The following is a 144,179-nucleotide window of genomic DNA, read 5'->3' as shown; positions in this document are numbered from 1 at the left end:
ATAGATCCCCATCGAATTCCATTTCGTCCGCCAAGTTGTTTCCAACGAGTCCGTCGCCTGTCAAATGGGAGTGGGACTCCGTTTCTCCCATAGGTCCGAGGCTTGCTTAAAATGTTCTGAGCTCGGTAAATTCATGAAGCAGGATGCCACCCTACTTGCACATGGTCCAAGTGAGGATCTCTCCTCTAACGGGTTATGGACCACCGGGGGATTTTATAGTCCTAGCCACCTGAGCACAAGGCGGGCCATGTCTCAGAATATGTCCGAGATGCCCACTCCCATTCCATAGCAACTGGTATCCCGACTCTCAGGACCACTTACTAGGCCATTCAGCCGTTGAACATGGTTCACGAACTGCGACGTGTCTACAGTAACCCACGACACGAACCTATTAAATGGATTACTAGGTGAAAACGATGAAGTGTCAAAGTATTGAGAATGGTTACATCACACCGCAGACTTCCGTCTTCCGAATACGATAAATGAAACTATCTGTATCCAAATACAAAAGTATAAGATCAGGAAACTGTTGCTTTGCAAATCCATAATGAAAATCATATATTTTTAATTTTGAAAAATCAAGTATAGGCATTCCTAGATAAATTGGCTTGGCATAGACGATCTCCGATTTTTCATTTCAACAGAAATAAGGTCACGATCAATAAATAACATGATAGGCTTTGAAATTTGGTTTTGAGCTGTACTTGCGTGCCCCATACCGCCCATCCCATTGATTAAAGTCGCGATGTTTGCGCACATTTTCCATGCCTTTGCTATAGATCGAGTTAAACATCAGTTTGAAAAACCTACTCTCAAATGTTGTGGCAGCACGTTGACGATGTTCAGTATTCAAATCCATGTGCGGTTTAAGCCGTGCTTCCTGCTTAAACTCAACGATACGGTGAATACACTCTAACTGTAAGCCGTATTCGAGATTGAACAAGACATTGTATGTGGAAAACATAGCGCTTTTTTGGAAAAAGAGTGGCTAGCAGTTTACTATGTTTCGCTGTATCATTAGGTGGAATCATTTTATCAACACAAAAAGGAAGGTCGGAATGTGAATTGTGAAGATGAGAAGGGTAGGCAGGAGAAGCTTCCAGCATGTACCCGCGATGAGGAACTTTAGCAGCCTTATAAACATCAAAATGTTGAATTTCAGTTTCTGTTAGCCATACAAAATTTTTACATGGTAATTGATGCGACAAGCCCACCCATACAGATTATTGACATCGAAATACATCAGATAAGAACCTTCTTTATCTGAATTATAGTTGTCGAGGTAGGGATTATTCGCGATCGCATGCCTGTTGACCAGCGAAAAATGGCCGCCGCGAATGCCGCAATCAAGAAACAAAGGCATGTCGACATCCGTTAGAAGATCAAGTTGAACACCGGTACACTTGAGCATCGCATCCCATGACAGACCGGGTGTTGTGTAGTAATAGCAACATCACAGTGTACAAGTGTATCTACCTTCAAATACAAGTCTGCATGTTCACCTACGTTCTGTAGATGAAACTTGTCCACACCTGGCAGGCATGTAAATTGTGTTCATGAGGAATAGATACCGTACGCTTATCGTATGACGATGAGCTGAGTGACAGTGTGCTACATTCACTTAACACACTTGTAAATGCAGACTGAGGAGGTAATTTTATTTCTTATCATGTTTGAAAGCTCAAAATATAGTCATAGGGCAGAATACCTTTCCTTATACAAAGTTTAAGTTGTTCAGTATCTAGAAAATACTCTAGAATGTATTTCAAGTCGTCGCTGGAAAGCCCATTTTCAAGTGTATCAAGTGAAAAGTTCATAAATTTATAGGAATCTAGAAATCGAATGCTAATATCGCCTACACGATAACTGAATGAAATAAGGCGTTCGTAATTTTACGCAATCACAGTGAACTTTGTACAATTTAATTGTGCAAATTCACGAACGATGAAGTGACTGTCGTAGCCTGACAGGTTATGGAAAAAGCATGGAATAAATTTTGGTACGCGATATGAAAGATTGCACGAATCATGTGTATGTCCGCGATATTTCCCAGTAAAGTAACAGTGATCTATAACCTTAATCTGTGGGAAAATAATCGGCTGTTTACAGATGTGACATTTATCAGTTTCACCTTTCAAAATCATCTCATCCAATGTAATTTGAATGGGCACTCGTTGCGAAATAAGCGTATGAACGCGTCGTGCTATCTCTTGTAATTCTTTTAACAGCCATGCCGTACAGTTTTCGCCGCCATACATCTTAAAAAAGATAGAGATGTATCGTAGGAACAAACGACTTGAAAAACTGAGTGTGCTTTTCCACGTAATCCGTGTAGGGTTTGCTCGTGTCTGGTTCGCAACGATGTGAAGGTGCAGTAAAACATCTAAAATCTGCATAAACAGTAAAGGGAACAGGTTGCTGTCGATAATAATTCTCAAACTTCATTTCTGCATTTTCCGTGGTTGGCAGAACAAGTTTTGCGGCTGAATGTGTTGCACAATCAACTAAGTGTGTATCTAACAAGATTTCTGTTGTAATGTACTGCATTCATCTCTCGCATATTAACTTCTTTTGTTTGTGTGATGAAAGTTGAGAGTTCAACAAACGCGAAAGATTGGTTATGAGGCAGTAGTGGATTGTGTTTTCATTGCAAACATATAAGAGATGAATATGGTGTTGTTACCGAGAAGAAGCAGTGTAAAGTGGCCCTACAATACGGTCTCCGTCGACACCGTATACAGAAAAGAAAAAATTCTGTTTTTAAACGTAGAAATGTTTGCTAAAGCCATAGGAAAAGAAACACCTTCAAAAATTAAATACTGTTGCAAATGAATAAACCTATCCTTATATTGAAAAGTTCTTGAAGGTTTATTTGTTGTTGCTGGTTTTAACGCTATTGCGATACACCGTAGAAAGCAATAGTCATCGTTATTCTTAATATTGATCACTGCTCTCTTATTCATAATCGCTGGAGGAAGTTTAATGTGTCGCTTTCCTGAATTGAAGGGGTCAAATTTGCACACATTAATTTGAAAATGCGAAATACTTCCAAGTGCCTTATTACTCGCACCTTCTTCAAACTTTTGAAATTTAGCTAGCAATTGATCGACGATGTGTTTGCGAAACCATTCCGAAATATCGTCTTAATATAAGAATTTAGTCATTTTAGAAGAAATGAAAAATGTTTCATGAATTTCCTGATTTTCTTTAAAAAGGATAAAAGAACAAGCAAAGCTAGCATTTACTTTAAGCGCCGTATGTATAGGCAGCAAAGAAGTAACTTTTTCTTCGAAAACATTATAGCAAGAGAGTAAGAAAGAATTTGGATCTGAAACATTCAAAGAAATCCATATAATACCGTTCAGTATACGCGATGAAAAACATGTATGTATAGTTTACCAATTCGTTGTCATAATTACAGACCAACAAAACTAATGATACAAGATTTGTCAAATAGAACGTTGATTTTTTTCTTCTAATTCTAAATCGGTTAGCACACTGAGTAGAAATAGTTGGAAGTCGTTACAGACGCACAAAATTCTTTCACCAAATTTTGTTTTTAGCGAAATTACTTTAAATCGCTGTTTTAGTAGAAGACTGCTAAGCCTCCCGGTTAATCCGTTCGATTTTCCTACAAAAAAGCGAAATACTATTTTTTAGAATTTTTAAAATACTATTTATACATATGAGATCGATAAACAGATCGAAACATACCTTAAGATGTGCACGTTCAATGAAGATATGCTTTGCGAAAACAGCAAACTGCGGTTCGGATGAAGAAAAAAGTAAATATGAATGGCGACGATAATTCTTGTTGTACCTAGAGAAAAAAATAATGTATAATAATTCCTCCCGTTCCCACTGGAACATAGGGCATCAGTGAAACGTCTCCATTGCGGTCGTCGACTTGCCAATGGTTTAACTTCCTTCCAGGTCTTCCCTGCTTCAAGAGCCTCCTCCTCTACAGTCCTTTTCCAGGTCTTCCTAAGGTGACCCCTCGTCGGTGCCCCTTGCGGATTCCATTCCAATGCTGTGCGTTCTATAGTTCCCGCTGCCTTCCTCAAAGTATGACCTATCCATTTCCATTTCCTCCTCTTGTCACTACACTTCCCAAGTAGTTATATGTTTTAACCTCTTCAATCTCTTCTCCTGCCACAAACAATCGTTCATCAATTTTAGCATTTACTCTCACTTCCTTAGTCTTAACATTTATATTGAGTTCTGCAGCTTAAGCTTCCTTCCGTAATCCTTCCAACTTGTGTTTCATATCACTAATTCTTGAAGACAAAAGACAAATATCACCTGCAAATTCTAAATCTTCCAGCCTTTCCCCAATTCCACATTGTATTCCTCTTTTCCTTCCACCCAACATATTTCTCATAACATTATCGAGCATCGCTAAAGTAGTATAATTGGACAGTTCTGCGGCACCTCCGCCGCCGCACGCTTCCGCCCGCCTCCTCCTCCGCCGCCGCCGCCCGCGGGAAATTTGAATTTTGGCGGGAGATTTGAATTTGTAAACAAAGCCACGTGCTTTTTGACAGCTGTCATCGACAACAACGCATCGCTAACCTCACTGCTGCCATCTTGACGGGCCTAAAACCTCACTAGTGCCAACTTAACCTAACTAGCGCGAGGTAAACAAAGCCACGTGTTTTTTGACAGCCACGTGCTTTTTGACAGACAACAACGCATCGCTAACCTCAGTACTGCCATCTTGACGGGCCTAAACCTCAGTAGTGCCAACTTAACCTCACTAGCATGAGGTAAACAAAGCCACGTGCTTTTTGACAGCCACGTGCTTTTTGACAGATTTGTAAACAAAGCCACGTGCTTTTTGACAGACAACAACGCATCGCTAACCTCAGTACTGCCATCTTGACGGGTCTAAACCTTAGTGGTACCAACTTAACCTAACTAGCATGAGGTAAACAAAGCCACGTGCTTTTTTGACAGCTGTCATCCGCCATCTTTGAGCACAGTGCTGCCCTCTAAACAAAGCCACGTGCTTTTTGACAGCTGTCATCCGCCATCTTTAATCCAGAGAGAACAGTGCCGCCCTCTATGTGGTGACGGTAAATTCCACGTGCTCTTGTTTGTAAACAAAGCCACGTGCTTTTTCAACTTAACCTAACTAGCGCGAGGTAAACAAAGCCACGTGCTTTTTTGACAGCTGTCATCCGCCATCTTTAAACTACAAAGCACTGTGCTGCCCTCTATATCGCAGTAGCTGCAAAATTCGTCACCTGTTATCGGCAGTGCTGCCATCTTGACGGGTCTAAACCTTAGTGCTACCAACTTAACCTAACTAGCGCGAGGTAAACAAAGCCACATGCAGCTGTCATCCGCCATCTTTGAGCACAGTGCAGCCCTCTTTAGCTACTTACCTTTGAAATGTGGTGGCGGATAATTTGAAAAATGCTTTTTGACAGCAGCCATCTTGCATCGCAAACCTCAGTGCTGCCCTCTATGTAGACAAATCCACGTGCTTTTTTGACAGCTACGTGCAGCTGTCATCCACCATCTTTGAGCATAGTGCTGCCCTCTTTAGCTACTTACCTTTGAAATGTGGTGGCGGATAATTTGAGAAATGCTTTTTGACAGCAGCCATCTTTGTGCACCGTGCTGCCCTCTTTAGCTAGATACCTGTTGTGGCGGGCAATTCCACATGACAGCAGCCATCTTTAATCAAGAGAGCACCGTGCTGCCCTCTATATGGTGGCGGCAAATTCTACATGCTCTTGTTTGGAAACAAACTCACGCGCTTTTTTGACAGCTGTCATCCGCCATCTTTAATCAACAGAGCAACGTGCTGCCCTCTTTAGCTACTTACCTTTGAAATGTGGTGGCGGCAAATTCCACGTGCTCTTGTTTGGAAACAAAGCCATGTGCTTTCTTGACAGCTGACATCCGCCATCTTTAATCAACAGAGCACAGTGCTGTACTCTTTAGCTAGATACCTTTGAAATGTGGTGGCGGCAAATTCCACGTGCTCTTGTTTGGAAACAAAGCCATGTGCTTTCTTGACAGCTGACATCCGCCATCTTTAATCTATAGAGCACAGTGCTGCCCTCTTTATCGTAGTAGATGTAAATTCGTCACAGCTGTCATCCGCAGTGCTGCCATCTTAACGGGCCTAAACCTTAGTGCTACCAACTTAACCTCACTAGCGTGAGATAAACAAATCCACGTGCTTTTTTGACAGCTGTCATCCACCATCTTTAATCCATAGAGCACAGTGGTGCCCTCTTTAGCTACTTACCTTTGAAGTGTGGTGGCGGATAATTTGAAAAATGCTTTTTGATAGCAGCCATCTTCGAGCACCGTGCTGCCCTCTTTAGCTAGATACCTGTGGTGGCAGGCAATTCCACGTGACAGCAGCCATCTTTAATCATGCGAGCACCGTGCTGCCCTCTATGTGGTGGCGGCAATTTGAAAAATTCTACATGCTCTTGTTTGGAAACAAACTCACGTGCTTTTTTCTGACAGCTGTCAGTACAATGAATAGTCATGTTTCAAAGCGTGTACACATCAACTATCGAATTTACATGTATCGACTCTCGTACTAAACTTCTGCAGGTAGATTGTGCTGCTATCTCAGCATAACTAAGACGCATGAACTTAAAGAACAAAGAATAGCTATGTCTCAAAACGTGTACACATTACCTATCGATTTTGCAAGCATCGACTCTCATACTAAACTTCTTCCGCTAGATTGTGCTGCTATCTTAGCGTAACCTATACGCATGACCTTAAGGTACAACGAATAGCCATGTTTCAAAGCGTGTACACATTACCTATCGACTTTGCATGCAACAAATATCGTACTAAACTTCTTGCGCTAGGTTGTGCTGCTATCTTAGCATAACTTATACACATGAACTTAAAGTATGAAGAATAGCCATGTTTCAAAGCATGTACACATTACTTATTGATTTTGCATTCATCGAATCTCGTACTAAATTTCTTCCGCTAGATTGTGCTGCTATCTTAGCATAACCTATACCCATGAACTTAAAGTACAATGAATAGTCATGTTTCAAAGCGTGTACGCATCAACTATCGATTTTGCATGTATCGACTCTCGTGCAAAACTTCTTCAGGTAGATTGTGCTGCTATCTTAGCATAACTAAGACGCATGAACTTATAGTACAAAGAATAGCCTTGTTTCAAAGCGTGTACACATTACCTAATGATTTTGCAAGCATCGACTCTCGTACTAAACTTCTTCCACCATATTGTGCTAAAATCGTGTAAGTGTGCTGCTATCTTAGCATAACCTATCGATTTTACATGCATCGACTATCGCAAGCATAACTAAGACGCATGAACTTAAAGTACAAAGAATAGCCTTGTTTCAAAGCGTGTACACATTACCTATCGATAATGTATGTATTGAATATCATACTAAACTTCTTCCGCTAGATTATGCTGCTATCTTAGCATAACCTATACGCATGACTTTAAGGTACAAAGAATAGCCATGTTTCAAAGCGTGTACACATTACCTATCGACTTTGCATGTATCGACTCTCGTACAAAACTTCTTCCGCTAGGTTGTGCTGCTATCTTAGCATAACTCATACACATGAACTTAAAGTACAAAGAATAGCTATGTTTCAAAGTGTGTACACATCACCTATCGATTTTGCATGCATCGAATCTCGTACTAAACTTCTTCCGCTAGATTGTGCTAGTATCTTAGCATAACCTATACCCATGAACTTAAAGTACAAAGAATAGCCATGCTTCAAAGCGTGTACACGTCACCTATCGATTTTGCATGCATCAAATATCGTACTAAACTTCTTGCGCTAGATTGTGCTGCTATCTTAGCATAACCTGTACGTATGAACTTAAAGTACAAAGAATAGCCTTGTTTCAAAGCGTTTACACATTACCTAATGATTTTGCACGAAACGACTATCATGCTAAACTTTTTCCACTAGATTGTGCTAAAATCATGTAAGTGTGCTGCTATCTTAGCATAACCTATCGATTTTACATGCATCGACTATCGTACTAGACTTCTTCCGCTAGAGCATGTAGCAATCGCTTTTGTGTATCCCTAACCCATGTGCACGAACTTAAAGCATAAAGATGAGCTATGTTCTAAAGCGTGTACACATCACCTATCGATAATGTATGTATCGAATATCGTACTAAACTTCTCCTGCTAGAGCGTACGAGTATCGCTTGTGCGTGCACGAACTTAAAGCATAAAAAATAGCAATGTATAAAAATCTTGTAAACAAAGCAGCAGCATTACGTATAGTCAAGATTAAATGCGTGCACACATCATGTATCCATGATGCACACAGTACTAAACTTATTCCATTAGAATATACAAAGTTCGCATGTGTTTGTACTGCTATCTTTGCATAGCCTATGTGCATGAACTTAAAGCATAAAGAATAGTTATGTGTAAAAAATCTTGTGAACATAGCAGAGTGTTAACTACGTAGGTGTAGACATTGAAATTTAGATGCTGAGGCAACATACTACGTGACCGTGACGTCACGGCCACGTACTCTTGTTTGGTAAACATAGCCACGTGCTTTTTTGACAGCTGTCTTCTTGACGAACCCTAACCTCACTTTGAAGGACAATGAAGCGTCGCTAACCTCACTGCTGCCATCTTTACGGCGGTAAACCTCAAGGCTGCCACCTTATGCATGTTATAGCGCGGAATTTAAAATCCAACAACAGAACATTGTTAACCTCACTCTTGCTATCTTTACGGCGGTAAACCTCAAGGCTACCACCTTATGCATGTTGTAGCGCGGAATTTAAAATCCAACAACAGAACATTGCTAAACTCTCTGCTATCATCTTGAAAAGTTCAGTGTTCCAAACACTAGTTCGAAAAACGTAACTCATCGCACCTCGGGGATTTTATTAGGTAAGACGTAACCCCTAGGTTCCATTCCTTGTTCTGAACATGAAACCATTTACCAATAAAGATTAATTTTCTACACTTAACAAAGTACAAGCGTTCTTGCTGATAGCGATCGACGAGGCTGTTGCTCCTTTAGCCCTTTAGCCCATTAGCCCTTTAGCCCATTAGCCCTTTAGCCCTTTTGCCCATTAGCCCTTCAGCCCATTAGCCCTTTAGCCAAGGAATGTGCGGTAAGGAGGAGGAAGAGTCCTTTCATCCTTTTTGCCCTTCTGATAAGATGTAACCCCTGGGTTCCATACCCTATCACGATTTTTTTTCAGCCATGTTTATGCGATAACTTGTTCGACTGATTTTTACACACAAGACGAATGATGGAAGGTAAATAATTTGAAGTTATACTTTGGCTATATCGTTTACCGAGCGAGTTAGCTGCGCAAATCTTCAAAATTGTACTTTTGCTCTGAACACATCAAACAATGTTCTGATCATATGTTGAGGTTAACAACATCGATTACAGTGTTCGATTCTAGCCTTGTTATGTTTCATTCTGATCTTCTTAGAACAAGGGTATCCCCTAACATGTTCTAAACACATGTTGTATTGAGTACAGTGTTCGATTCTAGTCTTGATCACTTATTTCGTGTTCTGAACACATCGATCAATGTTCTGATCACATGTTGTATCGAGTACAGTGTTCGATTCTAGTCATGATCACTTATTTTGTGTTCTGAACACATCAATCAATGTTCTGATCACATGTTGAAGTTAACAACATCGATTACAGTGTTCTATTCTAGTCTTGTTATGTTTCAATCTGATCTTCTTAGAACAAGCGTATCCCCTGACATATTCTAAACACATGATGTATTGAGTACATTGTTCGATTCTAGTCTTGATCACTTATTTTGTTTTCTGAACGCACCAATCAATGTTCTGATCACATGTCGTATCGAGTACAGCGTTTGATTCTACTCTTCTTATGTTTCGAAAGTCTAAACATGCACAATAATGTTATCGCTGCACACGCTTGCCTTCGCGATGCAGGTTTAAACTTGTTCGATATAAAGCTATGCCTTGACATAAGAGGCGGAGGAGGAGGTAGAGAAGGAGGAGGAGGGGGGAGGAGGAGGAGGAGGAGGAGGAGGAGGAGGAGGAGGAAACGCATCAATCATTGTTCTGATCACATGTAACGACATCGAGTGCAGTGTTCAATTCTAGTCTTGTTATCTTTCAATCTAAACAAAGGTATCCCCTAACATGTTGTACAGCGTTCGATTCTACTTATGTAGCGTTCTGAACACACCAGACAATGTTTTAACCACATGTTGAAGTTAACGACATCGAGTACAGTGTTCGATTCTACTTATTTTGTGTTCTGAACACATCAATCAATGTTCTGATCACATGTTGTATCGAGTACTGGCTGTCTCATAAGGAGCTATGTATAGCCGCCATCTTGCATCCGCCATCTTGCGCAAGCATCCTTAGGGCGTCTCTAGCCAAGGATCCTTAAGCCGCCTCATAAGAGCAACCGCCATCTTGCACAAGCATCCCTCATAAGGAGCTATGTATAACCGCCATCTTCCGCAAGCATCCCAAGGGAGTCTATGTATAGCAGCCATCTTGCATAAGCACCTTTAAGGAGTCATGTATAGCCACCATCTTGTGCAATTAGCGCCGAGAGATGGCTGCTGTAGAATTTTTCTTTTTAAATTATCCGCCACCATATTTCAACTAAAGAGTGTAGCACTGAGGTTTGCGATGTAAGATGGCGGATGACAGCTGGCAAAAAAGCGCGTGAGTTTGTTTACTAAACAAGAGCACGTGGAATTTGCCGCCACCACATAGATGGCAGCACGGTGCTCTCTTGATTAAAGATGGCGGATGACAGCTAACAGAACTTTTCAAATTGCCCGCTACAACAGAGAGCAGCACGGTGCTCTGTAGATTAAAGATGGCGTATGACAGGTGATGAAATTGCCTGCATGATAGCAGCACAGTGCTCTATTGATTAAAGATGGTGGATGACAGCTGTCATAAGAAGCACGTGTTTTTGTTTACTAAACAAGAGCACGTGGAATTTCCCGCCACCACATTTCAAAGGTATCTAGTTAAAGAGCGCAGCACTGAGGTTTGTGATGCAAGATGGCGGATGACAGCTGTCAGAAAAAAGCACGTGAGTTTGTTTCCAAACAAGAGCATGTAGAATTTTTCAAATTGCCGCCACCACATAGAGGGCAGCACGGTGCTCGCATGATTAAAGATGGCTGCTGTCACGTGGAATTGCCTGCCACCACAGGTATCTAGCTAAAGAGGGCAGCACGGTGCTCAAAGATGGCTGCTATCAAAAAGCATTTTTCAAATTATCCGCCACCACACTTCAAAGGTAAGTAGCTAAAGAGGGCACCACTGTGCTCTATGGATTAAAGATGGTGGATGACAGCTGTCAAAAAAGCACGTGGATTTGTTTATCTCACGCTAGTGAGGTTAAGTTGGTAGCACTAAGGTTTAGGCCCGTTAAGATGGCAGCACTGCGGATGACAGCTGTGACGAATTTACATCTACTACGATAAAGAGGGCAGCACTGTGCTCTATAGATTAAAGATGGCGGATGTCAGCTGTCAAGAAAGCACATGGCTTTGTTTCCAAACAAGAGCACGTGGAATTTGCCGCCACCACATTTCAAAGGTAAGTAGCTAAAGAGGGCAGCACGTTGCTCTGTTGATTAAAGATAGCGGATGACAGCTGTCAAAAAAGCGCGTGAGTTTGTTTCCAAACAAGAGCATGTAGAATTTGCCGCCACCATATAGAGGGCAGCACGGTGCTCTCTTGATTAAAGATGGCTGCTGTCATGTGGAATTGCCCGCCACAACAGGTATCTAGCTAAAGAGGGCAGCACGGTGCACAAAGATGGCTGCTGTCAAAAAGCATTTCTCAAATTATCCGCCACCACATTTCAAAGGTAAGTAGCTAAAGAGGGCAGCACTATGCTCAAAGATGGTGGATGACAGCTGCACGTAGCTGTCAAAAAAGCACGTGGATTTGTCTACATAGAGGGCAGCACTGAGGTTTGCGATGCAAGATGGCTGCTGTCAAAAAGCATTTTTCAAATTATCCGCCACCACATTTCAAAGGTAAGTAGCTAAAGAGGGCTGCACTGTGCTCAAAGATGGCGGATGACAGCTGCATGTGGCTTTGTTTACCTCGCGCTAGTTAGGTTAAGTTGGTAGCACTAAGGTTTAGACCCGTCAAGATGGCAGCACTGCCGATAACAGGTGACGAATTTTGCAGCTACTGCGATATAGAGGGCAGCACAGTGCTTTGTAGTTTAAAGATGGCGGATGACAGCTGTCAAAAAAGCACGTGGCTTTGTTTACCTCGCGCTAGTTAGGTTAAGTTGAAAAAGCACGTGGCTTTGTTTACAAACAAGAGCACGTGGAATTTACCGTCACCACATAGAGGGCGGCACTGTTCTCTCTGGATTAAAGATGGCGGATGACAGCTGTCAAAAAGCACGTGGCTTTGTTTAGAGGGCAGCACTGTGCTCAAAGATGGCGGATGACAGCTGTCAAAAAAGCACGTGGCTTTGTTTACCTCATGCTAGTTAGGTTAAGTTGGTACCACTAAGGTTTAGACCCGTCAAGATGGCAGTACTGAGGTTAGCGATGCGTTGTTGTCTGTCAAAAAGCACGTGGCTTTGTTTACAAATCTGTCAAAAAGCACGTGGCTGTCAAAAAGCACGTGGCTTTGTTTACCTCATGCTAGTGAGGTTAAGTTGACACTACTGAGGTTTAGGCCCGTCAAGATGGCAGTACTGAGGTTAGCGATGCGTTGTTGTCTGTCAAAAAGCACGTGGCTGTCAAAAAACACGTGGCTTTGTTTACCTCGCGCTAGTTAGGTTAAGTTGGCACTAGTGAGGTTTAGGCCCGTCAAGATGGCAGCAGTGAGGTTAGCGATGCGTTGTTGTCGATGACAGCTGTCAAAAAGCACGTGGCTTTGTTTACAAATTCAAATCTCGCGCCAAAATTCAAATTTCCCGCCAAAATTCAAATTTCCCGCAGGCGGCGGCGGAGGAGGAGGCGGGCGGAGGCGTGCGGCGGTGGAGGTGCCGCAGAACTGTCCAATTATACTACTCGCTAAAAATATTGTTGGTGAAAGAACACATCCTTGGCGAACTCCACTTGTGACATTCACATAATCTGAAAGTTTTCCCTCATGTACTACTTTACATCTATACCCTTCATACATTGCTTTCATGAGATTCAAGATCTTATCCGGTACTCTGCGTTGTCTACGGTTACGCTGCTCAATTGAGTCCTTTACTCTGTTTAGAATTATTCTAGAGAGAATTTTACTTGGCATCACGATCAAGCCCTCTTTCCAATCAGCAGGAATTTTCTCTTCTTTCCATGTTTTACCCAGTAATGGTAGCAGCAAATTAATGGTGGCCTCTTCAGTATTTCTGGATCTATATTATCTATACCTGCTGCTTTACCATTCTTTAATTGATTCAGTGCTAACCTAACTTCATGCCTTGTTGGGGGATCTACCTTTATTCTTTAGTCTTCACTATCTAAGCCTTCATTTACTTCTTGAATTCCCTGCTCATTTACATCATCTTTGTTTAAAATTTCTGAAAAATACTCTTGCCATCTTCTCAATTGTTCTTCTTGTGATAACAGCATATTTCATTGCTTATCCCTCACTGGTTTACTATTCCTATAACCTCCTCTTGACAACTTCCTTATAATAGTATACAGTTGCTTCATATCACCCTTCTTCTCAGCTTCCTCTGCAATTTGTGCCTGCTGGTCAATCCATCTTCTTTTATGGCTTCTCACACTCCTTTTGAGCATTTTGTCAATTTTCGAATATCTTATTTGGGCTCCTGACTTCTGCTGTCTTGTTCTGCTTTGGTTTACTATAGCTTTTGCCTCTTTTAGTTTTTCAATTAAGTCCATGTTTCTTCAGACATCCAGTCTTTCTGTTGATAGCTCCTATAGCCAATTACTTTCTCACACGTTTCTATACAAGTGTTCTTAACATTTTTCCAAGTTCTTTCCACACTCAACTCTTCCTCTTTTTCGAGATTTGAAAGGATTTCAAACCGATTTTTCAACTCCAGACTAAATTCTTTCCTCTTCTTTTCACTGTTTAACCTTTGTACGTTGAACCTCATTTTTCTTGTTGCAAACTTCTTCGATGCAGCCTTTATTTTCAATTTACACTCAGCTACTACTAGATGATGATCACTACCAACATCAGCTCCTCTTCTATTCCTCACTTTTGTCAATGATCTTCTAAATTTCTTGCTAATAGCTACATTGTCGATCTGATTTTCCATTTTGTGATCTGGCGATACCCAAGTAGCCTTATGACACCTTTTGTGAGGAACGATTGTCCCTCCAATCACCATTTCCTGGCTGACACACAAATTCACAAATCTCACTCCATTATCATTCATTCCATCTAATCCATATTTCCCTATCACATGCTCTAGTCCCTCACTATTTGATCCAATCTTCGCATTCATATCACCCATAACAATAGCAATATCTCTTTTATTTATATTCTTCATGGTTTCATTCAACTGATGATAAAACTGATCCTTCATGTTGGCATCAGATACTTCTGTTGGTGCGTATCAAACTACTATCGTTACATTTCGAATTTTACCTTGAAATCTATCTGTCATCATTCTGTATGAGATAGGACTCCATTCAATTAAACTGTTCTTGGATGTCCTATTTAGCAACATAACCACTCCATTTCTCCATTCGGCATCCTCCCCAGACTGTCCAGAATAAATAAATGTATTCCCATTTTGCGCCATGATCTCTCCAAAATCACACCACCTCACTTCACTTAAACCAAGAATTTCCAAGCCATAATTGTTCATCTCTTTCTCAACCTGCTTTAGTTTACCTTCTTCTGTCAAAGTTCTAACATTCCAACAACCAATTCTCATTTTCCGTTTTGGGACAAAGTTCGTCATCGAGGTGTCCATCCGGTTTCGTATCACTTCAGTTTCTTTAATAAGTGGGTTTGAGATGTGCGAGTTACCAGCCCACAGCACCCGAGCTGCCACCTGAGCCTCCAAGCCTGCCGTTTCCTGTAGGGGTTGTCTCCCTCTTCACCACAAGGCAGTGGTTTCCCCCATTTCTTCAACCCCAAGGGAAAAGGGTTGCCCCGTCTGCCACATTTGCCGTTCTAAAGGTCTCCTTCTCCGCCACATATGCCTTTGAGGACTTCACCAGAGCCCCGTTAGCCGTCACTTTTCAGGGTTCCTGAAGGGCCTTCACAGCTACCGTAGCGGTCCTGGGGCAAACACAGTCCCCGCTGTACATCACCCCTACAGGCAATCCCCTACTTCATGCCGTTGCCCTCCTCCCACGACGTGGACGAGGGGTTGGACTTATGGGAGGCTAGTTTTCTTTACTAAGCTGAAATACATGCAACCCCATAAGCATTAGTTCAGCTCGAAGGTGAGTCAGATCCTCAACAGCTAGCCCTGGCATAACTAAAGAAGCATACAAAGTACTATAGCTTTCCTTACCAAGCTAAAATACATGCAACCCTATAAGCATTAATTTAGTTCCTCAACCGTACAAAATTAAGTTGCTTTCCTTAATGAGCGAAAATGCAAGCACTAACCGACCGTATAAGCAACAGTTTTACATCAAACACTAGCTCAAAGGCAAGTTAAATCCTCAACAGCTAGCCTAGGCATTATTAAAGAGGCGTATTAAACTTCCTTCCTTTCTTTAGCAGATCTGCCTGGAATAATGTAGACCGCAGACGATGATTTTCTAAAAAACAAAGAAAAATAAATCGTAAATATACAAAAATCGAAAGGAATAATAATATTCAACGAATTAAACTTCCATTTTTTTAGCAGATAGCTGATATCAATTACGATGGTGAACTTCCATCAAAGTGAGAGAATTCAGTAAACTGGTTGTTCGTTTATATACACACACATACAAATTCCTACGGTCAGCACACTGCCACTGCGACTGCTATGCGTCTCACACAGAAAGAGTACTTCGTGTGCTCTGTCTTGTTGCTAGGCAGGGTGCAGAAAGTGTGTAGGTCAGCAGTACAGTCGTAACAAAAGTTTTACTCACCGACTTCGTTGGTCATCTCTTGTTCTTAAGAAATAAGTGCCCTCATCTAACACTGCTACCTCAAAGAAGCGGTCGGTACTATGTCTAGTCGAAAAACTACTTCTACGATAGATAAAGATACTTATGCGCAGGCCTTCAGGGAGCGCAGTAGTCACTTAGTAGGCCAAGGCCCCACATGCTCACACGGGGCTCTTAGAGGCGGCCGACATTATCCGCTGCCTAACGTAAGAGGAGTCCTCAGGGCTTTTCTTAACTGGGCAGTAGTTACTTAGTAGGCCAAGGCCCTTCCCCTAGGAGCCGCCCAGGACTCTTCTGAACTTGAGTGTGAGAGTTGGCGACCACGGTTAAAACAATAATCAATAGCAGGTTTCCTTACATTAAACATGTGTAAGAAACAAACGTGTTGTCGTTAGAATAACATCTACGGTATCCCCTGCTGTTAACTTGGGAGCGTGAGGTAGCGACCTTCGGCCCTTGAGCTAGGCGCTTAGTAGTAGCCTCTAGGGCTCTGAACTCGTGAGTGTGAGTTGGCAACGACGTTTGTGTTCGAGGCTGACGTATTACTAGACTGAACTTGTTACAACTTATTGAGCTACTGTCGGAATACAACATGTGCGTATTTTCTTATGATACTGTTGTGATGTACTTTGTCCTCTACCGGGCGAAATGTGCTAATCGTTACATTCCATAACCGGAGATAAGCGGATGTGCACTGGCGAGGGTACTTACAAGTCCAGCAGCTTGTCTTGGTCAATCAAAAAAAAATATTCTGTTTTATAATAGCTTCTTACTTAGTCTTTCAGCGAATAGGCCTGTTTTAATACGTCAAACAACGTTCTATGATTTTTTTTGTAGTTGTACAAGAACTAGGTAAGAGATTACAAGCACATCCCCTGTGCGTAGAGGCGAAAGAATAACACCCACGGTATCCCCTGCCTGCTGTTAGAGGGTCGACGCAGGGGCTCTTAACTTGGAAGCCGCGACACTAGGGCCATGAGCTAGATACATCTCCTGTAGGTAGGGGCGAAGAATATCACCCACGGTATCCCCTGCCTGCTGTAAGAGGGAGGTCGCAGGGGGGGCTCATAACTTGGAAGCCGCGACACTAGGGCCATGAGCTAGACACACCTCCTGTAGGTAGGGGCGAAGAATATCACCCACGTTATCACCTGCCTGCTGTAAGAGGGAGGTCGAAGGGGGGGGGGCTCGTTACTTGGAGGCCGCGACACTAGGGCCATGAGCTAGACACATCTCCTGTAGGTAGGGGCGATAGAATATCACCCACGGTATCCCCTGCCTGCTGTGAGAGGGAGGTCGAAGTGAGGGGCTCTTAACTTGGAAGCCGCGACACCAGGGCCATGAGCTAGACACATCTCCTGTAGGTAGGGGCGATAGAATATCACCCACGGTATCCCCTGCCTGCTGTAAGAGGGAGGTCGAAGAAGGGGGGGCTCGTTACTTGGAAGCGGTGACACCAGGGCCATGAGCTAGACACATCTCCTGTAGGTAGGGGCGATAGAATATCACCCACGGTATCCCCTGCCTGCCGTATGAGGTGACTAAGAGGGAGCCCCCCAGGGGATCTTAACTTGGAAGCGGCGACCCTACGGACCTGAGCTGTGTTCCTGGCATTGCTCCTTACTTTTATCTAATTTATCTGACCTCCCTTAGTCACATGCCGGAGGTCGCGGGTTTAATTCCTAGCATTACATCTTAGGGGTAAGGCTGGTTCGAGATCGACTTAGAAATCGAACCTAAGCAACGGCTAGAACTTGGCAAGAGAGACTGTGCTTCTTACTCCAAGTTCAATTTCCTAGCAAGGTTAGAGATTCTGTTCCTGCCTTGCTGTAAGTGTCGCAGACTGAAATGTAGCTGCGAAAGTTTCGCCGCTCAAGAAGCAAGGAATATTTCAAGTTGAAGCATGTCTACTTGTTTGCTTCTCGTCCAGACACCTCGAGTTCGAAGATAAAACTAGCCTAGAATAACAGTCGTGCTGAGCAGCAGCTGCTTCGTAGACCAAGTCTGTAGAGGTTTAGTTTTCTGCTTGCCTCTCCCGACGTATAGCTTGCGCACTTTTCGTCCAGGGACTCCGAGTTCGATTCTTCCCTCGACCAAAGAGCAGAATTTCAACAATGCCCACTACCGGTAGCACGCATAAAGTTTTAGCCCCTGCCAGCACTGAAGTCCGCTATGTTCAAAAGATGACCGCTGTCAGAAAAAAGCACGGAGAATTGTCCTGCTACTACATGCAGCTATAACGTTTTGGCCCTGTTATAATGCCAGCACAGTCAGCTGTCACCATAATTTTTTTAATTATCCGCTACTACATGCCTAATGTAGCAGCTATGAAGTTTTACTCCCGTCAAGATGCCAGCACAATGCTCTCTTTTAAAATAATGGCCGCTGTCAGCTGTCAAAAAGCACGTGGCTTTCTTTACAAACAAGAGCACGTGGCTAAGCTATGACGTTTCGTGCCGTAAAGATGACAGCACTGAGCTTAGCGATCGCCTGTTGTTTAAATATGGCAGCTGTCAGCTTGACAGCGGTCAAAAAAGCACGTGGCTTTGTTTACAAACAAGAGCACGACTCTTTGTTTACAAATTCAAATTTCGTGCGCCGAAATCAAATTTCCCGCGCTGACGGTACAGACCTCCCGCCCAAAATCCTTCCCTGGGTGGCACTGTAGACATTTGCAAAAAAATTGTTGGGATGTCACAGATGGAAAATTTCTTGCTGAAAGTTTATTCTAGAGAAATTAGTTTTAAAAGCAGACTTGAAGTCTTCCAGAAGTTTCCAAAGTCCGTGATGCGTAGTTCAAGTTTGATGGCAAGATCGGCCGTGCCGCCGATACCCGGGTGGGGTCCCCCGGAACCCCAAGTACTCTCAGATACGCCTCTTCCGCTACCATGAGAGGGGTAGTCATGGTGATGGTCGTTCCAAGATGGGTTGGCGGTTTTGTTACCGCACTTCAGGCATTGCCGGAAAGGATAGATCTGCAGCGCGCCGCTCAAAAGGAGACTGGACCAGAGTGGAGTGGGCCCTCCCCCGATGGCTGACGGAGCACTGAAACAGTAATTCACTCGGCGACAGAGATTGTTTGACGGAGATTAAGAGTACCATTTTTTATATTTCAGGTTGTGATGAGGCGGGCGGCATTGAGTATGAGTGTGTGTTTAATTGGCATGGTTTTGGAGACGGGGGCTAGGTAATGGCCACCAGGCCACAGAAAAACGGAAACCATTTTTAGAGGGGAAGGTTGTACAAATCTAAGTATTTACACAGAAAGGTTCTCCTATGGTCGGGGACGAAGGCCTCCATATCACAAATACGTCACCTAGTAATTTTAAGATTCCATACTGTGACCGTTCATGACATCGTCATATGTATATAGAGACATCCTGTATAGAGAATATGCCGTTTTCCGCGCAGTTCTACGTTAAATAGCCCGCAAACGAGGATATTATTGATGGTTCCGTGACTCGAGCCGCCCCCCCGTAGAGTCACGCACCCCTCCTCTCGTTGCGCGCAATTGGGAAAACAGGGAGTACAATCGCCTGTAAGTGGAGTTTGTTCTCTCTGAGCGAGAGAGCTGGAGCTAGCAAGATGTCACATGACTGAGAAGTGAGGTCACGAAACAGCCTCAAAGAAGTCGTCTCAACATACGAGACGATATCACCCCATGTATTCACCTACATATCTAGTGGCACCAATGTGTAGCTGTCAACTGTTTCGAGGGTATTAACATAAATAACTCGGAAATACTTGATAGATAATTTCGAGTTATAGCTTCGATGAATGAGGAGATTTTATGCGGATTTATCATGCAGAGAACCATTCTGTCCGACTCGTTGGCTGAATGGTCAGCGTCCTGACCTTCGGTTCAGAGGGTCCCGGGTTCGATTCCCGGCCAGGTCGGGGATTTTAATCGCTTCTGATTAATTCTTCTGGCTCGGGGACTGGGTGTTTGTGCCCGTCCAAACACTTTCCTCTTTATATTCACACAACACACTACACTACCAACCACCACAGAAATACGCAATAATGATAACATCCCTCCATATAGGGTTGGCGTCAGGACGGGCATCAGGCCGTAAAACAGGGCCAAATCCACATGTGCGACACAGATCGCACCCGCGACCCCACAGGTGTGGGAAAAGCGGTAGGAAAAGAAGAAGAAGAAGAAGATCATGCAGAGAACCATTCTACATAATAAGAATAATGGGAAGTGCGCAGTTGGCTTGAAGTGAGTAAAACCAGATGCCCAACTCTGACAGGACCAGGAAAACTGAAAAACCCTGGAGTCAGGCTCCACCTACAGAGAATTGATACTGACGCTTTGATGATTACAGACGAACCCGCGAAGGACTCGAAACGGAAATTGATCAGTGGAAAGAGGGATGTACACGCTTTAATTTGATATTAAATTCGACGTATAAATATATCTGCAAGCGGACCGATGTTTGACAAGGGGGCGTGGACTGACTCCCCCTCCAGAAAATAAGGCTTTCCACTATATAGGCGAGAGGCAAGAAGACAATATATTCCAGTATATCCAGTGCATTCGTTCTAATCAGTAGACCTATTCTTTAGTGAACAGTCAGTTTTAATATTCAGTGTTTTACATTGTGAAGATTCAATATCGAACATTTTTTTTGCTAGGGGCTATACGTCGCACCGATGCAGATAGGTCTTATGGCGACTATGGGATCGGAAAGGCCTAGGAGTTGGAAGGAAGCGGCCGTGGCATTAATTAAGGTACAGCCCCAGCATTTGCCTGGTGTGAAAATTGGAAATGGGCAATATCGAACAGTGTTATGTAGTGATAAATGACAACACACAGTGAGTGACGGTGCGTTGCGTGCTAAATATTTATTAATTCCTTAATGCAGTTTGCTATGATCTGGATGTGAAAATAATTTTACTGTGATTATGTGTCAGAGAGGCGCGGGATAATAAAAGGAGGTGATCGGTTGAAGTAAGTTATTACGTGCACAGTTATGAAACTGACCTAAGTGAATATAGTGGACTGTGTCGCATTATACGATATATATATATACGAGGTTAAAGGAAGGAAGTAATCCAATAAAGAAATAGTTCGATCACAGTGCTACAGTGAGGCCTGAACCCACGCTAACAGTGAGCGGTTTATCAGACATCATATTTGTAGATCGGGCAGAATCCTACGTATTCTCTCAAACGCAGTGAGTTTTATACTGTATCAATGATTAGTGAAGCGGCGCGGGTCGATTGATGACCGATAAAAATATATTAATACATAATATTCATATCCTGTGAGTGCGACCGGTCTGTGTGTGGTACTCCGAGATCAAACTAATTGTGGAGAACTAGTGTATGCAAATGAAGGTATCGATATCGAGCTGCAGGACAAATTAACGATATAGGGCCAGGATAATTGAATCTATGAGTACCCTTAGTCATGACAACGTTATAATGTATGACATAATTAGTGCATTTATAACAAATTAGTTCTTCCTCATTTGCATATTTGACCTCCGAGAACTTCAGGTTTGAAGAGGCTTGGTGAGCGGTCCGCTGTACAGTCACTCCAACGCATCAGGGATACTCTGAAGCTCCTAGCACCGGACGAGGATCCAACCAACATGCAGGTGAACCGACATAGGACGACTTTGGAGGCCATCACAAGTGTGGACCCCCTGATGACAGCGTAAAAACCCTGGTTGTGCCCCCTGAGGAATGCTGATTGCAGACATCTGATTGTTGACTACATTTTAATTTTTTCCATGATAGCTAGTCGCATGTAGGGAAGTAAATCATTTGCATGTAAATATTTTGAATACTATTTGATGATAACACAAGTTTCAGAGGATTATAGTTAGTAAGATTTTTCTGTGAGATTTTCTTCGTGGTTTGAAACACTCACTTCATTAATTATCTATTTATTTATTAATGAACAACACAGGCGTTTAGCCCCAATACATGTTCACAATAGAGTTCTACCTAAGCCACCCTACAACTATCACGTCAATTAAATAAATAGCTGAATAAATACACAAATGAATAGCTAAATATAATAATAATAATAATAATAATAATAATAATAATAATAATAATAATAAAAATTAATAATAATAATAAATTAATAATAATAATATTATTAATAATACTATTAATAATCCGCTCGCCAACGGTTGATTTCCTCTATGAACCGTTTGGCAATATAAACATAGAATATCACATGCGCGATCCCGGAGCCAAACAACACCTTCTACCTAGTGTCCTTGTTGACTCTGCACATGCCACACTGCCATTTTTTTTCTACAGGACCCACTCTGCATTGCTGTGCTCAGGCAGACCTTGCCTCGCCACCCATAACTATGTTTACCTCACACCTCACCTGTTGCAACTTTGTCCTTTAGCAATGCATATCGCCTACACCCCTCCGTCTCCACAATTTGGCCACCAATAGATTTATATATTACACAATACATCAATAACTCACCATTTGCCAACCCGTATTCACTCTTACAAACTCACATACATTTTACACATACTTACTCCCATACTCTTCAGTTGTCCTTATTTCACTCAACACTTACAACTAATCAATCATCATTTCAACACTTGCATACCAAACACAAAGGCAATAATATCACCTACCAACTCCAAAAAGTTCAGGAATAAATAAAACTATCTCTACCAACACGCATTAAAATCACCTCACCGACTCCAAAAATTCCCTACCACTCACAAATACTATTGCATCCACAATATATACCATCTCATCCTTCAAAATACCACCTCATCTTAATCTCCAGTAATCATAATTAAATGATCAGATTTACCTACCAAGCTTTCTTAAACATTACGCCACTAAACCAAAATTTCACCTATAAATACCAAACACTCATATCTACCGCCTCTCCAACACCACCTTTCACATATTATAACAATACACTCGTTACTTTACCAATTTTCTTTGTATCTTACATTCGACTTTTGTTCCTATATCATACCAACACAGATTCACATGTAAGTAACTTCAACTTACTCCATTATTACCCTATACCTATTATACCTATTATACCAACACATACCACCATCACCATCAAGTTCACTCTACAGACATCAATTACAACTTCAACTCCACCTAATAAAACACCTCAAGACAATTATTCAAACAAAACACCCCTTCTCAAATCTCATCCCTTCCCACACTTAAATTCTGCTATTACGTGTACCATCACTTCTCCATCTCCAAATATCAACAATAAATAAACACACTTCATTACCTACATATTCAACTATGCTTCGACAATAACACTAACCTTCTGCCATCCACCATCTTATATCACCACTTCTCCAACACCTCATTTCAACAATATAACACCTCCTAATTTAATCATAACACATACTCATACATACCAAGCCTTCAAAAACTTCCAACACCACATTTCAGCAATATAACACCAACTCCACCTCATATACCACCTCTTCTTCTTCGACCATTACACTCTCCTTCTGCCCTCCATTATCTTATACCACCACTTCTCCAATACCACATTTCAGCCCTATAACACGTCATAACTTACATACCACTTCTCCATCACCACATTTCAGCCTTCACAAATAAATACCTCCATAACTTCCAACTCCACAACACCACCTACATCTCTTACTTCTTCGACAATCATGCCCTTAATTACTTACTTACTCCATTATTGTTTTTTCTTCTTGTTATAAATAGCTCCCAACATGGCCTCTAAGTCTCTATTTCTCCGTCTGCCCCAGCTCGGATCGAAATTCTGCCCGAGACTCTGCCGGGTTACCTCTGTCCTTACTTGTTTACCCTGATCTTGCCTTACTCTACTGTTTTCATTTCCCAGTCTTTGCGTTTCCCTTACTTCACTGCTTTCCCTTCCTTGCCGTCCTCTTCACTGCTTATGGTCACATTTTCACTTGGCACCTCTTCCTGCCTCTCTTCACACCGTACACTGATACTTTTGGTATTCACATTACTGCCTACCCCCCCTTCCCTCATATCATTGCCTTTCACTTGCCTATCTTTCCCACTGATCGCTACACTTCTCTCCGCTTCTTCGTCTTGTTTTATCTTCATTTCTAGGTCCATCAGTTGTTTCACAGTCCAAATCCTCCTCCAGCTCTTGTCCTCTGATAATCGCTCTCAACCCTTGCAGTTTCGCTCGTATCATGTGTTTTCTAAGAATTCGCTCGTTCCTGATCGCTTCCATTCCCACGTCCCTCTTGATCCATATTTTTCCCCTACATATTACCCGCGTTGCCTACCACAATATCCGCCATCAACGTAGAGAACAGTTGTACTTTGATCGGCATGTCACCTCTGCTTCTTCCCACTCTCTGCACGTCGTCTATATGCCCTTGACTAAAATTAATTTTTATTTTCCCCTGTATTAGGTCCACCACCTTATAAATTGTAAGCACTTTGTCCTCTTTTTTCTCCTCAGGCACACCGTATATAAATAAACATTTCTTCCTACTATTTAGAGTGTTGGCTTCCACTTCTGCTTTCAGTTTCAGCGTCTCCTCCTCTAATCGCCCTATTATCTCCCTTAATGCTACAACTTCTTCGGCATTTTTTCTCATTTGCGATGTTGTATCCTCTGCCCTTTCTCGGAACAATATCTTCATTTTCTCAAACTCCCTTGTTTGCTCTTGTATCATATTTTTGATTTGCTCAAAGGGGCAGACTTCTACGATCACCTCTTTTACCACTCTTCTGAATTCGTTGAAGTCTTCCCTGCTCTCATTTCCACTGTGGGTCGGACCCGGGTTCAGTTCGACCCCCGCAATCCATAATAATATTATAATCACCGCCGCTGATAGAATTAATTCACCTTTCTTCTCTATTTCTATTATGTGCTCTCCTGGCGTCACATCTTCTTTCTTCTTTCTTCCCTGCCATGTTCCTATGGTCAATCTGTACTGCTCTACACCAATCATGACCTATAAGCTCCTCGCTACCTTCCTGCACTCAGCTCGTTCACTCTCTACTCCCACTCCCGGGACCCTCCACTCAATACGTCCGCACTCGCCCGTGGCTTAAGCTGAACTGGCACTTCATTAATTAGGGGATGTAGTGCATGGTAGTTAAAAGGCCCTAGTAGAATTTACAGGTGACCTGACGTAAATGAAAGGGAAAACAATTTCGTAATATGATCTGATCGTCCAAGGTTAAGTTTAAATGCTATGAGTCATCACAAGAATTCCCGATTAGTTATTCTGGATGGCACGTCACAAAAATGGTAGAAATTCCTCCTGTATAGATTTAAGACTGGGTACTCCAAGGCGACAAAGAGCCAATTGTGGGGTGTAACTCAATGACATAGATCGCGATTAACTGTGAATTTTCTTTATCCTGAAGGTTAGAGTCTTCTCTTTAAATATGCATGTCCTCGGGATATGAGGATTGAGAAGACAGTATTTGATTGGTAGGCTGGCAAATAAGAATATACAGTGGTGATTAAATATGTAAACTCCCATGTTGAATGTATATGTATGGCGATGTATAATGCCGCCTCGTGAGTAAAATAATTGAAGCCAAAAGTAGGCTAATATTTGATGTTACGCTGAGGCGTTTGTGTGATGAAGAGAAAGAATGTCTTTGAGATGATGTGAATATTTAAGAAACGGCAGGTAAAGGTTAGAGCTTCGCTCTGCCAGAAAAAAAAGAGAACGAGCGAATGTCCGTGGTCGATGCGCTTGACAGTTTTATGAGGGGGATGGGGGAAGCTAGACCCCGAACGAGGTACGTTCACCACTTTGAGAAGGGAGGCACATTTAGTTCGTTCTCGTATAACGGAGACATGCATAAATTAAGAAAATAACACCGTCGATAACTTCCAGATAGTAGAGATGAATGAAATCCTCCCATCTTTCTATTATTTGAGTATAATTAAATTAAAACCCTTATATGGGTTTCAGGTTATCACACCTCACATGTGGAAGTCCTGGGTTCAAGACCCCAGGTTCCGACGGAGACTTTTGCCCATCTGTGGCAACTGAGATGGACCATGCCAAGATCCTGTCTTTTTTTGGCATGGAGATGCAATGCAGTGCGTTGTGTTATTTCTTCCAGTGAGTGTATCATATGTTATATGATGTAATCTATTGGTTGTCGATTGGTATGTCTGTTATTTGAAGGACACCGTTGAATTCGAAAGGTCGTGTGTCATATTAGTGTATAGATAATCCCTATGAAGCAGGTGTTATGAGGAGTTAAGACTCCGTATGATAAATCAGATGCCTTTGTGGGAGATGTGTATAAAGTGTTTTAATATAATATATGATTAGATCTTCCGTGTGCTAAGTAGTTCTGGAAGGGGACGCCCTTTCGATGTATTTTGAATTATATGAAGGTTATGAAGCAGTAAATGCTAATCTGATAAGAGACAGAAAAGGACATTCAAAGCACAAACCTAATTTATGAACTAATGTTATTGAAAATGTAAATATCCTGACATTTCTGTGTGAAGCATGTTTCCTTAGCTAATTAAAGGTGTTTGTGCAAAAATGAATGAATTTTCCCCTCGTTAATGGTATATAAGTATTCCTCTGATGGTCGAGACTCTTTCCCCCTACTTAGAATTAAATAGTTTAAGCCCCTTTCCGGACATACCACGTACACAAGCTCTTGAGCAAGCCGAGGAAAGACTCAAGTAGGGGCGATGGACTTCGACTCCAGGGACTGGTAAAGGGTCTCGTCAAATAAATCCTTACAGCCACTTCGTAAGACAGTCAAGGTAAATTGTTATGCACTGGAACCCTGGACAGGTGCATACAAATAGCGCACAACGTGAAGGGCGAACAAATGGCGCGCCAACGCTAGGGGCGTACAAAATGACGGCCAACGTTCGAGCATTGGTATAGTAGTTTAGGGGCTTGATATGGTAGTTTAGTGGCAAAAAAATCGATAATCTTTTTTCAGATTATAAGTTTATTTCCGAACATGTGGCTTACTTCGAACACTACTACTCTAGTCGAAGGATTACCTGGTAAAGTAGTAGTACCTAAAAGGGGTATGGTGAGAACTAAAGGATTAGAAATGCCTAATTTATCCGAATATTGAATTTATTAAGAAAGAGGAATACGAGATAAAATCAGAACGTGTGAATGAAGTGTCGGACGGAGTGCTCAGGTCACTACCGTGGACAGTTGTATCACACATAATAAGATTTAAATGAGTGATTGGAGTATATTATATTTAATAAAGAGTCGGAGAAAAATGGAGAAATCCTGTAACCAGATTATGTGGAAACATACACTATGTTCACTCATAATCACGGCAGACCCGATGAAGTTACGGAATGGTGAAACTTCAGGGGAACAATACGATGTCTTTCACGTTAGTGAGGATAAAGTGACCGGGCAAAATTCTTCAAATCCCGCTGGTTACGGGTTTGTGCTAGACGCGATGCATTAGTAGCAGGCCTTGATAATTTAGGGGATACGTCCTATGATAATTTTAGATACCGCGAGTAAGAGAGGGAGCCTCACCCCATGACTCTTATATTTTCCAAAATGAACAGTGAAATGCTGTCAGCTCATAGACGGACAACTGACTGCTAGTGCAACTTGTACATCTTGAAGCTGATAGCATCCAATATTTATCGAATATACCATGTGTCTGGTATATGTAAATTGCCTTGCCCATTTAGGTCGTGAATTCGGGCAACATTTAATTTGACGAAGGGCTACAGAAAGTTATATTGTAGTAAGTTCCGGTAAAATAGTTACGAATGATGTATGGGCATACTAAAGAAACACTTGCAGTTATTAGGAGGTGTGACGTAGCTGTTGTGAAGCTAAATTTGGTATAAGATAAATTACGTATTTCAAAAATGAACACACCTGCCTAAGTTTAGGAAAATAAATCATGTTAACTGAGGATGCTAAAGTCAGCTCGATTCAGGGGGTACACGTTCTCCAAAAATGAGTGTCAGTATGAATGTAGAGGACATTAAGGCGATGATGGCCAGTCTATTGGCCGAACAGAAGGAGCAGATCAGGATCGATAGTGAGAGGCAAGCGGAACTCTTGAAGGAGCAGATTAGGGCCGATAGTGACAGGCTTGAGGAACGTTTTGTTAGACAGGAGCAAGCGAACGCTGAATTCAAAGAGCAACTTAGTAAGTTAGATGAATTTTTGAACCAACAGACCAGTCAGGTTGGGCAACTCACTGAACGCATAGAGATACGAGGCGTCATGTAAGGCCAAGGCCGCAGAACTTAAAGACCATTTAACTTCCCGTGTTAACGACTTAACCGCTCATATAGATTCTTTGACACAAAAATTATATCAAACAAGCATCCGTCTAGAGGGGCAAATAAAGGAATTAGATGCAAAATTTACCGCTCAGGAGATTAAAATCGATAGGTTGGAAGCAAAGGTTAATACCGGATCGGAAGAGGTGCTAAATTTACGAACTCAAGTTGAAGAATTGTCCTGAAATCCCAAGACATTGAGGCGCAACTGATAATGGTTACCGACAGTGCAGAAACGAAATGTAGGGAGTACCTCGACCAACAGGTGGACATAATGAAAGTCGAACTGAAAACCGACGTCGAGGGAAAACAACGGGAAATTCAAAGCAAGTTGAAAGAAAGGAAGGACAAGGTTGATAAATTTGAACTGAGGGTTCATAAAGCAAGTATTAAGGCTGATGTGCACGACAGATTAATACTAGAGTTACAAGAGGAAGTCGAGAACCTTACATCTCAAGAGTCTCGAGGAGACGGAGTATTAAAATCCGCCTTAAAGAAGCCAGAGAAAGGTGAACACAATGTTCTAGGAAATCGTACCGAACCAGATAAAATGGAGGATTCTTCACAAATAAATGAAACGAATCCAATGCGTTTTCCACCCGGACGTAGCTCGGCACCACAAGATTATAGTTCAATGCCAATTTACAATTTTCTTCCCATGAGTTATGAAGAACCAGAGAAGTTCGGCTCGAACGTTCATATGACACCAAGAGTAATCCTTTCTGAAATGGATCAATACTTTCTTGACCACAACATTCCAGGAGACAAGCGCCTAAGAATGGTGGAGAAGTACTTAGAACAGCCTCTCATTTTGGTTCAAGGCGTTCAAATATTGTTTCGGAAGTTACGAGGAATTCAGGTGTCCATTCCTTGAGAAAAATTGGTCGATTGAAACTCAACAAAATCTACGCTTGGAATTGTATTCTCGACGATATTCGGCCACAGGACAAACGAGATTCTGTGAGTACTTCGTGCACCAGCTCCTGAGGATGAAGGAACTGGATAGTCCACCATCGGAATTGGAATTAGTGGCGGCAAAGGGAAGCGGTTACCACTAGAGGTGCAGAAATTTCTTATCTCTGCCAATGTTAGGACAGCGGTCGAAGCTGAACACGTTTTGCGCAGCTCGAACAAACAACTAACTGGGGATATGTTCGACAGAGGCACCATGAGGCCATCCACACAGTCAATACAAATCGGGAAGGAGGAACGCCTCCGCTCAGAAATCAGGGGACTAGTACAGAAGAAAGGAGAGAAATGTACTCGGCAGAAGATAGGGATACTTCGATGTGGAATAGACCAAGAGAACGATATCGTGAAAGATGGGGTTCTCGAAATTACGAACACAGAAGACCCTACGGAAGAAGAAATGGATTCAGACACAACCAAGTCGATCGTTATCGAAGACCGTACACGAAATGGAGAAGTGATGGAGGACGGTCATGGGAAAGATCTAGAGGTTCGGACAGCCAGATACGGGATCGTCAGGCCGAGTCTCGAAGATACGTTGAACAGTTCAGAAATCAACCTGTTATGAATGACAAATGGAAAGAACCAATTCAAGAGATGGCCGCGATGGAAGAAAGTAGAGGAGCGGAAAGTCTCCAACTTCAGGCACAACGTAGACAGAATTCCGAGAACCAACTCAACACTCACGCGAAAGAATATCATGTTGGGCGTGGAGCTGTAAAGAAAAGAATGAACTAAGTGGTGAGGAGATAGTTTTTCCACATACGAACAACCACCAAAACTATTCAGAAAGGACCATTGTCACCGCTGACACCTGGGTAATACCACCAGAGGACCTCATAAAAGACCTTTGTACATAAAGAATAAGAAGGCATCGAAGAAGAGAGAGGGAGTAAATTACGTTAAACCAGGTGCATATTACAACTTCAGAAGCCGCGATTCACGTATCACATATTACAATTCGAACAGGTGCACACGAAAATTATTACATGAGAAAAAACCAGGACAGCTACCAGCAGAAGATCCGGATGATCATGATGATGGAGAACCATCGGGAGAGGATGAAGAAGAAGATGAAGTCGACGTTGAAGATGAACGTGAACAGGAAGAAGAGGGTGATGTCAATTGTGTGCTGATGGAAGGAGATAGTCGAGATGCAGAAGATGATGGGGGTTATTCAGATGAGGATGATTGTATAGAATGCGCGGAAAGACGAAATATGACTCAAGATTGCTTGCGCATCCTTATAATCGGATATGAGTTGAGGTTGGAAAATGCCATCCTCCGAAATAGTCAAGTGAAAGGGTCATGATGATGCATTTGATTAGTAAGAAAAATCACTCCTCATTGTCGTGATTTTTCTAAACCCAAGTGGGGGAGGGATGTGACAGTTCATGACATCGTCATATGTATATAGAGACATCCTGTATAGAGAATATGCCGTTTTCCGTGCAGTTCTACGTTAAATAGCCCGCAAACGAGGATATTCTTGATGGTTCCGGGACTCGAGCCGCCCCCCGTAGAGTCACGCGCCCCTCCTCTCTCTGCGCGCAATTGGGAAAACAGGGAGTACAATCGCCTGTAAGTGGAGTTCGTTCTCTCTCTGAGCGAGAGAGCTGGAGCTAGCAAGATGTCAGACTGAGAAGTGAGGTCACGAAACAGCCTCTAAGAAGTCGTCTCAACATACGAGACGATATCACCCCATGTATTCCCCTAAATATCTAGTGGCACCAATGTGTAGCTGTCAACTGTTTCGAGGGTATTAATATTAATAACTCGGAAATACTTGATAGATAATTTCGAGTTATAGCTACGATGAATGAGGAGATTTAATGCGGATTTATCATGCAGAGAACCATTCTACATAATAAGAATAATGGGAAGTGCGCAGGTAGTTGATAGCTTGAAGTGAGTAAAACCAGATGCCCAACACTGACAGGACCAGGAAAACTAAAAACCCCCGGAGTCAGGCTTCACCAATTGAGAATTGATACTGACGCTTTGATGATTCCAGACGATCCCGCGAAGGACTCGAAACGGAAATTGATTAGTGGAAAGAGGGATGTACAGGCTTTAATGTGATATTAAATTCGACGTATAAATATATCAGCAAGCGGACCGATGTTTGAGAAGGGGGCGTGGACTGATTCCCCCTCCAGAAAATAGGGCTTTCCACTATATAGGCGAGAGGCAAGAAGGCAATATATTCCAGTATATCCAGTGCATTCGATCTAATCAGTACACCCAATCTTTAGTGAACAGTCAGTTTTAATATTCAGTGTTTTACATTGTGAAGATTCAATATCGAGCAGTGTTATGTAGTGATAAATGACAACACACGGTGAGTGACGGTGCGCTGTGTGCTAAATATTTATTAATTCCTTAATGCAGTGTGCTATGATCTGGATGTGAAAAGAATTTTACTGTGAATTATGTGTCAGAGAGGCGCGGGATAATAAAAGGAGGTGATCGGTTGAAGTAAATTATTACGTGCACAGTTATGAAACTGACCTAAGTGAATATAGTGGACTGTGTCGCATTATACGAGATATATATAAACGAGGTTAAAGGAAGGAAGTAATCCAATAAAGAGATAGTTCGATCACAGTGTTACAGTGAGGCCTGAACCCACGCTAACAGTGAGCGGTTTATCAGACATCATATTTGTAGATCGGGCAGAATCCTACGTATTCTCTCAAACGCAGTGAGTTTTATACTGTATCAATGATTAGTGAAGTGGCGTGGGTCGATTGATGACCGATAAAAATATATTAATACATAATATTCATATCCTGTGAGTGCGACCGGTCTGTGTGTGGAACTCCGAGATCAAACTAATTGTGGAGAACTAGTGTATGCAAATGAAGGTATCGATATCGAGCTGCAGGACAAATTAACGATATAGGGCTAGGATACTTGAATATATGAGTACCCTTAGTCATGACAACGTTATAATGCATGACATAATTAGTGCATTTATAAAAAAATATTTCTTTCTCATTTGCATATTTGACCTCCGAGAACTTCAGGTTTGAAGAGGCCTGGTGAGCGGTCCGCTGTACAGTCACTCCAACGCATCAGGGATACTCTGGAGCCCCTGGCGCCGGATGAGGATCCAACCAACATGCAGGTGAACCGACATAGGACGACGTTGGAGGCCATCGCAAGTGTGGACGCCCTGATGACAGCGTAAAAACCCTGGTTGTGCCCCCTGAGGAATGCTGATTGCAGACATCTGATTGTTGAGTACATTTTAATTTTTTCCATGATAGCTAGTCACATGTAGGGAAGTAAATCATTTGCATGTAAATACTTTGAATACTATTTGATGATAACACAAGTTTCAGAGAATTATAGTTAGTAAGATTTTTCTGTGAGATTTTCTTCGTGGCTTGAACCACTCACTTCATTAATTAGAGGATATAGTGCATGGTAGTTAATAAGGCCCTAGTAGAATTTACAGGTGACGTGACGTAAATGAAAGAGAGTACAATTTCGTAATATGATCTGATCGTCCAAGGCTAAGTTTAAATGCTATGAGTCATCACAAGAATTCCCGATTAGTTATTCTGGATGGCACGTCACAAAAATGGTAGAAATTCCTCCTGTATAGATATAAGACTGGGTACTCCAAGGCGACAAAAAGCCAATTGTGGGGTGTAACTCAATGACATAGATCGCGATTAACTGTGAATTTTCTTTATCCTGAAGGTTAGAGTCCTCTCTTTAAATATGCATGTCCTCAGGATATGAGGATTGAGAAGACAGTATTTGATTTGAATGCTGGTAAATTTGAATTTACAGTGGTGATTAAATATGTAAACTCCCATGTTGAATGTGTATGTATGGCGATGTATGATGCCGCCTCGTGAGTAAAATAATTGAAGCCAAAGGTGGGCTAATATTTGATGTTAAGCTGAGGCGTTAGTGTGTTGAAGAGAACGAATAACTTTGCGATGATATGAATATTTAAGAAACGGCAGATAATGGTTGGAGCTTCGCTCTGCCAGAAAAAAAGGGAACGAGCGAATGTCCGTGGTCGACTCGCTTGACAGTTTTATGAGGGAGATGAGGGAAGCTAGACCCCGAACGAGGTACGCTCACCACTTTGAGAAGGGAGGCACATTTAGTTCGTTCTTCTCTTCTTCTCGTATAACGGAGACATGCATAAATTAAGAAAAGAACACCGTGGATAACTTCCAGATAGTATAGATGAATGAAATCCTCCCATCTTTCTATTATTTGAGTATAATTAAAGTTAAAATCGTTATAGGGTTTTCAGGTTATTACACCCCCACATGTGGAAGTCCTGGGTTCAAGACCCCAGGTTCCGACGGAGACTGTTGCCCATCTATGGCAACTGAGATGGACCGTTCCAAGATCCTGTCTTTTTTTGGCATGGAGATGCAATACAGTGCGATGTGTTATATCTTCCAGTGAGTGTATTATATGTTATATGATGTAATCTATTGGTTGTCGATTGGTATGTCTGTTATTTGAAGGACACCGTTGAATTCGAAAGGTCGTGTGTCATATTAGTGTATAAGTAATCCCTGTGAAGCAGGTGTTATGAGGAGTTAACCCATTGGGTGGGCGGTGCGGCGAGATACGCGGCTACAAGTCGCTTGCTCGTTGGGGAACGCGGATATATCCGCCGATTCAAATTATCCTTTTTTTCCCAGTTGCCTGCCTGCATTGGTTTATTTTCTTTTCGGCAGCGTATTCCGGATGAGTCTGCCCTCCGATTTTATTTTTTTCAACTATGTTCACCCAATACCAATGTGTCATCCGTGAGTTGCAACATAAAGAACGCAACTGAAGTCCGGGCAAGAACGACCTACCGGGCGAGTTGGCCGTGCGCGTAGAGGCGCGCGGCTGTGAGCTTGCATCCGGGAGATAGTAGGTTCGAATCCCACTATCGGTAGCCCTGAAGATGGTTTTCCGTGGTTTCCCATTTTCACACCATGCAAATGCTGGGGCTGTACCTCAATTAAGGCCACGGCCGCTTCCTTCCAACTCCTAGGCCATTCCTATCCCATCGTCGCCGTAAGACCTATCTGTGTCGCGGCGACGTAAAACCCCCAGCAAAACAAAAAGAACGACCTAAGGCCTAATAGCTCCGCGCTGAAGCTTTAGTTCATCGCCTAATCGTCCCTTGGACGTAATAATATTGCTGTTGAAGGGATTTCTAGTGATTATGACACTGAAAAGGCCTCTCTGATGACATTTTACAACTGTGATCTGATTTATTATCCCCTTCCTTCACGACTGGAGTGTGTGTTTATCGCGAGTTACACGACATTTTATTATCGTACGCAACCGTAATATTTTATTATTTCCGCCCAAACTGCTGAGACCAGTGTTCTATTCAATCCTTATTCTTACATTTTCCCGCTAAAATACATATAACGAATTACCGGCCCCCACTGTTAGACGAAGATGACTTACGGGTCTTGATAAACGAAATGTTGGAATTTAGTGGGGAGAATTTTGATATTAGTGAAGTAAGTTCTGCCGAAGGGGAATTCGTAAGTGACAGCAAATTACCTGGATTACGTACTGCAGGCTCGAATATACAGAGTTTGGGCGTAGCTGATGCAAATGTTCAGCAGACGCAAAGGAGACAACACGTGTTCGATTCCAGTTCAAGTAGCGATCATGACAGTGACAGTTGTGACGATAATACTAATTACCAACCAACCATTGCAAGTTTTTTATCAACTTATACTGAAAATAGACTGTCGCATTCTATGAACAGGACAGGCTGAGGACTTGGGATCGAATATCAGATTGACCTTTATATAAGACACTTTCTGACACCATTAAATTCTCAGTCTAATTTATTTAAACAAACTATCAAATATACCCTTCCAATAATATTACATCACACTTGTAATTATTCTCTTCTCAATATTACTTTTAAATAACCAGTTTATCAGTCTCTGACTTCCTTGGAAAATACACACACTTCTATGATTCACTTTACAACATTTATAAACTGCCTTCAGTCTTTAAAGTTTCTTAACTAGTTGATACTTTTCTCGGGTTTTGAAGCTTGTTTCTTCTTGCTTCTCTCGTGAATCCTCGTTGCGGTGTTCCTCTGAATCTTCCCTGACGGTTTCAGGACACGAACACAGAACTCTAAGGTGAAAACTAACTGAAGGAACAGTCTCCTTCGAACACTCAGTGAGTTCTCTATACACTGTCTCTGTACTTTAACCTGTGGAACACTCCTAACCAGTTCTACTGCCTGACAGTCTTAATTGCTGCCTAATTTGAGTAACTTCTTATACTGACGGCAGGCTCAACTACTGCCTAATCTGACTAACCTCATATACTGCTATCTTCACTGACTTTATTCTGCAGAGTCTCTTCTCTGCCAAGTAATCTAGTGTCCGTCCCTTCCCAAGAGAACGTTCCTTTCCAATGTTAATAGAATAACTCCCTGAATGACACCAGAATTGCTACTGACAGAATGACACAGAATGACGCAGAATGACCGAATGACCAAGAATCACCGAATGACCTACAGGCTCCCTTGTCACTCTCCTTTATCATTTCTCTGAGCTTCTGGAACAAGTCATCCCCTACTACTATGTTCCCTCACATCCGTGATCTGTTAGTTTCCTATTGGTTACTTCATGTGTGGTCCCACCCGCCTCATGGATGTACATGTGACTGGTGACCTTCCAGAGATTCTTTCTAGAAAGTATTATTGCACCACAGCATGCGTTCTTATTTTTACAGGGCACCTTGCTACGTGACCAACAACAGGTTTGCTTTTCCTGGTCCACCCTCTAAAAGCTTCTAACTATGACCTCATAGTCTGTTTACTTGTTTCTCTGACCAATATTCTGATTGCACAAGTTTGCCTGATTGTCAGCTCACTGAAATGTTCCAAGTTGAGACTAGCTTTAAGAAATGCTTTTAATCATAATTGCAATTCTGCACTTATTCACTGCACTGATATTCTATTACACTTACTCATTCACTTCCACTGTTTCTTGCTGTATCTTCCTTTTATATATTACACTTAAATTACTCATGAGTATTAGGGATTTCTGACTGGGAGGTCACGGATCGAATCTCGTTCGATGCGCTCGGCCCATAATTTCCCACGGAAGGACGTGTTGCGAATCGGTGCTCGCGACAAGACAAGGAAATTCCCGGTTTGATCCAAATTTCCATCGTGATGTAAAGAGAGTATTTTTATGGAAAACAAAACTGAGCGAAATATTTTAATCACTTTTTTATGACGAGATATTCCAGAACATAGCTGAACAGACAAAAGATGCCGAGCAGGAAATCGCACATGAAACCCAGTTTTGTAAGACGAATAGAAAGGAATCGAGATCAAGACCGTTTCCGAACAAATAAGGACGAAATAAAGCTTCTTATGGACATACTGTTGCCGCAGGGGATTGTATAGAAAGCTAAATTAGGACACTATTTCTCGCAATCGCTTGTTCACTTCGCCTATTTTCTATGAGCTGATGACACAGAAGAGATTTTTCTCGCCAGATTGAGTGGCTTGGCCAGCCTCCCGACTCCAACTTGGCAGGTTCGATTCTGGCTCAGAACGGTGGTATTTGAAGGTGTTCAAATACGTCGGTTTCTTGTAAGCAGATTTACTGACATGCAAAAGAACTCCTGCGGGACTAAATTCCGGCACCTCAGTGTCTCCGAAAACCGTAAGAGTAGTTAGTGGGACTTGGAGCCAATAATATTATTATATTTTCCTCCACAGCTTTATACATATCTCTGACAATGATGTGAATAATGCACAACTTCCTCCAAAAATATACGAAATAAATCCAGTATTTGACCACCTGTTAGCAAAATTTTCGGAAGCTTATAACCGTGATGGTATAATGTCAATTGATGAGAAACCTTTGCTATGGAAAGGGTGGCTAGTGTGGAAAGTTTACATAACAAGAAAACGATCGCGTTTCGGAATGGAATTATATAAATTATGCGAAGGCGAGTCAGGTTATATAACATGACCTGCTTCCGTGTGTATCATAATGAACAGCTGTAAAAGACATAACACTGTAAATACTGTAAATATTACCTGCATTGTAGTGTAATGTAGTCCGTTTATGTCACTTAGTAATTGTAAGGAGGTTATATAAACTTGATCCCTCGAAAGCGCTAACCAACATAACAGAAAATTTCGTGAGTATTATAATTTATTCCATTGCACATCTTTTAAGTATATGTAATCTTTGTAAATCTACGATTTACATATACAGAAACATTTATTTCCAGGCAGAGATTGATAGTAAACTGCCTAAAATATTCAGGTGAAAGTCACTGCATAAACAAATACCAGAGCTTTGCTGTCAGGAAGAAGCAATCTCGATATCACTGTGTTAAAGCACTTAGTACATTTTTGCACAAAGTATTGAAGAATTAAAATAATAGAATTTGTCAAGAATTAAATATATTATATTCAAGTAAATGTTTCTCTTTGGCCCTTCCATAGTTCATTTTAGTCTAAGACTGTTTTTAATCAAGTAAATAAATATTTCCTTCAATCAGGGAAATCGCTCCCCAACTGGGAGTGAGCTAGTGTGTACCGAGCTCCCCGCTTAAGGGGTTAAGACTCCGTATGATAAATCAGATGCCTTTGTGGGAGATGTGTATAAAGTGTTTTAATATATGATTAGATCTTCCGTGTGCTAAGTAGTTCTGGAAGGGGACGCCCTTTCGATGTATTTTCAATTATATGAAGGTTATGAAGCAGTAAATGCTAATCTGATAAGAAACAGAAAAGGACATTCGAAGCTCAAACCTAATTTATGAATTAATGTTATTGAATATGTAAATATCCTGACGTATTTGTGTGAAGCATGTTTCCTTAGCTAATTAAAGGTTTTTGTGCAAAAATGAATGATTTTTCCCTCGTTAATGGTATATCAGTATTCCTCTGATGCCCAAGACTCTTTCCCCCTACTTAGAATTAAATAGTTTAAGCCCCTTTCCGGGCATACCACGTACACAAGCTCTTGAGCAAGCCGAGGAGGACTTCGACTCCAGGGACTGTTAAAGGGTCTCCTCAAATAAATCCTTACAGCCACTTCGTAAGCCAGTCAATATAAATTGTTATGCACTGGAACCATAGACAGGTGCAATACAGGTACCAAAAAAAAAGAAAAACAACCTTCGGTTACTGCCGAGATTTAGTGGCTTATGTTGTAAAGTTAGGAATTTATACTAGTTTCACCTGAGAAAGGTGAACTCTAAATATCCTCTCCGTGGCTGGGTTGCTGACCAATAGAGTGACAGGGGTTAAGAAATCAAAAATAATACACGGCCCATGAAATCTGGGGGCAAGCTTGCCCGCAGGTACGAAATTTTTAACCATTACTTGATCTCCAACTTTTAAATTGGTGGGCCCCCGTCAACGACCATATCTTTCTCTAACATTTCATGAGAAGCTTTAAGGTTACTCATAGCCTTCTTCCAGAGATATCTAATAATATCGGGATCTATTGCCTCTGGCAATATTTCATTAAGTGACCAATGATTAGAGAGCGGCGTGTTGGGGACAAACTTGAACACGAGAGATGCCGGAGTAAACTTGTGAGATTCATGAACAGCCGAATTTAAGTCAAAAGATAAGCAATGCAAGGAAGTATCCCACCTGGAATGATCATTATGAAAAGCGATCAACGCCGATCGAAGATTACGACTGACCCGCTCCGCCAGAGATGGTTGAGGGTAATAAGTAGAAGCTATTGGAAAAACTAGTACAAGAAGTTGGGAGGTTGATAAAAAGACGTCACTACTGAAATGGACAGGTCGAAACAGAATTTTCGGAATAAGTTAGATGTGAAAGCCTTAGCATTATCAGAAACAATACCTTGACAGGGGCCAAAAGAAGCAAAGATATTATTAAGACAAGAAATAGCTGACTGAAGGGTTGCCAGCTTAGTCAGAAACAATCACGAAAAGCTAGTAAAGCCATGTACACATATATGAATGAATATATTTCCGTTCTCCTTTGATTGGGGGAAAGGTCCTACGTAGTCTATACACAGACGCCACATGCAGCGAGATGCTTGATTCGATGTCAATAGCCCTAGCTTAGTAGACAAGGTGGGCTTACTAAGTAAGCAAGATTTACAAGTTTTAACCATTTATCTAATTTTACCGTCCATACTTTTTAAAATAAACATCTCTGATCTTTTCCCGAGTTTTAAATGCCCTCCTAATGGGGCCTCGTGATAGTATTTGAATATACTGGGTACAAGCAGAGCTATAACCACTACTTTCATCTTCTGATCGTGTCTCGAAGACGCTGTTCATCAATACATAAGGGGAAATATATTCCCCAGAAGAGAATGGGAGCCAGCACTGGATCATCACGTTGATATTTCTGAATATCCCGAAATGACATAGGGGTATCAGTCAGAATATCATTATACACAAAGGGGCGTGGGAAGAGAACTATGCTCCTCTTCACTGGTCTCAACCTCATTGGAAAACATGCGGCTTAGTCCATCAGCAACTACATTTTTTGATCCTCTAATGTTGCTTACATCAAATTGAAATGCAGAGATCCTGATAGCCCAACGGGCAATACGTCCAGTACGACGAGGCCTAGCTTATACCCAATTTAAGGCTTGGTTGTCCGTCTCTAATTCAAATTCGACATGTTCCAGATAAAGGCGGACCTTCTCTAGGGCAAACAATACTGCCATTCTCTCAAGTTCATAGATAATTTGGCTTCTTGAGCAAATAAGGTCCTATGTGTTGGGCCGCCTTCCGAGTTCGGTTTCCTGAAGGACAGTGGCACAGCATCCGTTTGGACTATGAATTTCTTAGTGAAATCTGGCATAGCTAATATAGGGGCGTTAAAAAGAGCTAATTTCAGGTCTTCAAAAGCGGCTTGCTGCGACAGCCCCCATTGGAATTTGACGCCTTTCCTACGCACTATGTTCAGAGGCGACGCCCTGTTAACGAAGTTGGGAATAAATTTCCTGAAGAAATTCACCACGCCTATGAACCTGGCAATGCCTTTAATGTCCTTAGGAGGCTTGAAGTAACGAACAGCCTGAGTTCTGGAATGGTCTATGGAAACACAATCGGGCGACACAGTGTGCCCTAAGAACGACATAGAAGGCTTAGCAAAGTTACCTTAGATAGTTTAACAGTCAACCCAGCCTTCCGAAGGCGATTGAGGACTTCCTTCAGATGATCTAAATGTTCTTCAGTGGTCTCAGAAAACACGACATCATCGAGGTAGTGATAAAAATATTCGAATTTGTTATCAGAGAAGATCCTACCTAGCAGTCTGGTAAAGACAGCTGCTCCCGTGGGGAGCCCAAAACGCACGCGGTTGTAATCATACAAGTTCCAGTCCGTGCCAAAAGCCGTTAGATGTTTCGATTCTTCTGCTAGAGATATCTGGTTAATATGCCTGATTAAGATCAAGGATGGTAAAGAACTTGGCCTTTCGAAGCCATGAAAAACAAGAGTGAAGATCAGGAAGGGACGCAGATTGTAACACCACCTTACGGTTTAAAGCCCTGTAATCAATGACAGGCCTAAAACCGCCTTGGGGGTTCGACACAAGAAAAATAGGCGATGAATTCGCCGGCTTTGAAGGTCGAAACATCTGATCAATAATTTCCGTAAGAGCCTCAGGTAGATGCCTAAGATCTAACAATATCTCACTATGGTTAGGCAAAGCAGATGAACATGACACAGAATTACTTTTCAAAAGGGGAATATTACAGTTACTAGCAAACCTGAAGTCGCAAGACTTACTCTGAATGTCGAGTTCAAGACCAGTATTAGACATGAAATCGGCCCCCAATATTACTGGACAAGACAACTGTTTAGCAACAAACAACTTCACTCTCCAAGTTAACTTTGAAATGCGAACTTTAGCCAAAATGAAACCTAAAATTTCTAATGGAGTGGAAGTAGCCGAAACACATTTAACAGAAGAGGAACAATAGTCTGGAAATTTACAAGTTAAAAATTTAGAATACCACTCCTCAGAAATAATGGAACTCACACTCCTGAGTCTAATAGAGGCGAGACTGGTTCGTTATTTACTTCAATTTTCACAAATGGCACGAATCCTGGGATCCCAGCCACAATTCTGAGGCATTCTCTAGGGCCTTAAAATGATAAATTAGAAAAAATGTCACCCTTAACACAATTTTGCTTGGTTTAATGGGGGCTTAGCCTCGGAAGGTGAACATGCTGACTCAGCCGATGACACTAGTCATTTCCTATTATCAGGGTTAGCAGAGGAAGCACCAGAAGTTGAGCAAGATTTTGTGTAGTTGTGACTAGTGCAATTCTTGGCAATATGAGCAAATGTGCCGCATTTAAAGCAAACTTGAGATGAACCTTCTCCGTTCCTAGTCTCACTAGATTTTATCAAGGGGCATTTGTTTCAAAGATGTTCAGTTGATCCACATGCATAACACTTACGAGTGGAATATGTTCAGCGAGGTGGTGGCCGAGAACTCTTAAAAGAAGGAGGGGGATCCTTGGCGACTCGTAACGTATCGCCGTATCTTAATCCTTCGGCTGACACAGACTTTGCCTCTAATTCAGCGAAGGTTTGAGGTCAAGATGCGAAACATAGATACGACCTATAGGGCGGAGAGATACCTTCAACAATCGTCTGCACAATTTGGTCTTCAGGGAAATGCTAGTTGCTTTAAGTCGCACCGAAGCAGATAGGTCTTATGGCGACTATGGGACAGGGAAGGGCTAGGAGTGAGAAGGAAGCGGCCGTGACCTTAATTAAGGTACAGCCCCAGCATTTGCCTGGTGTGACAATAGGAAACCACGGAAAACCATTTTCAGTGCTGCCGACAGTGGGGTTCGAAACTACTATCTCCCGAAATACTGTATATTACCCGCACTTAATCGACTGCAGCTATCGAGCTTTGTTTCAGGGAAATGAAGAGCGAGTACCCTGTTGTAAAACTTAATATCCTGAATGAAGTCTGCCAGGTTCTCATCCAACCTCTGCACACTTAAGTCGTACTTTTGGATTAACGATGACATGCTTCCAGCAGGAATGGAATTAGACAGTTGGTGGGTATGAAAGTCTTCTATAGATGATCGATCAGCTATTGCTTTAAATATTTTGTCACAGAGGACGCCTACAGAATAAGGGTAAACAATTTGAAGTACTTGGGAGTGAGACAGAGCAAAAGCTAGTGCATCTTCTTGAAATTCTACTAAGAACCTTAGGAAGGAAATGACTTCATTAGTTGAATTTACTGAAAACTTGGAAGTGCCCTTAAGCAACATAGCCAATGGGCGAGGCAAACTACTAAAACCGGGTGACATAATAGGTGACTGCATAGGAGGTTGCGTAGGCTCAAACACTACATTAGTCAAAAAGAAAGGTGGAAGTTGTCTTGGATGACCAGACTCAGTACGCGATGGGGCAGATTTTTGTTGCATAGCAACAGATCTCCTACTCTCAATAGATTTACTAGGATCCTCTTCCGTAGATAAATTTACCATAGGAACTAGATCGGCTTTCGGAGTAGCGGCCCCGGTCAACAATTGACTAACTCTATTCGACATATCAGAGGGGTGTTTCAATAGGTTACTGGCTTCCTTAGCATGATCCTCCTCCAATTTTAGAGACAAAAGGTCCCTAGCCCTTTTGTAGAAATGAAACAGCCTAGCCTGCACAACCTTTAAGTTGGCTGGCAGTTGGAACACTCACTTCAAAGAAACTAACTATACAAGCAAGCTCAGTGGTATAGTCTGTGGTAATGGATAGAGCCTCATCAATTTCTTTCTCCCCAAATAACATGATGCAAATAGGAAATTCTAACGACTCCTAAAGTTTGGCAATATCTGAAACAACCCTGCCTCCAGATTGGACCTTTCTAATTAGCTCATAAATCAATTCCCCCTTGCACAAGTGCCTGGGAGCGAGGACTTCGCGCGGCCCACAAATACTGACAGCAAAATGGAACAAATTTCCAGCAGCCAAGAAAATAATTAGAGTTTGGAGCAAATTCTATGTTTAGCCATCAAAAGGGGGCATTATCTAGACCCATTCAACCACACTCTGCTACCACTTGTTCCGGGGTATTCTGTGGAACACAGGGCTGAAAGAAGGTGTGGGTTTGAATGGGTCTATCTATGATAGTCAAGGATTAATTTAAAATGAAGGTTATATTATTTTTCAGATATTACATTTTTACAAATAACAAGATTTCAGTACAGAGGTAGTTTGTACAAAATAGAAAATCAGAAAAACCAGAATAGCTAAGTTACAATTTGAGCTTCGAGCTCATAATTTAGAAAGGTCCCAACATCAATAATGTTGCGTTTAGTTAGACAGGCAAGGAGACGAATCTCCCAATTTGTTTCACAGGAAATACTAAATCACAATACTGAAGAGCACGTTGCTCCAGTGGTTGTAAGATATGGCCTTCAAAATGCATCACGCATTTCTACACAGATATCCATTACATTACAAGAACGGAGCCTCAATGCTCCACAATTCTACGCAGGAGACTATACTCCCAAACCCTTACAGCCTACTCAAGGCAATCATTAACTTTTACAAGTGAGATAAGAGCATCATTACTCAATAACTTTTACACTTTCTGGCCTCTCTAGGTACAACCTACAATTTAAAAGACCATATCAGTAACCTATTGAGTTTATACAGAAGTATCTAGTCCCCATTTTCTGGGCCTTGATAGAAATCAAAAAGTTCAATCACTGGCCCCAAAAACAAAATGTATGGAAGCGGACAAATGCGCTCCTTGAAATTAAGACGTTAAAACACTAGCTGGGCTTGTGGTCTGACAATGCAGAGGCTAATCCCACACTATTGAGGCGACTAGATGGACAAGTGAAGTTACAATTTACAAGCAAAAACAGTTACATAGTCACCTCAAGCTTAATTGAAGGGGAATTCGAGAGGGGTAACGCACTATCTCCGGTTTTCAGTTTAAGTACTTATGACTTACTTGAACTTTTACATGAGAAGGAAGAAAAGTTTACATTTTACAAAATTCACTGTTACATAGTTAATGATTGCAAACCTTCACCCCAAGTCAGCTTTTGGAGCTAACCACCGAGTTAAGTACCGGTGGCCATTACCATTTCCAATGTTCTGTCTGCCGATGAATGAGGCCCGCGCCTCCTCTCTTAATACACACAGTCTGAAACGCTACGATCAATACAAGTTAGCTCGAAAAGTCGTCAGCCTTTATTCCCGAGATAAAGGTTCAAGAAGGCTCTGGACCAAACGCAGACATATCCTCTCACTTTATTGGCAGAATAAACAGGTACAAGAAGCATTTGATTGGCTGAAAAATAAATAAGCAAAATTTCTGATTTGTCAGACTCCAGAGCTGGCGGGATAAGTAAGAAGTGTTGCAAACCTTGAAGTATCAAAAAGAAAGAAAGTTAATTCAGTTCAGAAAACCTATAAACCCAAAATTTCTAGTTGATCCACCTTGCACCAGAGTGCCTGACCTCAGTTCTTTAATAGAGACATCTTTGGAGAAAAGTAGAAAACTTCTTGAAATAGTTGTTGCAAACTGTCATACACACACAAAAAAGAAATTCAGTCAGTTTATGAAACCTTAAAATAACACATTACACTATCACTTTAGTAGTGACATCTGTTGATCAACGTCCATCTTCTTGTACTAGTTGTTTTAATTTTTATGTGATAGATAGCGTTCTTAAAGATGCTTAATTTAAGTGCAAGGGGTTGAGGTGTACCTCCCGGTTTTATTATTATTATTATTATTATTATTATAGGAGTGTTGTCAGCAGACGCGTGTGCATAAGTCTCTAAATATTTGCTTCTCTGTGGTGGTTTCATGTTTCCTAATTACCTGGCATATGATTGGGTTAATGAATGCCCTTTAATGTTTAGCTGACTGATTAATATTGTATTAGCTAGTTAATGCGGTGTAAATATTAGTAATAATGTATGTCCGGATGTCTTTGCATAATGATCCGCCTGCAATTTATTCTAGAAAATATTATCACCAATGTAGAAAAACCTAATTCCTTATATGATGTTCAGGGCAATTCATTGCATGATCATATACGTCTATGTGTTCAACTATCAAGGAAAAACTAGCAGTAAGGTAACAATAAACAAATCAAACATTCCATAATGATCAGGAGAAAATATACCATTTTTAAAATATCTCAGTGGAGCAATGAAATTAAAAACACACGACTATTTTCAAGCCTGAAGTACTTAGTCCCATTCATAAATGTAAGGTGCTCAGACATTACAAACCAACAATGTGGACAGTTTCATTACACAACTAACAAGGGTATTTTTTACAACGAACCAATGTAGAAATCAAATTAAATATTACCGGATAACAAAATTCCGTATTACTTGCACCGTATTCATAACAACAGCGGCATTGTTGGTGTGAGTGAGGAGGGAGTCACCAGTATTGTAATCACGCCACTTTTTTCACATTAATGTGGACGTTCCCTGGCGTGTATCCGCAGATGGTGTTGCTGTAGATAATATTTCCGAGAAAATGTTCCACTACATTCACTACAACAGTATGGGCGGTCAGCGCTATGAATGACCATATGACTAGTAAGTTTGCCCTTTTCAGTAAAGCATTTACCACAAATAAAACAGCAATGCGGACGTAATCCAGTGTGCGTTCGCAGGTGACTGCGAAGACACTTCTTATCGCTGTACCTCTTGCCACATACATCACAACCATACGGGCGTTCTGCAGCAGTAGCTTTCAGATGACAGGAATTAGAAAGAACGTGCATTTTAAGACTATCTTTCAGAGAAAAAACTTTGCCACATTTCTTACACGAGTGCATTCGTACTTTGGTGTGCGTTACCATGTGCCTCCTAAGATTGCCGGTATCTATAAACCCTTTACCACATTCACTACACCTATGAGGGTACTCCCCTGTATGTGTGAAACGGTGTTTTTGAAGACTAGACGACTGGGAAAAGGAAGCACCACATTCGGTACAATGGAACGGGCGTTCACCAGTGTGAAGTAATTTGTGTATAATAAGATAACTTCTCTGAAGGAAGCTTCTACCGCATTCACTACATTTGAATGAACGTTTATCAGTTGGACGATTATCAGTATGATTAAGGAGATGTCCTTTAAGACCAGACTTAGTGGAAAATTTCCTACCACATTCGTCACATGCGTATGGACGTTCCCCTGTGTGAGACCGAATGTGTTGATCAAGGAGAAACTTCTTTTTGAAACTTTTACCACATGTACTACATTGATGTTTCCAAACATCTGAGTGACTTTGCACTTCTGATTGAAGAGACATGGACAGTGTAGCTTTACCACTTGCAGTACGATGTTGGGGCCTTTCCCTGCAGGTTGATCCTTGTCTCTTGACGGAAGATTTGAGAAAAACCATATTACTGCATTCTAAAGGATGGATTGGCCTTTCTCCAGAGTGAGACAACACTTGTTGGTGGCTTACATTATGAGGTGGCATATTGCAAATGAGATCACTTCCTGTTTCCAATATCTTGCTGTTATTATCACATGTATCCATCGGACCTCTGAAGAATACTACAACATTCTCCGCACTAGAATACAGAAGACACAAAATGTTATTACCATTTACGAGTAACAGAACAAAATGAAATCTAGAATCCACAAGCAAACGCGACGTACGTAGCTACCAAAATGGTTCTTATTTTTTAACAACATTACTGATCCAAACAACATTACATTATGGACATGAAAAAAAGCATAATCTTGCATACTAAACAAGGCTATGGTATATCTGCACAGTGAGAGTAGATAATAACAAAACCTAATGGAAAAACTATCACTGCACACATAAATACAATCTGTGAAAATTACAAATGCTTGTAAATAAATGTTCAAGTTCAATTACAACAGAGAACAAGGGTGCAGATGTCAGTACAGAGCATCATATCTCCAATAACCTTTGAAGGTGTATTCAAGACTTCAAATTCTGGGGAGCCACAAGTCATTGTGCACATTATTTAATCCAAAAATCATCACAAACGTTTGGACAGTTAAGAACGATCAGACGCAAAATTTCGATTAAGCAGTTCGAGAAATTAGATTAACTAAGTGACTTTTGTCAGGTTATGAAACATTTAATGGGGAAGCAGCGTCCATGAACAAACATGAATCAAGAATTCTGGAATGGCCGTGATTCAAACGAAAGTCCCTCAGTGCTACCCAGTTATGAAAACAACAGCTGCTAAACCATGAATAGACATACCATGAATAATAACAGTAGAAAAACACTGTAAAACCCCCAATCTTATAGTAGAAACTTGAAGACGGGAACCAATCGCTCAACTGCGAAGTCCGGGGAAAGGCAACCAACAAAAGATTCATCAGAGATCCACGTACCATATGAACTACCAATTATGTAGCAGGTCATTACCGCCCTCAAGAAGCACAAAGCGCCCTGAAAGGATTGCATCATTGTGAGAGCTGTGAAAGCTGGTGGAGATGAAAACGTCGAGATTTTAACCGGATCCTAGTCGACTACCGGAAGTTCGGCACGATACCTGATGACTTGAAAACTTCTCTTATACACTCATTATGCAAGAAAGGCGATCGAAGTGATCGTAACACCTACACAGTTATATCAGTGCTGCCAGCAGCCCGTTAAGTACCCTCTAGCATTCTACCAATGTAGAGAGCCAATTCTACCAGATGATTGGTGAGTATCGGGGATGATGCACCTCTGGTGGCGGCTGTGATAAATAACACAGGACGGTGCGGCGATTGCAGCATAAAACTTATGCATGAAGCTGAAGCACGGTTTGCGAAAATGATAAAAAATAATAAAGGCCCTAAACAGCATAAGGGTAACGCGAAATATTTCGTTGTTAGATGAAAGAGGAACGGCAGAAACCATGGACTTAAGCAATGCACAGTTAAAAGTAAGTAAATTATGTAACAATAATGTTAATATATCACGTCCTACTAACTACATTTGAAGGCCTCCGGAAACGCCGAGATGCCATAATTTTGTTCCGCATGTGTTCCTTTCCATGCGACACGTGTCTGACGTATTTGACCACCTTGAAGTATCATGATTTCCGGGTGTCAAAGCTGGAAACGGGCGAAAGATGCTGGGAGCTCGAAGAACGGCAAAGCGAGGTAGTTTGGGCGTGGCAAGATGTATGAGAAAGATACGAAGCCAGGGAAAAGGGCAGAACAACTCGCATGCTGTCTGGGGATTCACAGATACCACACTTACACTACCGGTCAAAAGTTTTCGATCAGCTATGCAGAAAACGAGATACTTTATTTCAATATACAAACACATCGTAAAAAATAATAGACCAACAAAATATATATCTTCTCTCTCTATCATTAAGTAGAATACAATATGGTTTATATTTTAGCCTCTTCAAGGTATCCACCCTTTGCCCTCCGAACACCCGCACAAACTCTTGGCATTCTGGAAATAAGATTTTGTCGTGTTTGTGTAGATACTGCAGTCCAACAGCTCTGTAAATTATTCCATAGCTCTTCAACATTAGTTGACCTCAGTTTTCGGACCCTCCTGTCAAGTTCATCCCATAACAGTTCAATAGGATTTAAGTCTGGTGACTGACTTGGCTAAATCATATTTTTCAATTTCCCACATTTCTCTTTTCTTTTTACATACCCTGTACACAATTTAGCAGAAAGTTTAGGGTCATTGTCCTGCTGCAGAACAAACCCACGACCGATAAGCCCCTAGCCAGATGGAACTACATTGTTGATCAGTATCCTGTGATATCCTTTCTTCCTAAATGTTCCATTAATTCGCACTAGATAACCGACTTTATCACCCGCGAAACATCCCCACACCATAACCGACCCTTCACCATACTTCACCGTAGGTGTCACACACTGTCTCTTCATACGTTCTCCACAAAGTCGACGAACAAACATTCGACGATGGCTCCCAAATACTTCAAACTTTGATTCATCCGTGAATAACACCTTGGACCATTGCTGCACGCTCCAGTTTTTATGTTGCTGCTTCCATTGCATTCTTTTCACCTGATTTCGTGTCCGTAACAAAGATTTCTTGGCCGCTATGCACCCCTTTAAACCTCGTTCACGAAGACCGCGTTGCACTGTTGAGGCAGAGATTGGAGCAGTTCGCATATTATTGACTTTCTCGCGAATTTCAGTTGCCGTACTGTGACCGTTCACGACCTCGTCATATGTATGTAGAGACATCCTGTACAGAGAATATGCCGTTTTCCGCGCGGTTCTGCGTTAAATAGCCGCCAAATGAGGATACTCTTGACGGTTCCGGGATGCGAGCCGCCCCCCGTAGAGTCACGCACCTCTCCTCTCATTGCGCGCAATTGGGAAAACAGGGAGTACAAGCGCCCGTAAGTGGAGTTCGTTCTCACTCTGAGCGAGAGAGCTGAAGCAAGCAAGATGTCACATGACTGAGAAGTGAGGTCACGAAACAGCCTCAAAGAAGTCGTCTCAACATACGAGACGATATCACCCCATGTATTCCCCTAAATATCTAGTGGCACCAATGTGTAGCTGTCAACTGTTTCGAGGGTATTAACATTAATAACGCGGAAATACTTGATAGATAATTTCGAGTTATAGCTTCGATGAATGAGGAGATTTTATGCGGATTTATCATGCAGAGAACCATTCTACATAATAAGAATAATGGGAAGTGCGCAGGTAGTTGATAACTTGAAGTGAGTAAAACCAGATGCCCGATACTGACAGGACCAGGAAAACTACAAAAACCCAGGAGTCAGGCTCCACCTACTGGGAATTGATACTGACCCTTTGATGATTACAGACAAACCCGCGGAGGATTCGAAACGAAAATTGATCAGTGGAAAGTGGGATGTACAGGCTTTAATTTGATATTAAATTCAAAGTGTAAATATACCTGCCAGCGGAGCGATGTTTGACAAGGTGGCGTGGACTGACTCCCCCTCCAGAAAATATGGCTTTCCACTATATAGGCGAGAGGCAAGAAGCCAGTGTATTTCAGTATATCCAGTGCTTTCGGTCTAATCAGCAGATCTATTCGTTAATGAACAGTCAGTTTAATATTCAGTGTCATGCACTGGAACCCTGGACAGGTGCAGTACGAGTCCTCTGACATTTACTCTGTACACATATGAACTGATCTTCCCTGTATGATGTATCCAGATCGCAAAACACTTGCATTGGCACCGGTTTGCTTGAACCGCTGCAATATATACACCACTGTAGATTGGGCTACGCCAACTTCAGTTACTATTGTCCTACTAGAATACCCTTCGTGATGCAGAGCTACAATTACAGCACGTTTTTCAGTTCCAATCTTCTGCTTCCATCCCATTTGGAGGTGACATGGTATGCACCTGATCAGATACACAAACATTGCTAGCTGCACACAGTGTACTGGAAACTAATGTGAACTGCTTGCTACACAGACAGCTGAATGAACGAGACCTATTCATAGAATCGGTCAAATACACAGCAGAGTCTTTACATGTTTATGCTTGTTTTATTATCAGAACATGGCTATGATAAACTAAATCTCTGTTTTAACCACAAATCCATAGCTGTGGTAGGTGATCGAAAACTTTTGACCGGTACTGTTAAACAAAAAATGCGGGATGAAACAGGCCTGGCAGGGTAACATGATAATTACTCGTGAGCGCAAATTGTGAAGTAATTTAATGAGTGTCTTGAGCTGACCGTTATATTTAGTGTAATTGCCTTCCTTAATGTGATATGCACGAGATAATAGTGGGAAATAAGCTTCAGTTTTCACAATGAAGACGTGTTGTATCTTGGCTTTCCCGAGAGCGGCGTCTCTTTCGAGAACTTGCAAGAAGGCACAGAGAGAAGACGCGGGGTGGATTGCAAGAGTGACGGTGAGATAGCGTGCGTCATGAGCTTGTAGCAATTAGACAAATCCAGTTTTATAATAGACAGATCTGGTCAGTTTTCATCATCCGTAGTTTGTGAACAATAGTTGTCACAAGGAGCTAGGGAGAATATTTGAATTAATTTTGACTGAGGAATTAGTCCGCATACTTGGGTAGCAGTTTGTAATAAATAACTTCTTCATGTGAGGGTAACTTACCCGTAATTAGTAGCTGTACAGGACGGACTATAATCCCGGATAGAGGATAGAGTCCTAAAACGCGAGATGTTAAATTAGGAGCGACAGGAGTGTGAAAACACTCATATAATTTGTTCGCGTAGACTGCAGTTACCGGCGGTACAGGAATTTAATGACAAGAGCTGATTAGGCACGGGACCTTCCCACAACCACCAGTATGGGCAGGCGATCAGCTTTACAAACGAGACTTTCCTACAACCACCAGTACGATTAGGCGATCAGGTTTACAAACGGGACCTTCCCACAACCACCAGTACGGACAGGCAATCAGCTTTACAAACGAGACCTTCCCACAACCACCAGTACGGACAGGTGATCAGCTTTACAAACGAGACCTTCCTACAATCACCAGTACGGGCAGGCGATCAGCTTTACAAACGAGACTTACCATCAACCACCAGTACGGGCAGGCAATCAGCTTTACAAACGAGACCTTCCTACAACCACCAGTACGGGCAGGCAATCAGCTTTACAAACGAGACCTTCCCACAACCACCAGTACGGACAGGTGATCAGCTTTACAAACGAGACCTTCCCACAACCATCAGTACGGGCAGGCAATCAACTTTACAAACGAGACTTTCCCACAACCACCAGTACGGACAGGTGATCAGCTTTACAAACGAGACCTTCCCACAACCACCAGTACGGACAGGCAATCAGCTTTACAAACGAGACTTTCCCACTACCACCAGTACGGACAGGTGATCAGCTTTACAAACGAGACCTTCCCACAACCAACAGTACGGACAGGTGATGAGCTTTACAAACGAGACTTACCATCAACCACCAGTACGGGCAGGCAATCAGCTTTACAAACGAGACTTACCATCAACCACCAGTACGGGCAGGCAATCAGCTTTACAAACGAGACCTTCCCACAACCACCAGTACGGACAGGTGATCAGCTTTACAAACGAGACCTTCCCACAACCACCAGTACGGACAGGCAATCAGCTTTACAAACGAGACTTACCATCAACCACCAGTACGGGCAGGCAATCAGCTTTACAAACGAGACCTTCCCACAACCACCAGTACGGACAGGTGATCAGCTTTACAAACGAGACCTTCCTACAATCACCAGTACGGGCAGGCGATCAGCTTTACAAACGAGACTTACCATCAACCACCAGTACGGGCAGGCAATCAGCTTTACAAACGAGACCTTCCTACAATCACCAGTACGGGCAGGCGATCAGCTTTACGAACGAGACCTTCCTACAATCCAGGTGCTCAAGCAGACGGCAACGGGATGAACCATACCATGGAGCTGAACCACGAAGCTGCAGGCCAAGACGCCGTTAGCGCATGGTTGTGCTAAATCCATGTAACCAGTCCAGGTGGAGTGCTATGAGGTCACTGTGGTACAGACAAGTCTGCATAGATGATTTTCTTAGAATGAGCGAGGAATAGGTAAAATCACTTCTGCAAATCACTTCTGTTTCTTTGTATATAAATGTATGACATGCCTAACGGGCCGTAATATAACTACGTTAGGAAAAATGCATGCGTTATACAGTGTCATCAGCTTTGTATGAATTTATGCGGTTACGAGAGTAAAATATTGAATTCGGGTCCTTTAATGTTACAAGCCTGTCTGAGAGTGACGGCAGTACCTTCCAAGATGTCGAACTTTCTGGCAACATAAGGAATAGGTTTGCAGGGAAAGTTAGGATAAGGCAAGTAAACGCAGAGGGAGCGATGACGATTCTAACCAATGTACTTCCGGCAAGCTAACCTAGGCCTGAGCACTAGACACGAACCCGGATCTATAGTATATTGAGATGAGTGTTAGGGATGATATTCCTGATACCCGATGTGTGAATACACACCAACAACTATCTATTGAAAGTACGAGTCTGGGAATCATTGGACCGGGTGGTCCACCAGCCCCTGCGATCCAGTTTTATGCATCCCTTCACATTTACTACAATTCTGAAAGACATCGGTCTCTCTTCGTAAACCGGGCTAATATAACGAGATTTGTGTTTATGGGATAGAAGACAGCAGGAATCATGAGTGCCACTACTAATTCATCACAGGTATGTCGAATGAACCCGAAAATGAGTATCGATATGCAGAACATGTACTTTAAAACAGAAGGTGGACGCACAGACCGAGAGCACGGAACTGCATAGGCTCGGAATTGGATGCCATAGGTCAAGAATTGAAGACAAAATGCTGATACAGGATGAACGATCAGCAAGTGCCGAGCCCATTTTTACAAAGAATTAAGTCACTATAAAGCCACATAAGAGAGAACTTACTTTTAGTGATATCTTGCACAATTAGTAGTTATGAGTTATCTACATAAGCGTCTATCCCATTACATGCCAAACTGAAATCATGAGAGAAATATTCCAAGAAATGTCGGCGACCAGATGAAATTGTTAATAAAAAATAACTTACTAGACAGAACTACTGGTCTATTAGAAATTGTACAGTCATATTTTTCAGCTCCTCTGATTTTAACACCTAAATTTATACCACGTTCACAAATACTCTCCCTTTAGGCTGCTTTCCGCTTTCATTATTGTTCGGTAAGGCATGAAATAGTTAACAAGTCTTCTAAATTTGAAAGCGTATTCCTTCTTTTAGAATATTACTCTTCCAATGTCACAGTCACAGGTCAGAAGGACTCGGTAATTCACTTGGGATTGGTCCACATGTAGCACAGTTTGGCGCCGACTGTTTCATGGCCGAACTAGTTCGGAACCTCGATACCACAACAAGCTCGTGGACCTTGAGAGCAGGATTATGTCTCCTCTTGTTAAATCATTTGGCTACCCGGGCTCAGGCCTTCTTTAAATATTGTGAACATTCATCCCACTTCTTTTGCAAGTTCCGGTCATTTGATGGCTGTGACAAGTAATCAAGTTTCCAATTTAATTTCAGTGGATCAGTAACAATTCTACCCAAGAATAGTTCCACGGGAGTATGGCGATTGGATTCTTGGACGGCATTGTTGATACCAAGGGTAAAATAGGATAACATTGTGATATGTACTCAAGCAGGCTCCTTCTACGTGTGAGGCCTGGGGATGGTTAACACCCCACGAGAAACAGAAGTTTCGAAACATAGAGCAGGTAAAGGTGGAAGCGTTGGCAGAGACCAAGGATTTACGTGGGCCGAAAACTCCAAAAATATGTCGGGATAGACAATCAATGGCAACATTAGAATTTAAGTTCTTGACATGAAACAACCACATGAACTTGGAGAAACCATCAATCACAGACAAAATCCCGATGCTGATTAATTTAGATGTTATGAAGGAACCGACGGAATCTATAAACAACTTCCCTCTGGGGTACGTAGCTACATCAGCTGAAGGAAAGCCAATCAGGGAGTTTTGAGCAGTTTTACACTTCTGACACGTGTCGCAACTCTTCACATATCTTAAAATCTCCTTCATTTAGAACCAATAAAAAGCTTGTGAAATTTTGTGTAAGGTTTCATGCTGTATCAAATGGACACCAAAATAAGAGTTGTGATAATAATTTAATGTCATAGGCCTCAAGGGGCTTGCAACTAAAATTTCAGCAGACTTATTCCTCGTGTTGCGACGAAATAGTACACCTCGTTTAATCTGAAATGACTTGTCACGTGAAGATCGTCATTTACTCATTTGATCAGGTTGGCGGACTCTGGATGATCCCTGTGGTGTTTTGAGATTTCCGTAAAAGTCCACAGGTAATATCGAAGAAGACTAATTTTCCCACCATCACATGGATTATCATCAGAATCGCCGACAGGTGAACATCCCGGACAGGCAATCAGTAACAACGCTGTCTTTTCCCCTGACATGCAAGACAGTGAACTTGTAAGCAGATAGACGGATAGTGCACCTCGCCGTACTTCCTACCTGTTTGCATAGCGCTCATCCATGACAGCCTGATGGTCAATGTGAACAAGAAACGACAGTGCTCTAAGTGAGAATGGAATTTCCCTACCCCTAGCACAACAGCCAAACATTCCTTTTCATACACCGAATACTTAAGTTCTGCCCCATGGTGCAACTTACTGAGATTGCCGACTGGTGCTAAATTTTCATCATCCATCCTTTGGTTTAAAGTGGCAGAGATAGCAATGTCACTAGCGTCACACTCTAACATGGAATCCTTGGAGAAATCCGGGCTATACAGTACAGGGGCTTTACACAGGGCATCCTTTAAATGGGAGAAGGTCTTATCTTGATTTTCACCTCAAATGTAATGGATGTTTTTATTTTTAACTTGTTTAAAGGGGCCGAAATCCCTTCTCTGATGAAGCGACTATAGAACCCCACCATATCCAGGACTTTCTTACACCACGGACATTTCTGAGTTGCGGAAAATATATTTGATACACTTAACCCTGTCGTGGTTCACACTAATACCAGAATCTGATATAACATGTCCCAGGGAATTCAGACATCTGGAAGATAGAGGCAACTTTTCTGCTTTTACAGTAAACCCATCCTTGCGTAAATGATAAAGAACCTCACGAAAATGAACAAGGTGCTTGTCAAGCGTCAGAGAAAAACTAAGCAAGTAATCAAGAAAGTTGAACACGTAGAAAACTTCAAATCCCCAAAGATGGAATCCAGGACGCAGCTCAGCACTTGACCAACTATCAATATGCCTATTGGTACTTTGTTGAATTAAAACAATCCAAACGGTGTGGCAAAGGCAGCATTTACGATATAAAGGTGTATGAGAGTCAGAGCCATACCAGTGTTAGAATGCGCTTTTAAAGGTGTGTAATGTGAAACTGTCAAAAACAATATTTCTATTGACCTTTCTATAATCCACAATAAGTCTGAAATTACCATCATGTCTGGGAATGAGGGCCACTGTAGCAAGACATTGACAGACTCTCCACCTTCTCTTCCAGGAGATCGTTGACACAATCCCTCATGGCAGACAGTTTGAGTATGGAATGTCATACTTCAACTCAATGAAATATGAGAAGTTCTTTGCACAACCCAAATCCGCAATCACAACATCGCAGAAATTCTCCAACAAACTGTTTAACATCAGATTTTGAGTTTCCGTCAAATCACTGGAAATGCTGGGTAATTTAGAATTTGAAATGGTACAAATAGCAGCCTTCTGAAAAGGTGTTTCAAAAGTACACATGCAGGTGATAAAATACTGAGATAGACCAGTCGAACCTGAATCATGGCGCAGACAGATTGGGTACTACATTCAAGTTTAAATTCCACGACAAACCGTTTATCTTCATGTGACATCTCACGTGATATAAGCACTAATTTAACTGGGAAATTCGTCGTCAAGCATGTTGAGAGTTTTGAATGCCAAACCATCCAGAAAAGCCTTGTTCAGGAAGGAAGGAACAGCACCGGTATATAGCATAGCATAAAGGCTCCTGAACAACAATTAACCTTGACCCATCGTGACAACGAAGGTAAATCTCAAACCTCCCATGTTCGAAAATAAGTGGGCACCAATGTCGGATCATACCACCCGTGTTCATTTAGTTTCCCTGACGTGGAGAAACATGGGGACACACATCAAGGTTGATGCAGTGTAACCCAGTTCAAGTGCAGGATAAAGGGGAACGCTTTTGACAAAACCTGGAGAAATGCCCTGCCTTTCCGCAATTATAACAGACAACTTTACCACGGTCCAACTGGTGTTGGATGGTATCAGTATGGGGATGAGGGCTGGAGGGTGAGACAGCGTGAGGGCCATCGCTTCCTTCGAGATGATATTGAGGAAAAGGCTGACAAATGGATAGGGTTTTAGAAGACAAGGAACATGCTGTATCTGGAACAAAAATAGTCAGCTGAGGCGGGAGGAGGTTGGTAGAAACTGTGCTGAGCCACCATGCACTCATACTCCCTCCCTAGCCGGAAGATGTCATCAGCGGTACTAACATCACTTCGCTTAATAAAAAAAAATTTTAATTCGGGGTTAAATACCAGTCAACGGTTTTGAGAATTTCAGCCCTAGAAGGAGGGGAGTTTAATCAGTTAAACAGCGTTAGAATCCGCATGGCGTAGTCGTCTACTGACTCATTTGTACCTTGTGTGCGCTCAAGTTTTCCGCAAAAATTAAAGGCAGAAGAGTAGAATCCCATCTTAATTTCATTTTGAAAATCATTCCTGGTATGAAGTTTGTCCTTTGCTAATCAAAACCATCCCAATATAGGACCATCAATCATAGCAGAAATACATGGTACGAATTCATCGGTAGGGATTTCGCAGCAATCAACAATATCACCGGTTCCTTCTAGGAATTCTATAACAAACGAAGAATTACACTCTCCTCAAAATTTTAGCCCCCACTTCTTTATCACATTCAGCGCTGAGATAAAATTGAAACATCCAGCATTAGGGCAGGACAAGATCCCTTCACGCTGAGTGGTCAGAGGGAACAGATCAATTTCCCGTCCCAGATCATTGGGAGAACCACTAGTTTTATATCCATGCAACGAATTTAGTGCAGTCAAGTCCTTGACTGTCATTTCCACGTGCAAGATTTCATCTTCGCTACTATTTCTAGTGTTTCCTTTCTCCATGTTTGAGAAGAGTACTTTTGCCCCAAAAACTGAACAGCAGAAATGTAGATGTGGAATTTCACAACAAGGTAACAAGATAGTACAAAAGGACAAAATTATAAAATTGGGGGTTAATGACAATGAGAGTTGTTAAAAAGGGGATGCCGAACGCAAAGTGTAATGCCCTGTAGGAATGAGCTCAACTTTACCTTACTGAAAACTCAGTTTTCGGTAAGATAATCTGGTGGAATCACGATCTGCTACCATCTATAACCTAAAACCCTCACTAACGATAATAACCAGCAAGTAATCAACCAGAAATAAACAAAATACTGCAGAGATATTTAGATGGGCAATGGTAGCAATCAAAGAAAATCCTGATGGCCAATGAATTTCCTCCGGAACAAACATGGAAACCATTAGACATTAGACCCCATGTTAGAAATAACAACCCAAGAACTATCTACAATATTAGCACGTAGAAAGAGAAGGAAAGCTGAGTTTATTAGTCAAAACCAGGGGACAAGATAATAAAGCAGGAAAACAGAAATCATATAATGAATAAGGGACAAAAACTAACAAAGTACTCTTGTGCAGTAACAAAGAATGTGTAACAGAGCTCATCAAAAACATATCAGAATCGTCTTTGAGAACATAGGCAACAACAAAGATCTGTGTTGCATTATCTTAAACCCCCAGTTGTAGGGTTTAGTACAAATAAGCTAAATGAATAAAACAACTGAAAATAAACCTATTTGTAAGCCAGCCGCACAGGGAAACCCCAAGGTGGATAGGGCATAAGTGACGTAAACTGACCAGGAAGGAAAGTCAATGGCCTGCACACAAGATACAAAATGGAAGCAGTTACAGTTACCGTGTCATATGACATAAATAGAAGGGCTTTGCATAAAGAAAGAGGGGGGAAAATATAACCGCACGCATAAGGAAACAATATTTGAGTAAAATTAAGATTGATTAAATAATCTTCCTCTGAAGCAGCAATGGCATGCAATTTACCGAAAACACACAACATTTACACATCCAGAACCAGCAATGTAAAGAGAAGGTGCTTTAAAATGGACCTAATCATGAGATAAAATGTGCACTTATTATTCAGGTACAGTGCATAGAGTAGATTACTCATATCAAATCTTGTTGCCATAAATGTCCTAGAAACACATAACCATAACTGACGTCAACATGCATAACCTAAGAACATTGACTCCTGCAAAGAGCTTTGAGTAGCACAAAACAATTCTTAAACAAGTTGAAGTACACAAATATTCATAGCAATGGGACCCGAATTACCCAAGTAAAGGGGTTGCCGATGGAGAGAAGGGACACAGCACCTCTAAAGGCTCACATAAAAACACAATAACATGCATACAAATACACCAGGAATAATTTGCACACCAAGAGCTATGGAGCGAAAGAAAGAAAAATGTAAGCTGAGGAGAAAAACAAAATCATAAATACAGGAACAAAATCTGCTGGGACTTAAAACATGACATCAAGGATCATAAACAGGCTAGCAAGATGTCAAGGCAACCAAATAAGACCGACACAGATAATGCACACATCATCATAAAAACAAAACTACTTATGATATTACCAGCCTAAATAAGGCCCAAGGATTTGTAGCTCGTGGCAGCTTTCATAGAAAGGCATTTTGAAATGCGAAAAAATATGGAAATAAAGGCAGAATATCACACGCCAGAAGCATGCATTCATCCTAGCAGAGTTAGGGCAAAACAACCTCCTCAAGAGAATGATAATGTAGAAAAGACAAGGAAAATAAAATAATACAAGAAAGTGGAGCCTTGCTTTCCCATTAGTGAACCAGGAGAGTGAAGGAGAATAGAAATGTCAAAGAGAGAAATTAGGTAGGGGATATGAGCAAAAGCTCCCAAGAAAATGAAGCCAGTATGCGTATAACACGTAATAGTGAACCAAGGTTCGGAAGCTGCCACAATCCCACGATTTTCCAGGTGTGAAAATGCTACCAGCACTGTCCTGTATATACATTGAAATCCCTCACTTTCGACACTCCTTTTGATTGGACACGTACTGAACGCACTGTTTAATACCTTTAAATGTCAATAATCCACTTTATGTTGGACACCCCTCAAACTCTGAACTTTAAATTACAGTTTGGACAGATTGAAATCTTTATTTTGATTTGCTGTTTGAATTGGTTTAGTGCGAGGCATTTTAACATTGTCATTGGAAATGCTGCCGGTCTGAGAGCATTTAGAAACAATAATATTAAGACTGACAGTCTTCCTGTATTTTGGCATCACAACAGAAAATCGGAAGAAAGCTGATATTTTTGGTGAATGGTTAAAAGAAATCAATCTAAAAAATGAATAATGATAAGAGTAAAATACTGTTGTCTGTTTATAATGCTATAATCCATGTGGACATAAATCTATCAAATCCTACAGTAAAATTTAAGCCTTCTAACTTTACAAATGAAGTGCAACCACTAGACAAAGGGATAGTTCAAGCTATACATTCACTGTGTAGGAAAAAGCTGAAATGGGCCCTCATGAATACAGCACATACAAGAAAAAATGCAATCCAATTTACACGGATTATGAGGTTCCTCGACGCAACATAGACGTACTGGTTGCTAAATTGAAATCGCTTCACCTTGGACAGACAGCTCTAAAATTCTTTCTCTCATATGTTACGGAACGAAAACGCGTAATTATTCAGAATAGGTCATCCGAATGGGTAATGAAATTTTCAGGAGTTCCACAAGGCTCTGTACTTGGACCACTTCTCTTATCTATATTAACGATATATCGACACGGCTAAGACACTGTAAATACCACTTGTATGCTGACGATCTGCAGATCTATTACCATTCCAAAATTTCATACATCAATCAAGCAATAGGTTATATGAACTCTGACTTAAATAATATCTGTGCATACGCTCATGAAAACTGTATTTTAATTAATCCATCAAAATCTAAAGCTATTATTGTTGGGCAGACGAAACAAATTAGGGCGGGAAAAAACAAAAACATTCCTCCACTAACTTTATCTGGTAAAATTATTCCGTACGAAAACTTGGTAAGAAATCTTGGTGTAATTATAAACGAGAATCTTAACTGGGGAGAGCACATTACAAATATCTGTAGAAAAGTGTACACGTCCCTTCACCCACTAAAATATCATCAAAATATGCTGCCACTTAACATGAGAATTAGGCTTATAAATACTCTTATCCTCCCTATATTTTCCTACTGTGACGTAGTACTAATTGATGCCACAAGAGAACAACTAAACCGATTAGAACGTGCTATGAACTCGTGTATTAGATTTACCTTTTCCTTACTCTATGATGTTCATGTTACCCCTTATTATCGACAACTTTCCCTTCTAAAATTTGAACAATATAGAAACCTCCACGTGGCAGTATTAATCTTTCGAGTATTAAAAGAGAATATCCCATAATACTTATCTTCACAACTCAATTTCCTATCCTCTTTTCACCAGCATAACACACGCTCTGGCAGTACACTTGCTATCCCTCTCAGCAGGTCAGCAGCATTCAGCCGTTCCTTTGTTGCAAATGGAGCTAAAATATGGAATTCTTTCCCCCACAACATTACAGCCATACAATCCTTAAATTCCTTCAAGTTGTCTTGCCGTGAGCATCTCCTCGATGTGTGCCGCCAGGCTGAATGAATCTGGTAGAGTGAATGTGTGTATGAATGTACGTTTACTGTGCCTAGGGTATTTAGTGTCAATCAACTTTTAATTTGTAACGATAGTTTAACACATGACTAAGAATATTTATAGAGTTTATGCAATTTTGTTTCATATTTTGTTTCTAGTTTGTAATGGTAGATTTAAGATTATGAACATTGCTCTCAGATGTACAATGTTAATGAAGTGTGGTTAAGTGTAAGAGAGGACCATGAGTCCTAACTTTGCCACTACAAATAAAGGCAAATATAATATAATATAATATAACATGCTGAATCCATGGTGCTTGGATGGACGTGTCTAAAGAAACAATTGTGAAATATTTCTATCTTGCAGAATGTGTGCCCAACCAACTGAAGAGGAAGAACCATTTCACTTAGATAACATCTCATTAACCGAGCAACTAAGATGTCTTCCTCGTGAACTGTCAGGCGGTATTTTTAGTGATTTCAACAATGAATTGGAAGTCCATGATGATGTTATTGGAACAATTCATAGAGTGTTACAAAAACTGATATCTTTGGAAGAAAGGTTATCATAAGGAGGAGAAGAAGAATCAGTTGCTGTCCCCAAGCACCTGCCTACTCATCAGAAAGCTGTGCAGTGTATTAATGAGTTGGAACATTACGTGTTTGTGTACAACCTATGAGAAATGACTGAAGCTATTTGGATTACATTAGAAAATTGAATTGGAGTGGGCACGTTCAAATATTAAAACAAAGTCTTGTGACTGATTTTTTCACTGACCAGTAAAGGGAAACTACTTTACCCCACAAAATAAAAAAACATAGGAGAATACTGTGGCATTTGTTTACAGATTTGGTGGGCATGAAAAGCAGTGTACTGCAATGTCACAGTAAACACTACTACATGGTTAGTGTACTTCTGAAATACTGTATCCCCAGCCTGTAGAATGGACTAATTTTTAACCAAATGTAGGTGTCCAACTTAGAGGGGTTTCACTGTAGTTAATAATGGAGGCAGAGCATTCCAGACATATGCACGGCACCTATAACACACACACCCTCATTGATGAGACACTCAAGAACACCACAGCCAATGTAAAGATAAGAAGAGAATATATCAAAGCATTTCAAGATCAATACCGGGGTATGAAGAGGAGATAGCCTGTCGTCCATTTCATTCAACCTCGTGTTCAACAAGTCATAAAAAATTATAAATCTGGGAATCAAACAAGTCACCAATAGAGCCAGGACTGGCATTTGCAGATGACATCAAGATTCAAGCGAAATAAACACTCTGACCATTCAAACGGTTGGGAGACTTCATCTCTCCTGGTATATCAGTGAAGGGGTTCATCCATTGTCTTCTGCTATGCACTACACACCTCCACTCACTTCATGCTTCCTGAGCTTTCTTCCGAGAATTTAGCATAGTTTTGGAAACAGTGAAAGGCGCTGGTAAATATAGTAGCTTATACATATTTAAATTCAAATATTATGATATTCATCTGTACGTACAAATCCATGCTTGATAAATTTTGTGATTAATTCACATGACTTTTACTTTAAGTCAATTAAGATCCAGAAAAATAACCAGCCTCCTTACGGAGTATAATGTATTAAGTTAATACAATGTATGGCCTACTTATAAAATGAAAGCTGGCAATCATCTAGTTGAATTAATTCCTTTTCACTTGTAGTTTCTGGTATTGGCATATTATTTACACAATGGCTTATTGCTATGTACCGTATTGCAAAAGCCACAGTGGGAAAAGTAAAGGAATTTTGTTCCACAAATTCCTATAAAATGCAGACCTAAGACAGAAGTGGCTAAAAAAGACGTGTCACGGGAAATATATGTACCTAATTTTGAATCCAGAACAGTCCTAGTTTATAGTGTGCATTCTGCTGAAGCAGAGCCCTACCAGACTAAAAATAAGAAAACTGAAAGAAAATGTTTTCCTTCCTTCATTAAAAATTATCCCGAGATTAAGAGGCCAAAATCAAAATCAACACTAGAAAGACCACCAGTAAATAAATATGAACTAGGGCACAACACTGGAAGGAAGAGGAAGAGAGGGGAATTTTGATGATGAATCAGCTGTTTATGTTAACATTTCGCCAGGCTCAGTCCGATGCTAATTGAAGGTGCTCAAATACGTCAGACTCGTGTCGACAAATTGACTGGGACGTAAAAGAACTCCTGCAGGACTAAGTTCCGGCACCTCGGCGTCTCCAAGAACCGAACTAGTTAGTGAGACATTAAGTCAATAACATTAATAATGAACTTAACAATTCTTATGCCGGACAGATGCCTTTGCTGGCAGGATGTAGTGTTTACAGTGCACTATGTCTTCTGGTATGGGCTAGAATAAATTTGTTACTTTCATTGACCTGTCTCAGTCTCATCCTTGGCTTTGACAATATGAAAGTGACCGAGGTATGAGCGATGCCACTAATGCCATTCCTTATGCAGCCAGTCCGTTATGAATGGTGTGAAAATATCGCTCGTAGGGTCGGTTGTTGCATGCATTTCAGTGGGCTTGGCAGACTGATATGCAATAGCAACTTCTGGCTCAATGAGGAAAGCAACGGCAAACTACCTCACTCCTCACTTCCCTAGTATGCCTCTTCAGTAACACCTAGACTATCTATGACAGCTGTTGGTGAAGCTGTAGAGGATCAAACCAGCCTTCGGGCTGAATACCCAACATACATACATATGCCGGACAGCTGGCAGATAGTACCAGTAAGTCCACTGGAGTACAGATCACCAATAAGTATTTTGAAGCCAACAAAGAAAAGAATCTTTTGAGACTGGAATTTTGGTGTGTCATTAAGAAAATAAGGAAGTTGGAAGCTGATTTGCAAGTTAAGAAAGTAAAGATGGGCAAGTTCAACAACCGGTTTCATACTCATTTTAAAAAAATAGACAACAATGTGCGCAATCCTGAAGAGTCGAAAATCTCATCTATACTGGACTAAATTTTAAATCACAACAAGCTTTCATGCCTTTGGTCAGAAAACTGTGTTAATCAGTGTGCAATCAATCATTTTATTTTTCGAAGGGCTATGCTTGAGCACAAAATCATTTACCCAAGTCGCCTTAAAGGAGCACATTGAATTGTTGCCTAGGAGACACATCGTGCCAAACAGGAGCAACATATCTCGTCCAAGAGACTTCCCGTACAACCTGTAAGAATGAACGAGGCCGAAAACGTGTGCTCCCTCATTACTGATGCTTTCTTATCTCTGGTACTTCAACAACCTCTTACAAACTTCCCATCGACTATTTCTTCTCCAGGAGTCTGGCATAGCCAAAAAAATGTTAACCATGATCAACATGCTAAAGCATTCTAAGCCCGCATCACACTACAACAAGAGAAGGCTCCCAGAACGCTAAGTGGCAAGAGTGGGCTGGAGAGGAAGGACAAGGACAATTACACAGAACACTTATCTTAAAGTGAACTTTCTTCCCCAATGTGAAAATTGCGCTGATTCCCATCCCTGCAACAAACTAAGAAGGAGGGTAAAAAAAGGGTTTGCTAGTGCACCAAATAATTACCTCACAAACTAATCCAAATATCCTTTAAATTAATTCAATTTATTAACACTACCAAGGTTACGGAAGAGTGAAATTATACTTGAATAAAGCAAACGAATAAAAATTATAATAAGACATTGGTCTATGCCATCAAGGCATATAGAAGAGTAGTAGGTTGCACCATTCACTAGCAGTAGAGAACAGCTAGCGTGCAAGAGACTGCAGCATTCAGTACATGCGCATAATTCAAGTTTAAATCTTTGATGACGTTGATGTAATCTATTGACACAATTTTCAACAGAAGAAGGAAGGATATTCATATATTAAACAAAACGGACACCTTTCTGCTGTAACTTCACAAAAACTAGGATACATTTTAAATATGTAAAAAGAAGTGGAGAATGGAGCATGGAGACATACACTAAAGGATTTGCCCTCACCATAATGATTGGATATGGATGTATGATGACCCAATTATTATTGCTACAATATCACGTCAAATGCAGTAAATAAAGTAGGCCTACATGAAAGAAAAAATATTAATATACACCTTACATGTTTTGATCAGCATGAGAGTGGCTTAGACAAAACTTGCCACTGAGAAGCCTTCTTTTCAAAAAGCAGGACTGCTCTCTTAGTCTGGTATGCCTGATTCAAATGGCAAATACGAATGAATGTTCTCATTCTTAAGTATGTCCTTAAAGTGTGTGGATGTAAGGTGGAGTATTCCTCACAGAAGACGTCCCACAAAATTGTCATCACTTTTGGTCTCTTTGAAAATGTACCGGGCGGTACACCTCTACACCGTTTATTTAAAAGTTGCGCCAGTTGAAACTCCTCTTCTGGAGGAAGGTTGAACTTTATCTATTCTATTAATTCTCTACTTTCTCAGAAGATGTCACCACGTGGAAAATTTTGAGTTTTTGAACTGTGTCACTTTTGATGTGTTTTTGTCTCGCTTGAAGTAAGAAGTGTGAACTTTCTCTTCTAGAGGACACTACTGAAGAATTACAATAGTGCAACCTAGTGCGAAATCAAAGAACTATTTTGTTGGAGAAATTTTTATTTCAAGAGTTTGTTCTTGGTTAAATTTCTTTCTGTCATTGTTTAAGTTGGCTGTACACCCCTCTTTTTCCCCTTATTTTGGATCTAGCCAATCCCGAATTTCTTTAATTAATTTTCCACCAATAATGTGTTTCTTCTTCCTCTATGTAGGGGTTTCTTTTCCCTAGCCAATAAAATTTTGTGGGAGGGTGTTTTCTTTCCTCTAATGCCTAGAATCTTCCGTGAGAGGATATAAACTGCTGATTTTGGGGTCTCCGGGCCACTTCTGTTCCATCTTTCAGTGTATTAAGTACATAGCAGGAGGCGGGAAGCGCCTCTTTCTTCGGCGGCGTCTACAACAAGGTAATGGCCAAGTAATAACTTCTTTCTTTGCTTGCTCAGCAGTTTAATCTTCGGGGCGGGTTCTAGGCCTTCCACCATGTAACCTTCCTTTAAAATGTAAAGACTACTGGTACCTATCCTATCTTCTAAACCACATATTGGGATAGAGAGTGCTAACCCTCTCGAGTTCCCACTCATATTGTTTTGAGGTGGACTTATTTTCTCAAACCAATTCTTCCGTGATGTAATGTAAATTGTTATTTTCTGAAGTCACCTCCGTAGTATGGGATTAGCCCTTGTATTAACGGCCTAGTGCCAAGTAGGTCTTAAACAAAGTGTATCAGGAGAGCGGTTAGCCTCCTCTCAAATTGTTATTTTAGAGGTCATGTAATCAACCTTCTTTTTCATTCAATAGACCTCAGTAGGTTGGGTATTTTACCCCTGTGAATACGTCCTTAGAGGACAGCTTGAAGGTAGAGTTTGGTGTGGCCTTTGAGAGGCTTAAATTTTGAGAGCGGATCGCTCTTTTGAAATGGAGTGTCATATGCCTCGTGGAGGCTTTTCTGTGTAATTCGGAGCCAGGGGCTCCTAGGGATGAATGGGGTTTTCTGCCCCTCTGTTAAAACTTGTGTTTGTGGTAAAACTGAGCTGATCGCTGAAGTCAGGGCGTGAAGCCCAAAACCTGTAAATATTGTAACTCCCCTTGTTTTGCTACATTGTACCTGCCATGTCTGTTATTGCTTTGTTTTTGAAAAGGAAATATAACCTTGTTAAATTTTAAATTTATTTTACATGCACTATACTTTCGTAGCTTGAAACCCATTCACACCCGCACCTTCTTTTACGCATAACTACCGCTAAAACACGGTAACAAGTGGTAGCAGAGCGTGGTTGAATGGGTCTCAATTTAGCCCCTTTTGACGGCTAAACATTGCTTTAATCCGAACTCTAACAATTTTCTCAGTTGCTGGAATTTTTTGAGTTTTTCAAAATTGTTCTGTCATCATGCCCGGCCCTCGCGATGTTCTCCTCCTTAACTACTTGCGCAAAGAGGAGTTGATATACGAGTTAACTATCAGAAACGTTCAATCTGGAGGCACGGTTGCAATCGACACCAACAAGCTTAGAGAGTCCCTTGATTTGCCCATTTCCATCCCCAATTTGGGAGAGAAAGAAATTGATGACTCTCTTTCCACGATCGTCGAGAATATTACTGGGCTAGCATCTGTAGTCAGCTTTTTTGATGAAAACGATCCGTCTCCTAATCAAATTAAGCGTGTGCAAGGCAGGCTATATCACTTTTCAAATAGAGTTAATGATCTGTTGTCTCTGAAGGTGAATGACGTTCAGAGGAAGCAAGCTAATACGCTCCTTGAAACTATCTCTGAATTGTCTAGTAAAGTCACTCAATTGTTAACTGGGGAAGTTCCTCCCAAATCTGATCAGCCCACCGTTGTGAATGTAAGTAGTGAGGAAGAACCTGCTAAGGGAGAAGGCAATAGGATAACCGTTGCTGCTCAAACTATCTCTGCCCCATTGGACAACGAGTCTGAACGCCGCACATCGTTGAACAATGTACGTGCTGAATTAACTTCCTTGCCATTGAAACCTTTACCTACTATGTCGCCCGGGTTTAGCAGCTTGCCTCATCCATTGGCAATGTTGCTCAGAGGTATATCCAAGTTTTCCGTTAATACCACCAGTGACGTAATTTCATTTTTAAGATTTCTAGTGGAATTTCAGGATCATGCCCTTGTGTTTTCTCTTTCCCCATGTCAAATTTTGCAAATTATCTATCCTTATGCTATTGGGGTTCTCTCAGATAAAATAGTAAGAGCCATAGCTGAACAGTCATCTATCGAAGATTTCCATGCACATCTGCTTGCAAATTTTATTCCTGCCCGCGCGAGGTCATCTCTTATTCAGAAATACTATTATCGAGTACAGAGGTTGGACGAAAACTTGGCTGACTTCATCCAAGATATTAAGTTTTATACTAGGGTGTTTGCTCTTCACTTCCCTGAGGATCAAATTGTACAAGCTATTGTGGAAGGCATTTCACCATCTTATAGATCATACTTGTGTTTTGCGGCGTGCCCGCAAACTTTCTCTGAACTTGAAGCGTTGGCCGTCTCAGCGGAAGGAGTTAGATATGCTGATTCTTTGCGTGTAGCGAAAGAACCCCCGCCTTCCTTTAGTAACACTCGGCCTCCACCTCGCCGACCAGTCACGCCCCGTAAATGTTATGCTTGCGGGTCGCCTGACCATCTTCGCAATAAGTGTCCTCTGATCAAGTCTAGTAGGGCAAATAATGGAGCTGGTTCATCACAAGGCTGTTTTAAGTGTGGGGCCTTCTCACATATCGCCAAAAATTGCCCAAACTCAAATAGCACCCCCTCCTGCTCAACTTCTGGTGCAAATTCCACCTATGCCAATAATAAAAAGTGACTAGTGGCATCGGCTGAGTCGACTAATCCATCTTCCCGAGACTCAGCCCCTAGTAAACAGGTTGTAAATGCAGAGAACAGTCAGCCTTCAAATTCATCTTTTGAATGCCCTAAAGAATGTCTTAGGATTGCGGCGGATACCCCCGCACCTGTTCCTTTTCTTAAGATTGAGTTAAATAACGAGCCTATAACAGCTCTCTTAGATTCAGGCAGTGTTTGTTCGATTATTTCGGCTGAATGGTATTCTAAATTGAAATCTGTTTGTAAACTACCTGATCATGTCTCAGCTCTTATTCAATATGTTTCGGCTAATTCATCGCCATTAGAAATTCTAGGTTCCGTACTGGTCAAAATTCGTATTTTTAAATTTACATGGAAAATCAAACTGTTGGTGGCTAAGCACTTGTCTTGCCCCATCATATTGGGAGCGGACTTCATTTCTCACACTGGTCTTGTGCTCGATCTCCAGAGTAGGTCGTGCACATTCAAATTTGCGTCCAATTGTAGAATTCCCTTGTTAAAGTGTAATTCTGTATCATGTTCATCTATTTCGCCTACCCAGGATGAGATGTTGTTAGACCTTAGACATCTACCTGAGGAGCAGGCTGATAGTATTCGGAAACTGTGTCAGTCGTTTCCCGAGGTGTTCTCTGATACTCTTGGTGTTACTGACCTTATTGAATACAAAATTGAGGTCACGGATTCGATTCCTGTCCGTTTTCCACCGTATAGGCTATCTCCACCTAAAATGAAGGCTCTGAAAGAAATCATCGATCAGATGTTGAAGGATGGTATTATTAGGCCCTCTAAGTCAGCGTATTCTTCGCCTATTTTTCTAGTCCCGAAACCCCAAGGAGGCTTCAGGCCTGTCATTGATTACAGGGCTCTCAATCGGAAGGTGGTGTTGCAATCTGTGCCCCTTCCCGACCTTCATTCTTGTTTTTCATGGTTTCGTAAGGCCAAGTTCTTCACCATCTTGGACTTAAATCAGGCCTATAATCAAATTCCCCTAGCCGAAGAGTCTAAACATCTTACAGCGTTTGCCACGGACTGGAATTTATACGAATACAACCGCGTGCCTTTCGGGCTCCCTACGGGAGCAGCTGTACTCACTAGGCTGCTAGATAGGGTCTTCTCCGACATCAAATTCGAGTACTTATATCACTACTTAGATGATGTCGTCGTATTTTCCGAAACCTTTGAAGAACATCTAGATCATCTGCGAGAAGTTCTCAATCGCCTTCGTAAGGCTGGGTTAACTGTTAAGTTGTCCAAGGTTGCCTTTGCTAAGCCCTCTATGTCATTCCTAGGGCATATTGTGTCACCTGATGGTGTAGCAGTCGATCATTCTAGAACACAGGCCATCCGTGATTTTAAACCTCCCAAGGACATTAAAGGTATCGCCAGGTTCATTGGCATGGTGAATTTCTTCAGGAAGTTCATTCCTAACTTCGCTAATAGAGCGGCGCCCTTAAACCTTCTTCGTAGGAAAGGCATCAAATTCGAGTGGGGACCTTCTCAACAAGCCGCTTTCGAAGACCTTAAATTAGCTCTCTGTAATGCCCCTGTACTTGCTATGCCGGATTTCTCGAAGAAATTCATCGTCCAAACCGACGCGTCGTCGTCGGCGGTAGCTGCAGTCCTTCTTCAAGAGACTGAACTAGGGAGGCGCCCCATCGCCTATGCGTCTAGGACATTGTCAGCTCAAGAAGCAAAGTACTCCATATATGAGCTTGAAGGTTTGGCAGTCTTATTCGCCTTAGAAGAGTTCCGTCTCTATCTGGAACACGTCAAATTCGACTTGGAGACAGATAATCAAGCCTTAAGCTGGGTCTTAGGTAGGCCGCGTCGTACTGGTCGTATAGCCCGTTGGGCCATCCGTATTTCTGCCTTCCAATTCGATGTACGACATATCAGAGGTACTGAAAATGTTGTTGCTGATGGACTCAGCCGTATGTTTTCTAACGACGTCGAGACCCATGAACCTGTCGCCAGTTCATCACCTTCCGAGTCCATACTATCTGAGGTTAATGCCATCCTAACAGATGCTCCCATGCTCTTTAGAGATATTGAGAAGTACCAACGTGAAGATCCGACGCTGGCTCCGATAATGGAAACCCTTTCTTCTGGGGAACATGTTGTCCCTTATGTTCTGAGGAATGGTGTTTTATGTTGCCCTTCGAGGCATGACAAGATGATGAAAGTTGTCGTTCCAGCTGTTCTTGTGCCTATGATCTTCAAGTATTATCATGAGACCCCATTAGGAGGGCATCTTGGAATCTTTAAAACCCGTGAAAAAATTCGTGAAATGTTCATTTGGAAAGGTATGGACGGTGAAATCCGTGAACTTGTAAAAGCTTGTAAATCTTGTTTGCTTAGTAAACCCACCATGTCCACCAAGGTAGGCCTGTTGTCTTCGCATCAAGCGTCGCGCCCCATGGAACGCCTGTATATCGATTATGTAGGACCCTTCCCCCAGTCAAAGGGTAATGCTAACAAGTTCATCTTTGTGTGCGTAGATGGCTTTACTAGATTTTCTTGGTTATTTCCGACTAAGCTGGCTACCGCTCAGTCCACCATTACTTGCCTAAATTCTATTTTTGCTTCTTTTGGTCCGTGCCAATATATTGTATCTGACAATGCTAAGGCGTTCACATCAAATTTACTTCGTAAATTCTGTTTTGACTTGTCCATCTCTCATGTAACTACTTCCGCTTATTACCCTCAACCATCTCTGGCTGAACGGGTTAACCGTAATCTCAGGTCAGCACTTATTGCCTATCATCATGAAGATCATTCTAGGTGGGACACGTCCCTGCATTGGTTAGCTTTTGCTTTGAATTCGGCGGTTCATGCATCACACAAATTTACTCCAGCTTCTGTGATGTTTAAGTTCGTTCCCAACACGCCGCTCTCTAACCTCTGGTCTCTGAATGACATTCTGCCCGAGACAATAGATCCGGACAACATTAAAGATCTTTGGAAGAAGGCTAAAGCCAATCTTAAAGTGTCTCATGAAAAGGTTAGGGAAAGGTATGATCGTGGACGGAGACCCACCCCTTTGAAGGTAGGCGACCAGGTTATGGTCAAAAATTTTGTTCCCGCGGGCAAGCTTGCCCCCAGATTTCATGGGCCTTGTATCATTCTCGATTTTCTTACGCCGGTTACCTTATTGCTAAGTAATCCAGCCACCGAGAGGATATTTAGAGTTCACCTGTCCCAGGTGAAACCGGTGTAATTTCTGTGTTAACTTGCTTCATATTATTTTGAAAGGATATGAAGGTTATATTTTTTTTTGAGTCTCACTTTTAAGGCATTCTGCCCCTTCTGTAATATTTTGGTTTTAGATGTAAGCCTTATGTAAAACCTGCCCCGACCCGTTAAACTGCCATCCTGTTCTTGCCACGGCCGTTACCACGCTCCCGTCTCCTGCTCCACCTTACACTGTGGCTTCATAATAGTAAATGCCATGGATATCTACACGCCGCTGGCCCCTCAACCTCTCCACAAGCCTGTACCCTCAAAGAAGATGATAGTCCAACACAATTCTGCCGCCTAGCTTTAATGTTTCAGCGCCCCCGCAGCCGCGCAGCGCCGTGCAGCGACTGGGGAGGGGGATGGGCCCCCTCCTCTCAAGCGAGGACGACATGTGCACGGCGAGCCGGAACTCTCCTCCCGGCCAAGGCTGATGTGCGGCGCACGACCTGCTACATGCCCGCAGCCTGTATCTGTTCACCGCGGGCGCGGCGTACTTCAACTCCTCTGCTCCCCTCATAGTGCGGGCGAGCGGTATCTCAGGGTACTTGAGGGGTCCGAGCGGCCTCCGTTGGACGCAAGCTGCAACGGCCGGTCTGGCCATCCGACTCAATCTACATCAACTACATGGACAGTCACCATAAGCAATAACTACACTTGGGAATTCAACAACAATAATTGGTGGACATTGCCAAATTTTTCATCACTTTCAAGTATTAAAAGTTTATCTTCAGAAATTCAAATTCTACAAACATAAAGACTTTCATTCACCTGCAACAACAATATTTTGAAACTGAATTAAGAAATCTTGTAAATGCTTCTGCTATCTATCTTCGTATCAACATCATTACTTGGACTTTGTTTCAAACTGATTTCATGTGTCACCCCTGGGGGAACTTTTGGGGGGGGAGGTCTGTACCGGGCGGTACACCTCTACACCGTTTATTTAAAAGTTGCGCCAGTTGAAACTCCTCTTCTGGAGGAAGGTTGAACTTTATCTATTCTATTAATTCTCTACTTTCTCAGAAGATGTCACCACGTGGAAAATTTTGAGTTTTTGAACTGTGTCACTTTTGATGTGTTTTTGTCTCGCTTGAAGTAAGAAGTGTGAACTTTCTCTTCTAGAGGACACTACTGAAGAATTACAATAGTGCAACCTAGTGCGAAATCAAAGAACTATTTTGTTGGAGAAATTTTTATTTCAAGAGTTTGTTCTTGGTTAAATTTCTTTCTGTCATTGTTTAAGTTGGTTGTATACCCCTCTTTTTCCCCTTATTTTGGATCTAGCCAATCCCGAATTTCTTTAATTAATTTTCCACCAATAATGTGTTTCTTCTTCCTCTATGTAGGGGTTTCTTTTCCCTAGCCAATAAAATTTTGTGGGAGGGTGTTTTCTTTCCCCTAATGCCTAGAATCTTCCGTGAGAGGATATAAACTGCTGATTTTGGGGTCTCCGGGCCACTTCTGTTCCATCTTTCAGTGTATTAAGTACATAGCAGGAGGCGGGAAGCGCCTCTTTCTTCGGCGGCGTCTACAACAAGGTAATGGCCAAGTAATAACTTCTTTCTTTGCTTGCTCAGCAGTTTAATCTTCGGGGCGGGTTCTAGGCCTTCCACCATGTAACCTTCCTTTAAAATGTAAAGACTACTGGTACCTATCCTATCTTCTAAACCACATATTGGGATAGAGAGTGCTAACCCTCTCGAGTTCCCACTCATATTGTTTTGAGGTGGACTTATTTTCTCAAACCAATTCTTCCGTGATGTAATGTAAATTGTTATTTTCTGAAGTCACCTCCGTAGTATGGGATTAGCCCTTGTATTAACGGCCTAGTGCCAAGTAGGTCTTAAACAAAGTGTATCAGGAGAGCGGTTAGCCTCCTCTCAAATTGTTATTTTAGAGGTCATGTAATCAACCTTCTTTTTCATTCAATAGACCTCAGTAGGTTGGGTATTTTACCCCTGTGAATACGTCCTTAGAGGACAGCTTGAAGGTAGAGTTTGGTGTGGCCTTTGAGAGGCTTAAATTTTGAGAGCGGATCGCTCTTTTGAAATGGAGTGTCATATGCCTCGTGGAGGCTTTTCTGTGTAATTCGGAGCCAGGGGCTCCTAGGGATGAATGGGGTTTTCTGCCCCTCTGTTAAAACTTGTGTTTGTGGTAAAACTGAGCTGATCGCTGAAGTCAGGGCGTGAAGCCCAAAACCTGTAAATATTGTAACTCCCCTTGTTTTGCTACATTGTACCTGCCATGTCTGTTATTGCTTTGTTTTTGAAAAGGAAATATAACCTTGTTAAATTTTAAATTTATTTTACATGCACTATACTTTCGTAGCTTGAAACCCATTCACACCCGCACCTTCTTTTACGCATAACTACCGCTAAAACACGGTAACAGATAAATTGGAAAAGACCACTGGAACTGCAGGCAGGATGACCATGGGATTGATCTGTGGACTAAAACTTCCAAGCAAGCAGAGTGGGCCTTGGAATATGGAAAGTGTTAAGCCGATGAGTGCTACGCCCGCCTATAGACGGGCTGACGCGTCCGGTCCACCAGTGCTACGCCCGTCTATAGACGGTGCACGAGAATTTTAATTTTTTTCAGTTTCCCAGTTCACTTTCGAGTGCGAATTTGATCTCTGATATGTTCTGCCATCTGTTGGGCATTATGTAGACCTAACTGATCAGAGATTATAGCTTCGGGAAGTAACTTACAGAGCTTTCTGTAGACATCTGTGGAGTTCATCTACGATGTAAACAAACATGGCGGAACAACAGTTTATGTGCTCTTGCAGTGATGTTATTTCGGATCACAGAATCTTTCAGTTATTAACCACAGCGGAAAGTGATGATGTAGGTAATCATTTTAAGGAATTGTAAAGCTATTTTGAAAGTGAGAGTGATAATGGAGTGCCGAAAATATTGTATGTGAGAGAGAAACAGAACCTCCTTCTAAACGAAAGAAGAAAAACACGGTGAGTGTACAAAAGCTATTTTATCGCTAATTTCGTGGCGGATGGATTACTTTTCTTCACCAGAGTTTCAGGTAACTGTGACAGGCTCTGAGGGCCAAGTGGCGTTTGATGACAAGCCGAAAATCATTTACTTTTAGAAACTTTTGGGCCAGTGGGGTTGGTGCAGATAGTTGAAAAATCGGCATCACAAACAACCAGTAGAAAATATTTAACTATCAGCACATTCCAGGTTTGGAAAGAATTTTTAAATATCAACTTATATACTTCTAAGAAGTTACACGTATTAGTTGCCTACAGATTTTAGGAAATAATATTATTGTGGGCTCTTTACTTTGTATAAAGATGATGCCCACAGGGGCAGATAAGTGTAATTTTGTTTTCTCTCAAAATAAATTGAACATAAGTGTAGGATTTTCCATTTGCATTTAGATTCATAAACAAGCTACATTTAAAACATTTTAAGCTAATCACCCCACCGATAAGTAAAAAATTCAGGCTTCTACAAAAAAAATTTACATACGAATGAAAAAACTCAGCACTGAGGTACCAAACAGTCAACTGGTAACTCAGCACTTAAAAGGTTAAATCATACAATTTATCATGGTGTATTTAAGGGCACAGGCGTGAGATTACCATGAAGGTGAAGTGACTGAATGTCAACTTCTCATTAAACAGCGCGTCTTTAGGCAACTTTGTGATTCAATCGAGCAGAGAGGCCCAGGACTGGCAAAGGAAGCACTTTCTAAAACGTTCCATTTTCTCGAGAATTACTTGTCCGCTTTTCAAAATAGGAGTCAAAGGCAAATCTTCAAGAGCAAGATCTCTACTCCATTTCCCCTTCAATCGTCGATAGTGCATCTGCCATACTAGGATATAAACCCGTAGAAATATGAGATGTGAGGTAATTGCTCGCATTATCTACTATTGCTACGGAAGAGGACCTGTTCAGGGACATAACTGCCACATTTCTGCTCATGACCATAAGATGCAAACGATTCTTGAGTTCTACAACTAGAAGATTGTCAAAAGATCGCCGAATTGCTTTAATATGAGAAAAAAAGTTTTCAAGACAATCTTGATAAAGTCTACACATGACCAAATATTTCAAGTTTTAGAGCAATTTTCAAGTCCATAAAACAAAACAGCACAGATCAAATGGCTGGAAGAAAGCCTTTCTTCAGTGGAAGTAAAGCTCTACGTTTAGGAAATGTTATTCCATTGAAGCTCAACTTGAAGGGATTCCAGCAAGATATAGCAGAAATCTTTGATCCAGGATGCCAAATGGACTGTATCACGATTGATCTACCTAAGGCATTTGATAGGGTAGACCATGGGAGACTACTGGTAAAAATGTGGGCTATTGGACTACACAAAACAGTGAATGAATGGTTGGTTATACTTCTAGACAATAGAACACAGAGAATTAGAGTAGGTGAAGTTTTACCCGATCCTGTAATCATTAAGAGGGGAATTCAGCAAAGCGTATTACTGGACCTTTATATTTTCATATATACATCCAAATGATATGAGCACAAAACTGAAATCAGGGATAACGTTTTTGCAAATGTGTCATTCTGTACAGAGTGATAAATAAGTTACAGGATTGCGAGCAAACGCAAAAAGACCATGAAAACATTGTGAGTTGGACGGTAGGCAAAGGTATGATGATCAACGGGGTTAAAAGTCAGGTTGGGTTTTGCATTAATGGGTTTAATTACTGGGTTGATGGGGTGAATGTTCCTTATGGGGATCACTGTAAGTACTTGGGTTTCAATATAAGGAAAGATCTCATTGGCATAATCACATAAATGGGATTGTAAATAAAGGGTACAGATTTCTGCACATGATTATGATGGTATTGAGGGGTTGTATTAAGGATGTAAAGGAGAGACACCAACTTGACTATGGTTCCAGTGTATAGGACCCTCACTAGGATTACTTGATTCTAGAATGATTACAAAGAACTGGAGTTTGGGATTGGAATAATTTACTAACTCCCCTACCTATATATGAATATTTGTCCCAATTCGTTCTCTTGAATTCCAATTTTATCTTCATATTTTAAATTGCCTACATTTAAGAACCTCACACAAACTTATTCATCTACTAATGTTATTCCACGCCACCGATCCACTGAGAGCTCACAACATACCACTTAGTCAAGCAGCTCGGCTCCTATCTCCCAAGTCTTACCAGAGCAGCTTGATTTGTTCTGTGTGATTTCCGACAAAAGAGTAATGCTACAAAAATGTTGCAAAGTTTGCGCTGGTTCAAGATATCTCCAAATTCTTTGTAATCATTTAAGAAAATACTAGGAAAAGAAATAGGGAATCTGCCACCTGGGTGACTGCCCTAATTTCAGATCAATGTGGACTGGGTTGATTTGATTGATATACACATACACTATGTGACCAAAAGTATCCGGAAACCCCTAAAACCATACATTTTTCACCTTAGGTGCATTGTGCTGCCACCTACTGCCAGGTACTTCATATCAGTGACCTTAGTAGTCATTAGACATTGTGAGAGAGCAGAATCGAGGGCTCCGCGGAACTCACAGACTTCGAACGTGGCCAGGTGATTGGGTGTCACTTGTGTCAGAAATCTGAACGTGAGATTTCCACACTCCTAAACATTCCTAGGTCCACTGTTTCTGATGTGATAGTGAAGTGGAAACATGAAGGGACATGTACAGCACGAAAGCGTAGAGGCTGACCTCGTCTGTTGACCGACAGAGACTGCCAACATTTGAAGAGGGCCGTCAAGGGTAATAGGCAGGCATCTATCCAGACCATCACTCAGGAATTCCAAACTGCATCCGGATCCACTTCAAGTACTATGACAGTTGAGCAGGAGGTGAGAAAACTTGGATTTCATGGTCGACTGGCTGCCCATAAGTCATACATCACGCATGTCAATACCAAACGATGCCTCGCTTGGTGTAAGTAGCATAAACATAGGATGACTGAACAGTGGAAAAAGGTTGTGTGAAGTTACGAACCACGGTACACAATCCGATGGCAGGGTGTGGGTATGGCGAATGCCCGGTGAACGTCACCTGCCAGCGTGTGTAGTGCCAACAGTAAAATTCGCAGGCGGTGGTGTTATGGTGTAGTGTGGTTGTGCTTTTCATGGAAGTGGTTTGCACCCCTTGTTGTTTTGTGTGCCATTATCACAGCACAGGCCTACATTGACGTTTTAAGCCCCGTCTTGCTTCCCACTGTTGACGAGCACTTCAAGGATGGCGATTGCATCTTTCAACACGATCGAGCATCTGTTCATAATGCACGGCCTGTGGCGGAGTGGTTACACGACAATAACATCCCTGTCATGGACTGGCCTACACAGAGTCCCGACCTGAATCCTATAGACCACCTTTGAGATGTTTTGGAACGCCGACTTTGCGCCAGGCCTCACCAACCGACATCGCTACCTCTCCTCAGTGTAATGCTCCGTGAAGAATGCGCTGCCATTCCCCAAGCAACCTTCCAGCACCTGATTGAACGTATGCCTGCGAGAGTGGAAGCTGTCATCAAGGCTAAGTGTGCGCCAACACCATACTGAATTCCAGCATTACCGATGGAGGGCGCCACGAACTTGTATGTCATGTTCAGCCAGGTGTCCGGATACTTTTGATCACATAGAGTACATTCGTAATCTGTGTTATATTGGACTTTCTTTTCCTCCCGCTCTCACCACTGTTCTGATGGGGCTGAATTTCGACTTAGGAAACAACATCTGATGTGACACAATTCATCTCAGCAGCCCCAGAAAGCTATGGATTCTACATTAATATTGGTGGTTTTCTATTATTTTTATACTTCACTCCCTTTCCACCCCTCCCACAGAGGTGCTACAGGTGTCTTAACCTAAAAAAGTATTATTTTCCAGATAGCAAGTCATATGTGTACCTTAAAAAAAAACTGCATTCTACTGTAGAATCTGTGAGCTGACATTGCCATGTATACAGCCGGTCATTTCTTCATATGATTCCTACAGCAGGAGTAGTGTGGTGACAATACATTCATAACGGCTGGTTTTACACACTTGAAACAAGATCTTAGGACCTGTAGCAACATACCGATTTTCATTCTTCGTGTTGAGAGATATAAAATGAGGTTTGTCTAGCCCTTATACAATAAATATGATATTTTGCCTATATTAGCCTATGTTTACCCGTTTAATGCTATGCTGTTATGTAGTGGTTGTGCAAAGACAAATGAAAATGCGAACACTAAGGAAAAATACTCTCCTACTTACATTTTTGGAGGTAAATCCCTGTTCTTTTTTTTCCATAGCATACAGGTGAATAAAGAACATGTGAGTAGGCCTGTAATTGCAATAGAGTTTCGTTTTCTTCATTTAGAAGTCCACAAAATATATATCATTTATTAAACTTCAAAATGTGGCCTAATTTTTACATCTACGGGGTATTTTTATCATTTTGTGAGAATACTCAGCCAATTTTGAATAAGAAAAACTAATGTTTTATGCAATTGTAATAGTATTCTTTGAATATTACAAATTTTTACAAAATAATGCACACGCAGATTAAATATACAATAACATCTTCTTTACTTCGAATACTTGTCAGTCGACAAATTATTTTTTAATGAATGACTTCATATTAAAACATTGCATATTTTAATCATCTTTCAAATACTTATTCATCTTTACACTACTGGAGATACATAAATAAACATATAAACACACCAGATAACAAGTGACACAAATCAGTAGTGTGCAGGGCTACCATGTGCGTAACTTGCAATGCGTTGATAGAGGGATTTTATAAAACTTCACTGATATTGCATGTTATCAATATTTCCAGAGAGAGAAAGCTGCATTCTTTCTGGCACTATTACTTCTGTTGCCATTGTGCAGCAGGGATTGAATATACATGCGAATAAAACACATGGCCGACAGATCGCCACCGGCATTTTTAGCAGCAGCTCACATGGCCTACAGCTCGATCGCCTGGCTTTATAAGAGTTATGTGCCAAAGGGCCCAAATCTCGAGAATGGAGAGGGCTGTGAAAATTTCTTGTATATAAGGTCATCGTCAGGATCCTAAAAAGCTATGTATATAAAATTTGGTTCAGATTGGTGGAACAGTATGGATTTGTATAAGGATCAGACTAGGACAGACAGACATTCTGCTTTATATATTATATATAGATAACAGATGTTCCTTATATTCGTCGTGTAAGAATTTGGATTCAATCAGATGAAGGATTTTTGAAAAAATTCCTTAAATCTCACACATGATTGATGCACATATTAAAAAAAAACACATTTTGCGTTCCAGTTGGGACAGAAAACATTAAAATATAACTTCAAAATTCGAGCACTATATGACCTAACATGAAATGATATAAGGAAAGTGATGGCATTACTGGTTAATTCATAAACAACGACCAAAGTCCACTGCACATAATACTGTGGTTGACAATAGATGTCAGATGAATCTCTCTTGGGCACCTATGACTGAGTCTTAATGAATTTTGTTGACAAACATAAAATGTGTCACCTGATATTCCTTACATACCACACCACATGAAGAGGCTGTTGATGCTGATGAAATGGGAGACCCAATATTGAGGTCATAGTTTGACAGAGCTGTGAGTGACCTCAATAGGAACAAGGCACCTGGAATTGATGACATTCCCTCTGAATTACTGACTGCCTTTGGAGAAACCGGCATGGCAAGGTTATTTCATTTAGTGTGCAAAATGTATGAGACAGGAGAAGTCTCATCCGATTTTCGGAAGAATGTTGTTATACCTATTCCCAAGAAAGCCGGTGCTGACAGGTGTGAAAACTACCGCACCATTAGTTTAGTATCTCATGCCTGCAAAATTTTAACACGTATTATTTACAGAAGAATGGAAAAACAAGTTGAAGCTGAGTTAGGAGAAGATAATTTGGTTTCAGAAGAAATGTAGGAACACGTGAAGCAATCCTGACTTTACGTCTGATCTTAGAGGATCGAATCAAGAAGGACAAGCCCACGTACATGGCATTCATAGATCTAGAAAAGGCATTCGATAATGTTGATTGGACCAAGCTATTTATGGTTCTGAAGATGATAGGGATCAGATACCGAGAACGAAGAATTATCTACAATCAGTATAAAAATCAGTCTGCAGTTATAAGAATCAAGGGCTTTGAAAAAGAAGCAGCAAGCCAGAAAGGAGTGAGGCAAGGCTGCAGTTTGTCCCCTCTCCTTTTTAGTGTTTACATAGAACAGGCAGTAAAGGAAATCAAAGAGAAATTTGGAGAAGGACAGTCCAAGGAGTGGAAATCAAAACCTTGAAATTTGCCGATGATATTGTTATTTTATCTTAGACTGCAGAAGATCTCGAGAAGTTGCTGAATGGTATGGATGAAGTCTTGGGTAAAGAGTACAAGATGAAAATGAATAAGTCCAAAACAAAAGTAATGGAGTGCAGTCGAACGAAGACAGGTGATGCGGGATATATTAAATTAGGAAATGAAGTCTTAAAGGAAGTAGATGAATATTGTTACTTAGGTAGTAAAATAACTAACGATGGCAGAAGTAAGGAGGACATAAAATGCAGATTATTACAAGCACGGAAGAGCTTTCTTAAGAAAAGAAATTTGCTGACTTTAAACATTGATATTGGAATTAGAAAGATGTTTTTGAAGACTTTCGTGTGGAGCGTGGCATTGTATGGAAGTGAAACATGGACGATAACTAGCTCAGAAAGGAAGAGAATAGAAGCTTTTGAAATGTGGTGTTACAGAAGAATGCTGAAGGTGAAATGGATAGATCGAATCACGAATGAAGAGATACCGAATCGAATTGGTGAGAGGAGATCGATTTGGCTAAATTAGACAAGAAGAAGAGATAGAATGATAGGACACATCTTAAGACACCCAGGACGTGTTCAGTTGGTTTTTGAAGGAAGTGTACGTGGTAAGAATGGTAGGGGTAGACCAAGGTATGAATATGACAAGCAGATTAGAGCAGATGTAGGATGCAATAGTTACGTAGAAATGAAAAGGTTAGCACAGCATAGGGTGGCATGGAGGGCTGCATCAAACTAGTCTATGGACTGATGACTCAAACAACAACATCATCGTAATACAAGAAGTATCTATTGGACTTTTTATCCACTTTCTGAAAATCCTACAATTTATGCTGGGTTTAAATCCAAGATCTTGTGATAAAGAGGCTGACACTTTACTACAGGTCAACAGAGGGAGCTAGTGTGAGGGATGTATAACTAGACCGTACTTACCTGTCTTCTTCTTTGATATGTGGCTCCAGTTGATCCGTTGTATGTTCTTCTATAGTTATTTCCTCCTTAATATCTGTAGCATTCTATAAATAAGGGAAGTAAATTAGGAAATCTAGACTAAGCAACAAAATGAAAATATGTAAATAAACAAGAAAGAGCTTGCAAAATGAATTCTTAATTGCATGATATAACTATAATTAATGTATGTTCCAATGTCAAAATATAAGTAATGGAAAGGAAGCAGCAATTAATAATTACAAAGAGAGACAGCAACATTAAGAGACATATTCAGTATAGCCTAAGCAAGCAACGGGAACATACGTGCCATGTTGAGTGTGTGGCTGAGTAGAGTGGAGTAAAAGGGGAGTGGATGGGTCAAGTAGCGTGTGATGAGGAAGATGATCGGTACAGAGCAATATCAGGTCGCTATCGGAAGATTGCAGGGAAGAATGAAGAAGGGAACAAACAAAAGGAAGGAAGGTAAAGTGGTAATTGGACTGAAGGGTGAGACACTGTTGGTGGCAGCGGTAGTCACTGCGCTGCTGGTTATTGGGGGAATGGAAGTAAATCCAGGCCTGCAGAGCAATGGCAACATGAGCTGGGAGGACATAGAAGTCATAAGGAAGGTCATAAAGGAGGTAATGGAGGAGCTCTGCCCGTTTGAACTGTTAACAAAGATGATAAGGAGCAAGTTAAGGAGCATGAAAAGACAAGGCAGTAGATTCAGGAAAACATGAAAGAATGTAAGGCAAAAATGGAAAACAGTGAGGGAGAAATTGTGTCACTAAGGGAGAAAATTAAAAAAATATGGAAGAGGAGGTGTTGAATCTGAAGAAATAGAAGCCAAGAGCTAAGAACGTAGGAGGAAATCCATATTTATTTACGGTGTGCAGGAATAAAAGGCAGAAACTAAAGTGGACATTAATTATAAAGTGGTAGATGTCATTCAAAATAAAATGAAAATTAATTTCATTCAGTTCAATATAGATGATGCTGAGAGAGTAGAGCAGACCTATAAAAGTGACACTGCTATTCACACTGATGGTGGACATAGTGACAAGAAACGCTGGCAACCTGCAGAGTGAAAAGATTTCGATTATGAGGGTTATAGGAAGAGAGGGGATTAAGAATTCCAAGATTTTAAAGAAACATCCAGTGAGAGCAAGACTGCAAGGGTTGAGGGCGCATATTAGGGGCCAGAAACTGGTGGTGACCAATGAGAAATGGACTCAAAGTTGGACAGTGACAAAACTTCAAGCACTGGAAGCACTGATCTCTATACATGGATCGCTGATGGCAGCTCTCCGCTGCAGGAGAAAGTACGCCAAGTTGAGCGCGCGGTTCGCCATGTTGGCGTACCCACCCTAGAGCTCTCCTTATGGGGAAGCAATGATAATATAGTCAATTTTAAATCGCAATGAATGGCGCATTGGAATAATTAAAAATATAGAGACATGTTCACTCAAAGCATAAGGACATTGGGATCACTGACATGTCATTCCGAGGTCAGAAAATCTCTGGAATAGCAATAAAAATGAGTGTATAATAACGGCCGAAAAAATTACTACTGCCTGAAAATCACGTGAAACTAGGGATGTAACAATGAAAGGGTGGGGAAATGTGATCAAAACACTCTCGCCACTTGCAAGCCTATGACATTGAATAGAGTAAATTAAGGTTATGGTTTTATGACTTCGTTCCAGCTCATAAATTGTTACCCTAAATAACTATTATAGACCTCTTTAATTAAATTCAGCTAGCAAAGCAACATTGATGGTCATCATCATAAAAATGTAACACCCCTTAAAAGAGCCCCAAATACCACAAACATTATAATGGGATAGCCTAAAACACCCACCACACTTTCCCTTCTCCCACTACTCCAGTGTCTGAAACCCATAATTATTACTGATGTAATAAGGCCTAGAACTCCTCCATATTTCATTCTCTAAGATTGTTATAAGATCACGTCAATTATTTCAGCTAAAGCGTCAGATTAATGATGACAAATAAATAAAAATATGAGTAAATCCTTACTTGCAGTAAATGTTCAGGAAAATTGAAAACAGTTGGCTGTGCATCACTTCTAAGGCGTACAGTTTGTCCAGTTCTATCAAAAACAGTCTTCCTCAGAGTGATCCGACCAGAGAACAGCTGTTTTAGAAGGCTCCCAATTCTCCCGCCTGATACTCCTAATCCATGATCTTAGAAGTTCGGGTCTCGAGAAAGGAAACCTACAAAAATTAATTGCCATTTTGCTCGCAGAATATGCGAAATGAGACACAATAAACCTAAAACTCAAAACACTACCCTAGGAAGATTATTATGTACAGTGTAAAAGTCACCATCCGTGGTGTAGTGGTTAGTGTGATTAGCTGCCACCCCCGGAGGCCCGGGTTCGATTCCCGGCTCTGCCACGAAATTTGAAAAGTGGTACGAGGACTGGAATGGGGTCTACTCGGCCTCAGGAGGTCAACTGAGTAGAGATGGGTTCGATTCCCACCTCAGCCATCCTGGAAGGGGTTTTCCGTGGTTTCGCACTTTTCCATGCAAATATCGGGATGGTACCTAACTTAAGGCCACGCCAGCTTTCTTACCTCTTCCTTGTCTATCCCTTCCAATGTTCCCATTCCCCCGCAAGGCCCCTGTTCAGCATAGCAGGTGAGGCCACCTGGCCGAGATACTGGTCATCCTCCCCGGTTGTATCCCCCGTCCCAGAATGTGAGGCCCCAGGACACTGCCCTTGAGGCGGTAGAGGTGGGATCCCTCGCGGAGTTCGAGGAAAAACCGACCCCGGAGCGTAAACAGATAAAGAGGAAGAAGATAAAACGCACCGATGGAATGATTTCTCCTTCTGCTGATCGGTTCTGTTTGTACATCCATAACCTGAATACTGCGGCATGTTAATAACCCGTACTCTTCATTCAGATTTCACATAAACACATACACATTGAAATTGAATCTTGTAATTTACAGGCATACTACAAGGCAACGAACCTAAATTCGTAAAGTACACCACTATTTCCTTTGCAATAACACAGCACAAAACACTCGTGGAACTACAATCAAGAGGCCTGGCGTCCCTGAACTAAGCATAAACAAAGCAAGCGCGCTCCTCGTGGTCTACTGCACCGTGCGCTCGCTGCCATCTTACTACGCCAGTCATTTTCTATTCGGCTTACTGCTACCCAAGCTACCAGCCATCCATGTATAGAGATCAGTGACTGGAAGAGAATCTTAAGCAGGAAGAAATGCTAGGGGTTTACGTCGCACTGACACTGATAGGTCTTATGGCGACAATGGGATAGGAAAGGCCTAGGAGTTGGAAGGTAGCGGCTGTGGCCTTAATTAAGGTACAGCCCCAGCATTTGCCTGGTGTGAAAATGGGAAACCACGGAAAACCATTTTCAGGGCTGCCGATAGTGGGATTCGAACCTACTATCTCCCAGATGCAAGCTCACAGCCGCGCGCCTCTACGCGCACGGCCAACTCGCCCGGTCAGGAAGAAATGAGTACAACCGGAGAGGATGTGCATAACAGAAATAGGAGAACACCGAGTAACAGTGAGATCACAGAAGCGGTTTTAGGAGGAATCAAGGAAGCGGGAAAAGAAATGAGGCTGGAGGCCAGTGCGGGAAAGGAAATGTGGATACAGGAAGAGCCGGAGGAGGGAAATACACAAGAAATGGTGAGTGAACATATGCATAATGAAAATAAGGGTTTGAAGGAAGAAGCGGAAGTAAGAGGAACTATAATTAAAGGGAGAAGCTTGAGTTTAAAGGAACTGTGGGGTAAGAAAGCTAAAAGTGTTGAGGCATAATAACAAGAAATAAAAAGTCAGTATGAGTAAGTAAGCTAGGCAATTGTGTTAATATATAATTAGAGATTGGAAGGTTTAGTGTGATTAAAGTTAAGTATATTTGAATGGTGAGTTCAGATGAAGAGGGATGCCGTTATATGTGGAGTGTGATTAAGCTAATAAGGGAGTGGTCATGATGAAAGGTGGGTCGGTTTGTTAATATTCAGAATGGAAGATGTTAAGAAGTTAAATTCGGTAGATGGTAAAGTGTGTACGTTAATGGTATTTGAAACGAATAGTGAATTTAATGAGGAGTTTGATAGTTGAGTATATTTAAGTGGGAAGGTGAGTAGAGTATGGTCGGTAGTGGAGTCTGGTTTACAGTTTAAATGAGATTCAGTATTTTAATGAGTTGGTGGTATGAGATTGATGAACAGAGTGGTGGTGATGGCTAAGTGTGATTCTGCCAAAAGTGGCTTAGTTATTTAATGTGAGTATGGCCTGAAATTTAAGAGAGATTGGAGTGGTAGTGGCCAAGAATGATTAAATAATAAAAAGAGTGATTGAAAAAGTGAGATGAAAAGGGAGGTAGTGAAGTATGGTTGGTAAACTCTGGTATGGCAAGACGTGATGGTATAATTTAATGTGGAGTCTGGCTAAAAATTTAAATGAGATTACCGTATTTACTTGTGTATTAGACCTCCTCGCGTATTGGACACCCCCTGGCTTTTTGAAATGAAGAAAATTTAAAAAATAAATCTCGCCCATATGAACCCGCAACGTAATTCGTCAGAGAAGGATGATAATTCCACTTCGAAGCGGGTACAAGTCTTATTGCAGCTCTGATGACATTGCACAAATTTGTGAATAGTTTCGTCCGTACGACTTGTGCAATGAAAAACACGTCGAATCCATACGGTACATCTGTGTTTTGCAGTTAGGAAATGTCCGCCTCTGTAGTGTAGGTCTACTGCAGCTCTGATGACGTCGCACAAATAGCTTCGTGTCCAACCCGCACATTGCAAGCATGCATCAGTCATGCTATATGCCTGTGTTTTGTAGTTAATAATGTCTGCCAGCATAATGGCTAGCACAATTAGTTGCTGTTTTCGGGAGCCTGACTTAGGATTCCCAGTACCGTACTACCAGAGATTTACGAATGGCAGGAAGGCTGATATGTGGTAAAAGCGGTCCCTGCAACTTCCCTCCATTGGGCGTGTAAAAAGGGCAGCATAACCTCAGGATGAGGAAACGAGTTTACTTTAGTTGAGAAATATTCGCGGTTATTGCTATTTATACAGCAGGCGAGATCATTAAAAAAGTGGTCGTTTAATATCTCATAACTTGGGCCATTATAGGTATATATTTGGAGAGAAGTAAGTTTAAAACATGACAAAAGCTATCCAATTAAAACGATTGTTTTACTCGCCAACATACCTAACGAAAATAATAATTTTATGTCCAGACGTACTTTAAACGACTTTTGGAGACACCAAATGAAACGTACTAGGGTACCGGTATGTGTTAATAAAAAAAGAGACAATGAACGTACAAATTAAACATTATGATAATAAAACTCATTACCGCCACACCTGTAAATATCCATAAATGCAGTATATTTTCCTGTTATTTATTTTTATTTTTTCCGTTGAATGTTTGGCACTATCAGGGCGATAATACACCTAACCTAAACAATGTGGTCTGACTTATCTCATGGACAAATGTTTACGCAAATCCTGATGTGACAAATGTATAGAACAAGGATGACATATACTCAAAAATAAGGGTCTGTGTTTCAACAGCCGCAGTTATCAAAAGAATGTTACCAGTTACTATGTATTACATACGGAAGTACAACTTGTAACATATGCTAGTTATCAGCTGATGGTTTGGCATGCCTTCTACAGTACGGCTTTATTTGGAAGGACTGGCTTCTGCTACATATACACCAACTGGGAATATCAGAGATCATCTGGGAATAGATCTACACTGTTTAGACTCTATAGTCGGGAACAAAATTATTTTCAAAAGTTTCACTAAGACGGAACCTCGTATGCTCTTGCTTGCAGTGCATGGCTGATGCGACTGAAGAGAGATAGCAGTGAAGATGACGTCACATAGAATGCCAACACGTCAGCTGGAAGTTGGCGCTGCAAGGCGATAATGAACTTTGAAATAAGAATAATAGTTAACACCACCTTTCCAATATTTAACTTTCCTCATATTTAGGAAATAAACATTACAACAGGCATTGCAAGCTGGGACATGTTTCGCTTAACTGTCGTCAGGATCATCAGCCGAAAATAAATCTTAGCCTAAAGTTAGGTCAGGGCCCCTAACCTAGTGTCATTAAAATATATGGTACCCTAAGAAACAACATTTACATTTAGGAAAATCAAATAGGCTAAAAACTAGTGTGAAAAGAAACATAAAAAATTACAACATGGCTAAGAGAAAAAAACACAATCATGTTGTAACAGAGCATAAAAACAGAAAGTACAATACAGAGCCGATAGTGAAATAATTAAAATCATTAGGGTATCATTGCTACCAGTCAGACAATCAGAATGTTCAAACATAAAACTAAAGTGAAAATATATAAGTGTTCATCATGGCTAAGTTAGAAAAAAACACACAATCGTGTTGCCAGAGGTGAAAAACATTAGGTACAACACAGAGCTGACAGTGTAATAATCAAACTCATAGCTGCCAGTCAGTTAATAAGAATGTTCATCATGACAAAAAATGATGATTATATTCTTTTGAATGAAGAAATAATTATATCACACTCTTGTATAGAATACGTGAGACGGGCAAGAGAAATCACATATTGTAGCAGACATGGAGTAGTAACACTTCAAACCGGAATTGATCACGCCTGAAGCGCTTCATTTTTACAGGGAGTCCAAGATCGAAACAGAAAAAAATAAGATGCCAAGTGCGTGACTGAAATCTGAAAAATGGAAAAAGGAAAAAGATGTACTCGGGCCTTAAAAATAGGGTGTTCAAAATGGGAGTCTAAGATCACTTACCTCTTATGTTGGATAAGCGTTGACCGGAGACATTAGCCGTTCAAGGGGGTCTGTTAAACGCATGCCCGTTGCTGCGTGTGTTGTATCTGTGAGCTTGCTTAGGCAGAGAGTAAGTTGGGACGGGAAGGATAGGCGCAACAATGAGAGTGCTGGAAGCTGGCGGCGGAGTTGTATTATGGGGAGGGGGTAAGGTGGAATCTGTTATGATGACCGGAGGGGTATTTAAAGGTTTATAATTGAAGATTTTTGTGAAATTGTAATAATTTATATTAAAATTAGTGAGTAACTTAGGGATTTGTTCAGTTTAGTGGTACTAAACTAACTAACACACCCCCAACTAAACTAATAGCAACTCAAACATAATTATACTTTAATCCCAAAGAAACCATTATTGAATAAACACGTAATAATCCATATCCCACTAATTTTAACAACACACCTGCCAAAATTATAGATCCGGATACTGGAGCTTCCACATGCGCTTTTGGTATTTATAAATATGATGGTATATTATTTATACAATGAAAATGTATTGTTTTATTTTAAACTATATAAATGGAGAAATGTTAATGGAATTAAACCATTAAAATAAAAAGTTAGCAGCTTTAATTTGATCAACACATTTCTTTAATTGGAAATAAATTTCAATAATATTATTAACAGTAATATACCTCTACTTTGGTTTCAATTAAGATAAATAAGGGTGTAATGCATTATTTAAGGCTCTTCTGTTTATATGTGCTGGTTCACTAATTCATAATATGAAGGATTCTCAAGATATTCGTTTTATAGGAAATATTTGTAGTCAAATACCATTGACGGCTGTTTGTTTTAATATTTCTAATCTTGCGCTTTGTGGTATACCTTTTTTAGCTGGGTTTTACTCCAAGGATTTAATTTTAGAAATTGTTAGATTATCTTATATTAATATATTTAGTTTTTTTTATATTTTTTCTCTACGGGTTTAACTGTATGTTATTCTTTACGATTGGTATATTATTCAATAACAGGTGAATTTAATCGGGTTGAATATGAACGGGTGTAACTAGAGGGTTGGCAGGAGTAAAATTATCAGGGTCTCCTAATATATAAGGTTCAAGAAGAGTTAATAATAGTAGGATGGCTACTATAATGATAAAACCAAAAATGTCCCTGAAGGTGAAATAAGGATGAAATGGAATTTTATCTGAATTTCTATTTAAGCCTAGAGGGTTATTGATTATTAGACCAAATTTAATTAGAATTTTATAGGGTTGAGATGGATTAGGACTTGTTTCTTATTGTTTAGTAATTTATTATCAAAATGTTAAGTCTTATAATGCGGGTTTGTTAACAGCTTTATCTAATCGGATTGGGGATGTTGCTTTACTTATAGCTATTGCGTGAATAATAGCATATGGGAGTTGAAATTATGTATATTACTTGGATTTTGGTAAGGATTCTTTTATTATAACGTTAATTAGTACTATAGTGGTATTATATTGATCATTTGTGTATTGATTGGCGTGGCTTTTCTTACTTTATTAGAGCGAAAGGTTTTGGGTTATATTCAAATTCGTAAAGGACCTAATAAAGTAGGATTTATTGGGTTGCCACAACCTTTTGGTACACTCATTGCCACTACATCAACTTCGTGATTAGGAGTTTGCCATTCCTGCTCAGGCACCAAAGATGAAGTATAATGTTCCAATATCCTTATGATTAGTTGAAAAAAGTCATTGTTGCGGTAGGGTGGCTGAGATTATAGGCGGTAAACTGTAAATTTATTGGAGGAGATATTTTATCTTATGGACTTATGTTCCAAGTATCTAGTTCTAAAACTGCGGCCAGTTTGTCCGATATAAGAAAATTCACACTGGGGGCATTTGAGTCTGATGTTATGCTTCTTAAATGGGTTGGTAATGCTGTATATGGTGGGGTTAGTGAAGGTGAAGGTGGCAGTGTTTATTCTTTTTGGCTTACCTGGAATTAAATTTGTAGTAGTTTTTGATTTCATTTTACCAATAATCTTATTTATCAGGTTTGAATTTATAAATATATATATATTCAACCCTTCACCCTTCCAGCCTTTGAAATATGGCACCGGCATAAGACTATCACAAGGTCGCTGACTGGGTACTACCCACAGAGACATCTTCGAATGTTAACTAACCTTAAAAATTATTAGGCAGGAAGTATAAAAGAGAAGAAAAATAATTAAAATAAGGAGATCTGAATGAGAACCTTTTACAAACACAGATTTATTGAAAAGAAATTCTAAACTTTGGCAAAGCAATACCCCTATACAAATCAACAAAATTTCGGACCAAATATTTGTACATCACACTCTACATCATCCGATTCATCTGAATTCTGTTCAAATTTCATTATCATTTATTATGAGACACTCCTCGCCATCATTTGTTACGAATTCATCAATGTAAATTACCAAAATAATGTTTCTAATTTTCGTCAACTCCGACTATGAGGTATCAACAACATGACTCATAAATTCAAATTTTCTTCCAACCACATTACTTAATTTGATTCCTATTGTATCTCATTTTATTTACCACCGTTACTCTACTCCAATACCTCCAATTTTAATTCAATTCAATTTCAATCATATCTGGTTAACACCATATTTCAAAATTATTAATAATAAAAAAATGCTATTATAATTTACCATCATAACATTCATTAGCTCATCAGAGTGACCTTTGAAATCTTTAATATAAATATTCTTTGAATAAATTAATCCGTATTTACTTTCCATACTTTCAAATTATTCCATCACTATGTTATAAACCTTGTAATTATAATTATTAAATTATTTATTTTATTACAATCTTCCATTCTGAAATTTATGAAGCTATATGAAGTCATTAAATCCAACATTCGCCGTATAATTCGTGAACTCCTCATTTCAATTAATTAAATTCATTAAATTATTATTATTCACTAAATCCGAGGTCATCATGTCATTATAATCGTTACCTCTGAAATCATTAAATTATTCAATTACATTTGGTAAAATCAGATAATCCTTAAATCCAAAATTTGTTAAATTATTAAATTATTTGTCTCAATTTACAAAAATAATTCCTAATATTATTTAAGTCCGAAATTTATCTGACTTATTCTTTCTCATAACATCCTCCACTCCTATAAATGCTGGTAATATGGAACACTCGCGCGAATCGGAAGTAATCCTGACATAAATAAATTAATTTACTACTCTGATTCATTTAAATTATAACTATCCCGCACATACATAATCGGCTGTTTTCATAGTACGTATAACATATGCTTACTCTGTAGCAAGAAACCTACACTACTATTGTAATACACAACTTAATCTCCACTGATTCTAAAAACAATGGGACAGAACCTCATTGTCGCAAATAAAATTAACCATACGTGAACTGAATTCACACATTAACAAGAAATAATACAACTGCAAACCAAAATTTGCATTGCTCAACACACAGTAGAACATATAACATTGAAACAAACACACCATCAGTCAACCAAATAATCACAGGGAAAATCATCATTCATTGACCTTGGCCGGGCATCGAACTCCGACCCTCAGCATAGCATCATTACAGTGACCTATCATTTCACTCGTCACAATGAACTGTCACGAAGTATATCTATTATTTTTAATTTCAATGTGCTGTCCTAAATTCCTCAAACAGGACTATATTATGAATGACTTTAATTCTTTTACTTGTAAGACCCTGCCAATGCTGTGTGACTTCCTTTAATACACAGCATGCCGACACAGGCGACTTCCTTATCTCAAGCGCCTCGCTCATTTGATTAACACGGCATTTCAACTCGTCCGCACCCAATTAATATTTCTCTCTCTCCGCTATAATGAACTCAGATGTTTTCCTCAAAATCATCTTTCGTATCCTTGCTTTCTGGGCGAACAGTAACCATTATATTTAACACTCTCAATGCACATTATTTGCTCCATATCTCACTTGTTTAATTCTACATTCCTCGATCAACATTATTAAGAAACACGTATATCACTATGCCGGTATTTATTCATATATTGCACTACACAATCTCATTAATTCGTCCCCTGCTGCTGGCATTTTATGTCTTAAAAGCTCTACTTCGAAAGTGGACTAACTACATCTCAGATAAATTATATGATGAAACCTATTCCCTACAGCACATTTTTCGTCCAGTGGTTAACAACACATATAACTTACTGATGACATACACACTCAAATTTCACTGTAATGTGCCTGAATAACCAAGGTTCGAATCTTTCGGTCAATGAAATTCCTCTCGACGATCTTGCTGTCATGCAACATGCTAGGATAATCTATTTATTCCCTTGACTATGAACTTACACTGATTGCCTCCTATATCACTTTATATATTCACACACACGCTGGTATTTATCAGAAGATCGCGCACTAAAGAAAACAATATTTCACACACGTATTTATCAATATAGAAGATCATTATTTATATACACATATTATTTCATCATTTATGAAGACCATATTCAACACACGCCTCTTATTTACATATTCACTCCCCCCCAGGCATCAGTATAAAATTTACGCCCTAAAACTCTAACTATCCTTGCTACAGTAAAATACAAGAAATATAAAATGAATTGTCATGCATTAAATTATTTACAAGTAAACACCTAATCAGATACAATGAATCAGGGTACTCATAGATTCGGCGACGCTCCATACTCAGCTCCATGGCCTCATGGTTTCAGGTCGGCCCCATGATGAACTTAAGCCATCATATAGGCGGCCTTAACACGTGAACCAATGCCTTTCTCCATGACCATGTTCTTCATTCTTGCAGGCTTTAATGAATTCACATGGCTTCACGCATTAACACACTAAAATACACACAAACACATATATAAGTAACTTATAATAGCACGTTAAACACTTATTTAAACCAATAATGAATACTTTGTCTCTGCTCTTTTCACGAGTTAAACACGCAGCACTGCAAAGCGTCCTTGCATCGATCTCGTTCCGGTCTTTCTACTTTGCCACAGTTAATATTGTAAAATCGCCTTCCCAAATTCTACAAGATTTTCCCTCGTTATTCAGTTGAAAATGTAGTCTATCGGATCCCGTTGCATCCCATCGACAATTATAGTTAATGGACTGAGAAATGCTCAAGATTGTTAGTCCGCGTTGATCACCATGCGCTTTCCATCCGAGCCATTCAAATTCACGTAGCAGAGTGAGTCTTCAGAGCGGCATGCGTCGTCTTCCTGCACACGAGCTTCCGGGTACGGAGCTCGGGGAACCCCATCAACAGTGGTGTAATATCCCGTCATGTATGCCTGCATTTATTTATTACAATAAATCATTAGAAATATGCCCTCTTTAATTCTCGTCCACGGGAGAGTTTAACATTGATTTCACATTGTCCCTTGGTGGATTTAATTAATTTTGGAAGTCATTCGTACGGCATCCATCTTTAATTTTCCCCCATCACTTCAAACTTACTATGCTGCTATTCGCTACTCGAAAATGCTGCCAACTTAAAACTGAGTACCTTGATCACACACCTCACGGAATATTCCATTACTTCCTATTGCAACATCAAATGACCCTGACACGTGGAACTTAGCTCCAAGCTTGGACAAGCGAAATTGCGCCACACATCTGAACTCTAATGAAACTGTAGTCCATTCCCTTATACTTTTCTGTAATTTATAATATTTTAAGACAATGTTATAAGCCAATTGGGCTCAATATTATACCCGTAACACGGTTCTCAATAAATGTCCACGATGTATGAGGAGTTATGCTACCCGCCGAACACCCTTCCCCTGCGAACATGTCAGCTGTGAGCGGAGGGGAAGTGAGACGACTGAGTAACATGGCCAAGTCTAAAGTTATGAATTTCATGGCCGTTCCGTATTGAACTGAGAATCACAATAGTAATTTAATATAACAGATTCCACTTTTTCAATACACAATTGTTGCACTATAGGTTATATTACAACATATTAGTAAAAATGGTACCGGTTTTGACACGTATACAGTGTCATCATCAGCCATAGGTAAAACTAAGCAAGTAAATAGGTTTGCATATAGCAACAAAATATACAGGTTAAATAAAATTCAAAAAATTGTCACGTTTAAAATAGTTCATATAAAATGTCCACAGATATCTATACGTTGTTGGCGTATTAGTCTTATACATTATCTGGAGTTTTTACTGTGGAATTTATACTTTGATATGATACAAACCCTTGCGAACACGTTAAAATCTTCTTTTTGATACTGTATCCCCTCCACACTATAAGCTTTCCGGCACGCTGCAACAAGGTTTTACGTCCCGATTGAACCGAGGAACTATAGTCCTACACAATATAATAGGACCCACATGTACATTTTAACACCAAAAGCATAACTTCAAATTAAGAAGACTATACAACCAGCAGTGACTGGACTATTTCTCAATACATTATCATGAACAAGATTTTAACATGTTCGCAAGGGTTTTTATCACATCAAAGTATAAATTCCACAGTAAACACTCTAGATAATGTATAAGACTAATACGCCGTAAACGTGTAGATATCTGTGGACATTTTATATAAACTATTTTAAATGTGACAATTTTACGAATTTTATTTAACCTGTATATTTTGTTGCTATATGCAAACCTATTTACTTGCTTAGTTTTATCTATGGCTGACGATGACACTGTATACGTGTCGAAACTGGTACCATTTTAACTAATATGTTGTAATATAACCTATAGTGCAACAATTGTGTATTGAAAAGGTGGAATCTGTTATATTAAATTACTATAGTAACATGGCCAAGGTTGTATTACGTCAGACAGAATGTTCCATTCTTTTTCATCATTAATTTCTTCCAGATGGATTAATGATATGAAGAAACAAACCACATCACTGTGTAGCCTAAATTTTTATAGTCATAATCTCCAAGTTTGATGGAGATACGTTAAAATTTGCGTCAGATATTAGCAATTACAGTTCCCAGGGGATAGTGAATAAATCGGCAGGCATTTCGCTTGTCAAGCCAGTCTACCTTGTGCCACAGTCGAGGCCGGTCGGTCGGCTGTTGGTCATGCTGTTGCCGTGATGTTAGTCGCCAGTTCAAATCTCCGATGGAAGTTTAAGTTCGTGTACAATTGAACTCTGATTCTACAACGCATCTACAAAACTTAGAAGTATTACAGCATCGCTTGCATGTGGTAATGGAAGTTGTGTACGAGTTGGGACGTGAACAGTTAAGGTGTTTAACTATTTACAGGAACAGTGTGATTCGAACTAGTAAGATACTAAGCTATCCAGTACTTCAATGTAATTTGATGTTTAAATTACAGGAGATAATCGGATTTGAATGACAGTGTTTAAACTTCACAAAGTGATTTAACATTGAATGCTAAAAGTGAGAAAACATTGTCGTTCGTGACACTTCAAAACTGTACATAATTTTGTATTTAATCCTGACAAGTGATAAACCTGTGCTAATCGCGAGACGTAATTCAGTATTTCAAATTGTACAGGCGATTGAACTTTGTGACAGTGTTACTCTACCAAGGTGTTAGAACATTTCGACAAACTATGCGTTTATGTTACAAGCTACTGACACAAGTAGTTGAATTTAACAGTGCTATTGAACTTAAGATTTATTTTCCAAGTGACCATATTCACGATAGAACATAGCCTTAGAACTGTGGTTAAATAAACTGGTACACTTAACATTTCTTGTGTTGAACCCAGGACGGTTCCTAAAAGGACAGTGTTTTCTTTATTTAATTGTGAACGGGACTAAATTCATCCCAGAACAAATTCTTTGGTTTCATTTATTTCTAGAATTAATTCGAACTTGAACTGTGTAAAATTTGGAAGTGGAATATTTTATTTTCTACGTCACTATTCAGCCGAAGTTCTCATATTTAACTTTGATAAAGTGACTTATTTATTTTCTGTGGCTGATACGTCACAGATGTAATTTTGAGTTCAATTCAAGCCCTCAGCAATAACTGTGTTCATTAGTGAATCCCACTGTGAAATCGAATGACTGCAGCCCACTACAATTATTTCATTTGTGCAGACCAGTTACTTAGGATCTATTTCATGCCCAGTGCCATGGTACAACCAAGACTACGGTTGCTCCTAGACCATCCAGACCTCCGAGATATTCGAGACCTTCCAGATATTGAAGACCGGCTCGGAAGATGGTGGCACCATAAGCAGACATTTTGACCCGCAATGTATCGGGGCCAATTCCACCCCCAAGCAGAAGTACTCATTATAACTGCTGTGCTGAGGTGATGTTGAAATCTGACTTTATTTCATGAATAAACTTTATGATATCCCAGAGAACAACAGCCCATTAATTGAACTAGCCCCCAAGTTACTCACTAATTTTAATATATACCGAGCTCGATAGCTGCAGTCGCTTAAGTGCAGCCAGTATCCAGTATTCAGGAGATAGTCGGTTTGAACCCCACTGTCGGCAGCCCTGAAAATGGTTTTCCGTGGTGTCCCATTTTCACACCAGCCAAATGCTGGGGCTGTACCTTAATTAAGGCCATGGCCGCTTTCTTCCCACTCCTAGTCCTCCCCTGTTCCATCGTCGCCATAAGACCTATCTGTGCCAGTGCGACGTAAAGCAAGTAGCAAAAAAAATTTTAAATATCAATCATTACAATTTCACAAAAATCTTCAATTATAAACCTTTAAATACCACACCGGTCATCATAACAGATTCGACCTTACCCCCTCCCCATAATACAACTCCGCCGCCAGCTTCCAGCACTCTCATTGTTGCGCCTATCCCTCCCATCCCAACTTACTCTCCGCCTAAGCAAGCTCACAGATACAACACACGCAGCAACGGGCATACATTTAACAGGCCCCCTTGAACGGCTAAAATCTCCGGTCAACGCTGATCCAACATAACAGGTAAGCGATCTTAGACTCCCATTTTGAACACCCTAATTTCAAGGCCCAAGTACATCTTTTTCCTTTTTTCAGATTTCAGTCACGCACTTGGCATCTTATTTTTTTCTGTTTCGATCTTGGACTCCCTGTAAAAATGAAGCGGCTTCAGGCGTGATCAATTCCTGTTTGAAGTGTTACTACTCCGTGTCTGCTACAATATGTGATTTCTCTTGCCCGTCTCACGTATTCTATACAAGAGTGTGATTTAATTATTTCTTCATTCAAAAGAATATAATCATTTTTTTGTCATGATGAACATTCTTATTAACTGACTGGCAGCTATGAGTTTGATTATTACACTGCCAGCTCTGTGTTGTACCTTATGTTTTTAACCTCTGGAAACACGATTATGTGTTTTTTTCTAATTTAGCCATGAACACTTATATATTTTCACTCTTGTTTTATGTTTTAACATTCTGATTGACTGGTAGCAATGATACCCTAATGATTTTATTTATTTCACTACCAGCTCTGTATTGTACTTTCTGTTTTTATCCTCTGTTTCAACACGATTGTGTGTTTTTCTCTTAGCCATGTTGTAATATTTTATGTTTTTTTCACACTAGTTTTTAGCCTATTTGATTTCCTAAATGTAAATGTTGTTTCTTAGGGTACCATATATTTTAAATGACACAAGGTTAGGGGCCCTGACCTAACTTTAGGTTAAGATTTATTTTCGGCTGATGATGCTGACGACAGTTAAGCGAAACATGTCCCATCTCACAACGCCTGTTGTAATGTTTATTTCCTAAATATGAGGAAAGTTAAGTATGGAAAGGTGGTGTTAACTATTTTTCTTATTTTAAAGTTCATAATCTGACATCCAATACGGTCTACAATGAGGTTTATTACTTGCAAGGCAATAATTCAAATGAAAGCAGTGATCAGGTTTACTGTGTCGTAGGCCTACTGCTGAACTGACAGAGACAAATGACTGGCCATTAAGTTCTTTTGTATCAGTATTGAAATATATAACACGATACCCTTATCCCTTTCTTTTACGGGATTGAGTATGAAGTGAGACGAATCTTCTTAGCGAGCTTTTACGGCCGTATGCCCATCCTGACGTCAACCTCACCAGAGGAATTAATGAGATGTAACGAATGATGTGATATGAGTAACTAAAACTGACTTTTATATATACCATAGGCCTAAAAGTCGTGTTCACCATTTTTTTTTTCTTTTTACATTTAGAGATCTGCCTTCCGACGAAAATAGCCAGTATAAATTACATACATTCTGCCTTTGTTAAATAATAGTATACAGTGTTTACACGTACAATTTATAGCTCCTTATAATCCAGAAGTCATGTATTCGTTGCACAAAATTATGTGGTTATCGCACATTGGACCCCTTTTAATATTTTTGGCTGTAAAAGTGGGAGAAAAAGAGGTCTAATAGGCGAGTAAATACGGTCAGTGTGGCAAAGGATCTGCAGAGGTCAACACCACGAACAAATATCATTTTAAAACAAATCTATTTGAAAGATAAGAGATAGGTGAAGTGGTATCAGGGCAGTAGTCCGAGTAGTGAGCAGAATGAGGCACACAAATGTTCAGTCTGGATCAGCAAGCCTTTGTAGGTCAAAGGGGAGAATGGTATGAGGAGTAGAATGTGCAAAGGTTTGCGTGTCCAGTCAGGAGAGATAGGAAAGTCTTTAGCCTTCATATGCCGTTTGCCGATGATTGCCGCTTTATTTTATTTCAATTATATTATGACATCTTAATGTTTTCTTCTTGCCGTTGCTTAAATTTTGTTTTATAGTGATGTAATACCATGGCGGGCAGATCTCAAATAGGAGCTGGCCAGGGGCCATTCTGCCGTGGTGAAGATTAATTATTTCCTCTATTTTGTTTGTTTGATTGCCTATTTTATCTAATTTAACTTCATTACATTTAAATTTTGTTAGTGTAACTATTGTGTTTTGTTGGTTTGTTTGGTATCTGTGCAGTAAGTGGAGATGAGCCGATTATTTTATGGTAAATTATTTTGGTTTGTTTGTTTGTTTGTTCAGTTAGTGCTATTTGATTGTGTAAGCATATAGTTTGGTATTTAGGTAGAATTTAAGTTGAAAGAGCTTGTCTAGGTTGGGCGTTGTCATTTTTCTTCATTAATAGATCAAAGGTAGCAAATACTGTAGATCTGGAGGAAAATAAAGAAATAAAGAAAGTTAAACATAATGACAGGAAGAGAGGGCAAGAGAAAAGTGGGACTTGAAATGACAATGACAAACTCCACACCTTGTCTTCCCTTTCTGTTCTTCTGTTTTCCTACACTGAATTGTCACGTTATTTACGCGTTCCTATGATTATAGATATGACCTGACATATTACTTGTTTGCTCCTTCCCACTGCTCAGTTCCCAGAGAGGTTTCTGTTACACTGGTTCTCATCCAAACAAAACTCTCCATACGATGACATGCCTAACATATATAAATTCAGTCAACAAACAGTCATTTCTTTGATTGTTGTTTAACTATAAAGAATATGGAATTTGAAAAGAATCTGTTCAGGTACCGTACTTTAAAACTACCATAAGACAACCACTGAAATGCATACAGACGTTTACTTTTTCATTCAACACACAATGCTTTCACAGAAGGGCTCTAATAAAGGTGAAAGGCTTAAATGTAGTTAACTGAAATTAAGCATTTCATTGATAGAAGAATGGTCAGCTGAATTCACCAACTGAACCTTACTAAGGAAAGATAAAGGATGATACCCGAGGATATGTGTCTAACACTTGTCCTGTTTCTTTACACAGTTAGGAATGAAGAGAGAGAAATCTTCACAGTGAGTTTTTATGTCCAGATGCCCTTTCTAACGCCAACCTCATCACAGGAGTCAATGAGTAAAAATTATGTAAGACACCAGGTAGGGAGGGCCAATATACAGTCTACTTCTGTCAAATAGCACTACAGAATCAGCTCAAGGCTTATCTCATAAACAGTAATTGGTTACCAGGATATTTTAAATTAATGCTGTGGTTAAATGTAAGAGAGGACCAAGAGTGCTAACTTCGCAAACAAAAAAAGCAAATAAGTAAATAAATAAATAAATAAAGAAGATCTCCATGCGATGGATGCAGATTAGGAATTAGAAATTATACACCACCTCTTCTCTTGCTGTGACAGATAACATTATAATAGTGATTGACATTATTAACAAACACGACTCAAACCAGCTAACCATGGTGTCAGACCATACAGACTTGACATGTCAAAAATCATTGTCACCAGCTAGGTAACACAACCGATGTTGAATACTTTAAACTGAATATTTAGCAAAAGGTAAGGAAATACTAGTGGATTGTGTAGCAAATATTGCTTAAGTAAATCAAAGTTTTATGGTACCTGGGGAAAAATGCTGCAGTTTTTGTTGCTCACACTGCCTGTGCTCAGTTCTCTCAGATGAGATTGGCCATACCCAAAAAGAACTACCAGTGCACTGACTTTTATACAGGGATGTGACAGCCAACACCACTTCCAGCAACAGCTTATAATAACTTTGAGCTAACACACCGTGTTTGAAGCTGGCAACTCTCCTGATACACTCCTAGTAACAACAAAACCAGGTGGCACACATCACATAGTGGAGAGCCTTACAACTATACCACACACACCATGCTGGACTTAAGGGAAGTGCTCGAAAAATTATAAAAACTGGGTAAGAAAATGTGCAAATTAGTATTTTTACAAGGATCTTCAAATTGATGTCTTAAAATGAGGGGTCACTTTCTTATATCTGTTCAGCATTTTTCTCACAATTTCCATTATCATGCAGCAGCTTATCAGTTTGATCAATTAATTCAAATGTGTTTACCTGTGAAGGTCCTGGCTCTGTCAACTCTGGAATGGTTTCTACCTTTACACGTGCCACTGCTGACTCAGGTTCAAAATTTTCCTGCAGGAAAGTAAATATATTAGACACACTCTTCAGACTCATCTGGTGGTCTATCTTAAAAATTGGTCGTGTTCAATCTGGACAAGATGCATTGAGAAAGTTCTCTCATGCAGATGACATTTTATAGTCTTCCCTCTACAAGCAGCCATCAGTACACAATAACGATAGATATGACAAAACCATAACAAGTTTTACAACCAGAAAAACCTTGTTTATGAAAAGAACTGACAGGATTTCCTGCTACACAGACAGTAATTACAGTATAAGTATACTTATAACGACTTTGTTACACACAATCACCTTGACACACGGCCAAACCTGTCATGTTTTTATCTCACAAATACTGAACTGCTAGCTGATGTACCCGTACTTCACTACGTGATTCTCAGAAAGACTGAATTTGTGGTTTTCCTATCTGAAGTCAACATAGGTCATTACAAAAACATCAGTACGAAAGTAACGATTAAAAGCAATGTTATCACATAAAATACTCGATCAAATGAAAAGCCACACATTTTCTCACTTTTAAAAAACAGTACCACAGTGCCGATCTAACAGTGTAAAGTTTCAGAGCTGGAATGACTAGGCTGCAGACAGCCGTGAACACTCCTCTGCCATTATTCTGTTAAGTATGCACACTGTTCATTCCAATCAGTGCCTCAGAGTAGGGATTGAATAGCTTGAATGCTATGATGAACCAGTGTGTTAGGGATCAGTAGTATCGGAAAATGTATGAACCAGAGGAATGGCATGCTAAAGAAGAAACTTATATAACTCCCCAGCTCTTTCCTGCTAATATTTAGGCAGGCTGTTACACTCGAAATGAAAGGGCAAGTTGGCGGTGTGGTTAGGGGCGCGCAGATGTGAGCTTGCATCTGGGAGATAGTGGATTTGAAGCCCACTGTCATCAGCCCTGAAGATTACAAGTAACTAACCTCAAGTTTTAATCCATACTGAAAGTCGGTTTAATACAATAAATAATGTTTTATTTTAAACCACCTATTCAATACATTAAAAGGTTATTACATTTAGTGTTTCACCACTAATATAAATATATAAGTGGGACATGTCTCACATCATCAGCCAATCTAAACTCTCAAAGGCTGGTTTATGTTTACAACTAATGACTTAAAAATCTATTTGTACATTTCACAATCTTAAACTTACTTTACTAATATCACAGAAGGCAGAATCATTGGTAGCGTGCCTTATTAACTAGAACTTAATATTGGAAAGGACGATAATTATACATTCATTTATAATTATGGTAGAATAAGTTTGCTCTCAAATATTTACAAACATTTATGTCTAAAGTCTTGAAGAATGACTTGTGATTCAAACTTAAGAACTTATGATAAGGTCATATACATTTAAAGTTTAAATCATGAGATCGGGCTAAAAGTTTGTTATCCTTTGAGGATGAGTCAATGAAATTCTAAGATTTTGTCATCTTGTTGATTGTAACATGTAACAGGTTGAACTTTAGTCTTTAAGAAGTTTGAACTTTTGTAGTCATTTGACACCGGTAATGTTGTTGATTGAGGATGTATTTGTTGACATCAATGACCAAAGCTTTGAAGCAATGAATTAAAATGGAGCGTAGTTAAAAGGGACGTGATTCGACGAACAATGTAGCTACAAGTTTTTAAATAGACTATCACTTGTTGGCATGTCTGTAACAAGAAAAAAGATTTGTGTGAGTGTCGAATGTTGTGCTACTAGTTGAGTGTGCACTAAGGAAACTTCACTTACCCCTCTTATTACTGCTGTCTGTCTAGTGTTGTCTACTAAAGTTGTGTAGTAACTGCCTGTTCTTCTGCGTCTCCTCCTTGTGTTGTACGACTGAGATGGTAGGGGCTGGGTGGGAGGGAGTAGAGGTGGTCGGAGTAATGTTAGTAGGTGTGGCTTTGGGAGGGGAGAGTGTAGAGGAGGTACAGAGAGGGGTTGTGTTCATTAATGTTACTTGAATACTGGTTGTTTTGGGGATAAAAACTTTAGCAAAATCACTTTTCTCTAGGTTAAGTGTTTGTAAAATTTTAGGCAATTCTTTTTTTTTGCTACTTGCTTTACGTCACACCAACCCAGATAGGTCTTATGGTGACGATGGGACAGGAAAGGCCTAGGAGTTGGAAGGAAGCGGCCGTGGCCTTAATTAACGTAGATATGAAAATGGGAAACCATGGGAAAACCATCTTCAGGGCCGCCGTCAGTGGGAATCGAACCCACTATCTCCTGGATGCAGGCTCCCAGCCGCGCGCCTCTAACCGCACGACCTACTTGCCCGGTTAGGCAATTGTTCATGTAAAGGAGTTTTTAAATTTTATTTTCTATTTTTGTCAGTTATGTTCCCTCTTCTATTTATTTTTTTGATGATTTTTTAAGTCTTTCTCTGTAGTGGTAAAGTGGTGGCCTGATTCTCTCATGTGAACACTCATAGCAGAATGTTTATTGACTTTTGCAGCATTGACATGTTCAAGGTATCTAGTAAGAAAGCTACGTCTTTAAGATGTTTGGTTCTTGAAAGAAGGCTTAAAATCTAAGTTAGTACCTACATTTTTAATATCTATAGAAAGAAATAACATATATAATCCAGACGTAGCTGATACTCAGAACAAAATAAATGAGATCTGGCTGAAAAGTGAAATTAAGTTACTCTACAGGAAGAAATCATTTCTAAACTTGCAATTATACGTGCACACTTGGAATTTTCTCAACTATTATCTCCTCTATAATGGATATCTATCCAAAACTGTTTAACGGAAAAGCTTGTTGATGTTTTGGACATGAAACAGAAAACCCTGGATAACAAACGCTTCCACTTAAAGGAAAACAAACTTAACAATAGGGCAAACTAACCTAATTCTGATCTAAAAAAACATTCCCACCACAATCAATCTATCAGATACAGACTTCACGGATAATCAGATGAACCTACTCAATAAAGGTTCAAAATCTGATTGGCCTCATTCACAAAAAATAGAAGACGAGATCACCGTAGTAGCAGAAGTCGAATCTAACTTAAATAAATAGACGGCAGATTTACAAAATTATAACAGGTCTGAAGTCAAAAAGAAATACCCAACTTTCATAACAGAAAGAAAGAATGACCTAATCCCACTCTCACAAAACAAATCATGACACTAAAATCTAACTTAAACAATAACAACATAATCGTTGATACAGATGTTGATTCGCATAGGGAACCTGAAATATTTGTCCCAAATGAGTAAATTTATAATAGCAACAGAAATGGTACGTTATTGGACATTATAAATTTTCCAGCTAACTAATTCCTAGTTGCCAGCGTTTCACCCTGTGTGCTACATTGTGCTCATCAGTTGGTACTTAGCACACCCACCCAGACGCATGGCTAGTGCATACAACAGAGGACACTGCGTAGGCTACTTGGAGCCACTGGCAGTGCCAATGCATTTTGAGAGATTTTTACTAATTACAAAAAATTGATGCCTGCTTGGCCATCAGATGACACAGATGTTGATTCCCATAGGGAACCTGAAATATTTGTCCCGAATTAGTAATTTTATAATACCAATAGAACTGGTCTGGTATTGGGCATTATAAATTTTCCAGCTAACTCATCCCTGGCTGACAGCGTTTCACCCCTGTGTGCTAAATTGGGCTCATCAGTTGGTACTTAGCACACCCACAACAGTCAACACATAAAATAAATAAACATGTGTCACAGATAGGAAACACCAGATAAGAATTTTGCCCAACAATACCAAAAAGGAAAGATCAGAAAACGAGCAAATTATGCCACATTTACAATATCCAAAGGTTTAAGGAACATCAAGAAAAGAATTATGAACGGTGAAAACCAGAGGCAATAAGAGTATAGTTAAAAACGAAAGAACTCCAATCAAAGATTGCAGGGTAAGGATGAAGAAAAATACAAAAAGGGGATGGAAATAAGGATCAAAACTATATGAAATATTCACTTCGCCGGGCAGTGTTTATAAAAGAAGTCTCACAAGTGCGGAATTAGTAATAGATGTCGCAAACAGGCCATGTAAGTATTTAGATAACAGTTCTCATTGTCCAAAGCAAAGTCTGTATTTAAAAAAAAGGGAAGAAAGGAGTCTGCAAGCATAAGTTTAAATGCCGGTAAGCTGCAAGAGCAAAAGTGGGTAGAGGCCAGACAGCCTAATGAAAAATTTAAATTCCAAATAACAAGTTCATAGTACTTGCTCACCACGCAGTCTACAGGTATTGGCACAGAAGTTCGCTACTTCACCACTTTGATACAAAGACAGACTCATTTTTGAGGGATGGAGCCCCAGAATATAAAGCACAATGGAAAAGTCTAGATGTATACAGAAAAAGAAAGACAGCATGTTCCAGAATGACCACAGCACAATCACTTGTCCATACATGTTGAACAGGAACGTGCGGCATAGCAGGTGAAGATCGTAGCGCCTTGAGGGAGATGACATCACAGTCACATGTTCAGCACAGTAGGTGAAAGCGGGTGAGCACAGCAGTAGAGAGTGAAAGGTCGCAGCAGAGCAGTCGATGAAAATGCGGCAACGGAAGGTAGAAATAATAAAGAATATGTAGTGGAGAGATCGTAATATATTCCAACATGCTGGTGAAAAGCGAAGCGACAATGAAGGTGTTGAGACGATGCCGTGTCGATCTTCACAAGGGGCACCAACTTGGAAGAGCAATGATTGAGACTAGAAGAAGAAAGCAGACAGACGAGAGATGATGTACCCAAACGAAGAGGGAAATATGATGATAAAGGAGAGAGAAAATGTAAAGAGAGAAAGAGAAAAAGGGGAGGGGAGAATAAGGAGAATGGACCGGTCCAAAAAACAGGGAAAAAATGCAAGATGAAAGGCAGGAGTTCAAAAGGCAGAGAGGTGATACATACATTAAAAAATACAATATAATATTATACAATATAGAAAAAAAGACATATGTGGCATACATTATATAAATAAAGGATTATAGAACGGTGTCCTATATAAAAAATAAATTCCACGAGGTGAAAGTAAGTAAGAAAGAGAAAACAAGGGCTATGCACTCATGGGGAGTCTGCGTGGGAACGGGGTTGTGGAGAGCAGCATTTCATGAGCAGGAAAATGTTTAAAAAGGACAGTTAAAAAAAGTCCATAGAAAAAGATAAAATACAGAAACAACACAAGGACAAAGAGAACCAAAGGGAATAACTACCCCAGGAAGAAAATGTTTCCCTAGAATCACAAACAAAACGAAGGGAGCACGGGAAGGAGAAAAAAAAAGGAAAGAAAAAAAGGAAACAGGTTAATTAATTTCTGAAGTTGAGAGAGATGGACACGTTTAACATCAAGAGAATCAGAAGGGGACTGCAAAAGAGCATTAGCAGGGTTAGGCAAGGAAATAATATGAAATGGGCCTATCTTTTTTTTTTTGTTATTTGATTTACGTTGCACCGACACAGATAGGTCTTATGGTGACGATGGGACAGGAAAGGCCTAGGAATGGGAAGGAAGCGGCCATGACCTTAATTAAGGTACAACCCCGGCATTTGCCTGGTGTGAAAATGGGAAGCCACGGAAAACCATCTTCAGGGCTCCTGACAGTGGAATTCGAACCCACTATCTCCTGGATGCGAGCTCACAGCTGCGCGCCCCTAAGTATAAGGCAATGGGCCTATCCACCGAGGGGCTAAATTAGCACAGAACTGACAACTGGAGGAGCTTTGGGGGGGAGGGGGGGTTATTACGGGGGAAAACCGAAAAACCATATCACCAAGTTTAAAAGTAGACGATATATGACGAGAGTCGTGTTTTCTTAGAGATAAGTTGAGCAGTACGAAGATTAGAAAGGGCTTCGGTCCAAAGAGATTCAGTAGATTTAAAACATTGGATTCTAAAAGGGTGTGAAGATCCCAATTAAGAGATAAGGGAGTGTGAAGATCTGGCCCAAAAAAGTTAAGCGGGTGTTTGGGGGGTGGCACAATTTATACTAGAATTGAAAGCAAGGGCTAGGGCAGAGAGATTTATATCCCAATCCTCAGGGTGGGAATTGTGGAAGAGTGATAGAGCAATTTTAAGATTATGATGATAATGTTAGACATTGATAGCCTGGGGCTAATATGGAGAGGAATTAATTTTCTTACTTCTTAATTGCAAACACATATAAAAAACTTCAGAAGTGAAAATGGAGGCATAATCACACACCAAATTAGAGGGTAGGCCAATAAGAAAAAATACAGAGTTAGAGAGAAGATTAATAATAATGTGGGAAGAAATTTTGCGTAAAGTGTCAAGAACCAAATATTCACAAAACCCATTTAATAAGGTGAAAATATAGGTGTTACCACCCGATAAGCAAACAAGAGGTCCAACCAGAACAACAAGAAAGGTTTGAGCTGGTTAAGTAGGAGGAAAAACAGAATGTAAGCCCTTAGATTTAGTATTTAGAGGCTTCGCCAACTGACAAGGTTCGCAAGTGGAAACATATTGACGAATGCATTTACTCATTTGTGACCAACAATAAAGAGAGGCAATGCGAGCGTAAGTCCTGGTAAAACCAAAATGACCTCCCATGGAAGAAGAGTGAAAATAAGAAAGTATCACAGGTTGAAGAAGAGAGGGAACGACTCCAGCAGAAGATTTAGGGTTGAGCTTAAAAAGAAGAAGACCTCTGGATAACGAAAAAGGACCTTGATATGAGGGATCAGAAAGCAAGGTTTTCGTCTGAATCCAAAAATCATCGTAAGTTGATGAGATTGGCAAGACTGAAAAGATAAAGCGAAGTCAATTAATGAACAAATTAAATGATCCAATGAGGGTGCATCAAGGATGGTAATTGACTGCGAATCAGGAGGGGAAAAAGAAATATCGGAAGAAGGGGTGTAAAAAAACAAGATAAAGCATCAGCAACAGAATTCTATATACTGGAAATGAATTTAAGAGAAAATTTAAACCTTGAAAGACGCAATAAACATCAACCAGTTTTGCTGATCTTGGGAGCATTTTGGAGAAGCCATGAGAGGGAACGATTATCAGTTTTTACGATAAATTCTCTGATCAAGGTAATCAGAAAAATGTTTGAGTATAGTTACCAAGGCTAAGGTTTCACGTTCGTAGATAGAATAATTGTGTTCAGTAAAAGAAAGAAGTCTACTGAAATAGGGAATGGGCATAGGGGTGCCAACAACCACCTGATTAAGAACACCAGAAATTGCATGATTAGAAGCGTCGGTATGTACTTCAAAAGGTAAAGAAAAGTCTGGCAACTGCAGGATAGGAGCTTTAATAAGAAGAGATTTAAGGGTTGGAAAAGCATGTTGTTGAGTATGTGTCCAAAGAAATTTAACATTTTTACACTTAAGGTAGTACAGGAGTTCAGCAATATGCGAAAAGTTGGGAATAAAATGGTTATAAAAAGAAACCATTATTAAAAATGTGCACAATTGCTCAATATTTTTAGGGGTAGAAAGTTGAGTAATAGCAGCAGTACGGTCAGGATCAACAGATACATCCTGTGAAGAAATAATATGCCCTAAAAATTTTACAGAAGTTTGAGAAAGGGAAATTTTAGAAGGGTTGTGGGTAAGACCCGCAGTACAAAGATGAGAAAGCACTTCCGTAAGATGAGTAACATGAGAACGCTTAGAGCTGGCAGAATCTAAAGGAATGTGATAAAAAGCAGAATTACAATCAAATATGGAAAAATATTTAGCATTGGCAAAAAAAAAAATTGAAAAGCATTTTGCATCTTGGGAAGAAGATAGGCATCATATTTAATCTCATTATTGAGACGAAGTTAATGTACAAGAAAACACATAGAACGATTAGACTTATTAACAAGAAAAGCCGGTGAGGCATAATTAGATGTAGAAGGGATAGTACCATCAGAAAGCATTTTAGAAACATGTTGCTGTAAAAGTTTCATACGAGGTGGACTTGAATGGTAAGGGGGTGATCTGCCGCGGGAAATATCCACGAGATCAATACGAGTTTCATAATTATGAGCAGTTCCAAGATGTTCCATAACAACATCCGAAAATTGAGCAAGTATAGAATTTAAGACGAACTGCTGAGAAGTAGTAGCATAAATATGTGAGGTAGCAAGAAGTTGCACACTAGGGTAATCAGAAGGATTGATCAAAGGAATCTGAGTCGCAGAATCAAAATGAAAAGAAATAGAAGATTTCCGAGTATGAAGAGTTAAACCGGTGTGTGAGAAAAAAATCATACCCTAATATAAGAGGTATACGAACATCTTGTGCGACGCAAAAAGTAAAAGTCCATGAGAACTTAAAAATCTTTATAGTAAGTGTATGTTTACCAAGAATATGTAAAGGGTGGCGAGATACTGAAGTACAGAAAAACGTAATTGAAGGTGTGAATGCAAGGAGTGAGATAGAAGCTCCCGAGTCCAATAAGGCAAGGGAAGGGACGTTCTGTAGTAAGGCTACAGAAAAACATAAGCAGTTCTAAAATGCGACATAGGGAGAGACAGATGGCAGATCCCAACAGCCTACGTACGGCGGGAGAGAGCGTTTCCCACAGGAGGAGTAGAACAATTACGGGCGATGTGGCCATGACCTTGACAGCAAAAACAAGAAAGAGTGGTAGTAGGTGGATTGAGGGAAGGTGTGAGAGGAGTGGAAGGGAGAGGGAAATAACAAATGTAGAAGGATATTAAGAGGCATTACAGTAAGAGTTAAAAGTATCCATTTCAGCTATGTGATAAAGGTGAGAAATAGAGGTGGGAGGAGAGAAAGGATTAATTAACTGGCAAAAGGGAGGAGCAGCATAAAAGCGAACAAGTGAAATAAGTTCCTAAGGGTGTTCAGATATGGCCAGAACGTCAGCAAATCCAGTAAGAGAATCTAAAAAATCATAAGTTGATTCCTCTGGACATTGATGACGACACAAAAAGAAAGAAATTAATTGCTTGCGAATTTCATATCGATGAAAGTAATTATGTAAAATGAATGAAATTTCATCCAATCGTGAAAATCAGACATATTCTGTAAAAGGAAGTTACTTAAATGACCAGAAGTTTTAGAGTACAAAACAGAGAGTAAATGAGAAAATGAGGCTAAATTTGTTTTTAAAAATTTACGAGCGGATGCATTGAACTAAGTTGGGGAATAGAATCTACACATTACTTGATAAGATGAAAATTAATTGCTTGTGAATGGGAAGAAGTAGGAGATGGGGTAGGAGATTCATACAAAAATTGTGGAGAAGTGGTGTGGGATCAGGTTGAGAGGTGGGTATGAAAAGGTTGAGAGGAGAATGAGGTGACTGTCATAAATTTGGTTTGGTATTAGGAAAGAAGAACCGGGTCCGTGGTGTAGGAGTAGCGTGCCTGTCCCTTACCCGGAGGCTCCGGGTTCGATTTCCGGCCAGGTCAGGGATTTTTACCTGGACCTGAGGGCTGCTTCGGGGTCCACTCAGCCTTCGTGATTAGAATTGAGGAGCTATCTGACGGTGAGATAGCGGCCCCAGTCTAGAAAGCCAAGAATAACGGCCGAGAGGATTCGTCGTGCTGACCACACGACACCTCATAATCTGCAGTTCTTCGGGCTGAGCAGCGGTCGCTTGGTAGGCCAAGGCACTTCAAGGACTGTAGTGCCATGGGGTTTGGTTTGGTATTAGGAAAGAAGGCTGTGTAATCAATAGATGGTTTAATTTTCAGAGAAGAGGTAACGTAAGAGGGCAGATCAGAAGACAAAGTAGAATCTGGAGTGAGAGAAGAATTATGGGACAATAAGTCATAATCATAACACAGATTTGAAGCAGACAAATTGGAACACAGTCGTTGACTGGACATTTTTCCCAACAGCTCAATTTCTTCTCAGGGTATCCGATTGTCAAGTAAAATCTGGAGATTTTACACTAGGTTTCGCTTTACGTGAGGTCGAAGAGAATGGCGATCCACGGTAAACTTAGCTATGGTCATTTGATATAGACATACCATCAATTAATTATTTCTCCTAACTAAGGTACCAACGACGTGAGAACTCATTATATTCAAATTGAGTAAATCCCCTGAAACGTCACAAAAAAAAAATTTCCTCAAAAACTTCAATTAAAATTAATCCAAGCACAACTATTCCCAATTTTAGACTACTGTGATACGGTACTAGTCAATCTAAATGCTGAACAAGCTTTGACACTTCAGCGAGCACAAAACTCATGCATACGATATGCCTTCCAACTGCGACATGACGTTCATGTTACACCATATTTCAAAACATTGGGATGGTTACGCATATATGAATGAAGGAATTTTCACCTAATGACACTTGTTTACCAAGTTTACCTCTCTTATAATTTTAGTTTTCTTTCCTCATTCCATGAAATTAGTACCCCTTCTGGTTCCCTAGTTAAAATTCCACTAATACGAACGAATTTCTAGAATGGACATTTGGCACCTTACTTCCTCTCATAAAATCAATTCTGCCTGCTGAAAGTTTTTCCTGGGATCATAATACTGAGTTGTGTGAGTCATTGTGTGTATGTTGTGTGAATGGGTTTCCTTCATTTTTTATTATTATTATTATTATTAGTATTGTCACACAAGTTGCGGTACTGATATGTAGGAATAACTTAGTCTTAGAATTATCTGTCCATAGTATTATTTCCTTTTAGAATTCCTATGTCTCACTTCTATGTTTACATTTTTAAATTTTATTGTTTATAGTGGTTAAGTGTAAGGGAGGGCTGTGAGCTCTAACTTCGCCACAAATGTAAATCAGAAATCGATAAATAAATAAATAAATAAATAAATAAATAAATAAATTATCAACTAGAGTTAATAAGTTACAACTGGCATACCAACTGACCAAGAACGCCGATGACAAAAATTGTCTCTCCCACAACTTTAAAATGAAGCACTACAAGTCAGCCATTCACCCGAAGCCTTATATCCTTAGGATGTCTAATATTCAACAGGGAGGGACACACAGACAAGCTCAAAACTCAGGAGAGAAAAAATTGAGGAAGATATTAGGACCAGTCAAGGAAGGGAATGAATACAAAGTGGATCCAACCAAGAGCTCTATAAATAACATGAAAAAATCATGCATGTAGCCAGGAAGACACACCTAGCATTTTATGGACATGTATACAGGATGCATCCTGCCAGATTGACCAACCAGTTGCTTGTTTACTGGCAAAAGAGGAAGACCCAATCATCATGGTTGATGGAAGTAAACAAAGATCTGCAGGAACTGGGAGGAACAGAAAGAGATATACAAGACTGGACATCTCAGGAGGATGTTTAAACAAAACAAGTTCCAGGACAAAGCAAGAAGAAGGAAAACAGGTACTCTCTGGACAAAGGAGAGAAAGGAACACAGCAAGAGAAAGGGCAAACATCAAAACTCACCGCAAATGTAACAGTTGAATATCGTGGTCCTCATTCGGTCTATACGAAACAAGAAGAAGAATAATGATAGGACACATCTGAAGACAACCAGGACTTGTTCAGTTACTTTTCGAGTGAAGTGTAGGTGATATGAATGGTAGGGGTATACCAAGATAAGAATATGACAAGCAGATTAGAGCAGACGTAGGATACAGTAGTTACGTAGAAATGAAAGGATTACCACAGGATAGGGCAGCATGGAAGGCTGCATCAATCTATGGACTGCTGACTCAAGAAACTACATCAACCACCGCTCAACTGATGGCCATCGACAGTGACATGCTACATTGTACAGGAATGAAACCAGGCTGCCATCTAGATGTGTCATGCAATGAAAGGAGACACAATTAAACACCCACTAAAGTACTCTTCAAAAGATGGCAAGTTTATGTTTCTGGTTATGTACCGAACTTTATTCAAAATGAAAATTAATTCTAGATTTTAGAATGCAATAAATCATTTGGAATAACCCTGTATAATCACAACCTAAAAGAGTAGTACACTATGAGATTTCATTTCCAATACTAGGACTAATTCCTTTAATACAAATTTTTGAACATGAATTGAATTCCAGTCACTACAAAGTAACCTGGAATGATACTTACGAAATGTCCTTCACGCCAGACTGCTTCCTCCTTAATCTCAATTTTCTGGTCCATTTCAAACAGCAGCAGAAGTATTTACATGAATTGTCTACTGAAACAAGAAAAATAAAATACATATATTATTATTTTTGGAGTCAAAGTGTACAGACCAACCATGTACGACTGCATGGAATTCAAATCACAGGCATTTGGATTTTATTTCAAACACCTCACATGCACTGGCTGGGACTGAATCATGGGCAACTTGGTGAGAAGCCAGTGGCCACTCAATGTCTGTAGACTAGTTTGATACAGATCTCCATATCCCCATATTGTGAGCTATCTTCCAGGTACATAGACTGGTTTCATACAGATCTTCACGCCACAGTATCCTGTGCTTACCTAATCTTTTCTATGTAACTATTACATTCCCCATCTGTTCTAATATGTACCAATGCCCAACCAAATTCCTACCCCATACACTTCCCTTTGAAATCAGCTGATTGATTTCTGGGTTTCTCAACATGCATCCTATTAATCCTTTCTTTCTTTCTTTCTAAATGTCAACTTGTACCAAATTTTTCTCCTCTTATCAACCATAATCGCTATCACTTTATTTCTGACCTGAATGATCCATTTGACTTTTGACACATTTCGGTAACATTATACTTTCTAGCAACAACATTTAATATATGCTAGATAACAGATCCAACTGAAACTATGGTGGTAAGTTTGTCTGGAGGATTCCCAGTCGAAATACTGTGTATTTGCTGAGCAATGTGACAAAAAGACTTGCCTGGCCATGGCAAAACCACAGACAATCCTGAGTTTATCTACCTCTTACAGAGGACTGCACACGGCCAAAAGAAAAGAATTAAGCAAATTTGATGTGTACCATACAAGTTTGAAAATGGACAGTTTACACAACGGATATTAAGAACCTATATAATCATATGATGTGGTGTAACAGAAGACTGCTGAAGGTGAGATGGGTAGATTGAATCACAAATAATGAGATAATGAATCGAATTGATGAAAGGAAATTAATTTGGTTACATTTAATGAGAAGAAGAGAGAGAATGAGAGGACACCCAGGAATTTTTCAGTTAGGTTTTGAAGGAAGTGTAGATGGTAAGAACAGCAGGGGTAGAGCAAGGCATGAATATGACAAAAAGATTAGAGTTGGTGTAGTAGTTACTTAGAAAGGAAAAGGTTACCAGGGGATAGGGTGGTAAGGTGTGCTGCATCAAATGAGTCAAAGGACTACTGATGCAAACAACAATTAATACCTTTAATTAATACATTAATACAATTAACCCTCAAATGGTTAAACGACGATGTATCGCCCTTTTCGTACACGTCGTTGTGGTCAACGACGATACATCAACTGTTTTGCAGCCGTTCGTTAGGCACGCTCTCGTTATGCATAGTAACCCACAAATGTGCTCTATGTAGTATCATTTTAAACAGCAGATTACAGTCTCTCTTTTGACTCTAGTTGCTAGGTGGTAGAGTACCGTTTAAATGAACTGCACAGTCTTAAAATTCAGTCGCTAGGCTCGTTACCTTGATTGCTCAGTACAGTTTGGCGCCTTGCCGCGTGACGGAGTAGTTCTGTTGTACGCGTTGTTTTTATCAGTTATTTTGCTGAAATGGCTAGTAATTTAGGTTCAAGTCCCATTCGGAAGATCTTGGATGAAACAATGAGTGACGTGAGTGATATGAGTGATAATGACGCTGACAGTGACATTGACACTGGTGTTATGAGTGACAGATCATTGACGGACTTCTCATCCAGTTCACGTGGCGATGCGGATTTTGTCCCTGATGAAGATGAATTAGGAGGTAATAATGATAGCTCAGACAATAATGAGAACTCAGACAGTGATTACGATAATACGCCTAGGCCTAGGAATATTTTACCGCAAAATCCGTGGGTTAGAGTCTACCCACAAGAGCCCCCTAAAAACATTGAAGCCAACTTTACTGTCAGGAACCCTGGCATCAGAAACTGTCCCCCGAGAAATAGTGCCCCTTTGAATTCTTTAAATTTATTTCTGACTACAGCCTTTTGGCAAGTACTTACCAGAGAGACAAATGCCTATGCTGACAGAAAAATCTCAGCTAATCAGAACCAGAAACCCAATGCCAGGTCGAAAAGATGGGTACCTCTAACTGTGGCAGATGTGAGAAAATTTATTGGTTTGATAATAAACATGGGCATTATTTTTAAAAAAATGTAAGACATTATTAGGATGTGAGGGGGTCACAGCATGATCCATTTTTTAGTTCTGTGATGCCTGCAAACAAGTCTTTTCTCATTAGTTCCTATCTTCATCTGTCTTCTGCAAATCCTGTCGGTCGAGGTGCACCTCGTTACGATCCCTGGCTAAAATTTAGGTACTTGTTAGACATACTGAATTCAGCTTTTACTAGGCATTTTGTACCTTATCAGAGCGTGTGTATTGATGAATCACTTATCGGTGTGCCTTCAAACAGTACCTCCCAAAGAAAAAAAAAAGCCTTATGGATTGAAAAAGTTTGAGTCTTGTGACAGTAAAACTAACTATGTACTGCATGTGGAACTATATAGTGGCACGGATTATTTACCTGTACGACCTGGTGATCCAAATACGTTATTTACTGAACGTGTTGTCATGGAAGTAATGGAGAAGAGCAACTTACTGGATAAAGGCCATCACCTTTATACAGACCAATTTTATACCAAAGTGCCCCTTGCGAAGAGTCTGCTAGCACGGAACACATACTTGATTGGTACTATATATAAAAATTCCAAACATCTTCCAGGACAGATAAAAACAGCAGTAATTCAGCCTAGAGAGAGTGTTTATTTCAGGCAAGGGGAGCTTTTGCTGGTGAAATACAAGCAAAGAGCAGGAAGAAAACCGGTCTTCCTCCTAACAACTGCCTGCCATGCAGAAGATGGATAGGTACAAAGTAAGAGAGTGTTAGAGGGAGTGAAGCCTCTACTTATCAATCACTATAACCAGGATATGGGAGGTGTAGATGTCAGTGACAAATGCGTTTATCATACAACTTGCAACAGAAATACACACAAGAACTGGAAGAAAATATTTTTCAATTTGATTGACCTGGCACTGTTCAATGCTTTTGTTCTGTACAGCTTGAACACTGACAAGCCAACAACAAGAAGAGATTTCATTATTAGTATTGTTGAATGTCTATCAACTTCAACTGACAATATTTCTCCACAAATACCAGGTCCTGCTGGAGATGGAGGCCCTGCACACAAGCTTGACAAACTTCCTGGAAAGCTAGAACGTTTATGTATAATCTGTGGACCTACAAAAAAAAAGGGGGAAGGACCCGGTATTGGTGCCCGGGTTGCAACTGTGCAGTTCACAGGGAGTGTTACCACAATTTACAGCACTTTTGGAAACATAAAAGGAGAGGAAGAAAGAGGAGAGCACAGTCTAGTTCTGGTAGCTCCTCTGAGTGACTTTGCGGAGGCGTTCTAGTGCTTGTGTACATATGTATATATATCTTTATTTGTGTATATATCATCTAAAGTGTTTATGTTTTCTTGAAGTGCATGTAATTGTGAACAATATTGTGATTTGACTTTCTCGCCTAAGTCAAGTATTTTAGTGTCTGGTGTGGGTGCAAACATTTTGACAATAATATTTTGAAACCCTTTTCTGGAAACTCAGGATGGCTGTAAATATATAATGAAAGGTACGAAACAAAAATATGTTTATATCAATAGCCTATGATATTAGGATTTAATAAAATGTATTACAATGCATGCTTTTCTTTTAAAACCTATTTTTAAGAATTTTTTACCGAAAGTATACAAAAATCCTGAAAATTGTCTGACATTAACAGTCGTATAAATGGACCATTTGAGGGTTAATGTTACAATTCCACAGATTCTGTTTTGAATAGTATTTAATACATCTGAAATAGACATTCAGGTTATTGGGTTGTGTGGAGTACATCTAGTAGAGGCTATATTTACAATATAAAAAGTCAAAAACACACCTGTGGGAATTTAACGCATTACCTCATGTCATATGATGTTGACTTGTAGAAGAAACTGGCGTTCAAGCGACCGAAATACAGTTAAATTGAAATTTCTGCATATGGCAGCTTAGATTGTTTGGCACATTGGTGTTTTTATTTGCAGAGAAAAGTGAAAAAAAAAAAACACAATTCTTTAATGAAACGAGCCGTACAGAAACAACATAATTACGGGGATAAAACTGCCCTACAAGTTAATCATAACTGAGTGAGTTTTAAGTAACCAAAATGCAGTAGTAAACAACAGAACGCCACTTCGAAACCGAAACGCTTATAGGTAATTGCCGTATTTGGACAATTATAACTATTACGACCCTCTTTGTCCAGACGAATATACCCTCGGTACTAATCGCTTACTTAATAATTATACCCAGCATGAAGTTGGGTTATGGCACAGAAAACGACCAGGCATATGCCGCACATCTGAGTACCTAAAGCGAAGCATCAACTGTATCAAAAGTTGAAACAATGCATAACGACCAGTTAAGTAATGGAAACAAATATTCTACACAATGATACACACACTCAAGTAAGTCATGCAGTTTTTCACTCGAGATTGAACAACTGTACCGCTAATTTGGCTGGAAACGCGCTGAATTTTTAACGGCAATGAAGCAACGTAACCATCGCACTGCAAACTGCTCTATAATTATCGCAGCTTGCTTATCGACAAGTGTGAAGAAATCTTTTTCTTCTTGATATTTGATTGGGCTCGGTATTGAACTAACACCCAGTTCCAATACTGTATGAATGAGACGAGTGTGAAGAGCGTTGCCTACGCTATAATACAAGGCCTTGAAATGCACTAATGAAAACGGCTGCCGTCTTAGTTCACCATTCAGCTACTAGGATCGCGCTGTTGCCCCCTTGTGTTCGCATGACCGTGTATGTCTATAAGTAAATTATTTCAAAATAATTTTCAAATTTTTTCAAAATGGCGCCCGGTAATGACGACGTAGTGTTTTATTCTCCGAGTAAATTAACCGTAAAATGTGACGAAAAGTGCGGAAAATGTCGAAAATTAGTGAAAAATGGAATGTTGTGTGATTCATGTGATCGATGGTGGCATTAGAAGTGCGGAAATTGCCCTAGAGACGTAAAAACTAATGAAAATGTTCACTGGATTTGTGAGCAGTGTGTTCGGAATGTTGTTGTTGGGGACGGCGTTGACGAAGCACCGAAAACAGTCGATGAGGAATATAAAAGTGCATTAGAAATTATAAACATTCTAAAAAAGGACAATGAGACTCTTAAAGTTGAAAATCAAGAATTAAAAGAAAGACTGCGATCGCTAGAATTTGGGACTGACCATTCTTCGAGTGATATACCGGTACAAGTAACAAACTCGAGCACGTGGTGTCAAGTAGTTCGTGGATGGCCGGCTAAGAAGAAATCTACAACTGAATTTCCGGAAATAAACATTAGAAATAGGTTTTCTGCCCTAAATAATTTAATCCTGGAAGAAAGTGATTGCGCGTGTGAAACCAAATCATCGCGATCCGTTGCCGTGCCGAGTTTAAAATTTAGGCCTAGAATTCAGATTCAAGACCCAGTTAGGCCTAAATCAGCGAAGGTAGCTGTGTTTGGTGATAGCCAAGGAAGTGGAATTGCGGGAGTGATTAACGACGAGAATATAGCAGCAACCGGAGAAATATATCCAGGAGCTTCTATCAGCAGTGTTGTGGAAAACGTAGAAGCAGCAACTAGGAACTTCGGGAGCGGCGATGCAGTGCTTATCATCGGTGGGACGAACGACGTAGCTCGCGACGACGCCAAGAATGTTATTTCTGAACTTAAACATACACTAGGGAAGCTGACCCACACTAACGTTTTTGTAGTGAACGTGCCCCACAGGCATGATTTGAGTAGAGACTCGTGTGTGAACATTGAAGTGGACAAGGTCAATACAGATATTGTTAAAATTTGTAAACATTTTCGGAATACTCAGGTTATTGAATGCAGCAGTTTTGAGAGATACTGTTATACAAAACATGGCCTCCATCTAAACAATTCAGGTAAACGAAAGATAGCAAATATTGTTCTAGATTTTATTAATCTTAAGATATGTACTGTAAAACAGGCAACCCCCTTGAGTTATAATACTGACCAGGAAAACTAGTAGAAAGAGCCAGCTGTACTTCAAGCTGGCTCAGTCAACTAGAAAAAGAAACTCAGGAAAGTAAGGAATTTCAAGTTACCCAATTGCAACAGTCAAGTTTTAGGGAGGAAGGGGGTCTGAGATTGCTCTTGGTAAACTGTCAAAGTGTAGTAAATAAACAATTAAAATTCGGTACATTGATGGAATCTTATGAGACTGATGTGGTGATAGGAGTGGAATCGTGGTTGAAAGAAGGGGTGGGTAATAGAGAAGTATTTCCAGAAGGGTACACAGTCTATCGTAGAGACCGAGGAGATAAAAAGGGAGGGGGTGTGTTTATTCTGGTGAAGGAAACTTACTGTTCACATGAATGGTTTACCGATGACAGGGATGAAATATTAGGGATAAAATTAGTTTGTGATAATATGAAGGAGGTGGGAATTATAGGAACATACAGGCCTGGAAGAGAGGAAAGAGACATGGAAATCTTTGAAAAAATAATAGATTATACTCATAAAAACAATAATAATGATATGGTAATAATTGGGGGAGATCTAAATTTGCCTGAAGTTGAATGGAAAGGAGCTGCAAGTGAAGCCCATGAACAGAAACTGGCAAATAAGTTAATTTGGGAGGGAGGATTTACACAAGTAGTACAAGAACCAACTCGTCTCAATAACTTACTAGATGTATTCTTGGTTAAACCATGGGAAATTGTTGATAAAACTGAGATAATTGAAGGAATAGGAGACCATAAGGCTGTAATAATGGATGTAGGACTCGTACCAAAAAGGCTTAATAAGAGGGTTACACAAGACAAGAAATTGTACAGAAAAACTAAAGTTGATGAATTTAGGACTTACCTTAAATCACAATTCAGTTGTTGGATAAGTGAAGGGAGTGACGTGGATACACTTTGGGCTAAATTTAAAGGAATTATTTGGGAAGGAGAGAAGAGATTTGTACCTGTTAAGAAGGGTAAAATGACCTCAGACCCTGTTTATTATACAAGTGAAATAAGAAAATTAAAAAGAAAATGTAGAATAGTAAACAGGAAAATCAAAGAGGGTAGGGAGAGTAGAGAAACTAGAAAACAGCTAATGAGGGAACTGAATAGAGTGAAAAAGGAAGCAAAAGAGAATTATATGAATGGCATACTTCAAGAGGGTAATGACCAAAAAGGGAAATGGAAAAAGCTGTATTCATATATCAGGAATCAAAAAGGAAAAGGAGTCCAAATTCCTACAATGGTGGGAGAAGGGGGTGAACACTATTTAACAGATACTGAGAAAGCAAACCTATTTAGTAGGGAATTTAGAGATTCAGTCGATGATTGTCAAGAGTTGGAAACCGAAACAGAAGATAGAGAGGGAGAGAGACAGAGGGAAACAAGAAGCTTCTCATTCACAAACGAAGATATTTTCAGAGAAATCCAACTGCTTCAGCAAGGAAAAGCTGCAGGAAGTGATCAAATTACTGGGGAGGTATTAAAGACAATGGGGTGGTACATAGTGCCTTATTTAAAATTTCTCTTTGACTATGTCATAAATAATAGTGTGATACCAAAGGAATGGAAGGAATCTATAATAATACCAATTTATAAAGGAAAGGGTGATAAAAGGAAACCAGAGAACTACAGACCAATCAGCCTGACCAGTATAGTTTGCAAAATTCTGGAGAGTTTAATATCGAAGTACATCAGAGGGATATGTGATGATAAAAATTGGTTCATGAGGAGCCAGTATGGATTTAGAAAGAAATTTTCTTGTGAGGCACAACTGGTGGGATTTCAGCAGGACATATCAGATCAGTTGGATTCAGGAGGTCAGTTAGATTGCATAGCCATAGATCTTTCCAAAGCCTTTGATAGAGTGGAACATGGAATATTATTAAAGAAATTGGAGGGAATAGGATTGGACGTAAGGGTTACACGTTGGATAAAAGCATTTCTAAATTCAAGGGTTCAGAAAGTCAAAGTAGGAAATAATGTATCGCAGGAAGAGAAAGTTTGGAAGGGAATTGCACAGGGTAGTATAATCGGTCCGTTACTTTTCTTAATATACGCAAATGATTTAGGGAACAATATAACATCAAAAATAAGATTGTATACAGATGACATAATTGTTTATAGAGAAATAAACAACATTGAGGATTGTTCAGAATTACAAAGGGACCTTGAAAGTATCCAACAATGGGTTGAAGAAAATAATATGAAGGTTAATGGAGGCAAATCAACTGTTACAACTTTTACAAACAGGAGCTTGAAAACTGAATTTGAATATACTTTGGATGAGGTAGTTATCCCAAAAGATGGCAAGTGCAAATACTTAGGTGTGAGATTTGAAAGTAATTTGCACTGGAAGGGTCATATTGACGACATTGTTGGGAAAGCATACAGATCATTACATGTCATAATGAGGCTACTTAAAGGATGCAACAAAGAATTAAAAGAAAAAAGTTACTTGAGTATGGTTCATCCATTATTGGAATATGCAAACAGTGTTTGGGATCCTCACCAAGAATACCTAATAAAAGAAATAGATAGTGTGCAGAGGAAAGCAGCAAGATTTGTAACAGGGGATTTCAGGAGAAAGAGTAGTGTATCAGAAATGTTAAAGGAACTTGGGTGGGAAACTTTAAGTAAGAGAAGGGAGAAAACTAGACTTACAGGATTATATAGAGCCTATACAGGAGAAACAGCATGGGGAGATATCCGTGAGAGGCTTCAGTTGGAAAATATTTATATCGGCAGGACTGACCACAAATATAAAATTAGAAGGAATTTTAGCAGAAGCGATTGGGGTAAATTTTCATTCATTGGGAAGGGTGTGAAGGAGTGGAACAGTTTACCAGGGGTAGTGTTTGATCCTTTTCCAAAATCTGTACAGATATTCAAGAAGAGAATAAACAGCAACAGAGAAAATAAATGAAGTGTTAGAGGGCATTCGACCGGTGCAGGTTATTGTAAATAAAAAAATGTGTGTGAATAAATTAATTCCATCCCCTGGTCTAAGGAGTTTGGACAGCCAAAGTAGGGGACTGCCTGTAGGGGTGAAGTACAGTGGGGACTTCGAGGGCCCTGGGACCGCTACGGTAGCTGTGAAGGCCCTTCAGGAACTCTGAAAAGTGGTGGCAAAAGGGGCTCTGGTTAAGACGCAGCAGGTCGTTATGCTACTTAGGATCCAGAACGGGTAAAAAAAAAAATTGTAAATAAATAAATGCAATGTAAATATTATTGTTATACCAGTTTTATAGTATCATTTGAAGCAATTCCACATACTGTATATCAGTTGACTATATTTGTAAGTAGTTTAGGAGATATTATAATTAGAATTTTGTAAACAATATAAATTTATTAAGGATGAGCTGTGTGTTTAATAGAAAACATTGTTAGCGTAAATTGTATAATATTGTATTATAGGAAAAATTTTCTTCTCTTGTTAATTTAATATTTAGTGCTTGACAATAATGTATTTTAGTGTACCATTTGCCACCGAGGTAGACACCTCATTTGCAAATAAAGAGATTTTGATTTGATTTTGATATCCTAAATAAAGAGAGCTGAATGTTGTAGGTGTCTACATTTTTAAAACTTTCCTACTCAGGGGCTTCTTAGCGAGTCACAAAACTTTCTCACTTCTACTTGAGTGGCTCGAAGCAATGTTGTCTAATAGAGGTCTCAGAAATTTTTGGAGTAGAAAAAGAGGTAGTTTGTCGTCTTTACACTCTCCACACTTAATTTCACTGATGAACCTGGCTTTCAGAAAAAACGTACACATTTTTAGTAACTGTTGTCGGGGTAAATACTGCACAGCAGAGATAACAAATTCGGTCATGCGCTGGAGAACAGCCACAAACGATGATTTCGGGTATCTGAGGGCTCCTCGATCTTGAAAGCGAATAAGACACAATGTTGGACTTTCACTAGCTGGAGAAGTGATATGTGATATAGAATTTGATTCCCATAGGGAATCATCTGATGGCCAAGCAGGCATCAATTTTTGATAATGAGACAAAGTCTCTCATAGTGCATTGGCACTGCCGGTAGCTACAATTAGCCTACGCAGTGGTCTCCATGGTATGCACTATCCAGCGTCTTGGTAGGTGTGCTAGGTACCAACTGATGAGCCCAGCCTAGCACAGGGGGGCGAAACGCTGGCAACAAGAATGAGTTAGCTGGAAAATTTATAATGTCCAATAACGGACCATTTATATTGGTATTATGAAGTGATGTGTTCTAAACAGCCTTCACAGTCTGTTTGTTCTTCTGCCACATGCACTAAGTATCCTGCTACCATAGCTAGAGAAATACCAGGTATTGTAGCTGTTGAATCTGAAACAAATTAATCATATTTATGTACTAGCGAACATTTAAATAAAAATGTATTGTTCACACAGATCTGATGTAATTTACCTTGCAAGGGTTTTGTAATGATAGACATTACGTGTTCAGGAAGATGGGGAATTTGCACATCATCGCGACTTTCATTCCTTCTATATCTTTCATCCATCTGGCACATTCTTGGTTGTAGTAAACTGGTTCGTACATTGCGGATCTTATTTTCATCCCTCAGCTCAACATTGCCATGTTTTGATGCCGCAATAATTCCTGTATGGAGCGTTGTTTCGATTGCGTTAAGGCATGACCTTGCGTCCATTGTGTCATTGAATCCCGCTTTGCGTCGTAGGTGGCTAAAGAAAAGCTCGATATCATCGCTTGTTAGATTCCTCGTCAAGACATAATGAAAATTTATACTCATGAGGTATTTTACGCAGGCCACAGTGGATCGGGTAGTCTAGACCAACGCCTGGTACGTTTCCCTCGTGAATCTTTTCTCTTTCTCTGGATGCATTTGAATGTTCTTGATATATGACAGGAAATCATTTATTAACCAACTGAGGCGTTCATCTTCAATGCTGAAAAATGCCAGTTTGTTCTCATTTCTGGAATATGTCACATACGAGGTGTTGCAGACATCATGGGCATCGAACCACTTCATAAAATGCTCCATGAAAGAAATTGTTTCTTTTAAACTGTTCCTGTCTTTAATGCTCTCGGGACAAACCCCCTCCATACTCTTCAAACCAGCGATTGTTTCAGGGGAAAATACAATTTTGGCTCTTGCTACATTCATTTTCCTCAAATTTGTAGGGTAAACTACTTTTCTGGTTAGTTTCCTCACCGGCTTCATAATTGAAGATTTCTGGAGTTTGAAAAGACCTCTCAAATGATCGCTGGTCACGATACATTGTTTACAAAAAAAGTCTCGTGACAAATGTTGGGAACATCGAAACATTTACCTGAGAATTGTCGGTCACAATTCTGATCACTCTTCAACAGCATTTAACGCATCCAAGGTTAATTATGCAAGTTGTGAGCCCGTAATGGATGAAGTGAATTAGAAAGACACCGGTATTCTGTAATATGTAGAGAGTCCCTTGAACAAAATGCAGAGTAGTTTATTGGCCAACCTATCTTCGATTCCAAGAGCGTCAATGCCAATGTCATTCAGTCCAATAAACATATCTAATTTCCTGTCATACATAAGTTTCGGCTTTATGGACATTTCATCTATTATAAGGGAACCAACCTTTTCGTTATCGTTCACTGACGACAGTTTTTCTGCCATAATCGGGCTTTAGTTAGCGAAGTTATGCCCGTTTCCCCTTTTGAGTATCTAACATACGATTTCTACGTTCTTGGATGAGGAAGATGCAAAATATCGAGTGTTCTGAGAGGCCGATAACCAGTTGGCGACATTGAAGATAATAGCACACAAATTTTAACTGTAGTCTCCTGGTATTTACATTTCTTTTTTCCAAAGCTCTGAAGTTGTTCTAACAAAAAGTTTGCTTTCATATTACCTCCCACAGCTTCCTTCTGAATTTTAGAAACTCGACTTGCAAGATTTCCGGGATCCTTCTTTACCTTACTAAATTCTGCTTCCAAGTCACGAATTTTTACGCGCAACTTCTTAATAATTGTCACGTGCTTTCTATTTCTTTTGATCTCCTTCCTTAATTTCCTTGTATGTATTTTGGTATTGTTGATCTTAGGACGGGAGAAAACTGTGTACCGGTACCTACTGTTGTGGTGCCTACATTTATCAGGTCAGATTCTCCAGTATTATCAGGCACAGGAGAATCCGATTGTTCCACACATTTTCTCTTATTTCTTATATACTCATTTTCACTGTCCGTTTTTTCAAGCTGTCTTTTCTTAGGAGCTTCCCTACATTTTAAAGTGACTTGTTTGTGTTTGGGGAACTCTGTAAAAACTGAAGGGACTTTATTAGGCAGGAGCGTCTTTTTAGATGTACTTATACTAAAGTCTTCTTCTCTAAAGTGTTTACTGCACACCCTCGATTTTTCTATAGAAACCCAGAGAGATCCCGGTTTGTCTCCTTTGCGAGATATAGCAACAAGCCACCGTTCTTTTAAAGCACTATTCACTGGAAACTTGTGAAATGAAATTCCACTACCTTTAATTTGTCGTGAATGACAATAAGGAACACAGCAATAAACCATGATTGAACCTGCGAGTGCTTATTATCACAAGAATACACACATTCATAACCAACTGAATACACACGTTTAAAGGCGCGAACCTGGTAAACAGGGGGCAAGGTAGCGATCCTAGCGGCCCGCCAATGAACTGCAGTGTGACCACTTCTATAGCGTTTTACGGGCTCTATTTCCAGGCCTTGTATTATAGCGTAGGCAACGGTGAAGAGATACTAACGTACCAATGTCTTCTAGGTTACTACTTCTTCTTCTTCTACCTCCTCTTCTTGGTTAGTTGTTGGACATCGTCGTAAGACGCTACGTCCAGTCACTGGTTTGCAGGTTAATGTCTGGGAGAGGTGCCAACGTTAGAAGAAATTTGTACACTACCTACGAAAGAGTAGGGTTAGCTATGTAATGAAGCTAATTACAGCAGGTAATGATGAAACTTAGGAAAATACCAATTTTATTTAGGCTAAGCTATCAGGGAATAACACAAAAACACTGGGACACAAGGTTCTAATTCTTCACGTCTGTGTGGTCTGTCACGACGTCTTACTACAAACAAACAAGACCCCACCACAAATAGGGGTTGGGATGTGAAAGTCCGTACCTAGAGGAAAGGAAAAGGTTACAACTGGATGTTACAGGTAACTAAAAAATTGAGTATTAAGTCTACAACGCGAAAAGTCGGTTGGAACACTAAACACGAAACATTTAACGGCAGTTGGTAACCCGCGTTAAGAAGCATAGCCATGAATTCGCGACGTTGTTCATATGTCTGACTCTGAAAAAAAAGATGTGATTTATATAGTGTGACTGTCAAGGAACTCAAATCTCTCCCCTACCGCGCGGTAGTCTTTCTAGCTACCATCTTCACAGCCTGTCTTTCTTTGGGCTACTTCCCTTCGGCCAGGAAGACTGCCAAGATGGTGGCCATTCCTAAGCCGTGGAAGGACAGGTTGTTCCCGCAGAACTAACGACCTATCAGCCTTCTTTCTCACCTTTCCAAAATTTTTGAGAGACTTATTCTCCATCGTCTCAAGGGTTACCTTTCTACCAGTAATATACTGCGACCGGAGCAGTTTGGTTTCCGGTCCAAACGATCAGCTCCCCTAGCGGTTTTGCGAAAGTCCAGTATATTACGGGATCGTTCAATATACCGCGTAGCGTACCAGCGGTCTTTTTCGATGTCCAAAAAGCTTTTGATACCGTCTGGCACGACAACCTCATCGTCAAAATCGCGGAACAATTTCAGGTTCCCACGTATTTGGTCAATTTTTTGCCACTTGTGAAGGTGCCAAATCCACCCTTCGGCAACTCCTTGCGGGCGTGCTACAGGGTGGAGCCCTATCACCTATCCTCTACGCCCTATACGTGAACGATCGCCCGAAGGTTCCTGGTGTGGAAGTTCAACAGTTTGCGGATGACATCGCAGTTTATACCGCTCAGCGACGATATTGCGATGCCACCACCAAACTTCAAGCTTGGATCGACAAATTTTTATACTGTTGTACCAGGAACAAGATAAAAGTAAATTCGAAAATGACCCAAGCCATTCTGTTTTCGTACAGACGGTCGAGATTTCGTCATCTCCACATCCGTCGTCGTGAGTTGCCATGGCTGAGCAAGGTGAGGTACATTGGCTTGATCATCGACAGGGGCCTCACCTGGAGATGGAATATAGACTAGGCCCTCCCGAGGGCGTATGGCCTGGTAGCGGCCTTGAGCCCCCTTCTCTTCAACAAACACCTAAGTATTAGGATCAAGCGGTCACTTTACTTAGCGTGTATCCGGTCCATTATCTTCTATGGATGTGAGGCCTGGCGCTATATTCCAAAGACGCCTCTTGGTCGTCTCCAGGTGCTTCAAAGCAAGGTGCTCCGCCGCATGTCCCGCTCTCCATGGTACAAGTCCAATCTTCGCATTCATCGTCAGCTTCACGTTCCTACACTGTTTGAACAGATCATGAGGGTGGTTTCCCAGTCGAGCGACGAGGGCATCGCCCTGCTAAAAAGGGTAATCAGGACCAGGAAACCTAATACTCGTTTCAAGTACCGGGGGCCCTGGCTCCTGTAAAACAAATTCTAAGTTTCGACACAGCCTATTCATTCTCACGTTCCAAATTCTGTTTCTTGAGAGGGCCCTTCTCCCATGTTAATACCCGACTTCACGTAGCGATGAGGGGGTTTCAGTTCTGACCTGCCCTCCTTCGGACAGGACAGAGTGATTTTTCCCCCACCCGTGCAGGCAAAAAGCGATTTTCCTGGCTCATCAGGGATTCCACGGACACCAATGAGTAAAAGGGCACTATATTCGCCCTGAGGCTCCCATCGACTCGTTGCCTTGGAAAAAAATGTGATTTACAGTACCGACTGCTCGTCCGCATAGACATAAGTTACTTTCGATAAGATTACGGCGACAGAGATGTGCAGGCGTACAGACATGATTTAGACGGAGCCGTATGATTGTAGTAATATGACGCCGAGTGTAGTTACCAAAAGCGAACCACGGTTCATTAGCAATGTCAGGCATAAGCGTGATTAAGTGCTTCCCTTTAAACTGGGAAGTTCGGCGGCATTCTGCACTCCACTGATCGTGGATGAAGTGACGACAGTTTTCCCATAAGTCTGTGTGAGAAACTGCGATGTAGTAGTCTAATCCGGTGCCCTGGGCTGCCTCTTTAGCTAGGTTATCTGCTGTGATGTTACCTTGTATTCCAGAATGGCCCGGAATCCACGCGAATAATACATTAACATTACGGTGGGACAAGTCATAACTTAATTTGCGTAAATTTTGAATGTACCAATTATTTGTATGTTCGGGATTGTCTAAAGCCATCAAAGTGCTTAAGGAGTCAGTACAAATTAGAGCTTTTAATATTCAGGAATATTTTATGTACAATAAAGCCTGGCGTATTGCTAATATTTCGGCCGTGAAAGAAGGAGCTAGGTGTGGGAGAGTGTATTTTTTGTTCACAGCCAGTGGGGGGGAGTAAAATGCAACACCTACACCAGTTGGAGATAGATTCTTCGAACCATCAGTGTAGAAAGTGGTATATTGCTCGTGGGTACTCAACGCAAAATGAAATAGACTGTTCGTGACATGACTATTTGTTCGTAGTATTGGAGGACTATTTTTTGAAGATAGTGTGAAGAATGTCGGGTTTAAATGTACTAGCTCGAAAAGGTATAAAGTATTTCGGGTGGTTTAACGTTTGTACCATGCTAGTACGAAAGTGACCGAATTGGTTAAATGCCCATAATACAGCCGGTTGATGTTCTTCATTAACATTCCGGTTTTGATAATATTCGTGCAACAGCTGTAGTTTCGGGAGGATTGGGTGGCGATATTTATTTAATTTGCTTACAAGATATTTGCTGCCGAGTAGTCGTCGTCGAAACTTTAATGGCGGTTCCGATGCTTCAGCTAAAAGTGCGTTCGTTGGGGAGGAAGACATAGCCCTCATGATTAAGCGGAGTATTTTAAACTGGAAGGTATCAAGTTTCCGTAGGTGGCTAAAAGATGCTATATCAAGAAAGTTACAGCCATATTCGAATACTGACCGGATGATATTTTTATATACCATAAGAAGGACATATGGATCCGATTCGCAGGTGCGCTTAGTGAGAGATTTAATGATATGATATTTAGTTTCTAATTCGGAAAGAATATATTCGATATGATCTTTCCAGAGTAATTTGTTATCAATTTGATCGAAACATTTGATCGAAGTTTTGATACTAATCTCATGGGAGCCAAAGGTAATTGGCGTATGATCATAATTTCGTTTCCACGTAAAAATCATTGCAGAGGATTTTTGATATTCTGTTTCTAAATTATGATGTAGAAGCCATCTATGGAGGATCGTTAGTGTACGTTCAATGGTAGTACGGGATTCAATTGCCGATTCTTTAATGGAATAAATAACTATATCGTCAGCATATTGTAGGATTCTAGCCTGTTGAGAAATCACCCGCTCTAAGTCAAAGGTATATAACAGGTATAAGATAGGGCTCAAAATGTCACCTTGTGGGAGACCTTTGGAAGTGTACCTAGAATCGAGACTCTGGCCATTGTTCTTTATAAAAATGTGACGATTAGTGAATAATTGCCGTATGATATTAATAAACGGAAGAGGAAATTGCCACTTATGTAATTTGGCAAGAAGTACTCCGATGTCCACATTATCATATGCTCCTTCAATATCGAGAAATATAGCCGTCAAAACGTCACCTCGACTTCGAGCTAGTAATAAGTCTGTAAAAAATATATTAAGAGCGTCTGCCGTACTGCGGTCTTTCAAAAACCCAAACGGATACACTGGAAGTATATTATAATATTCTAAACACCATAGAAGACGGTGCAAGAGGATTCGTTGAAAAGTTTTGCGAAGACAGGAACCCAAAGCGATCCTTCTATACCCGTTTGCGTCTTGAGGATGTTTACCTTTTTTAATAGTGGTATAATTTGAAAATCGTTCCAATCGACAGGAATTGCATGGCTATCGTGTATGGCGTTGAATGTATTTAGCAGCGTTTGCTTAGCGTGGGACGGTAGATATTTCAACATTTTATAAGTTATAGAATCTTTGCCCGGGCTAGTATCTTTTCGATGTTCGAGTGCCATATCTAGTTCATGGAGGGAGATATTCTGTAATAGACTAGAAAATTTTGCGGAGGCAGGTATTAAACTATATTCATAAGAAGGTTCCACGTAATCTGGTGTTAGTTGGTGGTAAAATTGGTCCATTTCGTTAGGGTCCGATTGAGAAACAAAATTTGTGTGAGCATTACTTAATTGTTTGATGGCTGCCCATATATCTTTGATAGGAGTTTGTCGATTGATAGATGTGACAAATACCTTCCACGCTGTTCGTCGTTTTTCATTAAAATAGTCTGTATAGAAGCGATTATTTTTTATATTGGATATAGTGATCATAGGTGCCATATGCTCTATAAACTTTTAAGGCAGCTTGTCTTCGACGAACTAAAGAAGCACATTCGGAATCTCACCAACGAATAGAATTGCTCTGCATTTTAAAATGCTGCTTGTGTTCAATGGGGTGATAGGTATCTAAATAAGAATGACTAAATGATAATAGTAGATCATAGTCAAGACTATGCGAATTTGGAATTGTAGAGCGTATTTTCTGAGAGACATTCCTGTGAACCTGTGGGCCTATATCTATTAGAATGGGGAAATGGTCGCTTTGATGGGTATCATAAATTATACTCCAATTTGTTTTGTGTGCCAAATCAACTGTGCAAATAGTGAGATCTACTGCGCTTTTATTAATGTTAGGATCTGTTAGACGAGTAGGAGAACCAGTTCCTGTTTTACGGTGATTTTTTTCAATATTCCTCCCTTTGGGGCAGCTAGATATGCTCCCCCAAAGAGGATTTTGGGCATTAAAATTACCAGCTATGAGAGTGGTTTTCTTTTTTTGAAAATTGCGATAAAATTGCTTGTTTTCCCGGTATAATATAGTTTAGTGGGGCTTCCTGAAAATAGATGTCTTGTTTGAGTAAAATGCATGTACCTCCAGAGATGGGTGCATCATGCCGTAGGACCATAAAACCTTTCATACAAAAATGAAAATGAGATTTCAACCAAGTTTCGCTCAATAAAATTACCGCAGGATCAAGAGGATTTAACAAACTCACTAATTCATGTTTCTTATTTAGTATGCTCATACAATTCCATTGCAATAAACGCATGTTTTACTTGGAAGTAGTGGAATGTCCCAATAAAAGAAGAACCTCATCATGTAATGACTTTAAGAGATGCTTCCACTGGACGTTTTGTCCCATGTGTTTCATTAAATCTTCAAATTTTTTAGAGTCGTTTCGACATTTTTCATTAGAATTAACATTTTAATTACAATGTAAAGCTATGACAGAGGGAGATGTGCGTGGGTCTCCGAAGGTTGCCCTTGGTGACTTGACTTCCATGATGTACATGCAGGCTCGTTAGGAGTAGCAGGTATCAAACGCACTGCTGGAGTGCCAGAATGTTCTGGAACCGTCTTCGTATTACTTATCAAATTCAGATATGCTGCCCTGTCATAACCTGGTTTAACGGGTGGGCGGGGAGGGTTACTAACCACCATAGTAAATTTACACTTTCAAAGGAGAGTTTATTCCGATTGGGAAGGTTTATTGGGTAAAGGAGGGAAATGTTGTGGCATCATAAGGGGGTTGGATATGGACTCTAATGGGGCAAGATAGCTTTTTACTTCTAAATAGGATTTGTTTTCAACACTCATACTACGTTTGATTTTTTTCTGTTGTTTGTGGATTTCACAACTTTCAGCCCCCGCAGGATGATTTTCTGCACGATTAGCGCATTTAACTAATTGGTGAGTGTAATCTTCGGTAGAGTGATTATGGGAACATTTTCCACATCTCGGCTCCCTGGAACGACAATTAGTAGCGGTATGTCCATACCGCTGGCATCGTTTGTATAAAAAGGGAGAGAATATAAAGGCCTGAACCTCTAAAATGACCTTAAAATGGACACACTTTTCGGAAGTTGTTGACTTTCAAATACAGCCTTCACAGTACCTGTAGGGATATATTTAGTTTTTCCCTCTTTCGATGATCGTCTATTTAGACGTTGTACTTTCACTACAGGATATGGCGATTCTAAATAGGTGAGAATGTCGGATTCGGAAATAGTAGTGTCTACTCCCCGTACTACCCCTACTCGATGAATATTCGAGGACGGAATAAAAGCTTTCAATTTCTTTTCTTTAAGAATGGGATGAGAAAGAAAGGCGTTTGCAGCCTTACAAGACATGAAAGTAATTTGGATCCTATTTCTTCCCTTCCTATGGATGGCCTTGACTTCACCAATTTGCCTCTCATAGAAAATCCGACCCAGAGTCATAGGGTGAATATGTCCTATTTTATTTTGAGATTCGGTCGATTCTACATATACTATGTAGGGGCCAAGATGAGTGTTAGAATAGGTAGATACAGGAACGTGCTGGCGCTGATCCATGTCACGTATTGTATCTTGAGAACTGTTTCGTTGGGTATCAGTATTACTAGCGTCCATGTGTAAGTCCTCACGCATGGCATCATTGCCAATATCAGGAGATCTTCCTAAAGGGCCACCGCCACTATCTACAGACATAGTGATTACACTATACTAGCACCGAAACAACTACAAGAGAAGAATTACTAGGATACAAACACAAAATACTCTACTTATCTACAGACGTGAAAAATCCGCCGCACCAGTGACCGGAGAGAGACGTGTGCACTGCACAACAGCCGAACACCGAATGTGTTCTAGGTTACTCCAAGTTCTAATAATCAGGTACTGTATAGTACACGGCCACGGTGATCGCTGACCAAATACCGTCTTCTTCTTCTTCTGCAACTTGATAGGTTTGTTTGGGTTTGAGTCGTACTGTCACCCAGTCACTATACACACTTTTTATCATCTCTTGAATGATAAATGAGACTTAATATACACACGCATCACTCACTCGGGGATTTTTAATCACACGTAGATTTGTAATATTGTTAGTAACGTCAAGTTATCTCGCCATTGTATTTAACACCAAAAGAATGTAGAAGTGCAATTCCCATACAAGTTAATAAGGATTGAATGTTTGTTGGCAGAGGTATGTTAAATTTTATTAATTGCTTAATTAAAAGACGTTGACTATTGCGTACATTGAAAAATATATGATTGCTATCTCCGTTTGGCTGACCACATAAGCAGTTTGGGAGGTTAGAGATGTGAAATCTATATATATACTCGGGAGTTAATGTGTGGTTAAAACGCAAGCGTATGATATTAATTATATGACGCCGAGTGTAAGATCCATTTAAATACCATGGTTTTGTAGGAATATATGGCTGCACTTGATAGAAGTACTTTCCTTTGATACTTGACGAGTGGTGCCACATGGTTTGCCAAGATTGACGAGCTGCATATTTGAAAAGGGGAAAATAATCTGTAATCGGAACTTTGGTTTGAAGGGTGTCAGTATTAGAATGAATTGCTTCTTTAGCAGCTAGGTCGGCTTCATCGTTACCTGGGTTGTCCGTGTGCCCTTTTATCCAGATTAAGGTAATACATGCTCCTGACTGCTCGAGTTGATACAGCATTTGCTGGACTTCATATAAGTAAACATTATAAGACTGCGGGGGTGTATGCAAAGTGTGAAGAACACTTGAGAGTCTGTAAAAATATTGACTTTCGAAAAGTCGTAACGTTGTACGTATGATGGAGCTTGGTGAATTGCATAAAGTTCAGCCGTGAAAATAGTTATAGTATTAGGTAAATGATATTGAAAACTTTCGCGCGAATTGGAGTCAAAGAATGCTGCCCCTTCGCCATGCTGGGATTTTGCTCCATCTGTAAAAATATTTACGTCGTGTGGATTCGGTGATACTTTAAGTTTCTTTACTGTTGACAGGATTACTTCTGTACTCTGTGAAGGGTGGGATGATAGGGAAGAAGAGTGAATAATAATCTGAGGCTTAAAATTAAGGGTTTCGTAGGAGTATGAGTGCATGACTAAATGAGGTGTTCTGAGGACTGAGTCTTGAATATGCCTCAATTCAGAGTACGCCATCGCTAGATATCTATCATTTTTAGGGGGACGTTTTTGATCATATTCGTACAAAAGTTGCATTTTGGGTATAATAAGTGAATCCGTTCGGGCAAAGTGTTTCATAATATATTTTTTGGCTAACATTAAACGACGAATATTGAGAGGAGACTCACTTGTCTCAACTAAAAGCGCATTGGTAGGATTGGTTTTAAGGGCACCAATACTAGATCTCAATGCAGTATGGTGTATTATATCCAATTTTGATAGACTATTTTTTGGTGCTAGATCAATTATATACGCACTATAATCAAAATAAGCACGAGTGGTAGCTCGATACAGTAGTAATGCAGAGGATGGGTCAGCTCCCCAGTTACGCCTAGTGACGGTGTGAAGAATTTTAAGATAAACCTCCGCTGCAAAGGCCAAGACTCGCGCTAAAGGAGTTATGGATTCCAATTCTCGCATATATAATGCAAATAATACTCCACTTAATATTGAACCCTGGGGTAATCCATGAAACGTCTGGCGACTTGGAAATTGATGCTGGGCAGATTTTAGGGTGATTGTACGATTAGTAAATAATTGATGAAAAATGGAGATGGAGTTAAATGGAAAGCCGGTCATAGCTAATTTTTCCCATAATATATGTAGTAAAACAGAGTCATAAGCACTTTTTATATCTAGGAATATAGATTTGGTAAATTGCTTTCTCCACCAGGCTAACAATATATCAAGGATGTATATGGAAATTGGATCATGCGTTCTACGCCCCTTTATAAAGGCAAATTGGTACTTAGGGAAAATATTATAATAATCTAATACCCATATTAATCGTCTAAGTATAATATTACAAAATGTTGTACGAATACACGAACTTAAAACAATACCACGGAAATGTTCTGGAACATCAGGGGTTTTTGGGTTTTAATATAGGTTTTACAAAAAAGTTGTTCCATTGCACGGGGATGTGAACTGAATATAGAATATAATTAAAATACCGGAGGAGGAGAAGTTGAGCCTGTGAAGGAAGAAGTCTGATCATATTATATGTTATAGCATCCGGTCCAGGCGAGGAACTATTTGTCGTTGATATCACCGTTTGAAGTTCATGGAAGGTTATAGGTTGCATTAATATGGAGAAATGACGATGTGCTGGTGCTACCGGTGAAATAAAAGGGGATAGCATATAATCAGGGGTGATTGATTGAAGAACATCTGGGACTGATGCTGAAAAGTTCGTGTTATCATACGTATCGAATTCAATAATTGAGAGGGAGGATTATGTGACGTTCTCCAAGCATTGTGCTTTTTAGTGTTAAAATAAGTTTGGTTTTAGCAGTGTGTTTTTAATTGCAAATAATTATCTTAAGTCATAGATTGGCGATAATGTTGGAATAATATTTTACGCCGATAAATTAGTTCATGACATTCCTTATCCCACCATTTTATTGATTGAGACGGTAGAGGATTAGTTGTCTTGATCGGTTTACATGGGTGATAAGTATTTAGGTATTGAGTCAAAAAGGTGTGGAGGGTAGGAAATGTTATCGTATTACCACCTTCACGCTGTAATAATGTGTGACGTATTCGCGGTATATCTGAGTATTAAAATTTTTGTAGGATCGTATATTACTAGCATGATCCGCTTTTTGCGTTGAGTTAACAGATTTACTAAGGCCATAAGTGACAAGAATAGGAAAATGATCACTAGTATGGGTATCAGCTAAGGTATGCCATGTGTTGGATGGGACCATGTGAGTACGACAAAGCGTTAAATCAAATGCACTGGGGGGGGGAACCTGGGGGAGAAAGACCCGTCATTAATAATTGTAAAATTAGGTTGATTGGACATTAATAGCAAGTTAGATCCTTTTGACGTATCCGTTGAGCCTCCCCAGTCAGTATGGTGACAATTGAAGTCGCCAGAAACGAAAACATATTGGACTTGGTCAAATTGCGAGAAAAAATGCGACCATTGACCTTTCGTAATATATATGTGTGGGGGACAAAATAAATTGATAAAATAAAGATTATTATAAATGAGTCCTATAACATAAGTTTGAGGTATTAGATTATTCATTGCTAGAGGAGAATATCTTAGTGAATTCTGAATACATATAGCTACACCATCCCCACCATGTCTTAGTATTTGATAACCCGGTATCTGAAAACGAGAATGCGAAGTAAACCAAGTTTCTTGTAACATTATGAAATTAGCCTGGGATTCTTTTATTAGCAATTGTAATTCGTGCCGTTTAGGAATTGCACTTCTAACATTCCATTGAAGGATGTTGATCATAAAGAGTTCTATATGATCCCGCAATTTATAAATAACAGGACTGAGTTGAGGCTCATTCCACAAGATGCTCTGAATTTCTTTCTGAAGATGTTCCTTCGTTTGGGCGAATAATGGGTCCCGTGGGGCCGACATATCTCTCTGAACTCGTTGTTGGGAGGAGGAGGAGGTGTTAGGTTGCACTGTCCCATTTGCTGCTGACGTACTTGGATTGGAAGAAATCCTTTCTGCAGGGATGTGCTCATTACGAATGATAGATTAATAACCTTTTCTATCATATCCTGGCTCAGGTGTAGGAGGCTGAGACTGCATTACTACCTGCGTGAACTTCCGTTTACGCGAATTTTCTGAAGGAGGAGATCTATTTTCCTGTGATAATGGAGGAAACTGTGTAGGGTATTGATCTGGATAATAAACGGGAAGAGCTACTATGGCTTTTGCCTTAGTAAAAGAGATGTGTTCAGTACTCATTATTTTTTCAGTTTAACTTGGTATCGTTGTTCCGGACAGCCATAAGATCCTGTTAAATGATCTCGTTTACAATAAGCACACTGGGTATATTGTTCCGTACACTCGTTGGTGGAATGCAATTGAGAGCATTTACCATTATCTGTGATTTTTCGCCTGACATTGTTTCTCTGTGTGCCCATATTTCTGACATTTTCTACATCGAATAGGCGAAAAGATAAATGGTTCGACATCCAAAAACACTTTCTATAACGCCACTTGGGGTGGGAGAGATTGTGCACGAAAAATGATCTTTACAGATCCTGCGGGTAGAAACTCTGTTTGGTCATTCTGTACAACCTTTCGATTAAGACGTTGGACTGCCTTAATAGGTAATGGAGTTTCCAAATTGTGGAGAATGTCACCATTTGAAAGGTTCTTATCTACACCTCGTATTATACCTACACGGAGAACGTTTGACGAAGGGATGTATGCCTTGATTTTTACCGATTTCAATATTGGATTGAGTGAGAACGCATTAGCTTGAGTAGCTGAATGGAAAGTAACTTGAATCCTATTTCTGCCTTTTTTGAATCGATTTAACATTAATATATTGCTCATAAAACCGTCACCCAAGCCCCATAGGATGTAACTCACCTATGTTCTTGTCCGCGGTCGATTCTACAAATAATATAAAAGGGCCATAATGATATTTGTTATAATACTCAGGTATAGCATTCGATGGTTTGTCTCGTTTCGTTGCTCCTGCTGTTGCTCAGATGAACGATTCTTGTTTAAAGGAGTTTGCCTTGTCGATCACTTGTAGCTGAGTTGGGATGTGGTAACTGCACTGAATTGGAAGATTCACTATTTATGGATTCCTCATCCATTGGTACCTCAACTTCTTTCTCCACGATTAATTGATTGGCTGTAGCCGGCATATGTCCCCCACTGGAGGCCGCCATGGCGTACTATCCACTCCCTACACACACTCGAGAACACTAATAACCAAACACTGTACACGAGTCATTCTCAAATACGAACTGTGGACCAAATACATAATACTTCAATACACCAATACCGGACAGCGCTGAGCGGAGTGCGAACAGCGACGGTGGTGACGTCTAGCCTGTAGTTGTGACAAGTCGTTGCCTACGAGCAACGCCGTCTCGATCTAGTTTAACCACGGCCGACTTGATACGTCGCACTAGCTAGCTACTTACCGGCCTTGACAATCTGGTCCACGCGCTGTAATCATGTAGTTACACAGCTCGACACTTGGCGCTGCCGGGCGACCTATTTGCCGTAGAAATGCATACTTCTTTATGGAAAATATATTGACTTTGATCGTAATTTAGAGTTACGGAGAACGTTACATAGGTTAATACTGTTAATACTAAAGGTTACTTCCGTTGATATTTGCCAAAATGATGTCGTGAAATGAAACTGCGGGGAGGTGACTTAGTCTACCTGGCGTTCTGATATTGACTCTGATTGGCGATGTATCTTAATTTAGGGAATAAAATAATATGTTACATTGACTAATATTGTTAAAATGATTAATCCTTAATTTATTATCATGGTATTTAGATACGTAGCAGAACTTACCACAATACTCTTGTCTTCTGATGTTAATATAGAGATTAAGAGTCATTGTTCAATTAGAGTTTTAAAATTCTTCAGGCGCTGCTCTCAGGAAGAGGCTGGAAAAAACAAACAAGTCTTACTTTTTCCATATTCGTTGTATGCATAACAAATATTTTGAATCAAACATGTTTAAATTTTAATTTCAATATATATAGTTTCATATTACATTTCATTCGTACCCTTCACTAGAATATTAAATACCGGGCAAGATGGCCGTGCTAAATTTAGACAATATTTTTTACTTGAAATGCAGTAGGGTGGAACAAGTTGGCCGCGCGGCGTGCAGCTGTGAGGTGTGAGCTTGCATCCGGGAGATAGTTGGTTCGAACCCCGCTGTCGGCAGCCCTGGAGATGGTATTCCGTGGTTTCCCGTTTTCACATCAGGTACCTTAATTGAGGCCACGGCCGGTTCCTTCCCACTGCTAGCCCTTTCCTATTCCACCGGCGTCATAAGACCTATCTGTGTCGGTGCGACGTAAAACAAATAGCGAAAAAAGGAGAAGAAATATAATTTAAATAAATGTTCAGTTTGTGGGTTACTGTAGTCACGTCCTAGTTCGTGAACCATGGGCAAAGGCTGAGTGGCCTAGTTAGTGGTCCTGAAAGTCGGGATACCAGTTGCTATGGAATGGGAGTGGGCATCTCGGACATGTTCTGAGTCGTACCCTCCTTGTGCTCAGGCGGCTAGGACTATACAATTCACCGGTGGTCCATAACCCGTTAGAGGAGAGATCCTCACTTGCACTATGTGCAAGTAGGGCAGCATCCTGCTTCATGAATTTACCGAGCTCAGAACACTTTAAGCAAGCCTCGGACCTATGGGAGTAATGGAGTCCCATTCCCATTTGACAGGCGAGGGACTCCTTGGAAACAACTTGGCGAACGAAATGGAATTCGATGGGGAGCTATCAATATTAATGGGGATTATGGAAGAAAGAAGGTAGAACTGGCTGAGTCAGCAAAGAGGATGTATCTGGACGTGCTAGGAGTAAGTGATATTCGCGTAAGGGGAGATAATGAGGAAGAGGTAGGAGGTTATAAATTGTACTTGACGGGTGTTAGAAAGGGAAGGGCAGAGTCTGGGGTAGGGCTCTTTATCAGGAATACCATTGCACGCAACATAGTTTCTGTTAGGCACGTAAATGAGCGAATGATGTGGGTAGATTTGTCAGTGGGAGGAATTAGGACAAGAATTGTGTCCGTGTATTCACCATGTGAGGGTGCAGATGAGGATGAAGTTGACAAGTTTTATGAAGCATTGAGTGACATCGGAGTCAGGGTCAACAGCAAGGATAGAATAGTGCTAATGTGCGATTTCAATGCGAGAGTTGGGAATAGAACTGAAGGATACGAAAGGGTGATTGGTAAATGTGGGGAAGATATGGAAGCTAATGGGAATTGGAAGCGTTTGCTGGACTTCTGTGCTAGTATGGGTTTAGCTGTTTTGAATACATTCTTCAAGCATAAGGCTATTCACCGCTACATATGGGAGGCTAGGGGTACCAGATCCATAATAGACTATATCTTAACAGTCTTTGAATTCAGGAAATCTGTTAGCAATGTACGAGTTTTTTGCGGATTTTTCGATTATACAGACCACTATCTGATCTGTAGTGAACTAAGTATCTCTAGGCCTAGGGTAGGGAAAGTGAAATTGTCTGCAAACGAAAAAGGGTAGAAAGTCTCCAGAACGAGGAAATTAGACAGAAGTACATGGATATGATTAGTGAGAAGTTTCGAACAGTAGACTGTAAGCAGGTTCAGGATATAGAAAATGAATGGGTGGCATACAGGGATGCTGTAATAGAAACAGCAAGGGAATGCCTAGGGACAACTGTGTGTAAAGATGGGAAAAGGCGAACATCTTGGTGGAATGATGAAGTGAGGGCAGCCTGTAAACGTAAAAAGAAGGCTTATCAGAAATGGCTCCAAACAAGGGCCAAGGTAGACAGGGATTGGTACGTAGACGAAAGAAACAGAGCGAAACAAATAGTTGTTGAATCCAAAAAGAAGTCATGGGAAGATTATGGTAATGACCTGGAAAGGCTAGGTCAAGCAGCAGGGAAACCTTTGTGGACAGTAATAAATAATCTTAGGAAGGGAGGGAAAAAGGAAATGAACAGTGTTTTGAGTAATTCAGGTGAACTCATAATAGATCCCAGCGCATCACTGGAGAGGTGGAGGGAATATTTTGAACATCTTCTCAATGTAAAAGGAAATCATCATGGTGGTGTTGCAAACAGCCAAGCTCATGGGGAGGAGGAAAAGGATGTTGGTGAAATTATGCTTGAAGAAGTGGAAAGGATAGTAAATATACTCCATTGTCATAAGGCAGCAGGAATAGATGAAATTAGACCTCAAATGGTGAAGTACAGTGGGAAGGCAGGGATGAAATGGCTTCATAGAGTAGTAAAATTAGCGTGGAGTGTTGGTAAGGTACCTTCAGATTGGACAAAAGCAGTAATTGCACCTATCTATAAGCAAGGGAACAGGAAGGATTGAAACAATTATCGCGGTATCTCATTGATTAGTATACCAGGCAAATTATTCACTGGCATCCTGGAAGGGAGGGTGTGATCGGTCGTTGAGAGGAAGTTGGATGAAAACCAGTGTGGTTTCCGACCACAGAGAGGCTGTCAGGATCAGATTTTCAGTATGCGCCAGGTAATTGAAAAATGCTACGAGAGGAATAGGCAGTTGTGTTTATGTTTCGAAGATCTAGAGAAAGCATATTACAGGGTACCTACGGAAAAGATGTTCGCCATACTGAGGGACTATGGAACTAAAGGTAGATTACTAAAATCAATCAAAGGCATTTATGTTGACAATTGGGCTTCAGTGAGAATTGATGGTAGAATGAGTTCTTGGTTCAGGGTACTTACAGGACTTAGACAAGGCTGTAATCTTTCACCTTTGCTGTTCGTAGTTTACATGAACCATCTGCTGAAAGGTATAAAATGGCAGGGAGGGATTCAGTTAGGTGGAAACGTAGTAAGCAGTTTGGCCTATGCTGACGACTTGGTCTTAATGGCAGACTGTGTCGAAAGCCTGCAGTCTAATATCTTGGAACTTGAAAATAGGTTCAATGAGTATGGTATGAAAATTAGCCTATCGAAGACTAAATTGATGTCCGTAGGTAAGAAATTCAACAGAATCGAATGTCAGATTGGGGATACAAAGATAGAACAGGGCGATAATTTCAAGTATTTAGGTTGTGTGTTCTCCCAGGATGGTAATATAGTAAGTGAGATTGAATCAAGGTGTAGTAAAGCTAATGCAGTGAGCTCGCAGTTGCGATCAGCAGTATTCTGTAAGAAGGAAGTCAGCTCACAGACGAAACTATCTTTACATCGGACTGTTTTCAGACCAACCTTGCTTTACGGGAGCGAAAGCTGGGCGGACTCAGGATATCTTATTCATAAGTTAGAACTAACAGACATGAAAGTAGCGAGAATGATTGCTGGTACAAACAGGTGGGAACAATGGCAGGAGGGTACTCTGAATGAGGAGATAAAGGCTAATTTAGGAATGAACTCGATGGATGAAGCTGTGCGCATAAACCGGCTTCGGTGGTGGGGTCATGTGAGGCGAATGGAGGAGGATAGGTTACCTAGGAGAATAATGGACTCTGTTATGGAGGGTAAGAGAAGTAGAGGGCGACCAAGACGACGATGGTTAGACTCAGTTTCTAACGATATAAAGATAAGAGGTATAGAACTAAATGAGGCCACAACACTAGTTGCAAATAGAGGATTGTGGCGACGTTTAGTAAATTATCAGAGGCTTGCAGACTGAACGCTGAAGGGCATAACAGTCTATAATGATAATGTATGTGTGTAATGTATTCCGTGAGAGAAAAGTATTTTGAGTAAAGAAATGTAAAAAAAGAATGTGCCCGTTTACATCTCGTAGACAGTTTTCAAAATGGCACCGAATGAAGGTATGGCCCAACCGATCTATGAGATACAAGGAATATATATGTAGTGCGATATTTTAGAAGGCCGTGCATGTCTGGGAACGGACAAATATTGAAGGCACTACAGGACAGTAGAGAGTCAAGTGAATTGTTTTACACAAAAAATAGAAGCGAATGGATTCTTAAAAACTTCATCTTAAAAAACTGCATCGTTAGAATGAAGACGCAACCGGTAAACGAGCTATATATTGAAAGGAGATACGAGAATTTAGAGAAGATTCTTGAAGAAAAGGGATCGTCGTTGTAAAACAAATAATATAATTCAGCGGCCGACGAACCAGAGTTAATTAAAATAAAAAAAGCAAGATACGGTGATATACGCCTAGAAGGATCCCGAAAGCAATCGCATCGCATTCTGTAAGGAGGGACCAATTGAAACCCAAGAGGCCTACTTTCATACGGCAAGAAGACTACC

At 40.3% G+C, this 144,179-nt stretch overlaps 1 protein-coding gene across 6 annotated transcripts; it reads right to left on the bottom strand.

Moving 5' to 3' along the window:
• Positions 1-43,497: 43,497 nt before the first annotated feature.
• LOC136865923 (gastrula zinc finger protein XlCGF57.1-like) lies at positions 43,498-118,905 on the bottom strand. Of its 6 annotated transcripts, none has more exons than XM_068226928.1 (5): positions 118,792-118,905; positions 114,181-114,271; positions 102,098-102,178; positions 82,472-82,554; positions 43,498-46,855 (listed from the first exon to the last, which is right to left on the bottom strand). In XM_068226928.1, the coding sequence occupies exons 2-5, from the start codon at positions 114,232-114,234 to the stop codon at positions 45,742-45,744; spliced, it is 1,332 nt and encodes a 443-aa protein (XP_068083029.1). In that variant the 5' UTR covers positions 114,235-114,271; positions 118,792-118,905; the 3' UTR covers positions 43,498-45,741. The 6 variants fall into 6 exon arrangements, with proteins under 6 accessions (XP_068083029.1, XP_068083027.1, XP_068083030.1 ...); XM_068226926.1 differs by having other exon boundaries at positions 114,181-114,268; positions 118,792-118,873; XM_068226929.1 differs by having other exon boundaries at positions 118,745-118,863.
• Positions 118,906-144,179: the final 25,274 nt, after the last annotated feature.

This window comes from Anabrus simplex, chromosome 3, assembly GCF_040414725.1.
Source record: "Anabrus simplex isolate iqAnaSimp1 chromosome 3, ASM4041472v1, whole genome shotgun sequence".
Classification (NCBI taxonomy): domain Eukaryota; kingdom Metazoa; phylum Arthropoda; class Insecta; order Orthoptera; family Tettigoniidae; genus Anabrus; species Anabrus simplex.
Note: the sequence above shows the minus strand (reverse complement) of the source record. Positions and strands in the feature narration are given on the sequence as shown.

Bases quoted from the DNA above. Each gene is read 5' to 3' on its own strand.
- LOC136865923 (XM_068226928.1), bottom strand. From the start codon at position 114,234: ATGGACCAGAAAATTGAGATTAAGGAGGAAGCAGTCTGGCGTGAAGGA. The intron at 102,179-114,180 runs GTAAGTATCATT...ACTTTCCTGCAG, and splicing joins TCTGGCGTGAAGGACATTTC to GAAAATTTTGAACCTGAGTC. The intron at 82,555-102,097 runs GTAAACACATTT...CCTTATTTATAG, and splicing joins CAGAGCCAGGACCTTCACAG to AATGCTACAGATATTAAGGA.